This window comes from Hippopotamus amphibius, chromosome 1 (assembly GCF_030028045.1).
Source record: "Hippopotamus amphibius kiboko isolate mHipAmp2 chromosome 1, mHipAmp2.hap2, whole genome shotgun sequence".
NCBI classification, from domain to species: domain Eukaryota; kingdom Metazoa; phylum Chordata; class Mammalia; order Artiodactyla; family Hippopotamidae; genus Hippopotamus; species Hippopotamus amphibius.
In genome coordinates, this window is record NC_080186.1 from 117,413,351 (window position 1) to 117,530,210 (window position 116,860).

Below are 116,860 nucleotides of genomic sequence, written 5' to 3' on the forward strand. Positions count from 1 at the left end.
TGTGTAACTCAAACCGAAAGCTGAAGTGTGAGGCCCTGCTGCGCGGCCCCCCACCGCCCGGGGAATCAGAGGAAAGCCACACGACCGCACCCACAGGGCCCATTGACTCCTTGAGGATGCCACGGTCTCTTTTCAGGTTGGTCCCTGTCTTGCAGAAAGTGACACAGGAAACAGATGTCCCCGTGGGGGCTTGGCTGTGTGGGCCCCAGAGAGGGTGCAGGAGTGGGAGTAAGGAGCAGGAAATGGAAGAGGGTGCCTCCCTCTTCTCTACAGCATCACTGTTAGGATGACATGGTTACCATGCTCTTTCCAGAAGAATTTGGCAGAGCAGATGGTGAATCTTGTAGAGGACAGCAAGGAACACTCAGTTACTGGAACAGCCACTCAGGAAAGAGTTTTCTTTATTTATTGATGCCTCAGGAGACCAAACCTTTCTCCATGTCTGTGAGAAGCCCAGGCCAGAGGCAGGAGACTGTGTGCCTTCCTGCAGTAGCAGAAGTCTGCCGTTGAAGGGGCCTTAAACTTGTCTGCACAGTGTTCAAGGGCTGGGCTGGGGGCACGGCAGCCCCTTGGGTGGAGGGGTGGCCAGGTGGGCTGCCTGAGTGGCCTGTCGCTTAAACAGTCCTGAGTGTGAGAGCGAGCCCTGAACTCTACTTCAAATACTGGCCAACCCTATGTTTCTCTGTGAAAGTTCTGTCTTCTTGCTGATGTGTGTTACTTAAAAACAAAACAGAACAACCTCAGCCATGGCTTATTTCATACCAGCAGCTTTCGGTGACCATCCAAAACAAGAATACAATGAAGTTTTACAGTAAAATCTGGAAACACTCATACTATGGGAATATGCATTCTTCAGTTAGGATGTTTCTTCTAAGGTAACTTCAAATTGCTTAGCAAAGCTGCCTAATGTCCGCAAAGAAAATAGCCTACTAATATATTTTTTTAAAATTTATTTTATTAAAGTATAGTCGATTTACAACATTGTGTTAATTTCTACTGAACAGCAGTGATACAGTTATACATCTATACATTCTTTTTCATATTCTTTTCCATTATGGTGTATCACAGAATATTGAATATAGTTCCCTGTGCTACACAGTAGGACCTTGCTGTTTATTCATTCTCTATATAACAGTTTGCATCTGGGAATTCCCTGGCAATCCAGTGGTTAGGACTCCGAGGTTTTGAGGCTGAGGGCCCAGGTTCGATTCCTGGTTGGGGAACTAAGATCCCACAAGCCACACTGTGGGTCCCCCCCCCCAAAAAAAAGAAGCTGCCATTGCTCATCCCAAACTCCCAATCCTTCCCTCCCCCACCTCCCTCCCCTTTGGCAATCACAAGTCCATTTTAATATTTCATTATGATTTTTTAAAGAATGAAATTTATCGAGAGGACCGTTGAATTCTATTTTGGTTTTTAAATGCATGTGCTGCACAGTGAGAGTTTTGAATGATGACCGGTGTAAGTGGGACAATCTGGAGTCTATGCCCAGCCACAGATAAAGGCAGAAGGGAGAGGTGGAGGCCGGCGTCGGCACGCCCGCTCGTGTGGGCAGCACCTTCACCCTGCAGAGGGCAGGTGTACACGGGTGTACACTGGAGTCACCACAGCCAAGCAGGGGTTCCAGATCAGACTGATGGGGACCCCAGAAGGTGCTGAGGAAGGTGGTGGTGTTGGACCCAAGCGCCACTGTGGACGGTGATTTGTTTCTATGACGAGGTGGGTGCTCGCGGACGTCAGGCCTTGGCGAACTTCAGTGGATCCTGTCAGTGGATGGGTCCAGGGATTAAAAGAAGCCCAGCTCAACCCCTAGGCCCCCTGATTCACAAGAGTGGGTGTCTGTTTACGTGAGTGTAAGGTCCTTGGTGTCTCGTGCTCTGCAGCCAGCTCTGAGGGTCTCTGTGCTGGAGACCACAGGGCAGGAGGTGAGATTCTACAGCAACGTGTTACTGTGGGTACCAATTGGGTAACAAAATCTGTGGGCAGCAGAGAGTTACACCACCGGTCCTACTGGTTACCTAGAAAGCCACCATCCCCTTTTGGTCGAGATGGTCTATTAAATTTCATAATAACAACTACTGTTCATGGACCCTCCACCATGTCCTTGACAAAGAGGATATTGTTTCTTGTCCTAATGACGCTGCAGGGAGAGTGCTTTCACCTGTTTACGAGAGGGGCCCGGGAGGCTCATACTGGTGAAGACAGTAGTCTAAGACACCTGAGCTAGTTAAGAGGCTGAACTAGACCCCAAACCTGGGTCCGCCTGACTCCAAGGCCGGTGCTCCTTGCCCTCGCTGTGGGGCCCCTCAGCTCCTGGTGGCGACCAGGATGGGCCTATCTTTCCAACCCCTTTCCCAGGCCAGGTGCCCTCACCCTGTGCTGGGTGGGGGCCTGGCCCACTCACCCCCAAGGGGAGATGGACCTGGATTCCTCATTTGGTTTGTCACACCTGTCAGGGTGGAAGCTGAGACCTGGGAGGCTGAGCCACAAAGAAAGGCGTGTCCCCGAGGCCAGCAGCCCCCAGCGCTGCTCACATGACAGGCAGCCACAGAGAAGATGGGCCACCAAGGGGAGGGGCACCACGCAGCTCCTTACAGTTAATGATCCTTGATCAGAAACCAAACCAAACCACTTCCCCTCCTCTGTATCAGCCCTTGTATCTGTTCCTCGGAGCTCTGCGTGAATGACCTGGTGTTCTGTTGCTTCCTTGGTGTATACGTTCTTGAACGTCCCTGAAATCCCCTAACTGTGCTTTATTTATGGCGTGGGAACCTTTTTATGGCCACTGCCTTTGAAAGGGTGAAGGATCACCACACTGTAAGAGATGGTTCTCTCTGGACCGTGAGGTCCATTCAACCACTACACCAGCTACAGGGATGTAAGAGGAGCCAATCCTTCCCCAAGATGCTGTCAGTCCACCCACTGAGCCACGCAATTAAGGAGCAAACGCTGTCTCTGGGAATGAGTGACTAATCTGGTCTAGACAGCCAGGGAAGGAAGGGATAAGGAGGGTGAAGAAGGAGGTGGAGGGATCCAGGTGGAGGGGGCGACCCAGGGAGGCTGCTGGTGCAGGGCCTGGGGCTGGGGGGAGGCCTGCCTTGGACATGAGCTGTGCTGAGCAGTTTTTGGTTATTCTAAGAGCATTAGGAAGCTGCTTGAAGATCAGATTTGCTTTTTTTTCTTTTATGCATATTTAAAAGTTTTTCCTGGCTCTGTATGTTTTTATAAGTAAAGAAAGCTTTTCGCTAGATAAGTATAATCTCTCTATTTTGGGATAGTTCAACCAGGTTGTACACCTATGAAAAATTATTAAGAAGTGCAAGAAGTGGGGGGGGGGATCATAGATAAAAGAAACTATGAGACAGTAACCGTCGAAGCTAGGTGATAGGTACAGAATGGTTCATTATATTAACTTTTTAAAAGCCTTGACGTTCTCCATTTTAAACAGTGCAGGGAGGGACTTCCCTGGTGGCACAGGGGTTAAGAATCCGCCTGTCAATGCAGGGGACATGGGTTCAAGCCCTGGTCTGGGAAGAGCCCACATGTGGCGGAGCAATTAAGCCTGTGCACCACAACTACTGAGCCTACGCTCTAGAGCCCGAGAGCCCAGGCACTACAACTACTGAAGCCCACAAGCCTAGAGCCTGTGCTCCACAAGAGAAGCCACTGCAGTGAAGAGTCCTTGCACCTCAACGAAGAGTAGCCTCCGCTCGCCACAACTAGAGAAAGCCCCTGGGCAGCAATGAAGACCCAATGCAGCCAAAAATAAATAAATAAATAATACATATTAAAAAAAAAAAGCGCAAGGACTTTAGGGGGAATTTTTTTTTTTTTACCACAATACTTTTTTTTTTAATACAATAAACTGCAACATTTAGATTGTACAATTTGGTATCCCAATCTCCCAATTCAAGGGGGAATGTTTCACTTGAAAACATACCATTTAAAATAATCCAAAATGAATATGAACACATCTTTCTTCACTATTTTTTAATGTAAATCACAATTCTTACCTGTCCACAGTACACTGGTTGACACTTTGATTAACTACTTGGCTTTTTTTTTTTTAATTGAAGTGTAGTTGATTTACAATGTTGTGTTAGTTTCAGGTGCTCAACAAAGTGATTTAGTTTTATATACATATATATATTTTTTCTTTTCTATTATAGGTTATTACAAGATATTGAACATGGTTCTCTATGCTATACAGTAGGTCCTTGTTGTTTATCTGTTTTATATATAGGTGTGTGTATCACTACTATATATAAAATAGATGTTATCCCAAACTCTTAATTTACCCCTCCTGCCCACTGGCTATATGTGCACAGGCAATATCTCTTTCCCTCAGTTCATCCAAACTGGTGATCTTGTTTCCTTATACACACAAACCAGAAAGCACTAGGAACAATGTAATCAATGAAGTTAAAACACACTCACACCATACACAAAAATAAACTAAAAATGGCTTAAAGAAGGAATCATTTAAAAAAATGTCATGTAGGCAGGATACAAAATTAATGCACAGAAATCTCTTGCATTCCTATACACGAACAACGGAAGAGCAGAAAGAGAAATTAAGGAAACTCTCCCATTCACCATTGCAACCAAAAGAATAAAATACCTAGGAATAAACCTGCCTAAGGAGGCAAAAGATCTGTATGCAGAAAACTTTAAGACATTGATGAAAGAAATCAAAGATGACATAAACAGATGGAGGGATATACCATGTTCCTGGATTGGAAGAATCAACATCGTGAAAATGACTGTACTACCCAAAGCAATTTACAGATTTAATGCAATCCCGATCAGATTACCAATGGCATTTTTCACAGAACTAGAGCAAGAAATCTTACGATTTGTATGGAAACGCAAAAGACCCCGAATAGCCAAAGCAATCTTGAGAAGGAAAAATGGAGTTGGTGGAATCAGGCTTCCTGACTTCAAACTATACTACAAGGCCATAGTGATCAAGACAGTATGGTACTGGCACAAAAATAGAAAGGAAGATCAATGGAACAGAATAGAGAACTCAGAAGTAAGCCCAAACACATATGGGCACCTTATCTTTGACAAAGGAGGCACGAGTATACAATGGAAAAAAGACAGCCTCTTCAATAAGTGGTGCTGGGAAAATTGGACAGCAACATGTAAAAGAATGAAATTAGAACACTTCCTAACACCATACACAAAAATAAACTCCAAATGGATTAAAGACCTACATGTAAGGCCAGACACTATCAAACTCCTAGAGGAAAACATAGGCAGAACACTCTTTGACATACATCAAAGCAACATCCTTTTTGACCCACCTCCTAGAATCATGGAAATAAAATCAAGAATAAACGAATGGGACCTCATGAAACTTAAAAGCTTTTGCACAGCAAAAGAAACCATAAACAAGACTAAAAGGCAACCCTCAGAATGGGAAAAAATAATTGCCTATGAAACAACGGACAAAGGATTAACCTCCAAAATATACAAGCAGCTCATGCAGCTTCATACCAAAAAAGCAAATAACCCAATCCACAAATGGGCAGAAGACCTAAATAGACATTTCTCCAAAGAAGACATACAGATGGCCAACAAACACATGAAAAGATGCTCAACATCACTCATCATCAGAGAAATGCAAGTCAAAGCCACAATGAGGTATCACCTCACACCAATCAGAATGGCCATCATCACAAAGTCTGGAAACAACAAATGTTGGAGAGGGTGTGGAGAAAAGGGAACTCTCCTGCACTGTTGGTGGGACTGTAAGTTGGTACAGCCACTATGGAAAACAATTTGGAGGTTCCTTAAAAAACTACAAATAGAACTACCATATGATCCAGTCATCCCACTCCTGGGCATATACCCAAAGAAAACCATAATCCCAAAAGAAACTTGTACCATCATGTTTATTGCAGCACTCTTTACAATAGCCAGGACATGGAAGCAACCTAAATGCCCATCAACAAATGAATGGATACAGAAGATGTGGCATATATATACAATGGAATATTACTCAGCTATAAAAAGGGATGAGATGGAGCTATATGTAATGAGGTGGATAGAACTACAATCTGTCATACAGAGTGAAGTAAGTCAGAAAGAGAAAGACAAATATTGTATGCTAACTCACATATACGGAATATAAAAATGGTACTGATGAACTCAGTGACAAGAACAGGGAAGCAGATACAGAGAATGGACTGGAGAACTCGAGGTATGGGAGGGGGCGGGGGGTGAAGGGGAAACTGAGAAGAAGCGGGAGAGTAGTACAGACATATATATACTACCACCTGTAAAATAGTCAGTGGGAAGTTGTTGTATAACAAAGGGAGTCCAACTCGAGGATGGAAGATGCCTTAGAGGACTGGGGCAGGGAGGGTGGGGGGGAATCGAGGGGGGGGCGTCAAGGAAGGGAGGGAATATGGGGATATGTGTAAAAAAAACAATTGATTGAACCTGGTGTACCCCCAAAAAAAATAAAATAAAATAATAAAAATGTCATGTAGGAAGAGTTTTAAGTTTGAATCGAGGACTTCCTAGGTGGCGCAGTGGTTAAGAATCCACCTGCCAATGCAGGGGACACGGGTTCGAGCCCTGCTCTGGGAAGATTCCACATGCCACGGAGCAACTAAGCCCGTGTGCCACAACTACTGAGCCTGTGCTCTAGAGCCCGTGAGCCACAACTATTGAGCCCATGTGCCGCAACTATTGAAGCCCACATGCCCAGGGCCCGTGCTCCACAACAACAGAAGCCACTACAGTGAGGAGCCTGTGCACCACAATGAAGAGTAGCCCCCACTCGCAGCAACTAGAGAAAACCTGTGTGCAGCAATGAAGACCCAACGCAGCCAATAAATAAATAAATTTATAAAAAAAAAAGTTTGTATCGAGATAACAGCGACTCATACCATGTGATTCACAATGTGGGGGAAATAATTCTGGTGCTACTCTGGGATTTTGGAAATGCTAGTCCGCGTGTCTCCTTAATATATAATTGTATGTTGATTATCAGAGCTTGAATTGTCCTGAAGGACTTCAGGCTACCAGATCCATAGATGGAGCCTCTCTGAAGCAGGGAAAGGTTGCCTAAGCCCATGCCATGACCCTCCGGACCCAACACAGCGGGGTCCAGGAGGTGGAGGTGGGTACCTCAGACCTGGTTCCTATTTCCCCAGTCCACATGTCCACCTGACTCATCTGAGGGGAGAGAACACACTGGTCACCCATGACAATCTGGATGTCCAGTCTGCTAGATGCATTTTCACTATAAGATAATATAGACTGGCATTCTTTTCTTTTTTTTTTTAACTGAGGTAAAAGACACATAACATAAAATTTGCTATCTTAACCATTTCTAAGTGTACAGTTCAGTAGTGTTAAGTACATTCATATTGTGTAAACAACCTCTAGAATGTTTTCATCCTGCAAAACTGAGACTCTACCCATTAAACAACAATTTCCCCTTCCCTCCTCCCCTCCAGGCCTTGGCAACCACCATTCTATTTTCTGTCTCTATGAATTTGGCTACACTAGGTACCTCATATAATTGGAATCCTACTGTATTTGTCTTTTTGTGTTTGGCTTAGCATAATATCCTCCAGGTTCATCCATGTTGTAGCATGTGTTGGAATTTCCTTCCTTTTTAAGGCTGAGTAATGTTCCATTGTACACATGTGCTACACTTTGTTTATCCACTCATCCATCCATGGACATTTGGGTTGCTTCCTTTCCTTGGTGGCTGTGACTGTTTTTTGTTTTTCAACTTTATTTTTGGGACTTCCCTGGTGGCGCAGTGGATAAGACTCTCTGCTCCCAATGCAGGGGGCCTGGGTTCGATCCCTGGTCAGGGAACTAGATCTCATATACATGCCACAACTAAGAGTTCACATGCCACAACTAAGAAGCCTGCAAGCTAAAACTAAAGAGCACACCAGGTGCAACTAATACCTGGTGCAACCAAATAAATAAGTAAACAAACAAACAAAACTTTATTATTCACTTGCTGAATAAAACCAAGTGGTTAGGGATTTCCTAGGTGGCGCAGTGGTTAAGAATCCGCCTGCCAATGCAGGGGACACGGGTTTGAGCCCTGCTCTGGGAATAACCCATATGCCACCGAGTAACTAAACCCATGTGCCACAACTCCTGAGCCTGTGCCCTACAGCCCGTGCTCTGCAACAAGAGAAGCCACTGCAATGAGGAGCCTGCACTCCCCACAACTAGAGAAAGCCCGTGTGCAGCAATGAAGACCCAACACAGCCAATAAACAAATTAACTAAATAAATATATTTATTTATTTAAAAAAAAACAACCCCCCCAAATCCCCCCAAAACAAACAAAACCCAAGTGGCTAGTTTATCACTCCTTGTCTCACTAGTCTGACCAATTATGTTCTTCAAATGTGAGGAATTCCAGGTACAGTCTCTGAAAGGGAAGTACATACATACCTTGGGGTATTGCAGGTTTGGTTCTAGACCACTGCAATAAAGCAAATATAATAAATCGAGTCACGCATATTTTTTTGGTTTCCCAGTGCATATAAACTTATGTTTACACTATACTGTAGTCTATTAAGTGTGCAATAGCATTACGTCTAAAAAAAAAGTACATATATTAATTAAAAAATACTTTATTGCTAAAAAATGCTAACCATTGTCTGAGCCTTACCTAATCTTTGCTGGTGGATGGTCTTGCCTCAGTGTTGATGGCTGCTGACTGATCAGGGTGGGGTGGTTGCGGCAATTTCTTAAGGTAAGACAGCAGTGAAGTTCGCGGCATTGACTGACTCATCCTTTCACGAATGATTTCTCTGTAGCGTGCAACGCAGTTTGAAAGCATTTTACGCACAGTAGACCTATCGAAATTGGAGAAGTAGACCTTCTTTCAAAATCCTCTCAAACCCTGCTGTTGGTTTATGAACTAAGTTTATGTAATAGTCTAAATCTTTTGCTGTCATTTCAACAATTGTCAGGAGTAGAAGAAACATCTACATCGGAAGAAACCACTGTCTCTGCTCACCCATAAGAAGCATCTCCTCATCCATTAAAGTTTTATCATGAGATTGTAGCAGTGCAGTCGTATATTCAGGCTCCACTTCTAGTTCTAGTCCTCTTGCTATTTCCACCACATCTGCAGTTACTTCCTCCACGGAAGTCTTGAGTCCTTCAAAGTCATCCATGAGGGTTCGAATCAACTTCTTCCGAACTCTTGTTAATGTTGATATTTCGATCTCGTCTCATGAACCACGAATATTCTTAATGGCAGACACAACGGCGAATCCCTTCCAGAAGGTTTTCAGTTTCCTTTGCCCAGGTGCATCAGAGGAATCGCTATCTATGACAGCTAGAGCCTTATGAAATGTATTTCTTAAAGACTAAGACTTGAAAGTTGAAATTACTCCCTGATCCGTGGGCTGCAGAGTGGATGCTGTGCTAGCCGACATGAAAACAGCATGCATCTTGTTGCACGTCTCCATCAGAGCGCTTGGGTGACCAGATGCATTGTCAATGAGCAGTAATATTTTGAAAGGAATTTTTTTCCTGAGCACTAGGTCTCGACAGTGGGCTTAAAATATTCAGCAAACCACGTTGTCAACAGATGGGCTGTCATCCAGGCTTTGTTGTTCCATTTAAAAGAGCACAGGCAGAGTAGATTTAGCATAATTTGGAAGGGTCCTAGGACTTCCGGAATGGTAAATGAGCATTGGCTTCAACTTAAAGTCACCAGCTGCATTCGCCCTAACGAGAGAGTCAGCCTGTCCTTTGAAGCTCTGAAGCCAGGCACTGACTTCTCCTCTGTAGCTATGAAAGTCCTAGATGGCATCTTCTTCCAAGAAAAGGCTGTTTCATCTACACTGAAAATCTGCTGTTTAGTGGAGCCACCTTCACTCATGATCTGAGCTGGACCTTCTGGATAACTTGCTGCAGCTTCTACTAGGTCAGCACTGACTGCTTCACCTTGTGATTGATGTTATAGAGATGGCTCCTTCCCTTGAACCTCAGAACCAGCCTCTGCTAGCTTCACATTTTTCTTCTGCAGCTACTTCACATCTCTCAGCCTTCGCAGAACTGCAGAGAGTTGGGGCCTTGCTCTGGATTAGGCTCTGGCTTAAGGGAGTGGTGTGGCTGATTGACCTTCCACCCAGACCACTCAAACTTTCTCCACGTCAGCAATAGGGCTGTTTTACTTTCTTATCATTTGTGTGTTCACTGGAGCAGCACTTTTAATTTCCTTCAAGAACCTTTCCTTTGCATTCACAACTTGGCTGTTTGGTGCAAGAGGCCTAGCTTTCGGCCTGTCTCAGCTTTAGGCACGCCTTCCTCAGTAGGCTTAATCATTTCTAGGTTTTGACTTAAAGTGAGAGACTCTTCCTTCCGCTTGAACACTTAGAGGTCATTGTAGGGTTACCAATAGGCCTAATTTCAATATTGCTGTGCCTCAGGGAATTGGGAGGCCTGAACAGGGGATGGGGGAATGGCTAGTCAGTGGAGCTGTCAGAACACACACATTTATTAAGCCCACCGTTGTATACGGGCATGGTTTGTGGTGCCCCAAAAACAATGACAGCAGTAACATCAAAAGTTACTGACCACAGATCGCCATCACAAATATAATAATGAAGTTTGAAATACTGTGAGAATTACCAAAATGTGACACAGAGACAGGAGGTGAGAGGATGCTGCTGGAAAAATGGCACCAATAGACTTACTTGATGCAAGGTTGCCATAAACCTTCAACTTGTAAAATCGCAGTATCTGTGAAGTGCATTAAAGTGCAATAATATGAGGTATGCCTGTCCACGTACAGCAATTAAGAGCCACTCCAGAATTAGACCTGGGCTGCAATCTGGGCTACCACTTACTATGTGACTGACCCAGTGTCTTTATCTGAAAAACGAGGCTACCTGGTTCATTGGATTGTGGAGGATTAAAGCAAGATAATGTAGCATGAAAGGCATGTGTTTAGGAGCACACCTGGTGTGTAGCAAGAGGCCATTCTCATTACTTATATTTTGACCTTTCACGGGGTCAGAATCCAACACTCAACAAACCAAACCCTGGGCTCTTGTAAACATGTGTTCAACCTGAATTCTGAAAACAATTACTCAATTGCTCTGGCGATGTGGGGGAGGTGAAGATTTCTCAATGCAAACTTCCTTTTCTGTGAACACAGATGGGAAAAAACAATAAGCACTTATACCACCTGGTGGCAATTTATATAAATGTTCAATGGAAATTAAGACTTTGATAGCAAAAGACTCAACACTATAGCCTTCTTCTAGAATCTCAAATGAATTTATTTGTGCGTTTCTAAAGAGTTGCTTCCAGTGGTGGTTCTCAGCCCAGGCTGGGTATCAAAATCACCTGGTAGAGGTTTAAAAAACTTAGATTCACAACAGATTACAGCATCACATCCCATGGATGGGCTGGGGGCATCTGTATGAATAACAAACCAAGGTAAAAACAAAAGCAAGGCCACAACTCTGACGCCTAGTCAGGGACAAGGACAAACATAACATCTGCCTACTCAGGAAGAAGACAGCCGAGGAAACGGAAGAGGAGAGCTTCAGTGTGTTACTGTTTAATTTGGGAAGGAAAACGTGTAACAGGAGGGCTCTAAAGGTGAACTGAGAAAAAAATAATTAAGGTGACGTCTGCTGGTTATGTTCAATTGTGGTTTGCTTACACATTTCATCAACAATGATTGCAAATGAAACTTTTGACCCTCTCTGCTATAGCAGGTGTTTTTTATGAAGGCAGGTGATTCTCAAAACTAATTGACTCAAGCAGAAACACTTGTTTTCTTGGAATAATGTTTATTTAAAGTTACATTTCATAGTAAACCAATCTTCAGGAGGGCATGCAGCTTCTATTGGCTACTGCAATACATCCAGAAATTTTCATAAAATCTTTCCGATATAATATAAATTACTAAACACTACAGATAGGCACCTGTATTACATACAATCTTCAAATATTCTCAAAAATTAAAACTATGTATTAGTTGATATTAAAATGTTAAGGCCCCCTGGCAGGATAACTGAATGGTTAAGAACGTGACAAAATGAGATGCTTTGTCTCCATGATCTGTTGCCAGCACATTCATTAACATTTCAGATTCTCCACGACATGATCCAGCCATAGTCCAGGGGCCTCGTGACGATGGTTGTATTAGGTTGCAAGTCACCCTTTCCGCAGGAAAGGGCAGATTTCAAGATGGCAACTGCTGTGTCATCATTTTCTTGCTAAGGACTGTATCAGAAATCCTTCAGAAAACCCTGCCCTAAATGCGCTTTGTTTTCCCACTGCAGTTTTCTTTCTCTCCATTAGATGGCAGTAACACACCATCGTTTTCTTTCTATAGTGTCAGAAATTAAGGAGGATAAATGAAGGTTCACTGCAGGCCAAGTTTCTCCAAGTGCAAGTTAATGGGGTACAAAAATTGGAGACAACAATAAAGAAGAGTGATTCTAGAGAGATCATAAGGCCAAAATAGTGCTGGTTATGGAAAAGAAGAGGCAAATGAATGAGACATCTGTGAGAAAGGTATCAAATAAATTCCGCTAAGTATTAAAAGGATGAGGAGAGAAGGGAAATGAAACATCCCCCCTAGACGGAAGGAAAAATGAGCCATTAACCTTTGACTAAAAAAGGACATTTTAATAGAAGAGAAAGGCTACTCTCATTTAAAAAGCAACTTGAAGCATGTCTCAAATGCTCGGTTGTTCTGAATTAAGATTTTTTCACTAACAGTGGCCATTAACAGACTAATGACAGTAAAATGACCCAATTAATAAATCAGGACTATTTTCCCACCATCTCAAAAACTTCTGGCTGTCTCTATGCATTTATCTGCCCACCTCCCCATCCCGTTGCAGAGGCCAATAAATGAGTAACAATTCGGCAAAGCATGGAGACTTTGAACAGATAAGACTAAAGGCTCTTTTTAAATATGACTCTTAAGGAAGTACTTTGGATAACGAAAAGGACCCTTCCGTCCCCAGGACAGAGCAGGCATATCAGCATTTATCTTTTCGTACATATATTAACATTTCTCCATTATTTTATTCCTACTTATTTATTTTTCCCCCATGGTATTTATTTATTTTTTAAATTAATTTTTATTGGAGTATGTTTGCTTATTGCTATTTATTTAAATACACCACCTCCAGTGGTTGAAATCCATCCTGACAGAAACAGCTATGGTAGCAAAGTAAATAGAAATGTTCCTTTACCCTCTGTTCTTATAGGTCTGAAATAAGCCAATGAAATAAACTCATCTTTTAACCTGGAGCAGAGCATTTTTTTTAAAAAGGAGGTGTGATAAAGGGGAAGGAACAGTTGTAGGAAGCTCTATGGGTGCTAAAATTCAAAGCGAATGAATGCAGATTTGCTAGAAGACATTATTCTCTCCAGAAAGAATCAGAAAATATTCTGGGAGACTGAATGAACTCAAAAGAACGAAGACCACAGGAAAATACCTGTATCGAGACAAAATGATAAAACGCACAAGCATTTAGAGCTCAGAGAGGAGACCTGTCACAGGGCTTCAGATCAGCTGGCCCTGGAGGCTTAACAAGGAAGCCATTCGGGAAACCCTGCTGAGCCTAATTGTTTTTAGAACATATGGTACTCTGTGCCACTACCCAGCTGTGAGTTCCCTGGCTTTTGTCAGCTTGTGTCACAACCTTAAGAAGAAAATAGTAGCTTACTCCCCCTTCTACTAATTTACTATATTTCTTCTTATTGCAACCTCCTGTACAATTGTGAAGAAACTGGACTATATATAAACTCCACATCACCACTTTTAATTATATAAAGAAAACAGCATGACTGTCACAGAAAAACAGTATAGAGAAAGCACAATACTGAGCCTATGATAGTTCAATAAATAACGTATCAGGTCTGCTTTCAAAATGTTATTTCATTATTACATTCATCACAGTGGCTGGGTATGGGCCAAAAATCATTTAGTGCACAAAGAAAAATTTTACAAAGCTTTCAGCATTTACTAAAATTAGGATAACTGCTGTATTTCCTTTGTAGAATAAGTTTAAGTAAAAAATAAGGTTTCATTTCTAGAATGTTGAACTGAAAATATGTTTAACAGAATGAATGATTTGTATATGGAAGATAATAAATATTTGTTGAATGGAACTGGAACTACGAATGCTAAAAATTAAAAAAAAAAACCTTGTACTAAAGATATAGTACATAAAACAATACATTAAAAAATTCTATCGGTACTTAAAAAACAGAACATTTTTGATTAATAAAATCTTTGAGATCCAGTGAGGAAAAGTTCCTTTCAAATTTTTAAAAACAAAGACCACACGACTCTTTGGCTACAATTTTAACCGAGTAAAGAAGTAAATATTAACTAATCTCTAAATCAAAATAGTAAAATGATAACTAATAACTAGAAGGATACGTTTTCCTAAAAATTAACCGAATCAACTTTTTTTGTGTATTTAACATTACTTACAAAAGTTAACTTTTCATTGATGACAGTCAGCACATTTGCATCTGGACCAGTTTCGAGAACCAAATTACAAACCCCAGAATACAGAAACATCTGCTCAGTTGTAATTATAGAGCCACTCACTGTAGCCTTCTCACAGTATGCCATTCCCACTTTTTTTTTTTTTCACAGTAAGTACATTGGCAATACAAGTTCATGATAAATCATAAAGATAATGATACTATGAAAATTATTTTAATATCTTTAAGCAATAGCCGTTAGAGAAAATGTCAGTCTTTTAAAATATCTTTATACAGTGCAAACCAGTCTGCTTTGTACGGCGTGAGAGAAACTTTGCAGGTTTTAGAGACCCAGTTCACACAATCATATCCTAGAGTGTGTATATATATATATATATATATTTTGCACGACTTGTGGGATCAATACACAACCAGGTATTGAACCCGGGCCCTGGGTGGTGAGAGTGTGGAGTCCTAACCACTGGACTGCCAGGGAATTCCCTATCTATATATAGTTTTTTTAAATTATTCTAAAATACAAAGCAAATCCAATTTTAGGGATAGAAATTAAAAAATGTTTCCAATAACTAAAATGAACAAAGATGAAACAAAAGATATCAGAAGTTCTGTATAATTATCCAATAAGAAAACAGTTGTTGAACTTTGTAAAATTTTCAGATTCGTTAAAAATCAGAAATGAAATCTTCATTGTGTATTTAATTCTGTAATTCAGAATTATGGTAATGCTGCCAATGCTTAATTATACTGGTGATTCTTAAATCAGGGGCATCACCCTTCTTATTTATGCTTACATTACTGATTTGCTGGAAAAGTCCACAGAAACTGAGAAAACACAAACTTTCTTAGAAGGCTGACTGACAAAACAATCCTTTTGCCAGACCCTAAAGCTGTGAATTTTTATGGACTCTGGAGCTGAACTAGGACCCTCGAGAGAGAAATATAACTGTTTCCAAAGTGCCCACTATTTACTTATTTTCCACTGTTCATGCTTTTCCCCAAGAAGGGGTCCTATATTACACGCTCTTTGGGTCCACATGATCATTTTTTGTTGTCTTATGTAAAAGCCAAGTGCATTTTTTGTTGGTTTGTTTGGATGCCCGGTATTCCAGGGAACAACTAGCACATTTTTGGAGAATCTTAATACTCCTGGACTCCTGACTTACCTTTCCTGAGCATCACGCCCCAAATAGAACACCCTACTCCAGAGAGTGGAGACAACTGGTAAATTACGGTTTCTCATTGCAGAACTATTTAGCAAGGAGAAAAGGGACAGGTCAGTAACCAAGTGTCACGGAATGGATTCAATGCCGAAGACTTTTTGACTCCTAAATGAAGCGTCCCGCTTCCTCCCAAATACTATGGTGCAGTCCAGCCTTGTCCCCTGAGATACTGGTTGGGTGCTGATGCCCTCCTAGGTGTGAGAGGCCCCGCTGGGGCTTTTGGTGGCTGAACCTTAGTGCAGCTTGCTATGCACAGGGTAGAGCAAGGTCATATGTTCTGCCCCCTTGAAAGGCAGCTTCTCATTGGAATAATAGTGTACCACTTCTGGGATGCTGTCAAAGACAGCGCTCGTCTGGTTCAGGGTGTACTTGTTGTCTTTGGTCTGAGCCACTATGATGTGCACACATCCTTGACTAGTCCTGGAACAAAACCAAAATCGAGGAGAAGACATGAATGAGTGAGCAGAGGGATCCCTCCCCACTGAAAACAATCCCAGCCAGATTCACAGGCGAGCAGGTTCCCATCAATTCCTGGAACTGTTATATACAGACAGAAATGCATTCAGCACTCCAGCGGAGCTCTCAGAGCTTCACAGCCCTCAGCTAAATATCTGTCATCCTTGGGTTGTTTACCCTTAATACACACAAGTCATCAGGCACTGGACCAAAAAGAAAAAAAAAAAAATGCCCAGTCCCTCCTGGCCCCCAAATTGACAAACGAGTGCTTAAGCCCAAGTATGAGACCACTAAGGAGAGGTTTAAACTCACCCTCTTTGTCACGGGTAAAAGGACATGTGTAAGGTTTCCTCCTTTCCTCCCCAAAGAACACATTAAGAATAATAATAATAATAAAACGGTTTCCTCCCCCACCCCTACCCCCCCAATCTGGAAGGACTGTTCCTGGTTGTGTATAATGACAGCTGGCACTGAAGGCTCAAAGATCTAATCCACGAGTACCAGTTTCAGGAACACAGCAAAGCTATTCCTGGTATTGTGTATCTGGTGGCCTATCCCGTTTTCTGAGCCATGCTGCTCCCCCCCCAACCTCTTGTCCCCTCCAGTCTGATTGTTTCAGCTGCAGGGGCTCAGCTTCCTCAGGAAGGAAATGCTGTTAGGGCCCTTGACAATGATTCTCCAATATAGCACCACTGAACCCACAGAGCAACGAGAATTTCCATGACACCAGCTCCACCAGGCCTACCGGGCAAAAATGAATGTTCTGTGTACAGTTGGGCAGGGGAGTCATTGCAAGGCAGTGTTTCCCTCTTCACCAGCAGAAACTGGTACCAAAATTGCAGTTGGCGTTTTGACAATCAAGGGATCTGATTTATTAAAGTCCCAAACACTAGGGAATAAAAGAACCACTGAACTATCCTGTAAGAAATTATTCTTTTTATCAGGAATTATTTCTCTGCTCAGAGGACCTACTTTAGATCATGTAATGTAAGGCAGAAATTTATCAATGTACAATGTTAATGAAATAGGACTCTCTTTATCAAAAGAGATACTGGGACACTTACCCACTACCAATTTTGCATTCTTTTTTTTTTTGGCCATGCCACGTGGCTTGTAGGAACTTAGTTCCACAATCAGAGATTGAACCTGGGGCCACTGCAGTGAAAGTGCCAAGTCCTAACCACTGGACTGCCAGGGAATTCCCTCAATTCTGCATGCTGATCAGAGCATGTCATATTCCATGGTCCAAGCAAATGCATCTTAATTTCTGCCAATACATACCCCTGTGAACCACCTTCAAAGTATATCTTTTTTGCCCGGTCATCTACCTGTGATAGGAAAGTCTGCACCCCACTCCTGCACCCAGACAGGGAGAGCCCAGGAGGCTTTGATACTCACTTTAGTGCAATGGAGTACCTACTGGTCCCTGACTCGCTGTTTCGAACCAGGTACCCAGCTTCTTTGCAGGGCTGCAGTCGACTCTCAGCCTCAGCGCGGGTGATGGCACCATGATACCAGCTGAAAAATGGGGCGGGGGACAGACAGGGCCTCATTCCATAAAGCATTATTTGACATGCACTTCCGGTGAAAGTGCAACAGCCTGGACTAGATCCTGCTTCCCATTCAAAACAGACGAAATGGGATTGGGGTACTCCTGAATCACAAAACCTATCAATCACCCAAGTGGGAGTTAACAAGGCTAGTGTCATTTACAGAGTTTTCACTCTATACAGGGGGATGGAATTGGAGATCAGGTTCTTGGGATGCAGTGCATTTCCCCCTCTGCACAAATGCACTGGACTTCCTTGAAAATGGGTTTTCACTGATAAGCCCCACCCAGACAAGTATTCAGCACCAAAAAGAATCATGTAAAATGGGCCAGTGTGTCCCCACCGAGGCTCCCAACGAGCTCCCAGCCATCGTGTGTTATATGTGTCTGTGGAGGAGACTCACGGCTGCTTCTCCAGCGGCAGGGCAGGGTCCACTCTTTCCCCCTCACTGTGGTCAGAGAGGGCTGGCTTCAAGATCTTCTGGGTCCAGCTCTTCTGTCGGTGGTGTTGCCTCACTGTCTCCTCCTTGATGGAAGGTCGCTCAGAGCCTTCAAACTGAACTGGAAGGAAGGTTCCATCAGAGGCCACTGAGGTGACCCCAGTAAACTTCAAAGAAAAGACCTTGTCTGCCTCCTCTTAGGAAAGCAGTGTTCCCCCTCTTTAACTGGAGCTAAAATACACTGCAGAAGGCCCTGGGAGAGCAGAGCTCCTGCTCTTTGATATCTGATCATACTGCTAGTATCCACATGCGGCCACTTTTCCTGCAAGATATTCATTAACGTAGAACCATGTTAGAATATGGGAGGAAACCACTCTAGCATATTTCAGCAGGTATTTTTTTTTCCTAAAGATTTTTTTTGATGTGGACCATTTTTAAAGTCTTTATTGAATTTGTTACAATATTGCTTCTGTTTTATGTTTTGGCTTTTTGACTGTGAGGCATGTGAGAGCTTAGCTCCCTGACCAGGGATCCAATCTGCACCCCCTGCATTGGAAGGTGAAGTCTTAACCACTGGATCGCCAGGAAAGTCCCTTCAGCATGTACTTAAAAAAAAACTCTTCGTTTTGGTATATTTAGAATAAAAGACTAAACAGAGTTATAGGTAATCACTCCCTGCAAGAGTGTATATCATCCTATGAAACCAAATGAAGTTTTCAGTATGAAATAATAAAGAGAAAAATCAACTCAGAAATAGAAAGAAACTACTAATAGTGCCTCAAAGATGCTATGACATGGAGGACATGAGGTTGGGGGGGCGGGGGGCGAAGGGGAAGCTGGGACGAAGTGAGAGAGTAGCATAGACGTATATACACTACCAACTGTGGGACAGCCAGCCAGTGGGAAGTTGCTGTATAACAAGGGGAGATCAACTCAATGATGGATGATGTCTTAGAGGGCCGGGATGGGGAGGGTGGGGGGGAGTCGTGGGAGGGAGGGAATATGGGGATGTGTGTATAAATGCAGCTGATTGACTTTGGTGTACCTCAAAAACTGGTACAAGAGTGCAAAGCAATTATATGCCAATAAAGAGCTTAAAAAAAAAAAGATGCTATGACAGGGACTTCCTGGTGGTGCAGTGGTTAAGAATCCTCCTGCCAATGCAGGGGATATGAGTTCAATCTCTGGTCTGGGAAGATCCCACATGCCCAGGAGCAACTAAGCCCGTGTGCCACAACTACTGAAGCCCATGCTCCTAGAGCCTGTTCTCTGCCATAAGAGAGGCCACTGCAATGAGAAGCTCGCACACCACAACGAAGAATAGCCCTCATTCTCTGCAACTAGAGAAAGCCCGCGCACAGCAACGAAGACCCAATGCAGCCAAAAATAAATAAATAATTAAAAAAAAAAAAAGCTATGACATCTAGGTTGGATAGAAGATAAAGAGATAAAATGAGCAACATCTAGCACAGTAGCAGGTGCCCAGTAGAGATTTGTGGAAAACAATTCTAAAATAAAACAAAAACTGACTTCGGGGTGGGGGAGGGAAGGATTGGGAGTTTGGGATGAGCAGATGCAAACTATTATATATAAGATGGATAAGCAACAAGGTCCTACTGTAGAGCACAGGGAACTATGTTCAATATCCTGTGATAAACCACAATGGAAAAGAATATGAAAAAGAATAAATGTATAACTGAATCACTCTGCTGTACAGTAGAAATTAACACCTTGTAAATCAACTATATTTCAATAAAATTATATAAAAAAATTAAAGCACAAAAAAAGAAAACCTGACTCGATGTTTGCTATCAAACAAATTACCTTCTCTGTTTACCCTCTACATTGACTATACTTTTTGTTTGGCTGCACAGCTTGCAGGATCTTGCTTCCCTGACCAGGGATTGAACCCGTGGTCCCTGCAGTGGCAGCACAGCGTCCTAACAACTGGACCGCCAGGGAATTCCTTACATTGATTATACTTTTAATCAAAAACATAGTTTTACTGTTAGAGGGACCAGAGATCCCTAACTTTTAAAGTCAAAGGCAAAAGAAATTAGGTGGCCAGTTAAGTAGAAAAACTATGTACTGGGAGAAGCAGGAGGGAGAATTACCTTTAATATCTATTGACAATCTACTTATCAACCTCCTCTTAAGTTATTAAAAAAAATTCACACTTGAAGAATTGATTCCTTTAGGAGGATTTTCGACAGGAAAAAAAAAAAGCTAGCTTCCTCCAGCTTACCAACCACCTCTCCTGTAATCCATTTGCTCCACTACTGGCATCTTATAAACACGGATTTTAACAGGTCCGAGGAATAGCACCAAGTAAAAGAGAAAAAGCTGCTCTCAATTTGATAGCTGTGGTGGTGATTAGATAAGGTTTTTCAATAGTGATTTAAGGCATTTCCCAAACAGTCGCATACTGCCAAGATAAAGGAAAGTAAAGATGCCCAGAAGGATACAGGATACATGCAACATTAAAGGCTCCTTTTCAGTCCTGGTCTTCCAACCATAGCCAAACTCTCGTTTCCCCGTATCATTAGATTTCTTGGGAAGAGAGACTTGCAGTCGAGGAACATAAAGAAAAGCGCCTTGGCTGCAGTGCCCGGGCGGGCGGGGTTTTCCATCAGGGAAGCAGAGGGCAGGCGGGAGCGGGGGCGCGGACCCAGCCCTCACCCGACAGCGCCCGCACGATCTGCTCCTTCTTCCACTCCCAGGGCTGCTCGTACTCGGCCGCCGGCCTCTCGTCGTCCTGGGGCAGGCGGCCGTGGCCGTCCTGGGGCAGCCGCGCCTTCCGCTCCGGCCCCGCTTCGGCCGCCGGCTCGTAGGGCGTGTCGTACAGCTGCGGCGGCTTTCCCAGCAGCTCCTTGGAGCTGCGTCTCTTGGCCAGCGCCTCGGGCTTCGTGCCGTTCTCCCCCGGCTCACAGGGGCTGTCGAGCAGCTGCAGAGCCTTCACCAGGGGGTCCTTGGAACCCCGTCGTCTGATTTCTGAAAAACACACACCGTTCACAATACTCTTGAAGCAAAGATACTATGGAAGCCGGGTGATGAACCCAGCTACCGCTTAACCCGATGGTCTGTCTGGTTGAAGGTGGCCGAGAACGCCTGGGTTATTCCTTACTGGACTGATGACTGCCCAGCTGGGGCAAAGGGCCCTACAACTTCTTCCCCATCAGTCGCCTGAGCCAGATAATGGGATCAAGTTCAACAATTAGAGCATCACAACCAAAGAGGCCTGCCTCTGGGGCCACGTGCAGTTTGAGAGACGTGGCCTCAGGGCCACCTGCCCCACAGCTCCTGGTCCCCCTGTCTCGTCTTGTGTATGGTTCACCTTCAAAGTATTTACGTCTTGTTAGGAAGCTGAGATCAAAGTATTTTAATAAAAATTGAGTGTTTACTACATTCAAGCACTGGGCCACATACACTGAGGGAAGGTATTTACGTGCATTAGACAGAGATCCTGACTTCTAAGTGGTTTCGACATAGTGACACATTCACAAGTAATACTTAACAGGGTAACAACGACAGAATAAATAATAGTAAAAGAGGAGTTGGGGGAAAAACAACAAAAATAATATCTCAAGAGCGAACAGTTAGCAATAGTGTACTATTGCATCACGCATTTTTCTAAGTGCATTGTAATTTTCACAACCACCCTCTGAGGTGGGTACCATTAGTTCCCCATACTACAGAAGAGAAAACTGAAGCACAGAGAGTTTAAGGAAATTGCCCAAACCTGCAAGTGCAAAGCCTGGATTCAAAAGCGGGAAGTTGGGCTCTAGAAGCCATACTCTTAGCCACCTAACTTGGAATGACTCCAAGTTGAAGAGAAATGGAGGATGCATTGACTTTGATAGAGAAGGTCATTTCCAGTGGAGGAAGCTGCATGAGTGAAGATATGGAGGTGGGAACCAGAAAGGGCTTGCTCCCATCACGGGGAATCGAGAGAGAAGTTCAAAGGACAGAAGGCCAGGAGAGGAGAGAGGTAGTGGGAGAAGAAGCTGGAAAAGTAGGCAGGACAAGCACGAAAGGGCAGGAGTTTTAAAAGCCAGAATTAAAAAGTTCATATTGTGGAGAACCATTACTAGTTTTTTTTTTTTTCATTACTAGTTTTTAAACAGGAAATAATAATTACACTTGTGATTTGCTGGAAGAGAACTCCAACACAGTGTACAGGATAGAATAAAGATAGGGTCTGAATGGAGGCACAGAAATGGATGCAAAAAACCTGATGCAAATCAACCAACCACCAGCTAACCAGCCAGCCAGCCACAGTGGGAAGGAAGCAGCAACGTCTGGGGACTGACCAGCCTAGGGCCCAGAGGCCTTGGCAGGTAGAATCGGAGATGACTAGAGTCTGGACAACCAGACCTTGTGATACAGGCTAACAGAAGCGTCACGCTGCGGTTCCTCTAAATGCCCACGAGGAAGCCTTCAATCTGTCCACCCTGTCACAGTGAAGGAGGACCTTTCTAAACGCAAACATCTCATCTCATCACTTAACACCCCATAAGCTCTCAAATGTCTACGTACAAAGTGCAAACTGCTCAGCAGGGCATGGGACACCTTCTGTGGTCACATTGCTGCCACCCTCTCCATTTCCTTCTCGCAACACTACCCTATCCCTGTCCCCCGGGAAATCCAATCCTTTGTTCCAACCAAACAGAACTTCTGAAGTTCCCTGCACACTGCACTGTCTCAGGCCCACCGGTGGCCTGGTGATCTTCCAATCCTTTGGAGTCTAGCCTAGCATCTCCTCCTCTTTCCTGCCTACCTTCTCCTCTGATGCCCCACATCCCCCAGGTGCCGCCGCTTTGCCAACCCACTCTCACCTTGCACTTCTCTCAGTGTATGGATTTGTTGATGTGGTTGTATTTCCAATCTGGTGGAGACTGCCAGGGCAGGGACCCCCATGTCTTGTTTGACTTTGTAGGAAACAGTTGTGCTAAATAATGGTTGGATGGATGGATGGGAGGAGAGAGGGAGGGGAAGGAGGTCTAAAACTTCTGGCAGGTGACAGTGTGCATCTGGAGCTCAGCAGAGAGATGAAGGTCAGAGGTACATGCCAAGGAGTTACTCACAAATGGATCACTGTTGGTATTGTGAGAATGAAAAATTCTCTCCACCAGAGAAAGGAGGCCGACTGAAAAGGAAAGAGGATTAAAGGCAAAATGTGGGACTTCTTCCGTGAAGGGTGGATGGAAGAAGAGGTGCCATCAAAGAAGACTGAGAAGGAATGGTCAGGTGAGGAGGAAGAGGATCAGGAGACTTACAATGCTGTAGAAACAAAGGAAAGTGAGACTTTCTACAGGGAACTGAAAATCGGCACGGTGACCCCCGACAGAGAAGAATCACAGACTCCATAAGACTTCTGTAACAAGGAAAGGGCAGCAAATGAAACATTCTAGGGGAAAATTATTAAAATCAGGACACAATTCAAAGGGGCAAAATTTATTTGCAGGGTGAGGCCCTCATTCTGTTGGATAGGGCCGCTAATTGGGGCTGGCTCCAATCCTATAAAAGTGCAGTTCTAGTGCATTAGAATCACCTGAGGGAGGTTTAACAAATACTCATGCCTGGGTCCCATCACCCCAGGTCCTGATTTGATTGAGCTGGGGTAGAGCCTGGGATTCAGAGGTGTGAAAGCTCCCCCAGGTGATTCTAATAAGAAGTGAAGCTTGAGAAGCACTCCCATACCGCCTGGGTCTCCCTAGTTCCCATCTCGGTTCCTCCTGCTCTCCAGGGCTAATCTTGCCACTGCTAGCCCCCGCCCAAAGAGAAGGGTTCTCCTAGTACTGAAAACCTCCACATCCCAATGTGAGAGCTAGAAGGACCATTCTCCAGCCCCAGGCCAGGAAGGTGCCTGGGGTTGTCTGAGGTCTCCTGCATCTCTGGTCCAAGCCTCCTGACTTTCAATCAACAGCCTTTTTTTCTTCATTGCTCATTCTACATGGAGTTATGGAAAATAAGAAACAAAAACCTCACTCTGCGCTTGGTTCAATGACGATAAGGCTGGAATTTTTGAAAAAGAACTCTTCTACAGAGCTAGGAAAGAGAAAACACAAAGGAATTCAAAGGACAAATTTAGAATTTTAAAGTTTCTGATCAAAACCTAAGTTTACCCTCAGTTTAGACTGGCACAGGCTGGGGAAACCTTCCCAAGGTCCTTGCCTCCATTCTGTCCCGGTTGAACAAAACGGGGAAAAAAGCTGATTCCAACCTTGAGATAGAAGGAGTCCTGCTCACAGGAAATTTCAATGAGTTTCTGTTAAAACGATGTACAGTGATTAGAATCTTGAGTTCTTATTACGCATGTATTTGGGTTTTTACTTTGGAGATGAGGCCCTTGTAGTCCTTCTATTTTATTTTTTTTGGCTGCACGTGGCACATATGAGATCTTAGTTCCCCAACCAGGGATCGAACCCGTGCCCCCTGCAGTGGAAGTGCAGATTCTTAGCCACTGGACTGCCAGGGAAGTCCCAAATATATAATTTCTTTTCCTTTTTTTTTTTTTTTTTTTTTATTTTGGCCACACCACATAGCTTGTGGGATTTTAGTTCCCTGACCAGGGATCGAACCTGGGCCCTCCACAGTGAGAGCGTGGAGCCCTAACCACTGGACCGCCAGGGAATTCAGTATTCCTTCTATTTTAGATAGTGCACACTCAGAGCTCTGGGAAAAACACTGGAAAGCATACAGTTGAGAATGTTCCTTCCCAGGATGATCCTGGGATGGGGCAAAATCTGCAGAGTATGATAATCTTTTTAAACAATGTTTAATTAGGGGGGAAAGAGGGCTTGAGCACAGGGCCTATCTGCCCCTTCAAGGGGAGTAACCTTCCAGTCCATTGCAGCACCTGGCTGCCCCCAACCTGAGGCGCCATAGAAACAGAAACAATTGCGGGGCTGCAAGCCGACCCTTCCTGCAGGGAGAATAGCCCCTGACGTGCAGAGCTGGCTCCGAGAGGAAACGAGCCTGAGAAGGAGGAAATGGCGAGAGGAAGCTACGCCCTGGCTCTGCCGATAGAGGCCATTTACCATGGCAGACAACAGAATGCAGCCAACAGGCTGCAGATAAACACCCATTTCACCACGGGCTGAACCGAGGCCTGACCTGCAGCAGTTCATATCTGCAACTGGTTGCCGAGATACATAACATGGGCTGAAAATTTTCCCCTCTCGATTCCCAACTCTAGCTGTACATAATTATGCCATTTATATTTAAAAACATCAGAAGACTAAGACTTTCTTTTGCTAAGTTGATTCTAGTTAGCAATTAATATTCCCCTATACTTGTTCAGAATTCTCTTTGAAAATGGAATTCTCTCTACAGAGTGTCTAAATAATTGTGATATGTTCCACGAATGCATCTATTAGGTGGGTTACACCTGCATCTCAGTGGAGCTTCATCATAACGCAGCAAGATGTGTCAGCCCATTTTCACAGGTGAATAAACTGAGGCTGTGTAGTTGTCAGCGGGAGAGCCATTCACTACTGGCTCCAGAGCCCATGCTTTCTCTATCATATCTTACTTTATGCCTTAAAGATTTCATGCAGAATGTTAGTTACTATTTCTGTAATGTACCTTTTCCCTTAATCCACTTCATGCATTCAAAACATCAAACTTGGAGCCTCATAAGGCTATATGTTTCTCTTCGAATCAGGAATAGGGATCTTTTATCGATGCGTAAGCTTTTGATGTAAAATTAATATTTTCCTATCGAATAAATCTAAATATCTGAACAAAAGCAGATATAATTCAGAAGTCCTGAAACTTAAGCATAACAAGCAAAATATAGACAAAGTAAATAAATCAAAAAGTCTTCTATTTATATTTTTTCCACAATGGATAACTGTTTACATGGAGACTGAAAAAATGAGGTTCTCCTTCAGATTTGACTCTTTACACCAACCAATAAAACCATTTGGAGGCAAAAATAAAAAAAACAAACTGTGACTGGAGCTCGGTAACTACAACAAAAGGCTGCGGATGACCTGGTATCCCCACTCTCCAGCTGCATGATTTGGACAAGTGATTGCATCTTTCTGAACCCTGGTTTCTTCATCTGTGAAACGGAGGCTTCTAACACCCACTACACAGGGCGGTTGGATTTAGTGAGGTCATCTGCCAACTTGGCACATAGTAGATGCTCAACTTGTGTGGTATCAGCTGCAGAAGGAATTCTCATGCTGAATGAGGGTTCCTCTTAGGGAACTTCTAAAGACCCTCCCAATGCTACTGTTTTAATTTGGTGGCGAAAACTCATCATACTAAATTAAGTAGAATATTTCTGCTACTTATTTAGCTAAAACATTCCTACAAATTTAGCAGAACAACAACAGGTTTAAACTAATATTGCTTTGTATTGACTGTCATATCTTTTTATGAACAATCCTTTGGATAAATCTAAGTGAGAATTTATTCATAAATTTATAAATCTTTAGCTTTTAAAAGTTAAAAGCAAAGTTTTGGGCAAGGGGGGAATCCAGACGGTCTGGATCTCACAGTTACTTGGCCATAGGAAAGTAATAAATGCCTTTTAATTTCTGTTCCTTACTCTGTCCCCTGAGGTGGACAGTGATTCTTATTCTCTTCATGGCTAAGTGCTAAGTGACATATTTTCTGCTCTGTTAGGTCTGTTTGCCCCTTGGGTTGTGAGGTCCATAAGGACATGGGACCTGCACATCTCACTCCCTGGATGCCCAGAGCCCAGCAAAGGGCCTGGTACATGATAAAGAAATGCTGAGGAAATATTTGATGGTTGTTACAAAATACCACCATGAACAGTGTTCTGTACACCCAAGATATGGTTGACATCAGGCATGTGACTCCCACCTCACAGGAATTAAAAAGGCAGTCCTGGGAATTCCCTGGCAGTCCAGTGGTTAGGACTCTACTGCCGAGGGCCTGGGTTCAATCCCTAGTCAGGGAACTAAGATCCCACAAGCTGTGTGGTGCCCCCCCCCCCCCCCCCCCGCCAAATGGCTGTAAACAAAAATCCCTAACATTTCTCAAGAAATATGAGATATTTCTGAACTTGAACTTGACAACCAAGCCCACAGGGAGCAACTGAACAAAAAAAGTAAAAAGTTTAAAAACAAAAAAATCCACCCAGTAGCAAATCTTTTATTCCCAGCTTCCGATAAACCCACTTCCTGTTATTCTGTCCAGCTGTGTAACCTGTGCGTAGAATCAGAAGTATATTCTCTACATTAATTGAGAAGGTGCTTTGTAATATATATTTTAAATGTAGAACCTTTTAAAATTCACCAATATGATATTTTTTAAAAGAGCAAAGGAAAAAAGGCTAGTAATTCTTAAAATTTGGTGATTTAAATTTTTAATAAATTTGAATTTATTCTCCAATTGAATAATTAATTTTGTATTCCTAAATACATTTATTCACATAAATTGTTTAAAACAGACCCTGCAACTTAATAAATGCTCAAATATTAAATACTAGATACTACTATTATTACATTTATTTCATATTATACACTGAGTTTTTTTAATTTTAAAATTTTATTTATTTATTTTTTGGGGAAAAGCAACAAGTTATATACAAACTTTTGACTTTTAAATACAACTTTCCTTGTGAGTCTGAGTGGAAAGATGGCTTGCTTATGTGCAAAGGTTAAAGTGCTCTTGCATATATCATTTCACCTGTGCCCTGAGGCAGCTTGGTGAAGAAAGCAGACCACCCAGTCTGGAGTGGGAAGATCTGGGGTCTAATTTCTGCTCTGTCTCTTAAAGAGTCTTACCAACACAGGAGAGTCAAAATCTCTTTGATCTTATTTTCTACCCTGTAACAAGGGGGTAGTATTAGCGTCCCCTAGTTTCAGGATTTTGTGGTGATTATATGGGGGGGGGGAAGACATTCACTTTTAAAAAGCAAAACACTTTCCCTATGATCAGTGTGGTTCCACAAAACAAAACAAAAAAACCTCAGATAATATAGATAAACTACTTACTCCAATTAAAGAGAGGAATAAAAACCAAAGGACAAAGAAAGGTGGATCAAAACAAAACATTAATTTTTTTTAAGAAAATCTTTTCCCTCAGTTTTATGTAAAAGAAAATCTTTCCCCCATTCCTTTCAAGCCTCCGATATTTTTTAAAATTCTGACTAAGTTCATTTTCACTTCCTTTCATTCACAGATTTCATTAGAGGTCACAGTCCAGTGACCTTCAGGGTCACAGCCTGGCCAGGGTACACCCTCCCCAAATGTGATGCCTTATCTCTGCAAGCAGAGGGCAGGAAGCAGAGCAGCGCTTTCCTGCTGCAGCTCGGTCTCACTCTGAAGCCTGTCTCGACCCTTCCAGGGTGCTGCGCTGACCCTCCCGCTCAACTCTTCTGAGACTATGCTTATGCAGCCTGAGCTTGACAGCTTTTCAGTCTGTTTTTAAACAGAAGAGGCCAAGTCTTTAATGTGTGACCAGTTACTCCTTTCCCAGGCACGAAACCCACGACATTCAAACAAGGGTCCCTTGAGTCAGCACTTAGAAACTGCATTTTCGTGACAGATTAAAGACTGTTTTAAGGAAAAGTAGGTGAATAAATAACTTACTCTAAAATTTCACATCTAAAGAATCAGTCTACATTTTTAAGTACTATTTATACTTAAGAGAATTACGAATAAAAGGGAAAAATTTGACACCACAAAACGACAGAGTGATTGTTCAGCGCACAAGTTGGAATTATTCTGACTTGAAAAGTGACAAGAGTAGTCGACTTTGGTTCTAGGAGGTTTGCCTTGAGTGGCTTGGCTCATGCCAGTGATTAGTAATCATTCCTTAGCAATTAAATTTTTTGCTACAATGTTGTAGAGCTTGTTGAGAAATCCATCTTCTACTATAATACAGAGGATCACCTCATGTCTGCATCTGTTAACAACTTAAAACCCTTTACATATATGTTAGTCCCTTGGTACAGCTTTATGACTCCCATTCTGGATGTCAAAGTTTTGAAAGTGGCCAAGAAGTGTATTTAAATAATCTTAAAACTGAAGATCACGTTCTGAGCAGATCGACAAATTCACAAGTGACATTTTGCATAGAATTAGAAAAACTGTAAAGACCCCCACAAATTCTAAAGCCGAAGGACACAAAACCGTAAAGGAGATTAACTAGATATGTTGACTTCAGTTTGGGGTCTAATTTCTGTTTCTTCCGCTCAGCAGGATCTGGTAAAGTCCCTTTGCCCCTCTTCCCCAAAGACACACTGGTGATTATTTTTTACTACGTTCCAAGTGAGTCTGAGATTTCGGTCTGTATAAAGCAGCTCCTGGTTACAAACCTGTTATCATCTGCTGTGCATCATAGGGTTCCATGTAACCATCATTCTCCCCCACTCTCTCTGCATCCCTTTGACCTTTCGTCCGTTTAGCATCATAAGGGTCAGCATAGTCTTCTAAAATAATGACCTGGAAAAGAACCAGACGGGGGAGTTGCTAAGGACTACCATATACCAGAGTGACAATGGTATCAAAAAGGCACTAAGACGCTGCAGACTCAAAAAGACGTCAAAATTTCCAACCAGTTCTGAAGAGCTTTTGCACTTGATTATGTTATTATCCACCCAGCTGGACAAACACCTGGTTTATTTTGGTAGCAACGATCCATCTAAACTCTCCTGCTTATTCCCAAGGCTCGTTTTACCTCCTTCTCTCTCCCCAAGCAATACGGCATTTGCTGGTGAAAGTGGGGCAGGGATGGATGGCAGTGGGTGGAGGATGTCTATGGCTTTAGAGCATAAAAAAATGAACTGGTCTACTACCTTTTCCATGATTTTGGTTTTTTTAATGCCAACTAGTTGAGCAATATAGCCATGGTAAGTCGGTCCATCACCCAATGATACTGAACGTCCACCAGCACTGGTTAGGCACCAAGAGGGAATAAAATAAGACCAAGACCTGCTTTTTGTCCTCAAGGAATCTGTAACAGCTCTGAAGAGACAGGCTTCATAATAAGAAGCCTAAGAAATACGTTAGAGCTAAAAAGTATTGTGGGAGTTCTAGGTTCAGTAATTTCTAGGCAGACTGACTCTCACAGGCTACGATCAGATAAAGTTTTGATCCGTATTTGTGACAGAAAGCATCCATCCTTTCAAAAATAGGAAGGTGCCCAGGATGGTGGTGTGAGTGTAATAGTTCTGTTCTGCAGCAGCTGGGTGACAATGTGGGAGCTTAGCGAGCCTGAGCTTGACAGGTGCTTCTCAGGGAGAAAAAGTTTCACGGGAATTTTATGGGGAAAAAAAGATACATTCATTTTTAAAAAGCACAGGACTTCCCCTATTACTAATGTGGCCCCACAAACAAACAGCTAGGGTAGTATACATAAACTACTTATTCCAGTTAAAGAGAAGGCAGAGAACTCCTTAAAAATAAAAGAACTCTCCAAAGAGTTCATGGCGAAGTACCACTGGAGCTGGCAGAAAAAGCCAGATAAGCAGGGAGAAGTGAGGAGGAGGGGAGAGCCTGGATGACAGTCCTCTTCCTGGGAGGAGATGGCCTAAGAAACTTCAGACGTCCAGAAGCAATGACCATGAAAGTAACTGGGCAATCACTGCAGAGGGCTGTGATTACCACTCACTCCCTTCTTCGTGTCTGGACACGTGTTCTACACCCCCAAGGTACAGCGAGGAGCACGAAGCATGACCCTCAGGGCTTGGCTGCAAGGTGCTTACGATCTAGTTAAACACACGGAGAGACCACTGACTAATGTCTGGGAGAGCTGGCCATCTTTCCACAGCTCTCCCGGCAGTGTCTGGCATCGGGGTGGGCGTGCTGTGAATACCTGTGGACAGACTAAGTGGAGGAATAAATAGAAGTGCCAAGGCAGACACACATGGCACGTGCTACCGCTCCTGACTCCATCCAGGTGGGCCACATGTTTAAACCTGGGCAAGAGAAAATTAAAGTTCTCCTGTCAGGGAAGTGATCACCTGGGCTGGAGTCTGAAAGCTGGGTGTGAGCGCTTCTCTCTCTCCTTTTCATACAGAAGAGTGGATTTAAAAACAAACACACAAAACCCCAACTCAGTTCTGTGAGAATGAAGTGGGTCTCTTCACATGTTCACACTCCTTTTCTTAACTGTCTCACATTGGACAGCACCCAGAAAACCTCTGGTGTGTGAGAAGCAGGAAACACCTTCCCTCCTGATCTGTAATTTCCTTCAGGGCACTTCCTTGTCCTACACTGTATCCTCCCCAGTCCTTAGAGCCCAGGGCCCCTTATCCTATGTGGCTGCTGCACAGCAAATTTTTATGGGAAGAATGAAAGGGCTGTAATCTTGGGGTGCTAGTGAAGCACTGAGAGGCCCTTTCCTGGGCAGAAGTGCAAAGAATGACAGAGCTTCCCAACTAGCAGAGAAGGCGGGCAGTTGAAATCAGTCCTTGAACAGTTTAGAGGTTACCATTCGTTATGCTCAATAAGGATAAAAGTTATACACAAGTCTACCTCTGCCAATTAGCCTGGATTTCTAAATTAAAATAAACCACATCTACACGGGGGTCAAATTTAACAAAGCACCCTATCGTCTCATTCACCTATTCTTCTAAACTGATGACAAAATTAAATGGAAAGTACACTTCTGCCAAGTTCCCCTAGAATGAGAAGTTTTCAAGATTGAAAAAGGAAATACCTAACGATTTTAAATGGTCGCTTAGGAGTCATCAAATGTTAGAGGGAGTAACTACATCCTCACTTTCTCTGAGCTATGAAAACGCTAGAGTGTATCAGCGGGTTCACCATGCTCCCTCCCCACCGATCTGCTTCAGCAGCGGAGAGGTGGTCCAAGCGAGGTTGTATTCTTACCGTGTCCTGCTGCTTAATAATCTTGCCCTTGTCCAGTTCGGGGCCCAGGGAGGAAGGGGAAGAGGACGCGGAGGAAGAGCTGCTGCTGCTACTGCTGCCGCTACTGCTGCCGCTGGGGTAGCTGCTCTTCCCGTTCTTCTCCTGAGCGTCCACCTTGATGAGCCTGTTGATGTAGGTGCTGCAGCCGGAGCTCTTGGCCGCGCCCCGGTGGGGCTCCTCCTCGGTGGCGCGGGAGTTCTTGCGGCCCTTTCCCGCCGCGGCCTGAATCAGACCCTGCAGGCTGTCCCGGGACAGCCGGCTGTCCTTAGGGGGGCCGACCCCAGCCCGGCCGCTCCCCAGCTCGGCCGCCGAGTTCTTGCGGCCCTTGCCCGGGGCGGGCCCCGCGCCGCCCGCCTCCGAGTTCTTGCGCAGTTTGCCGCCTCCCCCGCCGCCGGGCCTGGCCCGCTCCGACACGGTCTTCAGGTTCAGGGGGAACTCCTTGAACCACTTGGCCGCCATGGGGGGGGCCCGGCCGGCGCGGCTTAGGAGCGTCGTGGCCGCGGAGCAGGCGAGCGAGGAGGCCCAGCTGAGACACGGAGAGGCGCCAGGGGCCGGGGGCCACTGCATTCCCCGGCGCTGGGGCGCTGGAGGCCGCGGCGAGGCCCCGCGACGGCTGCTCCGCTCGTCCCCGGCCGGCCGTCGCCCACGCCCCGCAGGGTGGGGCCCCTACGGCCCGGGGCGGGGGGCTCGGGGCGCCGAGCGGGCGGGCGCGGGCCGCTGCTCCGGACGCGGCCGGCGGCAGGCACGACGCACCGGGGCCCCGCCCGAGCGCGTCTTCAGCGCCTGCACAGCCGGGGGCTCCGTGGCTCTCCGGAGGCGGCGGGCGCCGGGGGCTTCCCCTGCTTTTTTCCTCCCGAAATGGGAGAGGCCGGGCCCACGGAAGCCCCGGCACAGCCCTGCCCACACTCCCGGGGACGAAGCGGACGCGGCGGGAGCGTCCCCGGCGCCGCGACGGACGGTGGGCCGCCCGCCGGCCGCCCGCCCCCTCCGCGCGCCCCTCCCCTCGGCGGCTGGCGCCTCCCCGCCCACCACCTCCCGCCCAGATCCGGGGGCGCCGGGGTCAGTGCCTTGGCAGAGGCGGGTCCGGGGTGCACGATCGGGGGAAGGTGGCAGCAACGCTACGTGCTGACCGGTGGCGCCCGTGTGGTTGGGGCTCCCCACCTTCTGCACAAGCAGCTCCCCATCTGCACGGAGCCGGCCTCGACCGGGCACAGCCTTCAAACGCAGCCCCAGTGCGCCACGTGCACCTCTCCGACCCAGGATGGGAGCTCCAGTCCTAAAAGAGCCAGGCGCGCGCCACGGTCGCTCGCTCCACTCTCTATGCAAGCATATTTTGGGGTGTGTGTGTGTGGCGGGGGGCAGGGTGTCAACTAAAAGCGGGCGCAGAGCCCGCGGGCGCTAGCTCCCGAGCCTGTGCAGTTGCGGTCCCGGGAAGCACCGCCCGCGCAGCGCCGCGAGAGCACAGGTCTTCCAGCCCGGCCGAGGCGGCAGCCGCTCGGGGATTGGCTGCGGAGGAGCGGCGCGCCCCGCGCCCCGCAGGCGTCGGAGGAGGTGGAGCGCGCAGGGAGAAGGCGCGAAGGCTCGGCGTGCGGGCTGCAGGCGGGACGTCGCTGGTGGTGCAGAGGTGCGGCTCGTGGGTTCCAGGCCCCGGGCTGCCGGGAGGGCGGTGGCTGGGACCCGGGCGTCGGGAGGCGTTTGTGGAAACTGTACCCTTCATTTCCACTCCAGGGTGGCGGGGTGCATGTTACCGCTGGCAACTTGTCGCTTCCTCTAAACCAGGGGCGTCTGCAGAACTAATTTTTAGTAGGGTTGGTGGGTGGGAGTGGACAGCAGAGATTGAATCCGTGCCGGTGGGGAGCATTTTGTGCAGAATTTTTAACTTAACGTTCAAAGACGCCTCTGCCATCTTCCTCTGTTTCGAAGCAATTTAAAAACCTAAACGTGCTGTTGACGCTAACGCAATACGTTCTAAATCCAATACAAGCCATGGGGACCGAATGATCCTGACCACTCATTGGCTTCATTTATGTGAGCGTTGGTTTGTGGGGTGGAATGGCAAAAGAAGTGCTTGCTTACACCAGGCATTCTTGAAAATGTGCCTTGCCTTAAACAAACAACAAAAACAAAAACAAAACTTTATTGAAATATAATTTGCACACCATAAAATTCACCTGTTTTAGGTGTGCAGTTAAAAGGTATTTAGTATATTTACAGTGGAGCCGTCACCACAATCTAATTTTAGAACATTTCCATGTTTAGAACATTTGGGGCGCCAAAAGGAAACCTTGTTAGCAATCACTGCTCATTCCCCGCCCCGGTACCCTCCCTCCCCGCTCCGCCCCAGCCCTAGGCGGCCACTAATCTACTTTCTGTCTCTACAGATTTGTCTGGTCTGGGCTTTTCATGTAAGTGGAATCATACAATATGTGGCCCTTTGAGTCTGGTGTCTTTTCTGTAGCATCGTTTTTGAGATTCATCCACGTTGTGGCGTTTATCAATATTTCAGTCCTTTTATACTGCCAGATAATATTCCATTCTTTGGATATATATTTTATTTATCCAGTCATCTGTCAGTTGATGGTCTTTTGAGTTGTTTCTTTTTTGGCTATATGAACAAAGCTGCTGTGAATATTGGTAAACAAGTTTTTGTGTGGACATCAGTTTTTATTTTTATTTATGTACTTATTTTGGGTGTGTTGGGTCTTTGTTGCTGCACACGGGCTTTCTCTAGTTGTGAACGGGGGGCTACTCTTTGTTTTCCTGCGGGGGCTTCTTGTTGCAGAGCACAGGCTCTAGGTGCACAGGTTTCACTAGTTGCAGCATGTGGGCTCAGTAGTTGTGGCTTGTGGGCTCTAGAGTGCAGACTCCGTAGTTGTGGCGCACGAGCTTAGTTGCTCCGCTGCGTGTGGGATCTTCCTGGACCAGGGCTTCAACCTGTGTCCCCTGCTTTGGCAGGCAGATTCTTAACCACTGCGCCACCAGGGAAGTCTGTGTGTGGACATCAGTTTTAATTTATCTTGAGTAAATACCCAGGAGTGGAATTGCCGGGTCATATGGAATTCTGTTTAACTTTTTGAGAAACCACCAAACTATGTGCCAAACTACACCACTTTACATTCCCACCAACAATATGAGGGTTCCCATTTCTCCACATCTCAACACTTACTATCTTTTAAATTATAGTCCTCCTAGTGGGTATGATGTATCATTGTGTCTTTGATTTGCATTTCCTTAGTGGCTAAATATGTTGAATGTCTTTTCATGTGCTTGTTGGACATTTGTTTACCTTTGGAGAAATGTCTATCAGGTGACCCACTTTTCAGTTGGCTTATTTGCATCCTGATGATGATGATGGTTTTGGCTGTGCCTGGCTGCATGCTGGTTGGTTCCCTGACCAGGCATTGAACCCAGGCCTCCGCAGTGAAAGCACGGGATTCTAACCATTGGACTACCAGAGAACTCTCTATTTGCCTTATTATTGAGTTGTAAGAGTTCTTTATATATACTTTGTCTTTTTAAAAACACAAATGAGACACTTTTCCAGACCAAGCAATAGAGTGGAAACTCATGACTTTTGAGTCATGTGGTCTGAATTCAAAAACCAGGCTTCTCTATTTATGAGCATAAAGTAAGTGGTCTTAGACTACCAGGTTATGGTCTCTGAGCCTCCGGGACTTGATGTGTACAGTGGGGTAATAATGGCAAGTTCTGAGAGTTTCCATGAGAGTTAAATGAGACAATGTGCATTCGCTGTTTAGTTAGCATACCACCTGGCAGGCCCTTAAAGGCGTCTTTGAAAGATTTATGCGGGGCCCTTGTTTGGGAGGTGTTGGTGCCCGCCCTGTTCCAGAAGCCCATAGACTTTTCCAGGGATTACCAGGAAATCGGGAGTAACACACATAGCCTGATTCTGCCCATAAACCTCTTTATTTTTATTCATCAATACATGAGCCTTTTAATTATCTTAACCACTGTTAGTTCTATTTAAATTTAGTTGCGGCTAAAGCGGTTTCCTCCTACAGCTGGGAACAATTTAGAGGAAAGAGTTACTACTTTCTTTTAAAATTTAACATTTTAATTTTTGTTTCTCCCAAAGTAAAGAAAAAAAAACCTCTTTAAAATGAATTTGACAGCCTTCTTACCTGCAGGAAAAGAACCAGGGCTTTGCAGTCACAGACCTGAATTACCTCAGTGTCTTTAATAACCTAAATCAAATCATTTGAAGCCCTTCTGCTTTGACCTTCCCATCTGTAAAATGGGACAGTAATATTCTGAAGCATCACAGGAATGTGCCAGTGAAATATATAAATAAGCACAATGGTTGCCATTTATTGAGCTCTTAATTCGTGGCAAGTGCTTTATCTCACTTCACCCTCATGATCTATGGGCTTGACATTTATTTATTATTGAAGTATAGTTGATTTACAGTGTTGTGTTAATTATTGCTGTACAGCAAAGTGATTCAGGTATATATATATATTCTTTTTTTAAAATTTTTTCCATTATGGTTTATCATAGGATATTGAATATAGTTCCCTGTGCTATACAAGACCTTGCTGTTTATTCATTCTATATATAAAGCTTACATCTGCTAACTCCAACCTCCCACTCTATCCCTCCCTCAACCCCCTCCCCTTCAGCAACCACCAGTCTGTTCTCCATGTCCCTGATTCTGTTTCTGTTTCACAGATAGGTTAATTTGTGTCATATTTTAGATTCCATATGTAAGTGATATCATATGGTTTTTGTCTCTGTCTGACTTCACTTAGTATGATGATCTCTAGTTGTATCCATGTTGCTGCAAATGGCGTTATTTCGTTATTTTGTTCTTTTTATGGCTGAGTAGTATTCCATTGCATATATGTGCCACATCTTTATCCGTTCATCTGTCGATGGACATTTAGGTTGTTTCCACGCATTGTGAATAGTGCTGCTGTGAACATAGGGGTGCATGTATCTTTTTGAATTATAGTTTCCTCTGGATATATGACCAGGAGTGGGATTGCTGAATCATATGGTAGTTCTATTTTTAGTTTTTTGAGAAACCTCCATACTGTTTTCCACAGTGGCTCCACCAGCTTACATTCCCACCAGTGTAGGAGGGTTGCCTTTTCTCCACACCCTCTCCAGCATTTGTTATTTGTAGACTTTTTAATGATGGCCATTCTGACCCGTGTGAGGTGGTACCTTATTGAAGTTTTGATCTGCATTTCTCTAATAGCGATGTTGAATATCTTTTCATGTGCTGGCATAGGTGTTTTGATTCCCACTTGACAGGTAAAACATGCCCAAAGCCTCTGGGCTGCAGTGAAAGCTGCATCTGTCTAACTCCAAAGGCCCCTTTCTATCCACAGGAGGCCCCTGTGCAGAGGGAGCTGTGATTTTAAAGTTGCTCCTGGTACCTGTATTTTCTGTTTGTTGCCACAACAAATTCCCACTTGTTTAGTGGCCTAAACAACACAGCCTACAATTCTGTAGGTCAGAAGCCTGACACACGTCTCACTGGGCTAAAATCAAGGTGTCAACAGGGCGGCGTTCCTTCTGGAGGCCTCAGAGGAGAATCCATTTTCTTACCTTTTCCAGCTTCTAGAGGCTGCCAGTGTTTTCTGGTTCATCGCTCCCTTCCTCTGTCTTCAGAGCCGGTTCTCTTATTCCATTGCTTTAATCTTGCTTCTCCTGTCACATCTCTTTATCTGACTCTCTTCTCTGCCTCCCTCTTCCACTTTTAAGGATTCCTGTGATTGCGTTAGGGCCATATGGATAATCTCTCTATTTTAAGCTCAGCTGATCAGCAACCTTAATTCCATCTGCAGCCTTAATTCCCCCTTGCCATGTCACCAAACATATTCATAGGTGTGATACTGTGGTTTCTAATAAGAAATACGTATTTGGTCTTCATCTGGTTTCTGGCACAGAGCTCCTAAAATCCTTGGAATTTCCTAAGTGAGGAGCAAAGTAAAGGTACCTTTTGTCATGTTAATGAGGTGACCTTTGGTAAGCATCCAGTTACCTAAGGATGGGGGCTGGGTGATTAGAGGGTCAGAATTTACAGTCCCCGGGGACGCACCCCACACCCCTCCCCGCCAACCTGAGGAAGAGAAAAAGGGTTACTCAGTCATGCCTCTGCAATGAGCCCTCCATAAAAACCCAAAAGTGTGGATTCCGAGGGCTTCTGGGTTGGGGAACACAATAGAGATTTGGGGAGAGTGGTGCCCCTGGTGAGCATGGAAGCTCGGTGCCCTTTCCCCATACCTTGCCCTAGGCACCTCTTGCACCCGGCTGTTCCTGAAGTATATCCTTTTTAAATACATGGCAATCTAGTCAGGAAAATGCTTCTCTGAGATGTGAGCCATCTAGCAAACTGATGGGACCCAAGCAGGCGGTCATGCGAACCTCCAGTCTATAGCTGGTCAGTCAGGAGCACGGATGATATCCTGGGCCTGCAGGCGACTGGTGTTTGAAGAGGGGGGCAGTCCTGTGGGAAAGACTCTTAACCTGTGGAATCTGATGCTGTCTCCTGGGTAGACAGTGTCAGAATTGAGTTGCATTGTGGGACATTCAGCTGGTGTCTGGAGCAGTGCTTGGTGGTGTGGAAAAACTGCTCCCCCTACGTTGGAATTGGTGACCAGACCCTTAATAGGTTCCGAGGAGGCTCTGGACCACTTTGCCGGGGCGGAGGGGTGGGGGGTGGCGGGGGGGCTGCGTTATTCTTCCAGCCACAGGACCTATTCCGTAATGTGATGGTGAATGTTCCTGGCTTTCCTCTAATTGTGGCTGGTTGGCTTTGCAGGAGATCCCGTTGGAAAGAAGCTGCAGCATGTAAGTTGCTTCCTTTTGCTGATAAACAAGCCTCCTTCAGCCCCGCAGCCTTCTCCCTCCTGCCTCACCATCCCCAGAGCTTAGGAGTCAACTCTAGCGTTTCTTGCCTGTTGATTCTGACTGTAAATGTGCTTTAACGATTAGTGATTTAAAAGGTCCAGTGGATGGGGGGAGTCGAGGGAGGGAGGGAATACGGGAATATGTGTATAAATACAGATGATTGAACTTGGTGTACCTCAAAAAAAAATAAATAAATAGAAAAAGTAAAAGGTCCAGTGGAGGGCTTCCTGCTTGGAAACCGAGTCTGGAAGGAGGAAGGGAAACCCTGTATCAGGAAGGGGATTTGGTGGTTTATGCAGGGCCCTGCCTGTTATACCCAAACTCCTTTTGTTGGAGTTTGGCCTTGGGAGGTACAATGCTAAGACCTGTGTTTGACAGGGCCTGGAGCAGCAGTGACGTCCGACCCTCTGCTAAACTATTTGGGAAGAATGGAGTGCTGGAGGAACAGATATCTCCGAGTGAGTTAGCCTGGGGGGGTTGGTTGGTGCTGGGACCCTCAGTGGATAACTTGGACCCCAATTAATCTACTCAGTTTCTGTTCAAGCATGAAACCTGGGATCCTGCCCTTACTCCAGTCAAGCACCATATTTCCTTTCACGTGGCGGATGCATCCCCGCAGTCACCGTCGCATTGCCTGCTTCTAACCCCATACCTCTCTCTAATCCCTACCTCCTTCCATCTCAGCCTCCACTGTCTCCAGAGTGGTCTCTCTGAAACCTAGCTGTGTCGATGTCACCTCTCTGATTAAACTCTTCAGCTCCTTCTCACAGCCAGTGGACTCTGCTGAGACTGCTGCAGAAGTCTGCGATTTCAGCGGTTGGCCTGGCCTGCCTTTCTTGCCTCTGCGCTCGCCACTCACTCCCATGCAGCGTGCAGCCTAGCTATCCCTGACTGCACGCAGCCTCCCCAAAATACGCCAGACCTTTTTGTATCCCCATGCCTTTGCGTGTGCTGTGCCCTCTGCCTGGATTCCCTTCCGCCTTGCTCCCGCATTAACCCCCTTCCTTCCTTCCTTCAGCTGAATGTTCACTTTGAAATACTACCCCCTTTGGTGCTGAAACTTTGTAATACCCCGTTGAAAGCACCGGATGCCTGGTGTGCTGATGACTGTCTGTCCTCCCACCCCCCAGAGAGTGTGCTCCTGCCTTGAAGGCAGTGATATCCAAAGCCAACACTTAACACTGGACCTCTCCCATAACACTGAGAAGTGTTTGCTGACCGATGGAGTGCTGTATAGCCATTTGTTGTTCACGGGGGAGGAATGTTTGTAGGGGAATATGTGTGTATGTTTTAACATTGAGGAAAACGTGTGCCTTATCACATGTTCTCACTCCTCTGAATCCTTGAGCCTTACACCCGCCTTTTTTATGCTATTTTTCTTCTTAGGATTCAAGAAAAGAGAGACAGAAGTGTATGTCGGCAATCTCCCGCTGGGTATCTCTGAGGTATGCTTCACTCTTTGGGAACGGTTGCTTCTTATCTTCTTTGGTCTTCCCCATATGACTTAAACCTGCCAGTAACAGTTACCGGTTTTAAAAGGGATTTTAGAGCTAAGAATGTGCAAGCAGTCACTAGTTGGTAACTAGGCTGACCGGCTCACAGCCAACTCACAGTTGCTTTGGACTTTCCCAGTTTTAGTGTGGAAAGTCCTGCATCCAGCCATCCATGGAAACCTGGACGGGCGATCCCCCTCCTTATCGCTTTGAATGGTGGGGGGTAGGGGTGCAGTGAGGCAGCTTCTCTTTAGGAAGGGGGCCTTGTGAGGGTTCAATTGCTGACCTTTTGGTCATAGGGAACAGTGGGGTCTCAGCCAAGAAACTGCTCATTTCACTCTGAAATGAACCATTTCAGTCAGTTGGCTGTATACTTAGAGAGTAGAATATAAACAACCGTATTTGACCCCAGGAATCTTCCTGTCTGTTTTGGGAGGCCAGACCACCAAACCTGAAATAATTATCGAATAACGTATGTCCTTAAAATTTGTACTAAGCGCATTTGAAATACAGCTGAAACGAGAACAAAAGTGTAACCTGCTGATTTGAAGCATCCCCTGGCTTTTAAATTTTTTTGCAACATTTAAAAATTTGCGCATTATGTAAAATAACGTGCCTAAAGGTCACTCAGCACTCTAAAAGATAAGTAACTTGGTCCTGGCACTCAAGCTCAGTCTTAGATGAAGGATGAGAGAAACTAACTTTTGTGGAGCCCCTGCTGCATATCAGACATTTTCCAAAAATGTCCTGGTCTCATGCCCCCTTGTCAACTAGCTAAACCCAATCGTTTCTGCCCAAATGGTGCCTTATTCCTTTTACACCAGTTACTATATTTTAATTATCAGATATGCTCCAGGAAATAGGCTGAATGCTTCATTAGTGTGGTTTCATTAGATTCTTATAATAACTCTGGGTGGTGGGTGGTATCTCCATCTTGGAGATGAGGCAGCCAAGGCTCTAAGAGGTGCCCCATAGCCAAGTACACAGACCTAGTGAGTGGTCAGCCAAGAGTTGAGTCTATGTCCAGTTGCCCCCAAGTACCAAACCACGTAATCGATAAGATGTGTAAATAACTCACCATGAAAAGAGATGGACCTATTATGTTTTTATCTGACAAAGAGAGAAGGAAATGGTATTAGAGCACAGAGAGTGAAATAATTCATTTTGACCCAATAAGTTAAATCATATTGAGTCAAAGGGATGGGTTGGGGAATTCTCAGTATCTAAGAGAAGAGAGTGTTGGGGCTGATTCTCCTTCCCGTTCTTGGCAGCCTGGTACAACCCGTTACTTGACAGTGAGATGAGGGCAGGGGCCCTGCAGGCAGTTCTGTTAGTGGGCTCGGGGAGGCGAAGTGCTGAGAGGCTCTGCCACCTCTCTCCAGTAGACCCTGTGTCTTGGCCTGGCACCTGGGGCTGGCTGGGCCATGCTGACCCACGCAGTGGTATAGGGGCCTTTGGTCCTTGCCCACTTCACAGGAAAAGCAGCAGCCTTCCTCACAGTGCTTTCTTCCAACTTACAAACTCAGACCAGTCTCGTAGGAGAGGAAAGACTCAAGCTGAGGAAGTAGGATTTCGAAAAGAAGTTTCTGATTTTAACATTAATGCCTTGTCAAGAACTGTGAAGTAAGCGTCTGAGACTTTACCCTAGTTGCAGACCAACAGGTTAGCCTGCAGCAGTTTCATGGTTGTTGGTAGAAGATGAAAGTCTTGGATCAGAGATGAAAGATGATTTATTACTCATAGCAATAATGGTAGCCGGCATTTCTTTTTACTATATTAACATTTCTTTTTTTATTGAGATATAAATCATGTACCGTAAAATTCATTATTTTAAAGCATAAAATGCAGTGGTTGTTAGTATATTCACAACGTTGTGCAGCCATCACCACTAATTCCAGAATATTTTCATCAACCCCAAGTACATCTCATACCCATTAGCAGTCCCTCCTCCATCTCTCTTCCTCCAGCCCCTGGCAACCACTGATATACTTTCTGTCTCTGTGGATTTGTCTATCCTGGGTATTTCATGTAAACCAAATCATACAGCATGTGGCATTTTGTGTTTTCTTTCACTTAGTATAATGTTTTTGGGATTCATATGTTTTATAGCCTGTCTTAGTACTTCATTCCTTTTTATGGCTAAAATATATGGATATACCACAATTTGTTTATCGATTCATCACTGGACATTTGGGTTGTTTCCACTTTTTGGCTTTTATGAATACTGCTGCTCTGCACATTGGTGAACAGTTTTTTGTGTGGGCATATGTTCCAGTTGTCTTGGGTGTATACCTAGGAATGAAATTATTGGGTCACATGATAAGTGATAAGTCTGTGCCAAACTGTTTTCCAAAACAGCTGTACCGTTTCACATTCACACCAGCAATGTACGCGGATTCCAGTTTCTCCACTTCCTCACCCAAACCTGTTGTTGTCTGTCGTTTTGATTATAGCCATCTAGTGGATGTGAAGTGGGATCTCATTGTGGTTTTGATTTGTGTTTTCTTAATAATTAATGAGCATCTTCTCATGTGCTCTTTAGCCATCTGTATATCTTCTTTGGAGAAATATCTATTCAGATCCTTTGCCCATTTTAAAATTGGTTTGTCTTTTTATTATTGAGTTGTAAGAATTCTTTATATATTCTGGATATAGGTGTCTTATCAAATATATGATTTGCAAATATTTTCTCCTATCAGTTGTATTTTTAGTTTCTCTATAGTATCCCTTGAAACACAAAAGTTTGATTTTGATGCATCCCAATTTTCTCTTTTTTTTCTTTGGTTGCTTGTGCTTTGGGTGCCATATGTAAGAATCCATCGCCTAATCTGAGATCACAAGAATGTACTCTTATGCATTCTTCTAAGAGTTTTATAGTTTTAGCTCTTATATTTAGGTCTGTGATCCTTTTTTTAAAAAATAAATTTATTTGTTTTATTGGCTGTGTTGGGTCTTTTTTTGCTGTGCATGGGCTTTCTTTAGTTGTGGTGAGTGGGGGCTACTCTTCGTTGTGGTGCGCAGGCTCCTCATTGCTGTGGCTTCTCTTGTTGTGGAGCACAGGCTCTAGGCGCATGGGCTTCAGTAGTTGCAGCACATGGGCTCAATAGTTGTGGCTCATGGGCTCTAAAGCGCAGGCTCAATAGTTGTGGCGCAAGGGCTTAGTTGCTCCGTGGCATGTGGGATCTTCCTGGAGCAGGGATTGAACCCGTGTACCCTGCATTGGCAGGCAGATTCTTAACCACTGAGCCACCTAGGAGGCGCCTATGAACCTTTTTGAATTCATTCTTTTTTTTTTCTTTTTTTTTTTTAATTAATTAATTTATTTTTTTTGGGGGGTACACCAGGTTGAATTCATTCTTGTATGTGATTGGTAGGGGTCAATTTCATTTTTTTTGCATGTGGATATCCAGTTGTCCTAGCATCATTTGCTAAAAAGATTATTTTTCCCCATTGAAAATATTTATTTTGGCATCCTTGTTGAAAATCAGTTGACCATAAATGTAGCAGTTTATTTCTGGAGTCTCATTCTCTTCCGTTGATCTCTATGTCTATCCTTATGCCAGGACTGCACTTGCTTACTGTAGCTTTGTAGTAAGTTTTGAAATTGATCACACACTTACTCTTGAACCATTGGTTTGCTTTCTACTCTCACCAGTTTTCTGAAACTGGTCTTGCTGAGTATATGAGTAACCTTCATGATGCCAAATAGATTTAAAACCTTCAAATGCCTCTATTTCCATAATTATGGTAGATTGGATAGTCCAAAAACTCTCTCACAAGAGAATAGTTGGAAATAGAAGCTAAAATATAAGAGGGCCCCAAATAAGCAGTAACTGAAAACCAGGATGGTCTGGCCAATGCCCCGGGGTCTGTGCCTACCTTAAAACCCAAAGAGTGGATTAGAGTATAACAGCCGTGTCAGGACAGGTGATGACCCTCTGGGCCTATGTGAAGAGGGGATTGGTAAGGGCTGGACCCTCAGCGAAAGTGTGAACCACAGAAACTTTGCTCATTGGCCCGGGGAGGTGCTGAGGATCTTGGCCTGGATCTGGGGCTGGTAGGGCTAAGCAATCTCCCCAAGAGCAGGTAATATTAAATTCATATTATTTACATGATCTGGGAACCTTTAAGCTAAAATTTAACCTTCAGAAGGAAATGGAAGGAAATTTCCAAAATCTGTTAAAGAGTATCTACAAAAAATACACAGAAAACATGATCACTTGGGAAACAGAAGTATTTTAAAATCAAGAACAAGACATGAGTGCCTCTGTCACTTCTGTTTAACGTTTTATGTGATTTCTTAGTTAAAGGAAGTGAGAAAAAAAAAAAGAGGTGTAAGAATTGGAAAGGAAAAAAACAAACCTGTCCTTATTTGCAGATGATTGCCTAAAAGACTCTTGGACATGTTAGAATTATTGAGAGTTAAGGTGGTTGAATATAAGATAAATATACAAAAGTCTATTGTATTTCTCTGTAAGAGGAACAAAAAATACAAAGATATAGAAATGAATAAAAGTTGTGTGAGACACATATACAAAAAATTATGAGACCTTACTGAAAGTCATTAAGGAAGCCCTAAATAAAGAGATGGATAAAAAGAATCATTTTTATGATCCTTAGAGTGATATATAGATTCAGTGCCATTGTGGTCAAAATACCCAAAGGTTTTCCAAAGAACTCGACAAGCTGATTCTGAAATTTACATGGAGCAGAACAGTCCCATGAATAACTGTACCTTTCTGAAGAAGAATAAGGGGGACAGGGAGGAAAGCAAATTTTCCACTGTAATAATGATGACCTTGATGTGGGTGCATTGCCAAGAGTCAACATACAAAATAGCGTAGAAAGTCCGGAAATAGACCTACACATATATGAACACTTGGTGTGTGTAACCAGGCAGCATTGCAGATCAGTTGGGAAAGAAGGGACTATTCAGTAAACTGGTTCTGAGACATTTTGTTATCCATGCAGGAAAAATGAAATTGGGCCTTTACCTTATACACTGAATGGATTCTAGGTGGATTAAGGACTTAACAGTGTGCAGCAAATATAATACTTAGGAACACAACTTTGATAGCTTTCCCTTTGAGATCAGGAACAAGACAAAGAATTGGAAAGGCAGAAATAATTGTCATTAGTGCAGGTGACAGGATTATGGTGGTAGAAAATCATGGCCAGCTCTCTGTATTCCCAGCTTGTACCTTGCCCATGAACTCCGAACTTGTGTATTTAGTTGCCTAGTCCTTGTCTTTGCTTGGGCAACTAATAGGCATTGCAAACTTAATGTGTCCAGCCTGGTCCTCCCACAGTCTTCCCCATCTCAGTAAATGGCCCAAAACCTGGGAAATATTCTCATTTCATACCTCACATGTTTTTCACACTTCACATTCAATCTGTCAGCGGGTATAAAAATACACCTAGAATCAAACAATCTTTTGCATCAGAAGGGAGGAAGAGAATGGAATATCTGTTTAAATTTGCCAAAGTAAACAATCAAAGGATAAAAAGGGAATAAAGATAGTGACCTCTGGGGAGGGAAGGAAAAAAAGCGTAGAAGGGAGATGGAGGCACAATTTCTGAATTTACCTTGTATTATTGTTTTGACTTTAAAATATGTAAATGTGTCAGAGAGAAGAATTATTCAAATTGACCTCAGAATATGGCATTTTGACTGTATATCCTCAGTAGGATATACTACAAGCATAAAAAGAACTTTAAACTTTACTCAATAATTTTGTTGTCTGTAGTAATCCTGGTATTGTTATTTGAACCTGTTTTGAACTTAAAGTAGGATACAATAAGTAATTAATATTGTAGGAATAAAGATTTTCAGCATAAGAGAAACAATACAAAAATAAAATTAATTAATTAAAAACTACCTGTAGCTCTTATATATGAATTAGAATCCATGATTACAATGATTATTTTCCCTTTCAAAGCTACATATCTTCTAACTCTGTTCACTGAAAGACCTTGTTACTCTAACAACCCAGTGACAATAAGCTCTTAGCGGCTAGATTTCTCACTTTAAATACCATTCCCCACTGGAAGGAACTAGGTCTTCTTAGGGAAATGACTGATTCCAGGTCTGGAGCTGTTATGCCAGAAAACTAGAAAGCTCTCAAAGGCTATTAGGGTTTGGTTGAAGGGATCGGAGAGGCTGTAATTAGAGGTGAGATACTTGTTTCTTGGAGCTATGTGCTGGAATGTTTGCAGATGTAGTGATGAGGTGTTTGAGATTTGTTTCAGAACAGCCTAGTGGCAGGGAGAGGTGTGGATGAAATTAGAATGTCCATGACTTGAGTGTTTTTTTCAGGTAAGGCTTTATTGGGGACCTTTTTTATTGGGGACTTTGTGCTTTTTTAATTTTAATGTTTTTATTTTTTATGGGAACTTTGTGCTGTAGCACAAAGGAGCAAAAACAAGGAACCAGGTGCTGTTGCTAGCTCCTTTGTGTGTGTGTGTGTGTGTGTTTTGAGGTGAGAATTACGAAGTCTAAGGGATAGGTATATAGGGATTTGCTATACTATTGTCTATATGTGTTTGAAATTTTCCAAATAAGAATAAAAAGGCATAAGAACAAGCAAAAAGGGGGTCGCAATGGCCAAATGTGAGACAATTTGTGTTTCAGAAATACTAATGACTACCTTTGATTAAAACTTACTGTGATAAAAAGCAATAATTTGTAATAATACCTAAAGAAAAAACTCGCTGGACACATTGAAGGTAGTAAGACAATAGTTCATTAATATAAAACTTGATAATTAAAGGGAAAGAGTAAAGTGTTTTTCTTGATTTTCCAACATCAATGCCATTTCAGGGCAAACAAATGGCCCTAGTAGATGAGAGAAAGTTCTTCTTTGCAGAGGAACTTTAGCTCATAAATGCCGAAGAAATGATAGAAAATCATCACTATGCAAACCATAACAAAATACCTGTTTCAGACAGTGGTTATCAGAGCATGGTAAATTCATTAGGTAAAACATTGATGGGTAGTTTTATAATGGAAGGATCAGGCTATTACTATCTGAATTTGTTAATTTAGCATCACTAAAAGTAAGACAACCAGATACAAGCCTCCTAAAGTGATATGATATTGTTGAAGAAGATCACACCGTCTATAAAGTATTCTAGCCAAAAATGTAAATAATAGCATGAAAGCAGCCATGGACAATAAGTAAATGAATGTGCATGGCAGCTTTCCAATAAAACTTTACTTACAAAAAGGGTGGTAGGTTGGATTTGGCCCAAGGCTGTGGTTTCCTGACACCTGCTATTGAAAGTACAAAAATATGGGAGTTTTCTCTTTTACTTTATTTTATTATTTATATATTTATTTATTTTTGGCCGCACCCCACGGCTCGTGGGATCTTAGTCCTGCGACCAGCGACTGAACCCGAGCCCTTGGCAGTGAAAGCACGGAGTCCTAACCATGGGACCAGGGAATTCCCTCCTTTTATGTTAATAATGGTAAAATTTGACGAGAAGAAAGGTGTGGTTTTGCATGGTATCATGAAAAGAACGTAGGATTTGAAGTTAGAAGCCTTGGGTTCAAATCCTGACTCTAAATTGGCTGTGTGCTCTTAGGGCAGTCACCTAACCTTTCTGATCCTTATCGTATGCTTCTGAGACTGAGGACAATAGTAATGTACCCTAGACAGGGTGGTTTTAAAGATCAGACGAAATAAGGTGTGTGAAAGTGCTTTGGAACTGAAAATGCTAAGCACATACTGCTTGTTCTCACAAATTGCTTGCTTTTCAGCATCTTGCAGATTCATGTGTAATAAACATGAAATATTTAAGAGTAAAAGCAAATTAGAAAATTTGAATTTAAATGTAATATAAATATGAAGACTGAGAAAAACGAGCTGTATGTTATGCATTTCTCTTTTCCTAAGCCAACAAAACGACTTCAGATTGGTAAAAGCTGCTTTTCGCAGAAGATGGTACAAATATACATCTTTCCAAAGTCGAATTTTCTAGGGAGATGTTGATTTTCATCCCAGGTGTGGGATTTATAGTGGTAACGTGCTGGTCGGGGAGCTGAGGAGGGAGGAGGCAGAGAAGCACAGGTAGGAGTTGACAGGGAGGCCTGAGGGGAAGCCTGTGCTGTGGGCAGCAGGGGCGCACCCGTGACCTGCAAGAAAGCGTTTTCAGTAGAGCAGGAACAGCAGCCAAACTGCAGGCAGCCGGGAGGGACTGGGCGGGGAGGAAACGGCAGGCATTAGGTGGACACGGCTCTTTCTACACGTTTGGCAGAAAAGAGAAAAAATAAGGTGTCGCTCAAAAGGGCATCAGGGTTGGGTAGATGTTATCTCAGAAAAGGGAGGGCAGCCCAGGGGAAGGAGTGGGACCAGGGTCCACCGGGGGGAGGGAGGCAGGCGGGAGGGAGAGCTGAGAATTGGATGGAGAAATGTCCAGGGAGGGGAGGTGACCATATCCCCGGGCCGTGGAGGCCAGGCTGCAGTGAGGAGAGCTGCATGAGAGAGCTCCATCAGAGGCTGACCAGAGACGGGTGTGTCTGCCCTCAGTGCACTGTCCACTCCAGGCTTTACTTTCACTCTCAGACTTGCCTCCGCCCCATCGGTTAGACAGAAATCACGCATTTACAAACTCTAAGCTCCTTGAGTGCAAGGCTTCTGTCAAATTCAAACCAGTATCTCCTGCAACACTCAGCATAAGGCTGTGTGTGACCCACGTTTGCTGAATGTCTGTTGGATGTGTGAGGAGAGAAATGAAGGGAAGTTGCCCTGAATACTGGACTGAGTCAGCAGGGCAGTAGGCCTTGCGTGGTAGGTTTGGTTAAAGCAAGCCTCCCCGCCTAGGTAGCGATGGAAGGGAGATAGCCTAGATTCCTAATAAATTAAAAGTCACTTCCTCCTGGGGGCCCACCCTCTCCAATTTGGGGTAGATACCCATACTGGGTGCTCCCGGAGGTGTCTGTACTTCCTCATCATGGAATTTTGCATCCTCTGGTGAAATGGTCTGTTTACTTGATTGTCTTGTCTGTAGCCCACCCATCTGTTGAGCTTCAGCTTATATCTCTCTTGTCTCTGTATTTACATCACTGAGCACAAAGCCTGGCACACTCAGCGCATCCTAGATTCTTATTAAGTGTGTGTTCAATTGATTACAGATTAGCTGGTTGGGGGTCTGAAACGTTGAGAACTGGTTGTGAGTTTTGTCTCTGGGTCTCTTTCTCTTTTAAACGCTGCCATTGTAGGAGGAAATTTGGTGCCTTCTGAAGGACTTCAACCCTCTCCATGTCCACAAAATCCAGAATGGCTGCAAATGGTAATGACTGTTCTTCCTTTGTTTTCTTTGGGAAGCAACTCCTTTCCTCTTTGTCCATTTTGCTGATGCGCTAATGTTTCAGACTAGCTCAACAACTCCCAAAGCCACACCCGCTGTGACTTGGCAGAGTGACATTTGGGAAACCCCCTTTCCACATTTAACTCTCTGACTCGGCAGCTATTGCTGTCTTATCCATACAGCCTTGGCTTAGAAGTCCGGAGACCAGGGTTTACTTTTGGTAATGTCCTTGCTCTGTTTTCTGACTCGAGGCAAGTTGCTATACCTCCCTCAGCCTTGGTTGCCCCTGAAATCTGGACCTACTCATATTTTCCCTTTCTTATTTTCAAGGCAGTAAAAGGGCTTTGAACTTGCGTGGGGAGGGGAGTGGTAGGGAGGAAGCCCAGAGCCGTGCCACATGGCATATGGCGATAGGGTCAGCATGTGTCTCCCGATGCCCAGGACACCCCGGACAGGCTCTCCCACTGACCATCCCAGCCCCAGTCTGGATGTCATTGTGGCCTCCTTGTGTGTTAGGGGTGGCCCAAGCTCCTTTCCTGTCCCCGTGGTGGGGAGAGGAGACTCTTCCTAGGCTTGGGCTTGGTGTCCTCCTGCGACTCTGTTCTGACCTAGGCTCAGAGCTGTGCTCTCTTTCCTTTGCAGCTTTGCATTTGTAGATCTGGGCTCCGTGCAGAAAGTGGCACTTGCAGTTCAGGAGCTGAATGGGAAGCTCTTCCACAAACGAAAACTGTACTTGAATTCCAACAAAAGGTCTCCCAAGAGGACCCCTGATGTGACCGAGCGGCCCCAGGAGCTGCCGGTGGGTATCTGGCCCCTCCACGCTCTGGGATGCTGTGTGTTCACTCTTCAGAGCTTGGCCAGTTTTGCTTTCTGTTCTCTCCTCCTCCTTCCGTGCAGTCTTACTGTGGACAGAGCAGGGGCTAGGGTGAAATAAGGGAGCTTTTATGACCTTTAACAGTTGGGAGCGAGGTTGGTATAGAAAACTTGGAATTTTGAAATGAAAGGAAGGCTGTATTCTTGGCAAGGACAAAAAGGGTTATTAGGCAATTCAGTCAGGGCTTTTTCAACCTGGGTTATTGAAATTGAGGCTTTCATTTGTTTAACGTAGCAAACATTAATTGAGTGTCTGTTGTTTGCACAGCCTTGTCCTGGATGCTGGCGTGAGGGTAAGTAAGACAGAAGTGCATAAAATCTGGTCCTTCCTGGCAGGTATAAGAAGGGGAGCGTTAATGGTGGGTTAGTGCCTGGTGGGGGCTGCTTTTATCAACAGAGAAGAGAAGGCCCCGTAACTAACCCCTGGGAGTTTCTCTCCAATGAGGTGGGCTCGTTCTCAGTAGGTAAAGGTGAATCGGGAGCAAAGCATCCCACTTCAGAGCCTGAATTGTTAGCGATTGGCTTGGCTGCATATATGAGGAAATCAGAACGACAGTGACTGAAGTTAGCTCTTTGTTTTTCTTTCCTGTAGAAGAATTCAGGAGATAGGGAGCCCAAGGTTGGTATGGGCACTCCGTGATGTTATCAGGGTTCCAGGCAGGAAGAAGGGGAGAGGCAGAGGGTAGAGAGCTCATATCCTCAGAAAAGGCACATTCTCAGAGGCCCGACCACAGTCCCGCTTCTGTTTTGTTGGAGAGAACTGCAACTCCCCGACCTTCAGTGCAAAGGAGGCTGGAAAATGTAGCTTTTAAAATAGACATATTGTTGCTAAACTTGGGGATCTGTCAGCAAGGGAAGGGAGAATGCCTGCTGGCAGGCAGTTAACAAGGTCAGCCGCTGCTGGAGACTGGAGATGGGAGTTGAGAGGTGGATGGAATCACCACAATAAGATTGTCAGAGGTGGCTCGCCTTGCCAGCCCCAACTGTTTTTTTTTCCCCTTTCTCTTTAAACTCTAGCTCTTGGAAGGGCAGGCTGTCAGATCATACTATGTCCTGCCCTTCTTGGTTGCTGTCATCTGCCATTCTCACTGTCCTGCCCCCTTATTCACGATAACTTCAGCTCCTGACTCAGTGTCTCTCTCTCTCTTATTGACACTCAAGTTGTATCCCTGGGGATGATCTGAGTCGGGCCCTCTATTTCTAGACCATTTATCTTTCATCTCTTTTCTTCCGCGCAGTCACAATTTCCCATTCCCTGAGTTATATCTCAGGCCTCGTCATTGCTCATAACTGAGCATCTCCAAAATACCCATTTCAAGCCTCCCACTCTGCCCTTCCGCCCTTCTTTGTAGCTCTCTTACTGTAGAAGAGCAGTTCTCAAACTTCAACAGGGTCAGGAGCAGCGTATTAAACAGCTTGCTAAGCCCCACCTGCAGAGGTACTGATGGAGCGCATCTGGGGTGGGGCCTGAGAATTTTCACAAGTGCCAGGTGGTGGTGCTAACTGGCCCTGGGACCACATTTTGAGTAGCAGGACTCTAACCCACAGCCTAAAGGTTAGACACACTGGGACCCAAAATCCACCGCCAACTCCATTTCTTCACTATTCGACACGCTTTACTCCCTCACTTCCCTTCTTAGCTTAGATTCTAGGTTATAACTATCTTAGTTCAAACGACCTTAATTCCCTTAGCTCCCTAAGTCATATCTTGCAAAGGCCCTCTCCCCGTTGAACCCGGCCCTCAGCCTCTTCTGAAGCTGCCCTGTGAGCCACTGAAGATATTCCCACCACCTTGCTAACTGCTCTCAGTATAGGTATGGTCACAGCTTTCCCACTCTTTCAAACTGACCAGTCTTGGAAATGTCTAATCTTTTCTGCTCTGTTATGTCCAATCTGCTCTTAAGCCCATCTAACGCATTTTTCATTTTAGATGTGTAGTTTTCAACTTCCATTTGATTCTTTCTTCCCCATTTCTCAGCTGAACGCTTCCATCTTTTCACTCATTTTGTTTCTCTTTTCTTCCAGGTTCTTTAATATACTTACTGTAGTTATAAAATTATTTTCTGCTAATTCCGACATCTGGGTCATCATCAGTGGCTCTGCTTCTGTTGACATTTACTTCCTTGCTTAAGGGTCAAGGCTTCTTACAAATACAGTAATTTTTTTATTGTATGTTGGATATTGTAGATGTTGTATTGTAGAGACTTTATATTCTCTAAATAGTGTTGTTTTTTTTTTTCCTAGTAAAAATGAAATCACTAGCTGGTCTTTTGATCTTATTAAAGTTGGTTTTCTTTGTTGGAATTGGTATTCTTCAGTTTGAGCCTTAGTTCTTGGGCAGAATCCTTTTCTTAAGGCTTGACCTTCTAGGCTGAGGGTCTCAGGGTGCTTACCAAGATCTCTGAACTCTGGCTGGGTTGGAACTCCATTGTCCTCCCAGCACTGTGAGATCTTTGATACCTGTATTCCTCTCTTAGCTCCCTCTTCTCTACCTCCCACAGCAGCTCTTCTCTCTGAGGCCTCCCAGAACTTGCCCTGCACTTGGGCAGCTTAGGATCAAGCCAAGGACCTGGGGTCAGCGCCTAGATTTCTGGGGCTTTTCTCTGACTCCTTTCTCTCTGGTACCCTGTCTCACAAATTCCTGGCACCAAAACTCTTATCTGTGTTTCTTCTGCCCAGGCTGACTGCCACTGACTGCCCAAGCTCTGCTTGCGTTCACTGTGGTTTGTGGAAATGCCCCCAGGCAAGAGGCCAGAGTAAATGTGGGCTCACCGCCTGTGTTTTCCTTTTCTCATGCAGATTGCCCTCTGCTATCCACTATCATTAGCCTTTGCCAGAAATGGTTAATTCCTTTATTTTGTCCAGTTTTAGGGTTATTTGGGATGGTGAGTCATGCCAGAACCAGGTACTAGAAAAGAGTGTTAAGAGGCTTGCCTTTTTCCTTTTGGGATGGATATCATTTCTCAGGAACATTCCCAGTGCTTTTACATTAGAAATAAGTAACCAAAAGATGAACACTAATCTCTGTACATTTGGAAGTTTAAAAACATATTCCTAAGGTAACAACACATGTGTCAAAGACTAAATCATAAGAGAAATTTAAAATACTTAGGGGACTTCCCTGGCGGTCCAGGGGTTAAGACTCTGAGCTCGCACTGCAGGCGGCACAGGTTTGATCCCTGGTCAGGGAACTAAGATCCTGCATGCTGCATGGCACGGCGCCCCCCCCGCAAAGGAAAGTACCTAGAACTGAACAATAAGGAAAATTTTTCTCATCGAAAGTTGTGGGGGGGGCTTCTTATGTGGCGCAGTGGTTAAGAATCCGCCTGCCAATGCAGGGGACACGGGTTCGATCCCTGCTCCATGAAGATTCCACATGCTGCGGAGCAACTAAGCCCGTGTGCCACAACTACAGAGCCTGTGCTCTAGAGCCCTCGAGCCACAACTACTGAAGTCCACACGCCTAGAGCCCATGCTCCGCAACAAGAGAAGCCACCATACTGAGACGCCCGCGCACCGCAACTAGAGAAAGCCCATGCGCAGCAAGGAAGACCCAGTGCAGCCAATGAATGAATGAATGAATAAATAAATAAATAAGTTCCCTGGTTGCCTAGTGGTTAGGATTCTGGGCTTTCGCTGCTGTGGCTTGGGTTCAGTCCTTTATCAGGGAACAGAGATTCCGCAAACCACGCAGTGTGGCCAAAAAAAAAGAAAAAAGAAAGAAAAACGATAAATCTTTCACTACATTAACAGATTAAAGAATGAATACCATATGATCATCTTAAATAGACACAGCAAAAGTGTTTGGTAAAATTCAGCACGAATTTATGATTTAAAAAGTAAAGATTCTTAGCAGCTAGTAGTGGAAGGTTATTTTAACCTGATAAAAGCTATCCCCCAAAACTCTACATAAAATATTTTAATAGAAAAACATTATAGGACTTCCCTGGTGGCACAGTAAGAATCTGCCTACCCAAGGATATACAATGGAGAAAAGACAGCCTCTTCAATAAGTGGTGCTGGGAAAACTGGACTGCTACATGTAAAAGAATGAAAGTAGAACACTCCCTAGCACCATACCCAAAAATAAACTCAAAATGGATTAAAGACCTAAATGTAAGGCCAGACACTATAAAACTCCTAGAGGAAAACATAGGAAGAACACTCTGACATAAATCACAGCAAGATCTCTTTTGATCCACCTCCTAGAGTAATGGAAATAAAAACAAAAATAAGTGGCACCTAATGAAACTTCAAAGATTCTGCACAGCAAAGGAAACTATAAGCAAGACGAAAAGACAACCCTCAGAATGGGAGAAAATATTTGCCAACAAATCAACAGACAAAGGATTAATCTCCAAAATGAAAACAGTTCATGCAGCTCAATATCAAAAAAGCAAACAACCCAATCAAAAAATGGGCAGAAGACCTAAAGAGGCATTTCTCTGAAGAAGACATACAGATGACCAAGAGGCACATGAAAAGCTGCTCAACATCACTAACTATTAGAGAAATGCCAATCAAAACGACAATGAGGTATCACCTCACACCGGTTAGAATGGGCACCATCAGAAAATCTACAAACAGTAAATGCTGGAGAGGGTGTGGAGAAAAGGGAACGCTCTTGCACTGCTGGTGGGAATGTAAATTGATACAGCCACTATGGAGAACAGTATGGAGGTTCCTTGAAAAACTAAAAATAGAACTACCATATGACTCAGCAATCCCACTGCTGGGCATATACCCAAAGAACACCATAATTCAAAAAGACACATGCACTCCAATGTTATTACAGCACTATTTACAATAGCTAGGACATGGAAGCAACCTAAATGTCCATCAACAGATGAATGGATAAAAAAAATGATGTGGTGCATATATACAATGGAATATTACTCAACCTTAAAAAGGGACAAAATTAGGACATTTGTAGAGACATGGATGGACCTAGAGATTGTCATACAGAGTGAAGTGAGTCAGAAAGAGAAAAACAAATATTTTATATTAACACATATATGCGGAATATAAAAAAATGGTACAAATCAACTGGTTTGCAAGGCAGAAATAGACACAGATGTAGAGAACAAACATATGGACACCAAGTGGGGAAAGCGGGGTGGGGGTGGGGGGGTGGGAGGGGATGAATTGGGAGATTGGGATTGCCATATATGTTACTAATAAAAAAATATCAAATTGCCCACTTTAAATATATACAGTTTATTGTATGTCAATTGTATCTCAATAAAAGTTCTTAAAAAGAAAGGAATCTGCCTACCAATGCAGGGGACACGGGTTCGATCCTTGGGCCGGAAAGATCCCACATGCCGTGGAACAACTAAGCCCATATGCTGCAACTACTGAGTCTGCGCACTAGAGCCTGTGCTCCACAGCAAGAAAAGCCACTGCACTGAGAAGCCCAAGCACCACAACGAAGAGTAGCCCCCACTCATCACAACTGGAGAAAGCCCGTGTGCAGCAACAAAGACCCAACCCAGCCAATAAATTAATTAATTCATTTAAAAAAAAGAAAAACATAAGCGTTCTCTTTAAAAATAAGAACAAGACAAGAATATACAGGAAGTCTAGTTTTATCTAGTAAGGAAAGGAAAATAAAAGCCTAAATATTGGAACAGGAAAAACAAAATTGTCATTATTTACAGGTGATGTTTCTTTATGTAGAAAAACTTAATATATAAATTATTAGAAATAACATTTTAATGATGTAGCTGGATATATATCAGGTATATAAAAATCAATTTTATTTATATTTCTGTGAATAAACAAAATAATTTTTAAAATATACCATTTATAAGAGCAGTTTTAAAAATTAAGGTACCTAGGAATAAATCCAATGAGAGGTGAGTATGGCCTGTCTGGGGGAAATAATTTAGCTTTATTGAAAGTCTTTAAGGAAGTCTAAAATAGGAAAAATTTCCTGTTCATGGATAGGAAGACAGAATAAAAGAGTCATTCTCCCCAAATTAATCTGTTGATTCTGTATAATTTCAACAAAAATTCCCACAGACTGATTCTAAAACTTATATGAAAGTCCAAAAGCCTACGAATATTTCAGATATTTCTTCCTGAAAATAAAGATGAGAGGCCTTGCCCTACAAGAATTTGTACTATTAGACAGTTTGACCAATAAGATACAATAGAGAGCCCCCAAAATAGGCGCTCATGCAAATGCAGAAACTACTGACTATCTGGTAGAGTTGTACATTTCTGGTGAAAGGATGGACACTTTATTGAATCTGGACAATTGCTTATTCATGTAGAAAAATAGGAAATTATATCCCTGCCTTACTTCATGCACAAAAATAAACTCTAGATGAACTAGAGCCTTAAATGTGAAAGACAAAACTTTAAAATTTTTAGGAAAAAATATACAAAAATATCTTTGTGACCTCAGACTGGAATAAGGCATAAAGAGTTAACTGGAAGAAAGAAAAAAAAGAGATGGGTGGATGAATTAAAATTATGAATTTATCTTCTTTGAAAGATAATCTAAAGGAAAATAAATTCAAGCCAAAAACTGGGAGAAGATATTTGCAATAATATAACTAACCAAGAAAGGGGTCAGCAAACTTTGGCCAAGTGCCCTCTGCTTGCTTTTATGCTGCTAGCAAGATAAGAACTTTTTTTCTTTCAATTAAACTTTTCTTTTTGAGATAATTGTAGATTCACATGCAGTTTAGTTGTAAGAAACAAAACAGAGATTCCCCTGTACCCTTTACCCACTAACCCCCAGTGGTAACATCTCACAAAACAATTTCACAACCAGGGTATTGACATTGATACAGTTAAGATACAGAGAATTTCCATCACCACTACAAGGATCCTTCCTGTTGCCTTTTTATAGCCACACCAATTGCCCTTCCATCCCCATCCCCATCCCCATCCCCATCCCCATCCCCATCCCCACTTTAGCCCCTGGAGCAACTAATCTGTTCTCTCTTTCTTTAATTTCAAGAATGTTATATGAACGGAATAATATAGTATAGAACCTTTTGGGATTGGCTTTTTTCAGTCAACATAATTTTTGGAGATCCATCCATGTGTTGTTGCATATACTAACAGTTTATTCCTTTTTAATGCTGAGTAGTATTACATAGTATGGATGTACTACAGTTTGCTTAACCATTTACCCATTGAAAGATATCTATGTGTACATTGTTTCCAGTTTTGACTGTTACAAATAAAGTTGCTATAAACATTCATATACTATGTTTCTCTGGGATAAATACCCAAAACTAAAATTTTTGACTCATTGCATGTTTACTTTTTTAAGAAACAGCCAAACTGTTTTCAGAGTGGCTGTAACATTTTATATTCCTGTGAGGAATGTATGAGGGGTTCTCTGCATCCCCTCCAGGATTTCGTATTGTCACTTTTTTTTTTTTGGCCTCGCCCCTCAGTATGTGGGATATTAGTTTCCTGACCAGGGATTGAACCATGCCCCCTGCATTGGAGGCTCAGGGTCTTAACCACTGGATCACCAGGGAAGTCCCTGGTATTGTTGCTTTTTAATTTCAACCACTCTGATAGGTATATAGTGATACCTTATTATGGTTTTAATTTGCATTTCCTTAATACTAATGATGTTGAACACCTTTTCATGTGCCTATTTACTATTTGTATATGCTCTTTGGTGAAATATCTCTTTCTTTTGCCTACTTTCTAATTGGATTGTTGATTTTTTTTTTTTTTTTTGTCATTGAGTTTTGAGAGTTCTTTGTGTATTCTGGATACTTGTCCTTTGTTGGATATGTGGTTTCAAATGTTTTCTCCTACTCTGTAGCTTGTTATTTCATCTTCTTTACAGGGTTTTTTACATAGCAAAAGTTTCACATTTCAGTGAAGTCCAGTTTTTTTGTTTTTCCTATTTTTCCTTTTATGAATGATGCTTTTGTTGTTGGGTCTAAGAACTTTTTGGCCGGACTTAGGTCTCAAAGAATTTATCCTATTTATAAAAATGTTATATAGCTTTACATTTTAAAGCCCATATTCCATTTTGAGTTACTTTTTATATAAGCTTTGAAATGTAGGTTGAGTTTTTTTTTTTTTTTCGCCTATAGATGTTCAGTTTCTCCAGCACCATTTCCTCCATTAAATTGCTTTTGCAGTTTTATCAAAAATCAGTTGGACACATGGTTTTGAGTAAAAAAAAGAAATCAGTTGGACATATTTATGTGGGTTCATTTCTGGGTCCTCAGTTTTGTTTCATTGATCTACACGTCTGTGCCTCCTACTGTCTCAGTTACTGTAGCTATAAAAAGTATTGAAATTGGGTAGACTGATTCCTTCAACTTTATAGTTTTTCAGTATCATTTTAAGTGTTCTAGTTCGTTTGCCTTTGTATATAGATTTTAGAATAGTTTTATCTATACTTACCACAATTTCAACTGGAATTTTGATAGCAATTGCATTAGACCTATATGTCAGTTTCAGGAGAATTGATATCTTTATTATATGCTGGGTCTTCCAGTCCATGAATACAGTATATATTTCCATTGATTTAGACCTTCTTTGATTTCTTTAATCAACATTGTATAGTTTTCAGCATACAAGTCCTAATATATTTTATTAGATTTACACTTAAGTATTTCATTTTATTTGAGTGATTATAAATGGCACTGTATTTTTGGTTTCTGTGTCTCCTTGTTCATTGGTAGTATATAGAAATACAGTTGATTTTTGTATATTTATCTTGTATCCTGTCACTTTGCTGAACTTACTAGGGATAGGAATTTGGGTTTTTTTCTTTTCTTTCCTTTTTTTTTTTGGTTTCTTGGGATTTTCTGTGTAGACAATAATATCATTTGCAGATAGGGCCAGTTTTATTTTTCCTTTCTGATCGTTATATCTTCTGTTTTTTTTTCTTAATACTGGCTAGATTTCCAGCACTATTTTTTTTAATAAATGTATTTATTTATTTATGTTTTTATTTATTGGCTGTGTTGAGTCTTCGTTGCGGCACACAGGCTTTCTCTGGTTGTGGTGAGTGGGGCCTACTCTTCATTGTGGTGTGCGGGCTTCTCATTGCAGTGGCCTCTCTTGTTGCAGAGCATGGGCTCTAGGGGCCTGGGCTTCAGTAGTTGAGGCACATGGGCTCAATAGTTGTGGCTCACGGGCTTAGTTGCTCCGTGGCATGTGGTATCTTCCTAGGGCAGGGATCGAACCTGTGTCCCCTGCATTGGCAGGCAGATTCTTACCCACTGCAGCACCTAGGAAGTCCTCCAGCACTATGTTGAATTAGAGTAGTATCGACATCCTTGCCTTAATCTTTTTTTTTTTAAGAACTTTTATTGAGATACAGTTAACATACAATAAACTGCATATATTTAGAATGTACAATTTGGTATCCCAGTCTCCCAATTCATTCCCCCCCAACCCTCCCCGCTTTCCCCACTTGGTGTCCATATGTTTGTTCTCTACATCTGTGTCTCTATTTCTGCCTTGCAAACCGGTTGATTTGTACCATTTTCCTATAGTCCACATATATGTGTTAATATACAATATTTGTTTTTCTCTTTCTGACTCACTTCACTCTGTACGACAGTCTCCAGGTCCATCCATGTCTCTACAAATGTCCTAATTTTGTCCCTTTTAAGGCTGAGTAATATTCCATTGCATGTATGTACCACGTCATTTTTTTTATCCATTCATCTGTTGATGGACATTTAGGTTGCTTTCATGTCCTGGCTATTGTAAATAGTGCTGCAATGAACATTGGAGTGCATGTGTCTTTTTGAATTATGGTGTTCTCTGGGTATATGCCCAGCAGTGGGATTGCTGAGTCATATGGTAGTTCTATTTTTAGTTTTTCAAGGAACCTCCATACTGTTCTCCATAGTGGCTGTATCAATTTACATTCCCACCAGCAGTGCAAGAGCGTTCCCTTTTCTCCACACCCTCTCCAGCATGTTTGTAGATTTTCTGATGGTGCCCATTCTAACCGGTGTGAGGTGATACCTCATTGTCGTTTTGATTGGCATTTCTCTAATAGTTAGTGATGTTGAGCAGCTTTTCATGTGCCTTTTGGCCATCCATATGTCCTCTTTGGAGAAATGCCTCTTTAGATCTTCTGCCCATATTTTGATTGGGTTGTTTGCTTTTTTGATATTGAGCTGCATGAACTGTTTTCATTTTGGAGATTAATCCTTTGTCTGTTGATTTGTTGGCAAATATTTTCTCCCATTCTGAGGGTTGTCTTTTCGTCTTGCTTATAGTTTCCTTTGCTGTGCAGAATCTTTGAAGTTTCATTAGGTGCCACTTATTTTTGTTTTTATTTCCATTACTCTAGGAGGTGGATCAAAAGAGATCTTGCTGTGATTTATGTCAGAGTGTTCTTCCTATGTTTTCCTCTAGGAGTTTTATAGTGTCTGGCCTTACATTTAGGTCTTTAATCCATTTTGAGTTTATTTTTGGGTATGGTGCTAGGGAGTGTTCTACTTTCATTCTTTTACATGTAGCAGTCCAGTTTTCCCAGCACCACTTATTGAAGAGGCTGTCTTTTCTCCATTGTATATCCTTGCCTCCTTTGTCATGGATTAGTTGACCTTAGTTTATCTCTTGGCTTTCTATCCTGTTCCATTGATCTATATTTCTGTTTTTGTGCCAGTAGCATACTGTCTTGATCACTGTAGCCTTGTAGTATAGCCTGAAGTCAGGAAGCCTGATTCCACCAACTTCGTCTTTCCTTCTCAAGATTGCTTTGGCTATTCGGGGTCTTTTGCATTTCCATACAAATCATAAAATTTCTTGCTCTAGTTCTGTGAAAAATGCCATTGGTAATTTGATCGGGATTGCATTGAGTCTGTAAATTGCTTTGGGTAGTATAGTCATTTTCACAATGTTGATTCTTCCAGTCCAAGAACATGGTATGTCCCTTCATCTGTTTGTATCATTTCTTTCATGAGTGTCTTATAGTTTTCTGAGTCCAGTTTTTTTCCTCCTTGGTTAGGTTTATTCCTAGGTATTTTATTCTTTTGGTTGCAATGGTGAATGGGATTGTTTCCTTAATTTCTCTTTCTGATCTTTCATTATTGGTGTATAGAAATGCAAGAGATTTCTGTGTGTTAATTTTGTATCCTGCAACTTTACCAAATTCATTGATTAGCTCAAGTAGTTTTCTGGTGGCATCTTTAGGATTTTCTATGTATAGTATCATGTCATCTGTGAACAGTGACACCTTTACTTCTTCTTTTCTGATTTGGATTCCTTTTATTTCTTTTTCTTCTCTGATTGCTGTGGCAAGGACTTCCAAAATTATGTTGAATAGTAGTGGCGAGAGTGGACATCCTTTTCTTGTTCCTGATCTTAGAGGGAATGCTTCGAGTTTTTCACTATTGAGAATGATGTTTGCTGTGCGTTTGTCATATATGGCCTCTATTATGTTGAGGTAGGTTCCCTCTATGCCCACCTTCTGGAGAGTTTTTATCATAAATGGGTGTTGAATTTTGTCAAAAGCTTTTTCTGCATCTATTGAGATGATCATGTGGTTTTTATCCTTCAATTTGTTAATATGGTGTATCACATTGATTGATTTGCGTATATTGAAGAATCCTTGCATTCCAGGGATAAACCCCACTTGATCATGGTGTATGATCCTTTTCATGTGTTGTTGGATTCTGTTGGCTAGTATTTTGTTGAGAATTTTTGCATCTAAATTCATCAGTGATATTGGTCTGTAGTTTTCTTTTTTTGTAGTATCTTTGTCTGGTTTTGGTATCAGGGTGATGGTGGCCTCATAAAATGAGTTTGGGAGTGATCCTTCCTCTGAAATTTTTTGGAAGAGTTTGAGAAGGATGGGTGTTAGCTAATTGTTTGATAAAATTCACCTGTGACTCCATCTGGTCGTGGACTTTTGTTTGTTGGGAGATTTTTAATCACAGTTTCAATTTCATTACCTGTAATTGGTCTGTTCATATTTTCTGTTTCTACCTGATTCAGTCCTGGAAGTTTATACCTTTCTAAGAATCTGTCCATTTCATCCAGGTTGTCCATTTTATTGGCATATAGTTGCTTGTAGTAGTCTCTTATGGTGCTTTTTATTTCTGTGGTGTCCATTGTAACTTCTCCTGTTTCATTTCTAATTTTATTTATTTGAGTTCTCTCCCTGTTTTTCTTGATGAGTCTTGCTAGAGGTTTATCAATTTTATTTATCTTCTCAAAGAACCAGCTTTTAGTTTTATTGATTTTTGCTATTGTTTTCTTTGTTTCCATTTCATTTATTTCTGCTCTGATCTTTATGATTTCTCTCCGTCTACTAACTTTGGGTTTTGTTTGCTCTTCTTTCTCTAGTTGCTTTAGGTGTAAGGTTAGATTGTTTATTTGGGATTCTTCTTATTTCTTGAGGTAGGATTGTATTGCTGTAAACTTCCCTCTTAGAACTGCCTTTGCCGCATCCCATAGGTTTTGGATCGTTGTGTTTTCATTGTCATTTGTCTCTAGGTATTTTATGGTTTCCTCTTTGATTTCTTCAGTGATCTCTTGATTATTTAGTAGCGTATTGTTTAGCCTCCATGTGTTTGTGTTTTTTACAGTTTCTTTCCTGTAATTGATTTCTAATCTCATAGTGTTGTGGTCAGAAAAGATGCTTGATACGATTTCAATTTTGAATTTACCGAGGCTTGATTTATGACCCAAAATGTGATCTCTCTTGGAGAATGTCCCATGTGCACTTGAGAAGAACGTGTAATCTGCTGTTTTTGGATATAATGTCCTATAGATATCTGTTAAATCAAGCTGATTTATTGTGTCATTTAAAGCTTGTGTTTCCTTATTAATTTTCTGTGTGGATGACCTGTCCATTGGTGTAAGTAGGGTGTTAAAGTCCCCCACTATGATTGTGTTCCTGTTGATTTCCTCTTTCATAGTTGGTAGCATTTGCCTTATGTATTGAGGTGCTCCTATATTGGGTGCATATATATTTATAATTGTTATCTCTTCCTCTTGGATTGGTCCCTTGATCTTTATGTAGTGTCCTTTCTTGTCTCTTGTAACATTTTTTATTTTAAAGTCTTTTTTATCTGATATGAGTATTGCTACTCCAGCTTTCTATTGATTTCCATTTGCATGGAATATCTTTTTCCATCCCCTTACTTTCAGTCTGTATGTGTCCCTAGGTCTGAAGTGGATCTCTTGTAGATAGCATATATATGGGTCTTGTTTTTGTATCCATTCAACCAGTCTGTGTCTTTTGGTTGGTGCATTTAGTCCATTTACATTCAAGGTGATTATCGATCTGTATGTTCCTATTACCATTTTCTTAATTGTTTTGTTTATGTTTTTGTAGGTCATTTTCTTCTCCTATGTTTCCCGCTTAGAGAAGTTCCTTTAGCATTTGTTGTAAGGCTGGTTTGGTGGTGCTGAATTCTCTTAGCTGTTGCTTGTCTGTAAAGCTTTTGATTTCTCCATTGAATCTGAATGAGATCCTTGCTGGGTAGAGTATTCTTGGTTGTAGGTTCTTCCTTTCATCACTTGAAATATATCATGCTACTCCCTTCTGGCTTGCAGAGTTTCTGCTGAGAAATCAGCTGTTAACCTGATGGGAGTTCCCTTGTATGGTATTTGTCGTTTTTCCCTTGTTGCTTTTAATAACATTTCTCTGTCTTTAATTTTTGTCAATTTGACTACTGTATGTCTTGGTGTGTTTCTCCTTGGGTTTATCCTGCCTGGGACTCTCTGTGCTTCCTGGACTTGGGTAGCTATTTCCTTTCCCATGTTAGGGAAGTTTTCAACTATAATCTCTTCCAATATTTTCTCGGGTCCTTTCTCTCTCTCTTCTTCTGCGACCCCTATAATGTGAATGTTGGTGCAGTTAATGTTGTCCCAGAGGTCTCTTAGGCTGTCTTCAGTTCTTTTCATTCTTTTTTCTTTATTCTTTTCCACAGTGATTATCACCATTCTGTCTTCCAGGTCACTTATGCGTCCTTCTGCCTCCGTTAATCTGCTATTGGTTCCTTCTAGTGTATTTTTCATTTCAGTTATTGTGTTGCATATCTCTGTTTGTTTGTTCTTTAATTCTTCTAGGTCTTTGGTAAACTTTTCTTGCAACTTTTCAATCTTTGCATCCAGTCTTTTTTCAAAGTCCTGGATTGTCTTCACCATCATTGTTCTGAATTCTTTTCCTGGAAGGGTACCTATCTCCTCTTCATTTAGTTGTTTTTCTGGCGTTTTATCTTGTCCCTTCATCTGGTACAAAGTCTTTTGCCTTTTCATTCTCTCTGTCTTTCTGTGGCTGTGTTTTTCAGTTCCACAAGATGAAATACTGCTGATACTGCTTGATTCTACTGTCTGCCCTCTTGTGGAGGAAGCTATCTAGGAGGCTTGTGGGTGCTTCCTGATGGGAGGGACTGATGGTGGGTTGGGCTGGGTGGGCGGAGCTCAGTAAAACTTTAATCCATTTTGGTGGGCAGAGCTCAGTGACACTTCAATCTGCTTGTCTGCCAGTGGGTGGGGCTGTGTTCCACCTTGTTTGATGTTTGGCCTGAAGCTACCCAGCACTGGAGCTTACAGGCTCTTTGGTGGGGCTAATGGAGGACTCTGGGGGGGGCTCACACCAATGAGCACTTTCCAGAACCCCTGCCACCAGTGCCCCTGTCTCCTTGGTGAGCCACAGCTGCCCCCCACCTCTGCAGGCAACCCTCCAATACCAGTAGGTAGGTCTCGTTCAGTCTCCTGTGGGGTCATTGCTCCTTCCCCCTGGGTCTTGGTGAGCACACATTTTTGTGTGCCCTCCAAGAGTGGAGTCTGTGTTTCCCCCAGTCCTGCAGAGATCCTGCAGTCAAATCCCACTGGCTTTCAAAGTCTGATTCTCTGGGGATTCCTCCTCCCGTTGCTGGACCCCCAGGCCCTCCTACTCCGCCATCTTGATTCCTCCCTTGCCTTAATCTTTAAGTGTAGAAAGCATTCAGTTTTCCACAATAAAGTATGATGTTGTCATAGGCTTTTGGATGGATGTTCTTTATTAAGTTGAGGAAGTTCTCTATTCCTGTTTTTCTGAGAGTGTTTTTTTTTTTAATCATGAATCATTATTGTATTAGTTTCTTAGGAATGCTATCATAAAGGACCACAAACTGGGCTGCTTGGAACAACAAAAATTGATCATCTCACAGTTCTGGAGGCTAGAAGTCCAAAATTAAGGTGTCAGCAAGCCAAAGTTCCCTCTGAAACCTCTGGGGGAATTATTCCTTGCCTCTTCGTAGCTTCTGGTGGTTTGCCAACAATCTTTGGTGTGCTCTAGCTTATAGGTGTGTCACTCCAATCTTCTGTCTTCACATAACATTCTCCTTGTGATTCTTCATATTGTCTTCCCTCTGGTCTGGCTCTGTGTCCAAATTTACTCTTTTTATAAGGACACACTCCTGTTGGATTAGGACCCACCCTAGTGACTTTGTTTTACCTTGCTTACCTCTATAAAGACTGTTTCCAAAAAAGGTCACATTCTGTGGTACTGGAGGTTAGGAGTTCTATATATATATATGTGTGTGTGTGTGTATGTGTATATATATTTTTTTAATTCTTTTTTTTAAAAGGTTTATTTTATTTATTTATTCATTTTTGGCTGCATTGGGTCTTCATTGCTGTGCATAGGCTTTCTCTAGTTGTGGAGAGCAGGGGTTACTCTTCGTTGCAGTGTGAGGGCTTCTCATTGCTGTGGCTTCTCTTGTTGGGGTCATGGGCTGTTGGCATGTGGCCTTCGGTAGTTGTGGTGTGTGGGCTCAGTTGTGGCTCACAGACTCTAGTGCGCAGGCTCAGTATTTGTGGTGCATGGGCTTAGTTGCTCCATGGCATGTGGGATCTTTCTGGCCCAAGACTCAAACCTGTGTCCCTTGCATTGGCAGGCAGATTGTTAACCACTGCACCACCAGGGAAGCCCCAACATACATTTTTTGAAGGGGGGAATAATTCAACCTGTAACAGGTATTGAATTTTGTCAAATGCTTTTTTCTGTATTAAATGATATGATTGTGTGATTTTTTTTTTCTGTAGCCTGTTAATATGGATTACCTTGATTGGGTTTTCAAATATTGAACCAGCCTTGCATTCCTGGAATAAACCCCACTTGGTTGTGGTGTATAATTCTTTTTATATATTGCTGAATTTTATTTGCTAATACTTTGTTAAGGATTTTTGTGTCTATTTTCATGAAGGATATTGATCTGTAGGTTTTTTTGTTTTTTGTGGTACTATCTTTGGTTTTAGTATCATGGTAATACTAGCCCTATACAATGGATTGGGAAGTGTTCCCTCCTTTTGGAAAAGAGTATATAGAACTATGTTAATTTTTCTTAAATGTTTGGTAGAATTCTCCAGTGAAACCATCTGGACTTGAAGGTTTTCTTTCTTTTCTTTTTCTTTTTCTTTTTCTTTTCTTTTCTTTCTTTCTTTCTTTCTTTTTTTTTTTTTTTGGCTGCACCACATGGTTTATGGGATCTTAGTTCCCCAACCAGGGATCGAACCTGGGCTGCCCACCGTGAAAGTGCCAAGTCCTAACCACTGATCGCCAGGGTATTCCCGAGATGTTTTTAAATTAAGAGTTTAATATCTTGAACAGTAATGGGGCACTTCAAATCATCCAGTTAAGATTGGGTGAGTTTTGATAGTTTATAGTTTTTGAGGAAGTGATACATTTTGTCTGAGTTGTCAAACTTCATGTTTGACATTTATGTTTGTATTTGTGTGTAGAGTTGTTCTTCGTATTCCCTTGTTATCCTTTTGATATCTGTGAGGTCTGTAGTGATAGCACATTTTGTTCCTGATATTGGCAATTTGTGTCTTCCCTTTTTCTCTTCATTCTTGCTGCATGCTTATTTGTTGATCCTTTCAAAGAACCAGCTTTTTGATTTTCTGTTTTTTTTTCCAATTTCATTGATTTCTGCTCTTAATTGTTTCTTTGTTCTGTTTTCTTTGGATTCAGTTAGGTTTTCTTCTTTTTATTCCCCCTTAGGGTCAAAGCTGAGATCATTCATTTGTAACTTTTTTATTTCCTAATATAGGCTTTTAGTGCTATAAATTTCTCTTTAAGTAATGTTTTACCTGCATCCCACAAATTTTGATATTTTTCATTTTCATTTTTATGTTTTTATTTAGTTCAAAATATTTTCTAATTTTCCTTTTGATTTCTTCATTCCGTGGAGTTTTTAAAATTAATTAATTAATTAATTGGCTGCATTGGGTCTTCGTTGCTGCACATGGGCTTTATCTAGTTGCAGCGAGTGGGGCTACTCTTACGGTGCATGAGCTCCTCATTTTGGTGGCTTGTCTTATTGAGGAGTACGGGCTCTAGGTGCATAGGCTTCAGTAGTTGCGGCACATGGGCTCAGTAGTTGTGGTTCACGGGCTGTAGAGCACAGGCTCAGTAGCTGTGGCGCACAGGCTTAGTTGCTCCATGGCATGTGGGATCTTCCTGGAGCAGAGATCAAACCCATGTCCCCTGCATTGGCAGGCGGATTCTCAACAACTGCGCCACCTAAGAAGTCCCCATGGATTTTTTTTGAAGTATGTCATTTGGTTTCCAAATATTTGGATATTTCCGCCTATTTTCTGTTATTGACTTCTGATTTAATTCTTTTGTGGTTAGTGAGTATACTTCATGTGATTTGAATCGTTTCACGAGGGTGAGTCAAAAATTATCTACACTCTGGCTGTAGAATTTATTTTAGTTCACTTTTAGAAAAGACAGATACATCATTTTTTGACATCATCTCCTTGCTTTTCAATACACTTTGGCCATCTGTCAACAAGCTTTCATATTCCCTCATTAAAAAATGTTTCAGGCTGCAATGTGAGCCACAAATGCACCGCTGTCTTTGCTTCTTCATCAGAAGCGAACCTTCGTCCTTGTAGGGCTGCTTTCAGGGGACCAAACAGGTCAAAGTCTGATGGAGCAAGATCAGGACTATAGGGAGGATGGTTTAACACCTGAAAACAAAGTTTTTTTGTTTTCGTTTTAATTTAAGCTCTTTATTAGAATATAATTGCTTTACACTGCTGTGTCAATTTTTAAGGGACACCAAAATGAATCACCTGTATTTATACACACATCCCCACCCTCCCGCGACTCCCTCCCACCCTCCCTATCCTGTCCCTCTAAGTCATCACCCATCACCGAGTTTGTCTCCTTATGTTATGCAGGAACTTCCCATGAGCTATTTTACATTTGATGGTGTATATATGTCAAAGCTACTCTCACACTTCGTCCCAGCTTCCTCATTGCCCCCCCACCAACCCTGTGTCCTCAAGTCTGTTCTCTACATCTGCATCTTTATTCTTGCCCTGTCACTGGGTTCATCAGTACCTTTTTTTTTTTTTTAGATTCCATATATATGAGTTAGCATATGGTATTTGTTTTTCTCTTTCTGACTTACTTTGCTCTGTATGGCAGACTCTAGGTCTATCCACCTCATTACAAATAACTCAATTTCATTCTTTGTTATGGCTGAGTAATATTCCGTTGTATATATGTGCCACATCTTCTTTATCCATTTATCTCTTGATGGGCGTTTAGGTTGCTTCTGTGTCCTGGCTATTGTAAACAGTGCTGCAGTGAACATTATGGTACATGTTTCTTTTTGGATTATGGTTTGATTCAGGTATATGCCCAGTAGTGGGATTGCTCGGTCGCATAGTAGTTCCATTTTTATTTTTTTAAGGAACCTCCAAACTGTTTTCCGTAGTGGCTGTACCAACTTACATTTCCGAAAACAAAGTTTTGCAGAGTGTCGATAGTGTGGGCAGAAGTGTGCGGACGTGCATTGTCACGCAAGATCACAACGCCTTTGGATAGCAGTCCTCTGCGTTTAATCTGAAGTTTAGGCATCAGCACAAACTCTTCAAAACCTAAGTCTGTTGTGGATTACTTCATAACCAGAGTCATGACTGATTTGCAAATGATTTGCCACATAATCCGCAGTCACTCGTCTGTTCGACAGAATCATTTCATGTGTACGCTCAACACTGTCATCAGCTGTGGACGTCTGGTTCCTTCTTGATGCCTAACACTTGTGTGACCTGCCTTAAACTTCTCTATCCACTCATACACACTTCTTTGAAACAAAACACTTTCTCCATACTGTGCACAAAGTCTTCGATAAATAACAGCACCAGGTACACCCTCAGGCTACAAAAAACGAATCACTGCACGCTGCTCTTCTTTTGTGCAGATCACAAGTGGGGTATCCATTTTTGCTCACACTGCAGTTACAAATGAACTGCTGTAACACATTCACACCTGCACAGCAGTGACTGGGGAGGCAGTAGCCTTGAACGGAAAGCGCTGATAAGACAGTGTGGCCAACAGGAGTTTTAATATAACCAGAGTGTGGATAATTTTTGACTCACCATCGTACATTTATTAAGACTTATTTCATGGCCCAGGATATAGTCTACCTTGGTGTATGTTCTGTGGGCACTAGTAAAGATGTGTATTCTGCTTTTATTTGGTGCAGTGTCCTATACCTGTTGATTGGATCCTGTTGGTTGATGCTTTTGTTAAGTTCTGTATCCTTGCTGATGTTCTGACTAGTTCTGGTTGTTAAAAGGGGTGTTGAAGCCTCTGATTACACTTGTGGATTCATGTAGTTCTTTCAGTTCTATTAGTTTTTGCATTTTATATTTTGCAGCTCTATTGTTTGGTGCCTATACATTTAGGATTACTGTGTATTCTTGGTGGAATGATACTTTTATAATTATATAATATCCCTTTCTGTGATTTTTTTCTTAGTGAGTTTTCTTTACTCTGAGGTTTATTTTATCTGATATTAGTATAACCATGTCTGCTTTTCTTTGATACTTTAAACCTGACTTTATACTTTAAACCTGACTATATCATTATATTTGAAGTGAGCTTTTTGTAGACAGCATATAGTTGGGCCATGTGTTTTAATCTACACTGCCAATCTGTGTCTTTAAATTGGTATGTTTAGATCATTTACATTTGATGTAATTATTGATATGATACAGCTCAAGTCTGCCATTTTATTTATTTTTATTTATTTTTAATTTTATTTTAAAAAATTTTAAAATTTTTTATTTGTTTATAAATTTATTTATTGGCTGTGTTGGGTCTTCATTGCTGCACACTGGCTTTCTCTAGTTGCAGCGAGCAGGGGCTACTCTTCATTGTGGTGCACGGGCTCCTCATTTTGGTGGCTTGTCTTGTTGAGGAGCACAGGCTCTAGGTGCGTGGGTTTCAGTAGTTGTGGCACGTGGGCTCAGTAGTTGTGGTTCATAGGCTCTAGAGCACAGGCTCAATAGTTGTGGCACACGGGCTTATTTGCTTCACAGCATGTGGGATCTTCCTGGAGCAGGGATCAAACCTGTGTCTCCTGCATTGGCAGGCAGATTCTTAACCACTGCGCCACCTAGGAAGTCCCTGCCATTTTATTTTTTTGTTTTCTGTTTTTTTTTTTCTGTTTTCCTATAGTTTAATTGAATACTTTTTAGTATTAAATTTTGATTTATCTGTAGTGTTTTTTAAGTCTATTTCTTTGTATACCTTTTTAAGTGATTGCTGTAGATATTTTATTGTATATACATAGCTTAATATAGTCTATGCTTGTTTACTGGTTTAAGTACGGAAATCCTATTTCTTTTTACCCTCCCCGTTTATAATGTAATTTTCTTAAATATGTCCTGTGTGTTCATTTAGAACCTTATTGGACAGTTACAGTTTTTATTTCAACTGTCAAATGTAATTTAGAAAACTCATGAGAAGGAAAATCTATTGTACTTATCCATATTTTTTCTTACCACGTTCTTTCTTACTTTCTGATATTTCAAGGTTCCAGTAGAGTCAGCCACCTCTGAAGCTACCAGTTTTTGCAACTCTGCCTACGCTGGTGGAAGTATCAGCCCAAAAAGGACCGGGGAGTGGGAGAAGCTCCAGACTGAAACACCTCAGTCTCATATTCTTATTCAAGGGCCTGTAGTTTGTTGTTGTTTTTTTAATTTGATATGCCTTATATTATTTTATTTTAAAAAGGTTTTTCCCAGACTTTAATTAATTAATTAATTAGTTGGCTGCATTGGGTCTTTGTTGCTGCATGTGGGCTTTCTCTAGTTGGAGCGAGTGGGGGCTATTCTTTGTTGCGGTGTGTGGGCTTCTCATTGTGGTGGCGTCTCTTGTTGCGGAGCAGTGGCTCTAGGCATGCAGGCTTCAGTAGTTGCAGCTTATGGGCTCAGTAGTTGTGGCTCTCTGGCTCTAGAGCTCAGGCTCATTAGTTGTGGTGCATGGGCTTAGCTGCTCTGCAGCACATGGGATCTTCCTGGACCAGGGATCAAACCTGTGTCCCCTGCATTGGCAGGCAGATTCTTAACCACTGAGCCACCAGGGAAGTCCTGTATTGTTGCTTTTTAATAGACACCCTGTTTGTCGTATGCATCCGATCAATTTCCAGAATCCTGAAATGGTTGTTTTTGACAATTTTGTCAAATTTTATAATAGCTTTTGGGGGAGAAGGATTTATCAATGGAAATATTTTGTAGTAGAATTGTTTTAGAGAAGAGAAAAGGTAAAACGAGAGGATCAGTGATGCAACATATACATGTAGGAAGAGTTCAGGTCAACATGGGAAAGAAAATATCAAAGGATATAGCAAAGTCTCCCAGGAGTGAAGGGTATGTTTTTAGTTTGAAAACAACCAGTGAGTGCCCAGGATAATGAATGGGAAAATAAAAACCTACACCCAGACACATTATAGAAATATTTTAGAGTATTGGATAAAGCTTCAGTAAGAGAATCCTCATTGAAGGGTATAGGATTGGATGCTATCACTGAATTTTGCAGAAAAATAACGTCCACCCCCAAATCTGTTCTTTATTAAATTACTGTAGAATGAAGGTAGAATAAGGACTTGTTCAGAAATGTAGGGTCTCAAAAAATGTATGTCCCCTGTACCTGTTCTCAGAAAGCTGTGGAGGGATGTGCTCCAGTCCAGTGAAGCAATAAGCCAAAAAATGAGGGAATCTGGGAGCAGGAGATCCAGCCCAGGAGGGGGACCTGAGACTTCCCAGATGATGACAGAGGGGTAGAACACTTGTGGTACAGCACTCAGTCCAGCCAGAGCAGAATGATGTGAGACTCCAGGGCAACGTTTGCACAAAGAAAAGTATAAAATTGACTGGAGAGGTGTTAGAAAGAGCCATTGGAGGGTGTGGGAAAACTTAGCTAGAGATTTAAGGAATTCCAAGTAAATGGAAGGGAAAAAAGGAGCAGTTAATTCCTGGAGAAAGTTGTATAAGGATAAAAGTAATCATAATACACACATTTTTTTAATATATTTTTAAAAAATTTTCATAACATGTAACGATCCAGCAGCATGTGGTATTTATGTAGTCACATGGTATGAGAACACTGGACAGTATGAGCAGGGAGTGACATAACCACATCTAACGAATTTACACTAAAAAATATTAAATATATTCAAAGTATTACATAAAATGAACCCCTTTATACAGTTTGATGAATTTTGACAAGTGTATGTAGCCATGTAACCACCATCACAATCAAATACAGACCAGTTCAGTCACCCAGAAGGTTCTCTTGTGCCCTTTCCCCGCTTCGTGTCCCTAGGCAGGGACTGATCTGCTTTCCATCACTTTAGATGAGAGTTATCCTTTCTAGAGTTTGGTGTCCGTGGAATCGTGCCATGTGCGCTTCTTTGTTCTGGCTTCTTTCACTCAGCGGAATGTTAGTGAGATTCACCCATGTGCTTGCACCATCGGCACTTCTTCTTTTGTTGCTAAGTGATGTTCTGTTGTATAGATGTGCCACCATCAGTTCATCTATTCACCTATATTTAGGTTTGAAAGGGACCCCGCGGAGTAGACTCCAGGGGCCAGAGCGGGAGCAGAAGACCTGTCTCAGGTGGTCCAGGTAAGAGATGCAAGTGTGTGTTACTCCATCCCCAGTGCCATTTCCTACACACACCAAGTACATCCCCACCTTAGGGTCTCAGGTGTTCCCAGCCGGAAGGCTCGTCTCCCAGGTGTCTGTGGGTTTGCCTTCTCGCTTCGTGTAGGCATCTGTTCAGCCATCACTGCCTCCCCCCCCCCACCCTCTCGTCCCCTCTCCTTGCCTGTATGGTCATTGACCTTCTACCTCTTTGTATACTTCTTGTCAGCTGCCCCCACCAGAATGTGAGCTTCATGGTGGCTGTGTCTAGAACGTACGCATTTTATAAGTACGTGTGGAGTGACTCAGTGTGGTTCCCTGAGAACAAGGTCTGTGTCTGTCATCTTTGTCACTGTGTGCCCAGCACGTAGAAGTGCAAGGTGCGATACTCAGTGACAGGGAAGCGGTCGAGGGTTAAAGCTGTAAGTATTCCATTTCCACCAGGATGCGCCCTTCAGGTGACTCCAGGTGCAGTTCCCCAGGTAGAGGCAGGGCCTTAAAAGTGATGGCCAGGGTGACCATAGCGGGCCAGGAGTGTGGCGGTGAGCAGTCTCGGGGAGGCCACCCACTGTTCTCAGTGTCACGTGAGGCCTATGCCCCCCACCCCCCAGTACTGGTTGGAGAGCTTCTCCCTGGTGTGCAGGTGAACCAGATGGGCCCCTCCCCCGACCTTGCCCCGAAAAGCCTTCTGGCCACTGACCTCTGTGTGCCCTGTGTCTTCTCTCCCACTGCTGGGACTCACCAGCGTGATCCTGGAGCAGGCCCCGTCTTGGACCGCTTGGCCAGCTGTAGAAATGTGCCAGGACAAAGTAAAGAGACCATTAAGGACTGTTGACTGATCTGGGCGTAGAGTTACTGTGCTTGTGGCAACATTAGAACTTAATTAAAATTGGCTCGTTTGGCAGCTACCGGGATGCTGCCTTGATCTCTGTAGCTTCCTGGTGGTTACTTCTGTGTTGCAGACATCCTGAAATTTGAGGTTTGTTTTTGGGTGAGGTGCCTGTGGTGGTGGTTGGATGATAATTGTATGGATTTTCCTCTGAAACTTTGTGGGAAGACATTCTGGAACCTTTTTGAAACATTGAAAATGTTGAAGTATGTGGGCCGAGCAATGGGATTCAGAATGTCCTGCTTGAGCAGTGGAGGAACTGAGGGTGCGGGGCGTGGAGACTAATATCACCCTGTTTGGTCCTGGAGGATGACTGGTTAGCCAGAGACGGGTAAGATTCCTCAAGGGAGGAACAACCTAAGACAGGCACAATCGCAGAGGGGCCAACACGGGTGGGGCACAGATCCCTAATATCTGAGAGAGGTCTCCTGCCCCCAGGGCTGTTTTGCTCTCCACCCCCAGCTCAAATCCACACCTGCTCAACTCGGACCCAGGAAGTAAACAAAGATAATTGCCTCAGTCATGTGAGGCCTTTGAATGTTTATGGGTGTAACCTGAGAATGTTAGCCCACGAACTCAATAAAAGCAACCTGGGATGAGTCAGCAGCGCTCTTGATCCGAGAGGTCTTGAGCCCCCCGGTCCCACTTTTCTCTTCAGTCTGTGTCTGTGTCTTCTTCAAGCTTGCGGCACCCGTCACTCACCTCGAGTCGCCGAGCTGGTCTCGGCAAAACTTAATTTCACAAACTGTCAAAATATGCTTTTTATTTTTAAGATTATTTATTTATATTTGGCTGTGTCAAGTCTTAATTGCGGCATGTGGAATCTTCGTTGCAGTGCACAGGCTTCTCTCTAGTTGTGGTGTGCGGGTTTTCTCTTCTCTAGTGTGGCACATGGGCTCAGTAGTTGTGGTGCATGGGCTTAGTTGCCCTGTGGCATGTGGGGTCTTAGTTCCCTGACCAGGGATCGAACCCACGTCCCCTGCATTGGAAGGCGGATTCTTTACCACTGGACCCCCAGGGAAGCCCCTGTGCTTGTTATATTTATTGCTTAAATCATTAGGGAATAATAATTAGACCCAAAATGGTTTTAAATGTTTCTGTATTAATAATTTTTAGCTTGAAACCACTGTTGATAATTGGTTCTTGGGATTGGTATTTGGAACTGTCTTAGCAGATTCTAAATAAAAAGGCACCTTGCATGCATGGCTAGAGGACAGTTTTTAAGACTGTCACCTTGCTTTGTTGTAGGTGAACAGCAGGGGCAGAATGGTTTAGTGTGGAGGTTTGATTTGGGCCCTAGCGGTGGACAGTAGTAGTTCACCTTCACGCAGGGCTCACTCTGCGAGCTGTTGTTCTGATCGCTCTGCTGTGTTAACCTGTTTAAATACAGCAGTAGGTGCAGACGAGGACACCAAGTAACCAGGCCAAAGTGAAGGAGCAGTCAGTTCTGGAACCAAGATTGGAGCCCAGTCTGACTCCAGAACCTGCACTTCTAACCTCTCTTATAACTGCTTCCATTTACGAAGCACCTATTTCATGTCATGTCCTGAACAGATACTGGCCCAACTAAATCCACACATCAGGTTTGATTCATGGTATTGAAGAGGAAACCAAGGCTTAGATTAAGAATTTAAGAATTAAATGCCCCAGTTCATTTCTCCTCTTTCCCTGCTTTGTTCTCTTTGTCTTTTTCTTCTGTCTCTTTCTTTCACATGTATTTACTAAGAGCTTAATATGTGTCAGACAGTGTTCTGGGCCCTGGGGTTACCTCCGTGATGAAGGTGATTGTCAAAAGACAGATGGGATTCACATTCTGATACTGTTTAAATTCCAGTGGAAAGATATACAACAAATCAATAAGTAAGTGAATAAATAAGAAAGTGCCCCCCTCCAAAAAAAAAAAGAAAGGAATAAAAAGAAAAGAAAAAGCCAGATAGTGTTACTGACCAGGGTTCCTGGCCTGGAGTGAGTGGGCAGAGAAGAGGTCAGTGAGAAGAAGGAGGGTAGATCATGGCAGGCTTGGTGAACCTACGCGGAGACTTTGGGTTTTATTTGTAAACACAGTGGGGGGGGGGGGGTGTTGGAAGGTTTTAATCAGGTGAGTGATGTGATGTGATTTTTGTTTCTAAGAGATTGTGTTGTCTTCTGGTGGTGATTGGATTGCGGGAGCCTGTGTGGCCGTGTCTTCAGAGTTATTGCTGTGGTCCTGATGAGAGATGGTGATGGCTGGCATTGGGGTGGTAGATATGGAGAGAGGGGAGTGTGTGGGTTCGGGTGTGTTTTGGAGGAAGAGATGGCTTGACTTGCTGTTGAATGTGATGCAGAGCTAGGAAGAGAGGTGAATTTGGCCTGAGCCGCTGGGTAGAAGATGATGCGACTTCCTAAAACTGAGAAAGCCGAGGGGAAGCAGCTTGGGGAGGGTCCGTTTTAGGCGTGCTGAGTGTGTGCTCCTCTTAGTTGGTCTGTCAAGGAGGCATCTCCATGCTGGAGTTGGGGCTGAGCTTGGGAGTCTGTGGTCTGTTGTTGAGAACCTAAAACCACCGTGCGGGAGGTGACCTTGAAGAGAAGGTAGATGGAGGAGAGGACCAAGCCCTGGGATGTGCCAGGATGTGTTGGTTGAGCTGAAAAGGGCCAGCCAGTGAAAGAGAAGGAGAACCAGATGTGTGCAATGTCAGGCCAAGGGAAGAAATGTTTCCGAGGAAAGGGGGTGGGTGGGATGCCTCCAGGAAATTCAGAGTGGAGGACGTGCAGGCTTCGGCAACACGAAGGCCATCGCTGAGCCCGTGCAGAGCCATTTCAGGGAGGCTCGACTGGAAGGCGTTGAAGATGCACTGTCAGGTGTGGAAGGAGATAGGACTCTAGACCATACTTTTAGTGAAGAGAACAGAGAAGGGTGGTCGCCTGAGGGGGTGTGGGGCGAGTCAGGGTCTTTGCAGCTGTGGATGATGGAGCCTGTTTGTTTCCTGGCGGGCCGTGTCCACGGGAGGGAGATGGCAGTGGAGGAGAAAGGGCCACAGGGGTGCCGTCCTTGAGAAGGCAGGACGGGGCCAGCCCCAGAGCCAGAGCCTTCCGGGAAGGTGTGCGGCAGCCACGGTAACAGAGGGATGGCAGAGAGGGCCGGGGGTGGGGCGGTTTGTGTGGCAAGAGGATGCGGGGCCTGCCCACCGCCCGCCGCCCCCGCCGCCGTGGCTTCCAGGTTTCTCCTGATGAAGAGGCAGGTTCGTAGGGTGGGCGGAGAGTGGGAGGTGTGGGGGGCTTGGAGAGAGGAAGGGGGTGAAGGGTCATCTGTTGGAGGGAAGGAAAGGAAACTCTCTAGGGGCTTGCAGTTGGTTGGTGGCGTGTCCACGTGAGAACAGTGGCCGCGTGTGTTCTCGGGCAGCGGTCGGCAGGCAGGAGAGGAAGCGGGGAAGGGGTAGGCTAGACAGGTCAGTGGGTGCAACCGGGGCGGGGTGTTTTCCAGGTGAGGGCCGTGGAGAGGGGGACGCCAGCGTGGGTTGGGGGCTGCAGGATTGTAATCTTTCCGTCTCCACCCAACCCTGCTGCCAGAGTAACACCATTTCTACCTCTTTTCCTCTTCCTGGCCCAGGAAGGTCCCGCGGGGGCCTCCCGGCGAAGCAGTGCTGGGCTTCTGTCCCTGTAGGTCTCGATGAGCGTCCCGGCAGCACCTCCCTCCCTCGTCCCTTCCCGTTCCTGAACCTCTGGTCTCTGGGACCCCCGAGAGAAAGGAGAAGGGGCGGAGAGTCCCCAAAGTCAGCGGAAGGCTGCCGCTTGTCTCCAAACCTGCGTGGAGAGACTCAGCGTGAAAACCAGGGAAACGAATACTGCCATGCCCGAGTGATACCTTTTCTCTTTCTCCCTAGGGTTTGGAGAAGGCGTCTGGTCAAGGACCTGCCAGAACCACTGGTGAGATCCTGAGCTGCCGTCTGTTCCCAGGACGTGTCTTCGCGGCTCCTGATTCACTTCTCCCAGCCTCCCTTCTAGCTCTGTCCCACGTTGACCCCTCGGTGTAGGAAGTATCCCTTTTTATTCCTCTAGGATGCTTGCTTGATTAAAGAATGTCGTCCAGCAGACCCTCCCCACGCAGCTGAGGATCTGGAGGCTGAGACCTAGAAGGATGTAGCTTCTTTGCCCATCTCATCCTCCCTCTGAGGGCAGGACCAGAGAGCCTCTTGGGCGGAAGGGGAGGGGGTGCAGTCCTCTTGAGACAGCCCTGGTGCCTCCAGGACTCAACCTTCTGCTTTCCAGCTTGTACACAGCTCATGCCTAAAGCTTCTGGTGACCCCTGTGAGACAGAAAAACCGAGGACGAGCTTCTTTGCAGTTCCCATGGAAATGAGGTGAGCGGAGGTGTGGAGAGGGCGCCAGCAAATGTGGAGAGGCCGCCTGCAAATGGCAACAACAAGCATCGACTCTCAGTCCCTAGACGGTGGGGGCAGGGATGGTTCTGAGGCGGGGATGAAGTTTTCAGGAACTCGTGCAGACCCAGGCGCTAAGGCTGTGACCCACAGTCTGTCTCCATTTCTGTACAGTGATGGGCTGTGACTCTCCCCCATCCTGGGTGCCACGAGAGCAGCATGTCCACCGCACACATCATCTGCTTTAATAGCAGACACCATTCTTAGCAGACATCATTCTTTTTTTGGGGGGGGGGGGGGAGGTCGGGCTGTGCTGAGCAGCTTGTGGGATCTTATAGTTCCCTGACGAGGGAGTGAACCCGGGCCCTCGGCAGTGAAAGTGCAGAGGCCTAGCCACTGGACCACCAGGGAGTTTTCCAGCAGACACCATTCTTAATGTCATGGATGCCAGAATACTCTGTTTGACTTGAAATACTATAGGATGAGTGGTTTTTGTTTAGTTTTTCTAAGGCAGCAGGTCTGCCTTTCTAACTCTGTGTGACTTAGGTGATGGAGTTAGTGGAGTGGCGGGATGAGGTGTGGCATGTGCTTCAGCGCAGGGAGGAGTGGTGTAGGTGTTGCAGGTGTGTCCTGCTTTATGGACGGTTCACACTTGTGTCTCTTGAGCTTCATGAATCGCCCAGGCCGGTCCAAGGTAAGCCCAGTGAGGCCTTTTGCTTGTCTGTCTCTGTGGTTCCCTGGTGTGTTTCTGCTTCCCTCTGCCTCTCCCCTTCCCCAAACTCTTCACCCCCTTTGCCCACTGGCGTGGTGCTTCCTTTGCTTGGCATTGCGGTTACTTGGACCATTGACGTGTCCCCACCCTGGAGGGGGTGGGGCCCAGCCCTCTTGTCAAGGTGGCTCTCCTCCTCGCCTCCTCAGGACGGGTGTTGGTTGAATCACTCCTGTGTGCACTCCCTCCCCTGTGTCCCCTGCTCTTCCCGCAGAGGGTCCTTCTTGGTGCTGCTGCTGAGGGAATGCTTCCAGGACCTGGGCTGGCTGGCCACCATCCGGAGCACTGGCGGGGAGGTGGGGCTGCTGGCGACCAGTGTTGTCCCTCAGACCCCCTTCTTCTGGGCCATGCATGTCACGGAGGTACGGGCTTGTTGGCGGTCCTCTTGGGCTTCGCCTCCTCACGGGACCCTGCTGGGGTGACCGTGGGGAGGGGCCCATCAGCAGCGGACGTCCAGAGTGGCCGCACCCTGACGCCTGGTTCAGCCTCGTTCTCTCTCCCACCGCATGCCTTCGGTGCCCTGGGGGTGGATCGACGGTGCTGATGTGCCAGGTGGCACCTGCAGAGACGGACGTGTGATGTGGGGAAGGCAGCGAGGTCTGTGGTGTTTGTGCCGTTCACAGACTCTGCACCAGAACATGCAGGCGCTGTTCAGCACCCCGGCCGAGGCAGAGGGGCAGCAGCCCTACCTGCACGACTCGGCCGTGCGGCGCGGGACCCGCTGTCTGGCCGAGTACCACCTGGGTGACTGCGGTCGGGCCTGGAACAGGTGTGTGTCGGGCAGGGCTGGAGGTTCGCTGCTCCATCCTCCGGACTCTTGTTTCTTTGCTGCTGCTTCCTCTCTCAAGATCCTCGCTCCTTCTGATCCCCTCTCCATCCAAGGCAGGGAACAGCATAGAAAACTCCCATTCCTCCTAGCCCAGACCTTCAGGCCCTCTCCATGAAGACTGCAGTGCATGGCAACAGGTGGGATAAGCCTCCTCTCCCTCCCTCCGGCCAGGTGCTGGGTGTTGGAGCGCGTGGCCTCCTGGGCTGTGGTCATGTTCATTGAATTCGGTCAGTCGGCCACCATCCCGGTGCAGTCCCTGCGCAGCCTGGATAGTGACGACTTCTGGACCATCCCCCCGCTGACTCAGCCGTTCATGCTGGAGAAAGGTAAGGTGTCCTCCACCCTCCTGAGGATGCGGGGACAGGAGATGCTGTGTGCACCTCCAGGACCACGACGGGAATGGCTTGCCACGTAGGGGCAGCCAAGGCCCTCAGGATGCCTGCCCTTCGGGTCTCTCTTCCTTGATCTCGCCCCAGTTTTCAGCATCTGCCTCTTGCACAGTTGCTTCTTGAGCACTGGTTTTCACACCTGGTCTCTCTGAGCAACAGGATCCGGAAAGTGACCTCAGGTGCTGCCCGCAGGCTGAGTTCTCTGGGTGGAGTGAGGGGAGGGCAGGCCTCCCAGTCTCACTTCTGCCGGAGTGGCTCAGCTTCCACCTGTCTCATGTACATTGAGTTTTGCTTAAGATTTCTTCAGAGAAGGATTCTTTGTAGAAGAAAACTGGAATTTGAAGACCAACAATAGGGGTTAGAGCACTGGACTCAGTGTCTTCCCCTGATGTGATGTTTGTTACTTTATTTTTTTTTTTAATTGAAGTATAGTTGATTACAATATTGTGTTAGTTTCAGGTCTACAGCAAAGTGATTCAGTTATACATATATATATATAATTTTTTCAGATCCTTTTCCATTAGAGGTTATTAGAAGATATTGACTATACTTCCCTCTGCTATTCAGTAAATCCTTGTTGTTTATCTATTTTACATATAGTGGTGTGTATCTATTAAATCCCATATTTCTAATTTATCCCTCCCCTCCCACCTTCCCCACTGGTAACCATAATTTTGTTTTCTATGTCTGTGAGTCTGTTTCTGTTTTGTGAATAAATTCATCTGTATCATATTTTATATTCCACATGTAAGTGATATAATATTTGGCTTTCTCTGTCTGAGTTACTCAACTTAATGTGAGAATCTCTAGGTCCATGCATGTTGCTGCAAATGGAATAATTTCATTCTTTTTTTGTGGTTTCTTTATCCATTCATCTGTTAATGGACATTTAGGTTGCTTCCGTGTCTTGGCTGTTGTAAACAGTGCTTCTATGAACATTGGGGTGCATGTATCTTTTTGAATCGAAGTTTTGGTCATTTCTAGATATATGCCCAGGAGTGGGGATTGCAAGATCATACGGCAACTCTCTTTTTCGTTTTTTAAGGAACCTCCATACTGTTTTTCATAGTGGCTGCATCAACTTACATTCCCATCAACAGTGTAGGAGGGTTCCCTTTTCTTCATACCCTCTCCAGCATTTATTATTTGTAAACTTGGTGAAGATGGCCATTTTGAATGGTGTGAGATGATACCTCATTGTGGCTTTGATTTGCATGTCTCTAATAATTATCAGTGTTGAGCATCTTTTCATGTGCCTCTCGGTCATCTGCATGTCTTCTTTGGAGAAATGTCTGTTTAGGTCTTCTGCCCATTTTTGATTGGCTTGTTTTTTTTTTTTTTTGATTTTGAGCTGTATGAGCTGTTTGTATATTTTGGAAATTAACCCCTTGTTGGTTGCATCATTTGCAAATATTTTCTCCCAGTTCCTTGGTTGTCTTTTTGTTTTGTTTATGGTTTCCTTTGCTGTGCAAAAGCTTTTAAGCTTAATTAGGTTCCATTTGTTTATTTTTGCTTTTGCTTTTGTTTTTCTTGCCTTGGGAGACTGATCAAAGAAAATATTGCTACAATTTATGTCAGAATGTGTTGTCTGTGTTCTCTTCTAGGAGTTTTATGGTGTGGTGTCTTATGTTTAAGTCTTTAAAACATTTTGAATTTATTTTTTTTGTATAGTGTGAGGTGTTTGTTACTTTAGATCCAGACACCTGTGGGGCCTCAGTTTCTACAGCCTTGAAATGGAGAGGCCCCTTCTTTGCTCTGCCCCTTCTTGAGACTAGAGTTTAGGTGAGATGTGAAAGGGGGAAAGAATGCTTTGTGGGGTGAGGAGGAGAAGTGGATGTGAAGAGACAGAGAGAGAGAGAGAGAGACGCGCACACACACACACACACACACACACATGGAAGTGCAGGGTTCCTGCTAGGCTGATGGGCTTGTGCCCAGTGGTCAGGGGGCACCACCCAGAGGGCGCCTTGGGTCATTACATGAAGAGGGCCCTTGCTGCTCAGCCTGGGGAGTGATGCCAGCCAACAGGACTTGGGAGCTTCTGATAGGCTGAATCTGACTGCTTGGGTGGCCCAGAGTAAGGAGCCCCTGCCCCAAAGAGCAGCTCCCAGCCTGTTAGAGGGGCCAGAGTGTGCAGCTCTCATGTGGATTTTGAGATGGCCAGGCAGGCAGGTGTACAATTTTACTCCCTTTATGGATGAGGGAAAGTAAGGCTCAGGAAAATGAAAGGGACTTATTCACGTTTCATAGCAAGAGAATGGCATACATTGCTGGGGGTGGAACTGAGGTCTGACCCTTGATAGGAGCCAATTTCATGCATAGAGACAGTCCCAGAGTTCGGAGGGGGATGGCGGGAGCTGAGTAAGGGCAGATGTCCTGGAGAAAGGTGAGTGTCTGACCAGTGCCCTGCCCTGCCTTGTCGCAGCAGGTAGGAATGCTTGCTTGTCGTGGTAAAAAGGCTCTCTGTTTTTTAACCTCCATCTCTCCAGCCGAAACTCTCAGCAGAGTTGAGTGAACACAGTTTTCTGTCCCCAGAATTTTGGGTAGGGAATGTAAAATCCTAGATCCCTGTAATTATTTTAACGACAATAATGTCACCTTTTACATGCTCTTACCTTGCCCTCCCCTTCTTCTCCCTCTTCAGTGTTTATTATCTCTTGTTTTCCTGGCAGCAGGGAGTGAGCACTAACTAGCGGAGACTTGTCTGCAAGAGCTGGTCTGCAGCCAGAGCGCTTTCCTGCAGCCCTGGCCTCTCACTTCCCTCCCTGCTCCTCCTGTCTGACCAAGTGCCACCAAGGTTTTGTTGTTGTGTTTTGTTTTGCAGATATCTTGAGTTCACAGCAGGTTATCCATCGCATCCTCAAAGGGAAAATCACTGGTGCTTTGAACTTGGAGGTAATTGCTGTGTATCTACTGTTCCCTGACTCCCTCCACCCCACCCCCCAGGGTCACAGCTGCAGGCCCCTGGCCTCAGCCTGGATGCTATGTATTCACCTGTCACTCCCTTAGAGAAACAAACTGAAGTTGTCTGGGGGTTGGGTGGACTGCCTGGGGGCGGTCCTTCCTTCCCATTCAGATTTTCTCTTTCTCTTCCAGTCGCACATCCTGAAGTTTGAAGAGTTTAAATAACATGGCCACAATCAGCGTGTTCCCTCTCCTGTCTAGATTCTGCCTGCCCTACCCTTTCACTCTCGAGGCCTTGGGGTTGAAAAGGGCCACAGTGGTGCCCAGGATTGACTGGATTCCCCTTTACCTTTCCCCCAGCTCACATCTCAATTTGTCACGTGTCTTCAGTCCCCCAGCTCTGTGTGAACATTTGAACCAAACGTGGGAAGCTTCCATGAGGTTGAAAGTCTGACGTAGCCAGTGTATTCTTCCCTGTGTCTCTTCCTTGTACCTCCAGAGCGTAAGGTGCCCTGACAGATTCTGGAGAATGGAGGGGCCCACTGCTTAGTTTTCCTGGCATTCCATTGTAGAATCAGGTAGGGAGCCTTTATACATTGATCTGTTACCTTGGTGAATAAACTTGTTGGCATGCTTCACATTTGGGGTGACTGAGTCCTCTGTCTAGCCACCCCTCCCCACCCGTCCCTTCTAAAACCAAAGCAGCAAGACTGGGAAGCTGCCGTGTGCTGGCCGTGCAAACCCTGTGTGGGATATAGATGCACACTTGAGTAGGGTTAAAGTTTCCTCTCTCTTTGCCTTCTTAGTGGACAGAACATTGGTTCAGGATGGTGTGACCTTGATTTTTTTTTTTTTTTTAATGCTGTGTAATTTCATTAGCAGCCTAACATAAGGTCATGAAAGGGACTGTTGGGTTTGACAAGAAAAGCAGAGGACTTTTTTAGAGTTGGTGTTTATACAGCTATAGCGCACAGGAGCTGGTGTTTCCCTTTACATCAGGTGAATATGGACCCCATTGTTTCTTTAAATAATTTGATTAGAGCCAAACTATTTAAATAATTTTATTTGTTTCATCCTTTGGTAGATGAGAAAAATACATTACAAAATACATTATACTGAGGACAGATCACAGTACACATTACTAAAAACACAATCTACATTCCAGCCAAGGCTGGTGGCAAGTTCAGAAGAAAAGCACGGAGGCCTTGAAAACGAGATTTCAGCTCCATGAAATGAGTTTCCCCCTTAGGTCCCCTCTTTCTCTCTACCTCAGCATAAATTAGCACCCTGTATCAGGTGGGTGTGGTAGAGTTCAAGCAGCACTGAGTGGGACTGGTGAATTTCCATCTACTTGAAGCAGCAAGACATTAAAATCCCTTAAAAGGGGGAAAAATGACCAGTGTTAAAATTGCTGTGTCAAACAAAGCATTACAGAAGTCTGCCATCCTACAGGCTCCCAGATGGCTGTCCCAAGTCTGGGCTTTCTGACATGAGTGTCTTCACTTAGCTAGCCCTGGCCTCTGGCATTCGTCACCGTCCAGTCTGGAGGCAGAGTAGATCCAAAGAGGCTGTCTCTGCACCAAAGCAAGCTCACTGACCAGGAGAGGCAGGCAGTGCACACCACACGCAGATGGCGCGCCTGTACTTTTCAACAGCAGGAACAGACGCGGTACCTACAGTTCAGCTCAGCAGACTCCTCTCCCGAGCAGTTCTCAGAGCCTGAGGTAAGGACGCAGGTATAGACCAACCCCCTCAAAGCTGACCCTTTCCAGTAGGACCCACCTTATGAGAGTGCCTTAGAAGCATCCAGTCTCAGAGCCAAACAACTGACTTCAGAGCTCTGCCCGGCTTCTCTTTGATAAGACTAAATGAAGCAAGACGCAGGAAGGGGGAACTAGGGAGCTGCCAGCTATCACCCTTCAGTGCTGCTTCCTGGGAGGGAGGGGAACCAGTGCACACCAGAGTGGTAGCTACACAGTATGTTGCTGAGACCAGAAAGACCACATACACACTTGAGACTGTGCTCCCGATCCCTAGTCAGTTCATTTGAAAGTAGTTCTATGAAGCAGCCTCTTAGGGCCTCCTTCCTTGTTATTTCTTAGAAATTAAGAAAACACCTGTGACTAGAAAAGTAGTCCTAAGAATTAAGGTCATCATTTCAGCCTGCTACTTTGTGGTTCAGCAGGCCAAGCTCTGCATTCCAAGGGGTGCAAGTGCTGGTCACTCCAGAGGCCTTCAGGGGCAAGCCAGGCATGTGCTTCAGCTCCACCTTTCTCTGGCTTTAGCAGCCCCTCATGGCTACCAAAGCCACAGAGGACTTCGCACCCCTCCCCCACTGCTCAAGTAGTTCAGGGGGTGGGGGTGGGACGGGACGTGGGAATAAAAATAAAGATGAGTCAAGACCAGCATCTTCAAATTAACAAACTGTAATTGTTTTCCCAAAGATACATTTTTTTTCATACACATCCATCATACACTGTAACCAAAAAAAGCAGTGTACATGAAATAAGAGAAAATAAATTAAAAATCCATAGCATAGGTAAGGAGGCTCTAGTCTGGAGCACAGCTGAGTTTCCAGCAATATAAGGAGGCTCGAAAGTTTCTTTTATAAGAATGCCTGCTAGCAAGGGTTCCAGCCAGGTGGTTGGTTGGTCTGTAAGTCAGTCTTGAGTACTTGAAACAGTTCTGTGTTTGTTTTTTTTGTTTGTTTTTTGTTTTCCTTAGCGTTTAGAATAGCCATCATTGTCCTGCAATAGGCAGAGCTATCACGTCCAGGAAAAATGAGGGAGGGAACCACAGAGGCAGCGTGAGATCCAAATACAGCATTCAAAGGTAATTGGTCCAGTGGTGCCGGGGGAAGGAGGAAGGGGATGGCACTCCAAGGTTAGCCATCTTCCTTCGGGGGTGTGTACCAGCCTGCAAAGAAACCCAAGAAAGCAGTAAGGGGGAGGCTGACGTCCACCCTCCCGGCCCCAGTCACTGAAGATGTCTCCAGGGTCAAAGGTGAAAAGATCCTAGAAAGGGCTTCCCAGTGCAGGGAGAGAAGGCACAGCGGAGGGGGAGAAACTGCCTACCTGGAGGGTACAAGGAAAGGGAGAATGGTGCGCCCAACCTGAGGTGACAGCAGAGTGAGGTGAACTCTCGCACAGGGCGGGGGGGAGAGGGGCAGCACGGGGTCTACCCGCGCTATGACTGCCGGCGCTTTACTGCGGAAGGGGTGGTGGGTGTTAGCCTCCACCTCACTGACTTCTTCTTTGGAGAACAGGGGCAGGTGCTGTGTTAATGGGTGGTAAAGGCTCAGAAACCAAAACGGGTTCTTGCTGTTTGGCTGGAAGTGGAAACCCCAGGCTTGGCAAAGGTCCAAATCTCAAGTTGTGTCTTCAGCCTCACCGTTTTTTTCGTGGATCTGCACCAAGGACTTGTAGGACTGCTGTGCTCTTGTCAGACTGTATTGAGACTGGGGAGAGGAAGCCACCCAATCAGGCCACCAAACAAGGCCAGCTGTGGCCTTGCTGCCACCCAGATACCCAGGAGTCCCAGCTCCCAGTGCCACGCTCTGCGGACACACTAAATACCCTTCACCTGGGAGGTCCCCTCAGGGCGCAATCCCCTAGCTTTCCTTTTCCAAGCCTGCACCCTCCCTGAAGTCTTAGCTCCTTCAGGCCAAGGCCCTGCTCCTGTTCCCACTGTGGGCATCCCGGGCCCACTCATCCGACGCGGCCAGCCCAGAGATTTTATCCTTTCGGTCAGTCCCTGAAAGAAGGCTGCCTCGGCCTCCTCGTGGCCCAAACTGTATATGGCTCCAGCCAGCCCCACCAGGCCCAGGTCCAGGCTCCTTACTTTGTTGGCTCCAAACTGCACGCGTGCTTTTCCCTTCACCAGTGTGGCACTGATCTGCATGATCACTGACTCTATTGAGTAGGCGCTGCTCCAGCCCTAAGCAACAAGGGGGACAAAGCAAACAAGTCAGGAGGGCTTCTAAGAGAAACCTCACGCTTGTTCTCCAGAGAGCTGCTGCACCCACAGAAGGGCCCCTGCCCTTCACTCCCAGAGCTGCCCAGGTCAGCAGGGGCAGGCCCTGCCAGGCAGAAAGGGCCACCTTATGCCCATCACCCAACCCGTAGGGGACGAGGGTGGGTAAAGCTCAGTCTAGCCCTGCCCAGGCCGAGAATGAAAGACAGGCTCACCTGCTTGGTGAGAAGCTCCATGCAGATGGCACCTCCGCCCAGAACATACCTGCAAAAGAAAAGTTAGTCAGCTTTGCCTGGCAAAAGCTCCCCACCCTCCCGTACCCTCTGCCCTTGCTGAGCCACTCACCCTCCGGAGAGGACTGGAGACACAACCCTGACAAATGGCGGGTCAAAGGGGAAGTTATCCTGAGGGAGAGAGAGACGCAATGATCAGGGAGGGGAGGCCAGTGCCCTCTGCAGGACTGTAAGGTGGAGAAGGAAGCCTAGGCCAGGGAAGGACAGGAGTGGAAGGCCTTACTTTAAAAGAGAAGTTAAGTAGGATGAAGTCGGCTCCTTCTTTCTCTTTGAGGATCTGGAGATCATTGTGCAAAGCGCTGTCCTGGTCAACTCTAGGGAAGCAACGAGTTTAGGCTCAGCTCCAGGTCCAGCTCAGGAGCCTCAAGGCTCCCAGCACCCCTGGGCGAGCAGCAGAGGGCCAAGCCACGGCCCACACCCACTCCCTAGCATGGCCCTGGCTTCGCTCACTACTCAACTTCCTTTCCAATCCCACAGTCCCCACTCACTTGAGGAGTTTGACATTCCAATCATACAGACTGTCATTCACGAGTTCGACTGCATAGTTTCCTGGAAGGAGGGAAGAAGATGGGTGTTATTAGATGATGGTCAAAGTGGTGAGTGGTCCCCGATGCAGATCTCTTTCCCATGCAGAGAGAAAAACAGGTCAAAGGCTCCGGGTTCACCACAGATAGACATGCATCCCATCTAAGCCACTGGAGTGGGGTGTTTCATCCTTGGCCTGAAAACTTCAGTGTGCCTGCTGCCACCATCTTGTCCTTTATGAGAAGCTCGTGTTCAGACCCCCATCTGAGGCAAACTCACCGCCTTTGAAACTCTGTGATCGGTATATATCCCTGAGCTCCTTCATCAGCCGGTCAGTAGCCTGCACCGAGCCAGACACTGCACCCTATAAGGGAGGGATGGAGAACAGGACACCTCACGGTCATGTGCTTAGAAACACCATGCTAGACCTTAGGGGCCATCTGGCAGCCTGCCCAGGGTTTAGGCAAGGACGAGGCACACCTACAGCCCCCCGAGAGAGGACTCTGCTCCCCAGACTGAGATGTGACGGCCTGCCACCTCCCAGCCAGCACCAACCAACCCCTGGCCCCGCTTCTCCCTAGAGGGCACGTACATTTAAGTAATCTTGCCTCTGGTTCTTTTTAATTTTCTCTAGTATGGCCAAGTTTTCTTTTCCGATGCCATCATCTTCAGATTTCTTGCCCTCAGCTGGCTCTTCTTCTTTCATTTCGTAGTGATCTAGGTCTTCTGTGTCCTGGGGGAGGTGTGGGGTGGGAATGGGATAGAGGAGGAAAGAAACCAACACATGTGAAGAGGGGCCTTTACCTTCCCTGTCCCACTTGACCTAGAGCTGCAGGTCAAGGAACAATAGTCTATCTAGCAGGCTAATGAGTACAATGCCCTTTCCACTGCTGGAAAACTCCCAGTCCCATTCCCTCCACCATCTAAAGGCTGAGGCAACTCTCTCCTCCTATTCAGTTCTCAGGCTTCAGAGCCATGTAAGGGCCTAGGGAAAGCAAGCAGAGACTCAGCTCTCTTGTTCCCCAGACCTACCTGCTCCAACCATCCCTAAAGCTCTCCCTTGGCAGCAGAAACTCTTCCTTAATTCCTAGAATGACTTTGGCCTGATGCTGTGACTCAAAACTCATGTTTCATCAGGTGACTTTTGTACCCAGGAGTTCCCAGGACTCCAGGGCTAAAGGAGAAAGCTGGATCACAAATCTGCCTTCCCAAGAGCAGGGCCTGATGAGGTATGTAGAAGCAGCCACTGCCAGGCTGGAAACAAGGAAGAAGGTCCAGACAGGCAGATGGCAGAGGTCGAGAACAGAATTAGCCCCGACTCACCTTGCTCTAAGTGAGGAAGTAGTTCATTGTACATGGGGTAGGAGCCTACTTGCAGGACTCAGCCCCTCTCAGTCAGACTGTGAAGGGCTGTCCACTGTCTGAGAAGAGAATGTTTCATGTATTCCCAGCCCTCTGTGTGGCTTAAGACCCTGACAAAATTAAAGAAGCTGCAGAACCTGGGATGTTAATTCAGTGCAGAGAAAGTGATCAGTGATCTCTCCACTCTGGCAAGAATGTGATAATACTAACCTCCTAATTATGACATTAGTTGCGGATATCTACTGAATGTTTAATTATACGTCAGATACCATACTAGATGCTATACACACTACCTCATTTAATTCTTACAACCACCATGCCATTATTCTATCATTACCCCCATTTTACACATGAGGAAGCTGAGGTCTAGGTGAGGTTAATTATCATGCCCAAAGTCATACAACTTTTAATACAGCTAAGATGTGAATCAAATTCTGACTCTGAAGTTCAAGTTCTTAACCATCATGTTATATCCTGCAAAAGTATGTTCCTAGAGACTATATCAGATAAATTAGCATTTATCATGTACTGAACGGAGCATTTTACATGCAATGCCTTATTCAATCTTAAAGACAACCCTATATGGTAGATATCATAATCACATTTTATAAATAAGGAAACTACCGCTTAGTGAGAGTAGGTAAAATTCCCCAATTAAGAGAGCTAGGAGATACAGGCTGCAAGCTCAGGTCTGACTACAAAGCCATCTGAGGTTAACTTCTTGACTATTTAGTGTAAACAGATTTGCACTTAACTGTCTTCAGTGGTTGGGTGTGGGTGCCCTGTCTCCTCTACTACACTGTTGTTCCTCCACGTCAGTGAATCTGTCTTTCTTCCTTTGGTATTTTTCTCTCCCCAGGTCTAGACTGGAGCGCTGTACATAGCGGGCGCTCAATGCTGCTGCGCGAAAGAGCTTCCTACCAGTGCTGCCTCGGGTGGAAGCCTACCTCAGGCATCTCTTCATCTTCATCTTCCGAAGACACATCTTCCTGTGTACACTGCAGTGGGGAGGAAAACACGGAGGTCAGACCGCGGTGGCTTCGAGCATGCAGCCTCTGACCTCTCCGCTGAGCCTCTGGGTCTGGAAGCTGTGCGCCTGCCCACAGTGCGGCCAGCCTCTCCACCAGCCAGAACTGAGTGGAGGCAACAGCCCAGGGAATGACTTCACTACCAGCCCATTACTCTTCTATCATCACATGCAAAGAATAAAAGAGAAGCACAGTGGCTGTTTCTGTCACCTAACTCACAAACGCCAGCTTAAACTCCCCAGGAACCCCTCGTTCACTCAGTCATCTCTGGACTCATACTGCATTCTTGGCTGCTAACAAGGGACCTCGGTCCCCAGTGGCTGCCTACTACTACTGGTAAAACTCTCCCCTCGTCCCCCGTGAGGGATGATCCTACCCAGGACAGTGAGTTTTGGTCAGAGAGGGGAAGCTACTAGTGCCCCATTTAGCTAGACTCCCAGCCGGAGAAGAGGCCAAGAGTCATGATAGGTGCACGTGTCTGGAGCAGAGCTAGAGACAAACCATTGCAGATTCATCTCAATTAACGTGTATTTTCTGAGTGCTATCTGTGGGGCAACTTCGCATAACAGGGTTCAAAGACCCTCAGTTGCTCACCTGCTCTGCTGGCAAGGGCTGATCCAGCATCTCCACATCTGGATGCTGAGGGAGGTTGTAGAGTTTACACAGGTCGGAGATGATCCTCTTCAGATGCTGCAGTAGCTGGGGGTAGGGGACCACAGTGACGTCAAACACTCCTTCCCCGCCCGATCTGGACAGGTATGTGGGCGAGCTCTTATCTCAGCCCCCAAATTGGTACCTAGCTCTCTCAGACTCACAGACCACACGGCCATGGGGCGGAATTTACGGGACAAACCCTGGGACTGGTGTGGAGCTCTCCCTCTGGCTTCAGGAAGCAAATCCCCTAAGATGTCTGTCTCAAATTTCCAGATACATCTTTCAGAGGATGTTTTCACGGCATGTGTCTCACAGGAGGAAAATGCAACCCCACCTCAACACCCTGACCCCCTCACCAGAGTATTCCCTTTCTTTATGTCCACCAGCCTCTCCAAGACAGCAGCCAAGTTAGGGTCATCGGACTCCACTGACCAGATGGGGGGCACGGCAGGGTATGACTCCTAAGGGGAAAAGAGCAGGGAAAGCACTTAAGCTGGGAGACTCAGGGGAAAGCTAGATTTTGCCTGCCTTCCACGCCCCAAGACTTCCAGCCCCTTTGCTCTCCACCGCCCCCTCCACCTCCCTTCCCCCAAACACACACATACAAGCCCAGCTTCACAGGTCATTATCTAACCAAGTAGCTTCCCAACAAATCCCGGACCAGGAGAAAAAGTCCCTGGGAGGACCCTTTCCAAGAATCCCAGTTCCTTTCTTTCTTTCCTCAAGAATAAACATCAGAGAAAGCAGCACAGCCAAACGCTGCTAACAGGGAGGCTTCCTATCTCCTGTGCTGCCTCTACAAGTTCCAGACCTGAAGTTCTTCCACACCCAACAAAGAGGCCTCCGACCCTCCTTAATCAGTTGAGGAAGGGATCACCTCATCACAATCACACTGACAGAAAAAAAAGCAGAGACCACAGATTACTTTCATTTTAGCTGGGGAAGGAGGAATTAAAAATTAGATGATGTCTCCAGAACCTAAACGTAAAAGGGTAGCAGGAAGCATCTTCCCGCCCTACTCCCAAAAGAACCCCTCAAAGGCCACTTCTCCCCGCCTCTCCCTCGGGAAACTGCCACCCTCTCAGTCCAGGCGTAGGCTGTAGGGCTCCACATGGCAGGCTGGGAGAAAGAAGCCTACGCTGCTAACATTCCCAGCATTCCTGAGCCATGGTGCCAAATGCAGCCTGACCAGACTCCCCCCTCTGCCCAAACTAAGGGGGCCAGTTCAGGCCAAGTCTTGTTTATAGGGGCCACAGGGAGTCTGACTAAGAATCTTCTAAACCTCCTTCCAGGGACAAAGACAGTAGATGACCTCTGGCAACTGGGAAGGCAGCTAGAAGGGGGCAAACCTACCCTTAAGGAATTGGAAGCATAATTCAAGTACAAAATCAACCCCTGAAGTTTCCATATATGTCAAGGAAACCTTATCCTCTTCTACCAAGGGCTCCACATGAGTCTTAACTCTGCCACTGATCTAATCTTAAATGCTGGAGAAAAACAAATTAAAGATGTTCAAGTCTTCAGCTCACGAGCCACACCTAGTCCTTCAATCTCAACTTTTCAGTACAAAAGAACGTGGGAGAGGAAAATGGAACACAAGCTTTGGTGGGGCACCATCCAACCCAAGCTGAGGCTTGCCTCACCAAACCTTGACCTGATTTGATGGAAGAAAGGAACAGAAAAACAAGAACCATGTAAATTGAATTCAGGTCCCCAAGTACCACACAATTCACAAGTCTGTCTTTCCCCAGACTACTCCCACTTGCAGTCTGCCTGCCTGGATAAAGTACTGTCCCCTGGCTCGCTATCCAATGCTCCCAGCAGGGCTAACACTATCACACCAGGTGCTATCAACCCCTAGAAGGGCTATACCACACGCTATCAGGCATTCTCAGGTTATCAGAGGCCAACCCTCTTCATAGGATGTTTGAGGGTAGCCTAGGCAGGAGACATGTAAGGTGTCTCCTAGTCCCGCATGCCTAGGATAGAATGATGTGCACTGGGAGAAAAGGAACTGTTACCACTCAGAATAAATGGGATAGCCCGTGCACAACACCGTCATTACCAGGAAAGGCAACAACCCAGAGCAACTGGAGATATCCACGGGGAACAGGAGGGGAGTGGCAGCTACCCACTGGGGCAAAAGGAGGAGAGTTAGAGGTTACACCAGAATAAAAGGTAATCCAAAAGACAGAAAGGAGTCAGTGCACTGCAAACTATCACTTGGTAAAATTCAGAGAGCAAAGAGGCGTTGAATGAGAGACGCCTGGGCAGGAATCTCACAGGTGGCAACGTCCTCAATCAAAGGTACTACTGAGAAGGGGGCATCGCTGAAATCTGCAGAGTTCCAAGCCAGGTCCTTCCAGCTGAGGTAAATGCAGAGGCCTGGAACCTGCAGGTGATAGTGGGAAGAGCGCGGCATTCCCAGGTGTCAAGGTAAAGTCGTGAAGTAGCCAAAAGGAGCCAAAATCATGAACCCCGGGATGTGGGTGGGTTAGTGGAAAGGGGCAGTGGAGGCGCCATATGTCGGGGTGTCCCTGACTACGAAGGACAGAGATTCTGGGTGCACGGCAGAACCTCAAGCGGCAAAAACAAGTGTAACCTGAAGAAAAGGAGCCGAGCCCCGAGAGGGGGTTCGGCCTCCCCTGTCTTTCGACAGCAAAAAACTGTGTGGGGTGATCCCGAGTCCCAGACAAGAGGCCTCCAGAGACGCGCACGCGAGGGGGTCCTCACCGTGATGTTGCAGTGGATGCGGACGGGATCCCCAGGCACCGACCCCCGTGGGGGGTGATGCGGTCCGGGCGCGGCCCCCGCCCCGGCCCCTCCGGCCCCAGCCAGCAGGAACTCGCAGCTCAGCTCGTCCAGGCAGGCGCTGGCAATGCGGAAGCGCTCGTGGCCGCGGTGGAAGATGGACTCGAGCAGCTTCAGCTCCCGCCTCAGGCAGGGCCCCGGCCCTGGGCCCCCCCCCGGGCCGCCCCCGGCCCCCGGCGCCGCCCCCTGGCCCCCCAGCTGCTGCCCCGACCCCGGCTGCTGCTGCCCCTGCGGCTGCGGCTGCTGCATCCTCCGCTCCGCTCCGCTCCGGGGCCGGCGGGCCGGGAGCCTCCGGCCTCCGCTCCGGGCTCCGCCGCCGCCGCCGCCGCCGCCGCCGCGGTCCGCACTTCCTGATCCCCCCTTCGCCAAGATGGCGCCGCCGCCACCTCCGGGACAGGGCCCCCCCGCTCCGCTCGCCGGCCCCCCAGCCGCCGGAAGCCGCGCGCCCCTCCTCCTCCTCCCCGGCGACCCCGCCTCCGTCCCCCCTCACGTGACCTCGCTGCCCTGACCTCCTTCACGTGACGCCTCTCTCCTTCCCGCCCCCTCGTTCTCCACCGCCACCCTCCACATGTGACCCGGGACTTCGGGCTCGCAGCTTTCAGCGCCTCTGTGCGTGTTTACGTACGGCGTGCGTGCGTGCGGCGGCCCTCGCCGGCACTCCCCTCTCACGTGACCCGGCGCCGCGTGCTCCCAGGGGCTACCCGCGCGGGACCCTGCTTCCTGCTCTCGGTCCCTCTTCCCCCACCCCGAGCCGCGGTGAACGTGCCGGGCACTTGGTGAGCAGAAAAGAAAGAGAGCTGCGGACGCCGCCGTACCGTCTTTATCCTGCGCTCACACGCCTGTCCTCGGCGCAGGGTCGCTGATGCTCTGCCCCTTTGGGGGCACACCGAAACGAGGGGCGTGTGACTGGGGAAGTAGCCAGGGACTCGGTTACAAGAGGCTTGGGTTATCGTACCAGCCCTCCTGGGACGTTATGTGACCTTGGATTAACCACCTTTCCTCAGTTTCCTCATCTGTACAGTGACTTTGATGGGGATAGTAATGCTTGCTTTGCCTGCTCCCAAGGATGGATGCGAGGAGATCACGAAGTGATCGCTGGTCAGTTATGTACGACAGGTAGTCGATAGTAGACTCTTCGCACTTATCAGACTCCTTGGGTCTGGACGATGGGGCGGGAGGGGGAGGGACGACACGGGCTTCCTCTACAGAGTCATGGAACGAGAGCATCACTAAACCATTCACCCGGCAATAAGATGAAAAGAGACCATAATCCCAGTCCCAAGTCTCACCGGCTAACACCTCGTCGCAGTGGTCCTGGCATTGCCGAGAGTAGGCGGCAGTACCTCCGGGGGCTCGCTAGGTGGCACTGTCACAAAGGAGAAAGCTGGCTGAGGTTCCAGAGCCCCGTAGCTGGCTTGCCTCTGCCAAGGGCAGGTGTTAGCCTGTGGTAGGGCCTGGTGGATTCTACCGAGCGAACTCGGTGCTTGAGCATCTGGCCAAATTGCCACCTTCTCCTTTCACTTGGACCGAAATGAGTTAGTCTTTGTTGGAAGTTGACTGTGCACCTCCGTGCTTGGTGCTGGGCTACTCTTTTTTTATTGTCAGTGGCGATTGATAAAGGCCGCCTTTGGCTAAGTTGGACTCTGGGTATTTGAAGATGATTGAGATGTGTTCCTGGTCTTCCTGGGGCCGTTTAGCTCCTTTGGGGAGACTGAACAGTTAGCTACATTTCACCTCTGTATCTGAATGTGCAAGTTGGGAGCATAAAAGCCTGTGGTAAGAATTCCCATTAATTGAACTCTATTCAGTATTGTGTAATAACCTATAATAGAAAATAATCTGAAAAAGATGTATATACAGAGAGAGAGAGGGGGAGAGAGATTGATATATTGCTATTGATATATATCTGAATCATTTTGCTGTACACCCAAAACTAACACAGTATTGTAAATCAATTAACAAAAGAAAAGAATTCCTGTTTATTGAGCACTTTCTGAGTTAGGGTATCTGCAAATATTTCTAAACACCACCCTCCCCTCTTCCTCAATAACACTGCAAGGGAAGCATTTTTATCCCTGTTTTACAAGCGGGGGAAAAGGAGTGACTGCCCAAGTATTTAAAGCTAGTAAAGAGAGTTCCTGGGCATGTCTCCAAAGTCCATGCTTTACCCCTCTCTGCCTTCCTCTGATGCTTTTTCAAGAAGTTTTCACGTGTTTACTGACTAGCCCTTACCCAAGAAAACCACAAATGCAGCCATTTGGAAGATCTTGAATTCCATATTTTATAAAGAGTTTTAATTATAAGAAAACAACATGATGAGACAGTCTCAGAATGTTGCACAGACTCCAAGGCCCCCAGGGAAGACACTCCAGTCATGGTCACTGGGATGAGGTCTGTCGCTTCCTCTGCTAGTGTGTTTGGCATTTCAGCTCTCTGGCTGGGAGAGCCTGCTGTCATCTGGAAGCCTATTGGGGAGCCATTCCTGGTGTTCTGCTGAGATGTGTTAGAAATGGAAAGGAAGTTATGGATATGTTCATTTAATGAACACATGTGCTAGGGGGGCAAGAGTGAATAAAACAAAAAATCCCTGCCCTCAGAGCTTACATTCCATTGTGGGAAACAGACATGATAAAGGTGGACTTGGGGACTTCCCTGGTGGTGCAGTGGTTAAGAATCCACCTGCCAATGCAGGGGACATGGGTTCGATACCTGGTCCGGGAAGATCCCACATGCCACGGAGCAACTAAGCCCGTGCATCACAACTACTGTGCCTGCACTCTAGAGCACGTGAGCCACCACTACTGAGCCCATGTGCCACAACTACTGAAGCCTGTGAACCTAGAACCTGTGCTCTGCAACAAGAGAAGCCACCGCACTGAGAAGCCTGCACACCGCAACGAAGAATAGCCTGCAGTTGATGCAACTAGAGAAAGCCCGTGCACAGCAATGAAGACCCAACACAGCCAATAAATAAATAAGTAAATAAATAAGTAAAAGGTGGACTTGACAAAGCAAACTCATTAGAGAAGAACAAATATGTACTGAGCGTCTACGACATGTGACGTGCTAGGAGTGCAGTACTGAGTGAGTCGGACCCAGTCTTCACCTTTTCCGTGTATTCAGCCTGGGAGAAAGTCAGGTACTTCATGAGTTGTTTGTTACACATTCACCCACTTAATTGCAGTTATGGTACGTGCCTCAAAGAGCAAGACCAGAGATCTGGGAAGGCCTCTCTGAGCAAGTGATATGTTAAATTCTGAAGGATAAGTAGAATTACCTAAGGGAGGAGGGACTGAACACTGTCTGAGGCACAAGGGATGACATGTGCAAAGGTACTGAGGTAGGACCATGGCAAGTTGGAAGAACGGAAAGTAGGCCAGTGTCTAGGGTGAGGGAGAGTGATGTGCTTAAGCTAGGCAGTGTGTAGGACTTCGTAGGTGGCACAGTGGTTAAGAATCCACCCGCCAATGCGGGGGACACGGGTTCGATCCCTGCTCCAGGAGGATTCCACATGCCTCGGAGCAACTAAGCCCACGCGCCACAACTGTTGAGCCTGCACTCTAGAGCCCACGAGCCATAACTGTTGAGCCCATGTGCCGCAACTACTGAACCCCGTGTGCCTGGAGCCTGTGCTCCACAACAAGAGAAGCCATCGCAATGAGGAGCCTGCACACTGCAACGAAGAGTAGCCCCGCTCTCCGCAACTAGAGAAAGCCCATGTGCAGCAACGAAAACTATACACAACCAAAAATAAATAAATAAAAAAAAACCAAAAAAAAGTTAGGCAGTGTTTAAATCTTGGCAGATATTCAAACCCATGTTTAGGAATTTGGGCTTTATTTTAAGATGGAGGAAGATTAAAAAAAAAAATCACTAGAATTTTGAGATGCTCTGGATGCCTGGGTAACGAATAGTAGTGGCACTAACAGAGGGTAAGACTTCTCAAAGGAGAGCTAAGTTTTGTGGGAAGGGTGGAGAGTTATAAACACAGTATGTGGAGGGAGGGGGACATGGACAATTTCCTGGACATCCAGTGGGGTGTGGGTTCTGTGTTTGGGAGAGAGGCAGAGCCATAGGTGTTAACTGGAGAGTCAGCTACAACTGTGCTTTGAATTACACCATGAAAGGGGCAGCACAGCCAAGTGGAAAGAGCATAGACAGGGGAGTCAGAGAGAACTGGGTTTAGATGTGAGCTTCTCTGCTTTCGTAGCTCTGTGACCCTGGGCAAATAGTTTAATTTCTGTGAAATGCATTTTCCTTATCTGTAAAATGGTTATGACACCTGCCTTGCAGTGTGGGCCATTGTGCCCGTGTAGATGAAATAGGATATGTAAAAAGGATGAACACATCTTACAGGGCTGGGCACGTAGTACATTGCTCAGCAAATGCTAAACCCCGCAACTGCTGTGATTATTGTTGCTGCCACAAAGTGAGGAGGCACTCACCATTCAGTAAACATCTGTGGAGCTTTGTCATGTGTCAGACACTGGTCGAGGTGTGACTACACAGCAGTAGACACACGATATCCCAGCTCTCATGGCACTTACCTGCTAAGTGCAAGGAGCTAGACAATAAACGTGAATAAAATAATCAGAGGAGTATCAGACTGGTAAGTAGAGGCAAGGAATTGAAGTAGGGTCCTGTGGGAGAGAATGACTGGGGGTTACTTTAAGTCCAGTAGTCGGGGGAGGTCTCCCTAGGGAGGTGGGATTTGAGCTGAGATCTGATGAAGAGAAGGCAGGCATGGGGGAAACTGCCAAAGAGCATTCCATCAGAGAGCGCCAACCTCCAAGACCCTGAGTGAGAACAGAGGTGGCGTGGTCTAGAAGCAGGACGCTCATGATATACTACTGCCTGAGAGCATGGGCTTCAAACCCCAGCTGTGCCAGCTGCTAATGGTGTGACCTTGGGCAAGTTACTTAGCCTGTTGTGCTTCACTTTCGGCGTCCGTAACATGGAACCTCATAAGGTTGGGAGGACTGAGATCACACGTGAAAAACGCTCAGTCCAGTGCACACAGTAGGAGCTCATTTTTAAAAAGTAGAGGATCGGCATACCTTGAGTGTCACGAAAAAAGGGAAAGAGGGGTAGGAGATGAAGCCAGTGAAGAGTAGAGACCACAGTAAGTTGTTAGGTTTTATTCAAAGTGCGATGGGAAACCTTTGAACGATTTTAAGCAGGGACAGTCATGATCTGACTTAAAATATTAAAAAGATCACTCTGGGGAATTCCCTGGCAGGCCACTGGTTAGGATTTGGTGTTTTCAGTGCCGTGGGCCCAGGTTCCCCTAGTCAGGGAACTAAGATCTCATAAGGCATGGAAAGAAAAAAAAAAGCCTTAAAAAAAATCACTCTGGCTGCTCTATGGGAAATGAATTATAGAGATTTTTTTTTTCTCCAAAAGGTCATGTGTTATCAGAGTGAACAGATGCACTTGTTTGGGGCAGAGTGAGCAGCCTTCTCCTTTGACTTGCTCCCAGAAGCATAGCATTCTGTCACTGACAACAAACACGTCCTGAGCACTTGCTATTTGCCAGGAACTGTAATAAACACAGGGGATGCAGAGACAAATAAGCTACGGTCCCTGTGGGGAGAGCCCGGCTTGATTCCTGGCTCCTTACATGACAGCTGCTACTCATTTTATCATTTTTGTTGTATTTCTTATTCCTGCTTTTAGGAGCACGTAGTAATGGATAAAGTGGAGCCAGATATAATCAACTGTAGTTCAGTGTGACAAATGCAAAAATAGGGATGAAGGAGGGTAAGGGACTTGAAGGATGCAAGTAGTCAGGATTAACTCCTGAGAAAGAATGTGAAAGTAGATGTTACTTAGATGGAAATGGGGGGGTGTTTTTAAAGAGCTGGCCCTAAAGTAGAAGGAGGCTGGGCAGAAAGGCCTAAGACAAAGGAGGAATGACTTAGGAGAAGAGGGGAAGAGGACAGGAAGGGGCTTAGTACAGATCATAGAGGTGTTGGTCAAGGATGCTTTAGCCTGGGGCCCCAGGGTAACCCTAATAGTATCAATTCTTCTGGAGGTCGATTTAGCAATAAATGATTAAATAATCAAAAAACTAAAAAAACCTTTGACTCAGCAATTTCACTTGAAAACTATTAAAGGTATGTGCAGACATTTATGTACAATGGAATACTGTGCAGCTATTAAAAATAGTTATCAAAGAATACTTATTGGTATAGAGAGATGTTTCAGAAATAGTAAATGAAAAAGGAAGGTTACAAAGCTATTTTACAGTGTGCTCCTTTTTAAAAAGTAAATGAAAATACATATATTTATACACCAAAAACGTGAACAAGAATGTTCATAGTGGTATTATTTTTAATAGTTCGAAATAGAAAACAACCCAAGTATCCATCAGTGGTGGAATGATAAACAATGTTCTATGTATACAATGGAATACTCTACAGCAACGAAGATGAATAGTCTAAAACCACATCCAGCAATGCCCTTCATTCTCACTAACATAATGTCGGGAAAAAAAACCCCCACGAAAGATGATGCTTCCATTTATATAAAATTCAGCAGGCAAAGTTGATCTATGCTGTCAGAAGTCAGAATAGTGTATACTTTTCTGGGGTCATGTTTTTCTACTTGTGGGAAAATACCCATAACGTAAAATTTATCATTTTAACCACTTTACAATTCAGTGGCATGCAATACATTCACAAAGTTGGGTAACTATTACCTTTCTCTAGTTCCAGAAGTTCAAGCAGTACCTCATAGGCAGTCATTCCCCATTTCTCCCTCCCCGCATGATGTGATTTTCCAAGAGGAGGGAATGGGGGGCTTCTGGGTGTTGGTAACGTTCTCTCTCTTTTTAATCTAGGTGGGAGTTACGTGGCTGTGTTCATGTTGTGAAAATTTATCTAGCTGTACATTTGTAGTTTTTTTAATAAATGTATTTATTTATTTTTTATTTTATTGGCTGTGTTGGGTCTTTTCTGCTGTGCGCAGGCTTTCTTTTTAGTTGCGGTGAGTGGGGGCTACTCTTCGTTGTGGTGCACAGGCTCCTCATTGCCATGGCTTCTCTTGTTGCGGAGCACAGGCTCTAGGCGCGTGGGCTTCAGTAGTTGCAGCACATGGGCTCAATAGTTGTGGCTCAAGGGCTCTAGAGCGCAGGCTCAGTAGTTGTGGTGCACAGGCTTAGTTGTTCCGTGACTTGTGGGATCTTCCCGGACCAGGGCTCAAACCTGCATCCCCTGCATTAGTAGGCAGATTCTTAACCACTGAGCCACCAAGGAAGTCCCTCTGGAAATGTTTTTAAATTTAAAATATCTTAAATGAAGGAAAATAACATTGTAAAGACTTTCAAGAGAAAATGTTCCTTACCATCAGAGGCAATAGGAGTGTCCCACCAAAACCTTACCTCGTCACTATTTTGACTGAGGACTGATGCTCCTATATGTATCCATCACCGTGCATGGTTCTGGACCTGTCCTCTCTGCCTGGTGGATATGGAAGGGGTGCGTGTGGGAGACATGAGGGAGGAAGAATGTCCCAGTTCTCCTGGGCCACTGGGTGGTTGTGCTTAGAGGACTCACTCCCTGCCAGGCTGGAATTAAACTTGAAATAATAGCCGGGGGATTTGAAAAGAAAAGGTAGAGGCCAAAGTGAACAGGCTGCCTGAACTGACCTGAAAGGAGCATCAGGGAGTGACCAAGGGCTTCAAGCAAGCAAGTGACATTCCAATCTGTTAATATAGAGACAAGCAATCACTCCAGAGAGAGATTTTCATACAAGACTTTCACAGCCTTCTTCAATCACCCAGCATCCACCAAAAGATGAAAGTACTAAGTACTATCTACATGTAAAGCTCCCTGTCTCTCTCTTTCGGGAGTTTGAAATGCCTTTTAACCACCTTTGTCTTATTGGCTTTCTCATCTTTCAAATCTCAATTTTCATCTCCATCCTCTCCAGACTCTCAAGCACTACGAACCTCTCTCTCCTCTGTGATTCCTAAGCGGCTTGTTTATACTCCACTAGAGCAGCCACCATATGGTGTAACAAGTCTTTTCCGCTAGGTTGTGATCTCTTTAATAGCTGGGGCTAGGTCTTTTTGATCACTGCATCCTCAGTACCTATACAGTAGATGCCCAACAAACGTTGATCTGAATTGTTTGGCCAGGGGCGGGGGGGGGGGCTTCTCCCCACTTTTGACCCTTTTCACAAGTGGAGTGACTACACACATTCCTTCCCTTTTCCTTAAGGCGTTTATTCTCTACTTCTTTCATTGGTTCCAAGATTTCTTGAATTCTTAAGAGATGATTATATGTTTACACATGCACATGCCCTGGAGCTTGTGGTGCAGCTTTATGGCCACATCCATGTGCATTATGGGGTCTGTAGTCATCCCACATCCTCTCCAGCCCTTTGCTTTTCCTTCTCAATTCCAGGAACTAAGGACATGTAAATAAGTTGCTTTTGGCTGAGCTTTTATTTATTTATTTTTTAAAAAGTCTATCGAATTTGTTACAATATTGCTTCTGTTTTATGTTTTAGTTTTTTGGCCCTGAGGCATGGGGATCTTAGCTCCCCAACCAGGGACCATACCTGCACCCCTGCATTGGCAGGCGAAGTCTTAACCACTGGACCACCAGGGAAGTCCCTGGCTGAGCTTTTAGAGAGGAATTTTCCTCTACATGTTGAAAGATTGCAGTCCTATACCAGCCCTTTTCCTTATTTGTTGAGCCCTCACAAGATGCCAGGCACTGTGCTGGTTCATGATCTAGCAGAAGAGACAGCCACCACCTTACACTGATTTATTTACTCATTGATCGTCCTCTGGAAACATGTAGCAGGGTACCTGACCTAATCTTTGTCAAGCATAGCTTCCTCGAGGAACTGATGTTTCTGTCAGCTGTACAAAGTTAAGCAGAAAGTGGTTGAGGAGAAATGGGTGTGATAAAAGTATCGAAGGAACTACATGTTTAAAAGGCCCTGAAGTGTGGAGGATGGGAGGATCTTAAAGACAGTGCCAAGAGGAGTGTGTGGCTGGGGGTAGTGGCCCAGAAGAGGCTGAAGAAGTAGGCAGAGATGGAATAAGACAGTGCCTTGATGTATGATAAGGCTGCTTTAGTCAGGAATCTTTTGGTTAAAAATGACAAAAATCCACCTGAGGAAAAAAGGAAACCTTTATTGGCTCAGAAGTTAAAAGTTCAGGGCTTTCAAGATCAAAGATGTCATTGAGTTTTGACACCTCTCTCTCTGTCTCATCTTTGCTTTCCTTTGTGTTAGCTTCATTCTTGGGCTGGCCTCTGTGAAATCATCCTCTGATCCCCCTTGTCACATAGAAGCCAAAGACTGGAGAGGAAGAGAATGTGGGTGAGAAAGGCTAATTGATAAGGGCAACTTACCTTCCACTCTTGAAGGTCGCCTTCTTTTCAGGAGGTGTCCAACATGTCCCCACCTTAGATCCCTCGGGGGAGGGCAGGAAGCTTGGCATTCTACAGAGGTAGGGAAGGAAACAGGTGAGGGGATCCTGTTTCCAGACGCCAAAACTGTGTGCTTTCTTAAAATAGCAAACCTACAGCCCGCTGTTTCTTTCTCTAAGGGCCTAAAATGCATTTTCTTGGCCGCATCCTCAGCCTTCCCAGGAAGCAGGATCATCTGGGTTTGGTAAGAGAGAAAAAAAGGAAGGTGGCAACCCCAGAAACTCCTTCTGACTCCCACCCCCTCATTCTGGCCCTGGGTCCCTGGTGCTTAGCGGGTCCTGACCTATTTGTCCTACTCGTGCTTTCTTCCAGAACCTTTTCAGACCCCTCCAGGTCCTGCCCCAACTTTGGGGCTTCAGAACTCCGCCACCGACCAGTGAGCCGCCCTACTTCCGCCGCACGCACACCCTCGCTAAGCTGGACCAGCAGAAGAATACCCCACCCAGGTACCCCTTTTATTCTGAGCTCTGGCGCTTCCGCCTCCGGGGCGGAGACTCCTCCCCCTCACCGTCCCAATTGTATTCCCTGGAAGAGCAGCCGGAAAAGCCTCCGTCTGCTCAGACCGGGATAAGCGAGAAGCCGGTTGCTTCTGGCAGCCCGCTCTTTGAGCCCTGGGAACCGCCGTGGCGGTCGGCACGGCAGCACCAGAGGCTGCAAGCACAACCCGGGCCCAGTTCCAGCCGGGCGCGACCGGCGCGGGAGCTGCTTCAGCACCACGGACAGCGCCCCGCCTGCGGCCCTCTAGCCGGCCGCGCGCTCCGGCAGCTTTAGGGGAGCCGGCGAGCTATGCCAGAGGCATGGCCTGGCGCTCTGGCCCCATGGCGCTGTTCCTCAGCTTTGGCCTCCTCGGGCTGTGCTCAGGTAAGGTCAAGTCGCCAGGCTCTGTCTCACTCAGTCTCGAAGATGTAAGGGAGGGATCCCTAAGGCGGAGAGTCTGTTGGGTGTTAGGGGAGAGTCCCCTGGGACTGCAGGGAGTACCTGGAAGACAGAACTGGGAGGAGGACATACCCGAAGTGATGCTGGGAAGGGAGGGCAACCTGGGCAGGGGTGATGGGGAGGGTGGGCACAGAGAGGAAGGAGGGAGGGGATCTCCCCAGGCTTTCTGGGGCGGAAGGAAGGGGAGAGTCTGATTGTAGCTGAGATGCCATTCGACTTCTTGTGAGACCTTATCTCAAGAAAATCTACCTGGTTCAGCACCCTCCTTTGGCTCTCCATCATTTCCTGTTCCTCATATTGGGCTCCAGATTTTGCTCACTCCACAGGGGCAAGGCAGGAAGGGGAAAGAAGCAACTTCTCAACTCTCTTGTAGGGTGGACAGGAGACTCAGAAGGAGAGAAGCTCTGCCAAGCTGAGGGCCAGGGAGGAGTCTCTGAGGGCGTGGGGTGCGTTCATGCAGGGTTGCAGAGGAGATAGAGTGTGTAGTGGGGCAGGTACAAAGGGGATATACAACGAAATGAACTTTCCACACCTGCCTGCAATCTCATGAGAGGGGGCTCCAGTATGTGTAGAACTTGCCTGACCCACAGCTCAGGCAGCCCAACTATTCGACTCCAACCCAGTGCCTTTGTGGGGAGGGGGTCACAGCCAGTCACATGTAGCGGCACATAATGTTACTTGCACACATAGGTGGGCACTTATTGAGGAGAAAGGCTGTATGGTGGGACACCAATAACTGTTCCCCTTTCACCACCCTCCAAAACCTTACTTGAATTGTAGGTATCTTCTAGGGTAAGCATGGAAACAGAAATTTCAATTCTTTTGAAACCACCCTCTGAGACCTTGCAGGAAGAACAGGGTCTCCACTAATCCTTGCAGAACGGGTTCTTGGGGGGCTGTGGGGAGCTGTCTGGGCTCCTTGGTCAGTGATCTCAGAGAGGGTCTTCTCTATGAGCGGCCTCCAAGGGGTAACCTAAACATTTTGCTTTATCCTTAGGGATAGGGCTGTGGGAAGCTACAGCTTCCTGTTTGCACCTAGGTTGTCCCACTTGCCTAGGGAGAGTGGGATCCTGGGTGGGACCTCCTTGCCTATGTACTTACCTCTTGCCCCCCACCCCCCTGCCTAGGAGTCTGGGGTACAGACACAGAGGAGCGGCTGGTGGAGCATCTCCTGGATCCTTCCCGCTACAACAAGCTTATCCGCCCAGCCACCAATGGCTCTGAGCTGGTGACAGTACAGCTCATGGTATCACTGGCCCAGCTCATCAGTGTGGTGAGAGGGGGGTCCCACTCACCCAGCTACTGAAGTCAGCATAGCCAGAATGTATTTGTACTTATTCTTCTGGAGTTCCCAAGGCTTGGGGAGGTGGGGGCAGGAGCCTGGGTGGTGTAGGGCCCACAGGCTTGAGGGGCGGGGGGCAGGGCACTTCTCAGCAGCTTCTCTTCTTCCCTGCAGCATGAGCGGGAGCAGATCATGACCACCAATGTTTGGCTGACCCAGGTTAGTACTCTTCCTGCCCACACCCCTGGGCTTCTCTTTCCTCTTTTTTTTTTTTTTGTATGTGCTTTTCCCACTTTTAATCTCCTCAAGACAGGCAGAAAGGTATAGACTTTGGAGTCCTAAATAATTAGATCTGAATCTTGGTTCTTCCATTCACCAGCTCTGTAACTTTGAATATGTTAAACTCTGCAAGATCCGTTTTCTCATTTGCAAAATGTGGATTCTAACATCTTGGCTTGGCGATGCAAATTAAATGAGAAGTCACTTTTTCTGGGCAAAGAAGTCACTGTGAGGAGGCAATGACTTTTAAAAACTTCCCCAAGCCAGATAGGCCTCCTCTTGTCCATGTCCTTGACCCTGAGCTCCTCCCAGGGCAGAGGTTGGTGCTGCCTCCCTCTATCTCTTTCCCAGGAGTGGGAGGATTATCGTCTAACCTGGAAGCCTGAGGAATTCGACAACATGAAGAAAGTTCGGCTCCCTTCCAAACACATTTGGCTCCCAGATGTGGTCCTGTACAACAAGTAGGTGACCCTGGAGGGATGGGAAAGCTGGAGGAGACCATGGGAGTACTCAGGTCTTGGGGAAAGTAAATTAGCTCATGGTGGGGGACAGAGGGACTTTTCATTAGCACAGGCAGACCCAAACCAGTGAGGTATAATGTGGACAGCCAAGGTAATTTGGGCTATGGCCAGCTCCCTCTCAGCCAATTAGGACTCCCAGTGTTTGGAGCTGCAGTGGGATAAAAACTAGGATTGACAGCCCCCAGTGCCTAATGAGTCAAGAACAGGCTTTCTGAGAGGATTGGGCAGGATCAAAGAACTTGGAAGTCCCAATTTCTCCTCCAGGTTCCATCCCCTCTCCTGCAATAATCCTTCTTATCTCCAAGACCCAAAGCCAATAGTCCCTAGCCACTAGGGACCATCACCTCCTCCTACCTGCCCCTGTCCCTCTCCATTAGTTGAGGTTCCTCACTCTGGCCTCCCTGGCTCCCCCAACTTCTCCACCTTCATGTTCAGCAACCTGCTTACACAATGCATGACAAGTAGCAGATGTGCTTCCCTCTTCATCACCCTCTTCTATCCTGAGGAGCCCCTCAGGCCTTCTGACCAGGACACCAACCCACCCAGAGCCTCCTCTTGCTCAATTCCTGCTCCTCCTCCCTATACACCTGGATGGTTACCCTCTTCCCCTATCTCCCTCTGGCTTTCCTCTCTTCCCACTCAGGGCTGGGGTGATGGGTGGCATGGAGGGATGCTTAGGCCAGGGCTGACTGTGCTCATCCCTTGGCAGTGCTGACGGCATGTACGAGGTGTCCTTCTATTCCAATGCCGTCGTGTCCTATGACGGCAGCATCTTCTGGCTGCCGCCTGCCATCTACAAGAGCGCGTGCAAGATCGAAGTAAAGCACTTCCCATTTGACCAGCAGAACTGCACCATGAAGTTCCGCTCGTGGACCTACGACCGCACCGAGATCGACCTGGTGCTCAAGAGTGACGTGGCCAGCCTGGACGACTTCACACCAAGTGGCGAGTGGGACATCGTGGCGCTACCGGGCCGGCGCAACGAGAACCCGGACGACTCCACTTACGTGGACATCACGTACGACTTCATCATCCGCCGCAAGCCACTCTTCTACACCATTAATCTCATCATCCCCTGCGTCCTTATCACCTCACTGGCCATCCTTGTCTTCTACCTGCCATCCGACTGCGGTGAGAAGATGACGCTGTGCATCTCCGTGCTGCTGGCGCTCACCGTCTTCCTGCTGCTCATCTCCAAGATCGTGCCGCCCACCTCCCTCGACGTGCCGCTTGTCGGCAAGTACCTCATGTTCACCATGGTGCTCGTCACCTTCTCCATCGTCACCAGCGTGTGCGTGCTCAACGTGCACCACCGCTCACCCACCACGCACACCATGGCGCCCTGGGTCAAGGTCGTCTTCCTGGAGAAGCTGCCCACGCTGCTCTTCATGCAGCAGCCGCGCCACCGCTGCGCCCGCCAACGCCTGCGCCAGCGGCGGCGCCAGCGCGAGCGCGAGGGAGCCGGCGCCCTCTTCTTCCGCGAAGCCCTGGAGGCCGACTCCTGTACGTGCTTCGTCAACCGCGCGTCGGTGCAGGGCTTGGCTGGGGCCTTCGGCTCGGAGGCGGCGCCGGCAGGCTGTCCCGGACACCCCGGGGCGCGGTGTGGCTGCGGCCTCCGGGAGGCGGTGGAGGGTGTGCGCTTCATCGCGGACCACATGCGGAGTGAGGACGAAGACCAGAGCGTGAGTGCGGCGCGGGGATGCGGGCGGGATGCGGGCGGAATGCGGGGGGGCAGGGCCCTCCGGTGTCTGCGCAGACACGCAAAGCTCGCGCGAGTACAGGATGCCGGCAGTGCGAGTCCCGCCAGGGGGCTGTGGACCTGGGGGCTGTGGACCTGGGCGCTGGCATGGCATCTTCTCCTTTGAACTTCCGGGAGGCAGCACCGCCTCACTTGTGGTTGGTACAGGATGACCTTGCGGCTTCCTGAGGACTGGTATCCAGAGCGAAATGCCTCAGCTGGGGCATCGTGAGTGTCATTAGTGTTGGGAAGGTGGCCAGGAAGGGGAGGAGGCCCTTCTGGGTTTGCAGCTGGCCTGGGGCTATGACCCCAGAGAACCTCTCTGCCGCTTGTATTCCCAAGACCATGTTGTTCACCTGCAGCTCATAGCACAAATGGAGATGAGTCCTTTACGTGCCCCACGTCGGGGGCAAAATTGAGGGCAGTGGAAAGTGTGTATGGGAGGGGTGGGGGTGGTTAAGAGGTTCCACCAGCTGCTGGGAGGAGCACAGAGTCCCAAATCAATATCCTTTTTCTGCTCTTCTGGGTCCTCAGGGGATGCCCTTGTGAAATATTTATGGAGGTGGGGGCAGGTGGAGGCGAGGGCGTCCAAGACCTGCCCTGAGCTTTCTGCACTCTGGGATCTTTCTGCAGTGGCTCCCCACAAGGGGAGCACTGAGCCAGGGGATGGAGGGGGAGCTGATGGGTTGACCTCCCCCCACTTTGGACTGCAGCTGGCCCCATCCAGCAGTCAGTCTTTGGTACCTGGCTGGTTCCAGGCTGTGGCTCAGCTGTTGCCATGGTGACTGGCCATGTTTCCACTGGGATGCAGCCATTCTGACTTGGGGGATAAGGAAGGGTGGGCTCCTGCACTACTGTTTTGATGGCGGTGGGTTGCTTCAGAGCCCGGTGTTTCTATTCCCTGGGAGGGTGGGAGCTGGGGCTTGAGCTAGGGAGCAGGTTATGGTCTTGATGGAAGAAGAGAGGGACCAAGGCATGAGGGGATGGGGCAGGAGCCTCAGAGGTGGCTGAGGCCAAGTGGGAGATGCTTGTGGTGCAGGGGGTTGGCTGGCTGCATCACTGCCTCCGCCTTCCCCACTGCAGTCCACTCATGTTTTAGTGTGTGTTTTTTTTTTTAAGCTCTTTATTGGAATATAATTGCTTTACACTCTTGTACCAGCTTTTGAGGTACACCAAAGTGAATCAGCTGTATTTATACATATATACCCATATCCCCTCCCTCCCGCGACTCCCTCCCACTCTCTCTATCCTGGTCCTCTAAGGCATCACCCATCATCGAGCTTATCTCCTTATGTTATGCAGCAATGACATGGCTATTCTTTTTTTTTTTTTTTCCACTGGAAGATCCTGATCTTTTTTTTTTTTATTTTTTTATTTTTTTATTATTATTTTTTTGGGGGTACACCAGGTTCAATCAACTGTTTTTATACACATATCCCCATATTCCCTCCCTTCCTTGACGCCCCCCCCTCGAGTCCCCCCCACCCTCCCTGCCCCAGTCCTCTAAGGCATCTTCCATCCTCGAGTTGGACTCCCTTTGTTATACAACAACTTCCCACTGACTATTTTACAGTTGGTAGTATATATATGTCTGTGCTACTCTCTCGCTTCTTCTCAGTTTCCCCTTCACCCCCCGCCCCCTCCCATACCTTGAGTTCTCCAGTCCATTCTCTGTATCTGCTTCCTTGTTCTTGTCACTGAGTTCATCAGTACCATTTTTAGATTCCGTATATGTGAGTTAGCATACAATATTTGTCCTTCTCTTTCTGACTTACTTCACTATGTATGACAGACTGTAGTTCTATCCACCTCATTACATATAGCTCCATCTCATCCCTTTTTATAGCTGAGTAATATTCCATTGTATATATATGCCACATCTTCTGTATGCATTCATTTGTTGATGGGCATTTCGGTTGCTTCCATGTCCTGGCTATTTTAGTGTGTATTTGCTGAGTTAGGTGATGAGGATGCAGTGACCTACTTGGATGCGTCACAGCCATCTCAAACTTCATGTGTCCAAAACTGAGTGCTTGATTTACATCCCCACCACCAACTCGCTCCTCCTCCAATCTCCCCATCTTTTAGTACATGATATCACTGTGCACCCAGTGGTTTAGATCAGAATCCTGGAGTGATCTTTGACTCCTCTCTTTCTTACCTCCCCCACCATCCAAATCATCAGAAGTCCTGTCCTGTGAGCTCAACCTCCAAAATAATTCTCAGCTTCATCCTTTATTCACTGTCTCCATGCTACCTCTGTGGCTGTAGGCCTCCATCAGCTCTTTCTTGGACCAGGGCAGAGACTTCTAATGGTCTCCCTGATTCAGTTCTTGTGCTCCTCCATCCAAACAGACAGTGTCTCCTGCTCACTTTGTGCCATCTCCCCCCCGCTCAGGTCACTGGCTTATCTGCTCAACTGTTCTAAGCCAGGTAAGCTCTTTCCTGCCTCAGGACCTTTGCACATATTGGCCCCTCTGCTTGGAATGCCCTTCTTTTTTTCCTTTTAAAAATTATTATTACTATTATTAATTTTTGTACTACTGTTTGAAAGTAAGTTGTGGACATAATAACCCTTTATCCCAAATACTTCAGTTTTTCCCTCCCAAGAACAGAGATATTGTCTTGCATAACTCAGACTCAGTGATGAAATTCAGGAAATTTAGCATCAATACAATACCTTTATCTGATATTACGTCCATACTAACATTTTTTTCAGTTGTCTCAGTAATGTCCTTTGTAGCATCTCCCCCACATCAATCCAGTATCTTGAATTCCACTTATTTGTTCTGTCTCTTTAGTTTCCTTCAATCTGGAAATATTCCTCAGCTTTGTCTTTCATGGCATAAACATTTTTGAAGGGTACAGGCCAGTTGAAGGTCCTTCAGTTTGGGTTTGTCTGATTGTTTCTTCAGTTTATTCCTGACACAGCTGGCTCCTTCGCACTTATCAGATCTTAGCTTAAGGTGTCACCTCCTCAAAGAGGCCTCCCTAGATCACACCCTGAATTATATCTCCCTCTCCATTTCTCTGTCTTTTCTTTCCATATAAGCACCCACCAGTGCATACTTCTTCTTCTTATTTTTTTAAATGAGCCTAGGATTTTTTTTTAGAGACTTTTTAAAAAATTAATTAATTAATTTTATTTATTTATTGGCTGCGTTGGGTCTTCGTTGCTGCACACGGGCTTTCTCTAGTTGCTGCGAGCGAGGGCTACTCTTCATTGTGGTGTGCAGGCTCCTCATTGTAGTGGCTTCTCTTGTTGTGGAGCACAGGCCCTAGGTGCGTGGGCTTCAATAGTTGCAGCACATGGGCTCAGTAGTTGTGGCTCACGGGCTCTAGAGCACAGGCTCAATAGTTGTGGCGCACGGGCTTAGCTGCTCCGCGGCATGTGGAATCTTCCCAGGGCAGGGCTTGAACCCGTGTCCCCTGCATTGGCAGGTGGATTCTTTACCACTGTGCCACCTAGGAAGTCCACATACTTATTTTATTTTTACTTATTTTATGGTCATCTCCCTCCGCAGACTGTAAACCGCAGGATATGTTTGTCTTGCTCTCAGCCACATCCCCAGCACCTAGCATGGCTCCAGGTACATGGGAAGCACAAGTGTGACACAAGTGAGCCATTATTCAGCTGCTGACTAAAGGAAGGTGCACAGTGCCTCCTCCCTATCTCCCCAGCTGGCTGGGCTACACATGAACACGTGTACAAAGGTCTGGACTCAGGCTGGAGTGAAGCAGCTCTGAGTGGAGGCCAGGTCTCGTGCAGGCCCTGTGACTGGCTCCCAGACCCACAGAGGTTACTCTCTTCTGGACGGGTTTGTTTCCATCTGGGATCTAGTCCTCACCCTTTGGGGTGGATGGGGCTCCCCAGGCAGTCACATAAGGAGAGGGGCCTGCAGAGGCAGCCATTCATTCACTAATTCAACACCCATTTACTGGAATTCTGAGTTTGAGATGCTGGGATTACAAAGATGAATCATTGGCTCCCTGTAGTTTAGGAGGTCATAGCCTAAGTGGCAAGGGTGGGGGGTGAGGAAGAAGAGGACAGGCATACAATTTGAAACGACAATACAGTGCAGTAAAAATACTGTGATAGAGACGTGTACGCAGTACTGAGGGAACCCAGAGGAAACAGTGGTTCATTCTGATCAGGGGGATCAGGGAAGCCTTCATAGAAGAGGTGACATTTGACTTAGGCTTTGAAGGATGTGTAGGAGTTCACAGGTAGAGATAGGGAGGACTGGGAAAGACACTGAGACCTGAGAGGACCGACTGGAGTTTGCTAAGGCTGGATCAGAGGATGGAAGAAGATAGGCAGTTGGCTCATATCTGTCACGGGTGGGTCTTGATTCTAGACTTGGGCGTTTGGGTGGCTGCTGAAGGTAGTGGGGCCACTGGGGGCTTTTAAGCAGGCAAGACTGGAGCCATGCTTTGGAAAGGTCACTCTGGGGTGGCAGAGGGAGAAGAGTGATGTGTGGTGGAAACCTCTTCTACCCGATCCACTCCCCTCCTGTATCGTGTGATTGATACCTGGGTCTCCTTCTTCTCCTCTGTCCAGGTGAGTGAGGACTGGAAGTATGTTGCCATGGTGATCGACCGCCTATTCCTTTGGATCTTTGTCTTCGTCTGTGTCTTTGGCACCATTGGCATGTTCCTGCAGCCTCTCTTCCAGAACTACGCCACCGCCACCTTCCTCCACGCAGACCACTCGGCTCCCAGCTCCAAGTGAGGCCCTCCCCAGCTCCATGCTCCTTCACCCCTCTGTTGTACAGTAGTTTTGGGTGGAGGAGGAATGAGTGAGCTACCAGAAAGAGGGGCATTGCCCCCACAGACCCAACTTTTCACTTCACCTGGTCCTCCTCCCCCTCCCCTCCCCCCACACCTAGCCAGCACCAATCCGGAGGCTGGACCGGCCGTGTCGTGTTGTGGCTGCTGTCTTCCTCTTCTACCAACGCAGGCAATAGTGCTGCTGGTTGAGGATGAAGGCTGAGAAGCGGAGGATGGAGGGTCGGAGCCTTCCCGCCCCCCGAGGAAAGTGTGATAGGGAGGGGTCAGGAAGGGGACAGAGTCGTCGGCTGCTTCCACATCATGGGAAAAGGGGTGCACGGGGGCAAGACAGGGGCTCCGACTGTGCGGGGCTGGCCTGACACAGTGCGGCTCAGAAGGGGGAAGCAGGGGGGAGGCCTGGGTGTGGGCTGATGTCCGCCCCTGCTTAGGTGGCCAGCGGCTGGCTGGGTGGGCCTCACAGCGGGCAGGGGTTCCTGCCCAGAGGTTAGCCAGGCGCTGAGGTCAGAGTCCTAGCGGAGGCTTCCAGCTCAGTCCCACAGCCTCTTGCTTCTAAGGGGCCCAGAGCTCAGCCCCAGGTCCCCTTCTCCCAGGGAAGAATTCTCCCTAGACTTCCTTTTTTTTTCCTTTCTTGCGCAAGCCAGGGTGTGGGGGCAAAGTTGGGCTTTAGGGGAGCCTCTGAGTTCTGAATCTTGGGGTGACCTGCTTGGAGCTTAAGGGCCAAATGCTCAAACTGTGTAAGTTCAAGTTCACAAGCGGTTTCCCACCCTGCCACCCCACCCCTGCAGTCTGAACTGACTGGTAGTTGGAGTAAGTAAACTAAGGATGTTAACTTTAAGCAGACCCAGCCCTTTTGCCCGCAGCAGAGCAGGCTGGGCAGGAGAGGGCTGGCTGTGGAGGCCAGCCAAGCAGGGTGTGAATGGCCAGAACTCTGCCACATCAGCACAGCTCCTGCTCCCGTCCTTCTATTCCGGGCTCCATCCTTCCTGCTCTGGCTCCTCCCCTTCCCCCTCCCAACCAAACCTGAACAGGGTTGAAGCAGAACCTCGGAAGGACAGGTCTGCTGCTGCCAGTCTGCACAGCGGACGGCACACAGAGCACAGCCTGCGGCTTCCTGTCCTGTATGTCCCCGGAGGCTGTATCCTGACGCTGCTCCCAGGGCCCAGCTGGAGGCCACCTGGCCTGTTAGCCCAGGAAACAGACCTCTTAAGGGATCACCTGCCCTGGCTCCCACCACATGACAGGCTCTGGTCCCAGCCTGGGCTCCGTGCCGGGCCAGCGGTCACAGAGGGGTCCGTCCACCTACCAAGTGCACCTGAGGGGCCTGCCTGACACCCCGTGCCGTTCTCTGGAGCCTGGCTGGACGCCTACTCCTGCAGGCACCGCAGAGGTGGGGAGATGCAGTGCAGGCGCAGAGCGCTGGACAGGGAGCAGGGTCTGGATTCTGGCCGCCCCCCGCCACTTACTCTCAGCCACCCTGAGCACGTCTGGCTAGGCCTCAGCTTTCTCACCTAGAAATCGGGGATAGTAAAACCCTCTCCGTGGGGTTGCTGTGAGGAAGGACTGATGCTTGTGAAGAAGCCCAGTGCTATACCTGGCGTAGATGTGTCGTGAATGTCAAGTCTGAGAGGCCGTCAGAGCCGGTGGGCATGGGCTCAGCTGCCTGTCCTATTACTCTTCCTCCCAGACCCACCCTCACCCTGGAGCAAACAGCCCCCTGAAACAGGGCCTGGGTCTGGGGGAGCTGGAGCCAGGCAGGAAGGACACAGGGAATGCTGGGGTAAGCCTGGCAGGTGGGCTGCCCCCTGGAGCCTCCTCAGCAAAGGTGCGTTCCATTCCTGGGCTGAGCTCGGACTCTGGCCTCCCTTCTGGATTGGCGCCTCCCGACACAGGTGTGTGCCCAGGCCCCCAGATGATCTAGTCCTGGACTGGCTGTGGAGGAACGCCATCGGGACATTAAGCCAGCAGCTGGACTTCCCCACCTGCCAGAAGGAGCTGGCAGACATCTCTTCGGGGGGGCAGGGGTGGGGGAGCGGTGAGTGTCTCGGCACCACGGAGACTCCCTCCTTCCAGAACAGCAGATGGAGAGCTGCCTGCATGACGCCTGGACCCACCTCAGACTCACAGCCCTGAGGGAACATCCCCGAGCCTGAAACAGCTAGTGAGAAGGAACCGTCTCTGAAGGGTAGGTGCTGACCTGAGGCCCTCCTGCCCATCTCCCCCTTGCTCCTCGCCAGGGCCTGGGCTGCTGGGGAGGCCCCATTGGCTGCTGTTGTGGCTGGACTTGCTTTCAGTACTTCCTGCAAGTGGCTGTTGTCCAAGGAACTCACGAGACAGTGCCAGAGGGGCTGCTGGAGAGCAGCTTGTTCAACTTTTCGCCATGACCCACCTGACACACAGGGAAACGGAGGCCCGAAGGTTGTTTGCTGCCTGACCTTGTGCAAGCACTTAACTCTGGACTTGCTCATCCTCATCTGTGACATGGGGATGACAGCTGGCTGAGGGGGGGATCGATGTATAAGAAGGGGTTAACTGGGCTGGGTCCCTGGGACAGTACTGTTCCCTCCATCCCTGGGTGCGTGGTCCTTGGGGACCATGCCAGTGGGGAGAGGACAGAGGTGGAGGAAAGTGGGCTCAGGCAAGGTGTTACCACGTGTCAGTAGAGTTTGAACCCTCAAGGGCATTGAGAAGCTTTAGAGAACCAGTCTCTATCACTCTCGGGTCCTCCATCTTCCTCTCTTGGTGTTGCCAGGGAAGCCTCTTGGCCCCCTCCGTGGGGTGGGGGTTGGGGGGGTGGGGCATCTCTGGAGAGAATGGGGCACCCAGCTCAGTGCCAGGCTAGGACTGGAGGCCCCAGATCTGAAGAGGGAGGGAGAGATACTGGATCGAAACTCAAGCAAAGTGGGCTTGGGAGAGGGGCAGCGAGGAGACAGTTGGGATTATCTCCATCAGAGAGGAGAAGGCCACAGGCCATTTGAGAACCAGTTTTTGTTTGAAGAGAGGGCCTGACTCTCTGCTTTTGATGACTGGAACTGCAGCAGGAGGAATGCAGTCTCTTCTCTAATACTGGAACAGCTGGTATCAAGTTATTACAGATTTAATAGCAAATAAGATGCAGGCAGCCCCCAGCTGGCATTTCTGTGGAGGAAGGCTGTCCGTGCAGGAAGGGCAAGGTCGTTTCCCTCTAAGGAAACAGGGAGGAAACAGGGCTTTGGCTCCTGTGCTGTGTCTCCTCCCCATCCCAGCACAAGCTGCTGTGCACCAGTGGCCTGCTCTGGGCCAGCTGCTGCAGATGCACCGTCTACCCGCTCACAACCCTGCAGGGAAGGGGGCCCCTGTTGACGGAAGGAAAATGAGGCACAGAGACCAAGAGATAGCTAGTGACGCGTGCTGGGCCTGAAACCCAACACTGATCCCAGGGTCCACGCTCTCTGTAGCCTTGGAGGCAGGGAGGAGGAGAGCTCCTCGGGAGGGAACGGAGGGGCATTCAGGATCTTCTCTGAATTCCCTCCCGAGTTCCAGCTGTCACCCTCTGCTTATAGGCAGAGTCGGGCTGGCATCACAGCACCCCCTCACAAGCCAACAGGTGCTGGCCAGTCTCCCACCCAGACTAGA

General features: G+C 46.0%; 4 protein-coding genes and 1 non-coding gene across 5 annotated transcripts; 2 read left to right on the forward strand and 3 right to left on the reverse strand.

Annotated features, from left to right (window-relative positions):
• Positions 1-11,801: 11,801 nt before the first annotated feature.
• Positions 11,802-32,910, reverse strand: SHE (Src homology 2 domain containing E). The gene is made up of 6 exons (XM_057725375.1): positions 31,978-32,910; positions 29,460-29,586; positions 20,840-21,151; positions 18,125-18,281; positions 17,570-17,689; positions 11,802-16,135 (listed from the first exon to the last, which is right to left on the reverse strand). Exons 1-6 carry the CDS (start codon positions 32,581-32,583, stop codon positions 15,949-15,951), a joined length of 1,509 nt encoding a protein of 502 aa, XP_057581358.1. The 5' UTR covers positions 32,584-32,910; the 3' UTR covers positions 11,802-15,948.
• On the reverse strand, positions 24,721-24,793 carry TRNAE-CUC (transfer RNA glutamic acid (anticodon CUC)). The gene has a single exon. It is a non-coding gene; the product is annotated as a tRNA-Glu (tRNA).
• Positions 32,911-38,726: 5,816 nt separating the features above from the next.
• TDRD10 (tudor domain containing 10) lies at positions 38,727-84,189 on the forward strand. Its single transcript, XM_057725377.1, has 12 exons — positions 38,727-38,835; positions 39,274-39,353; positions 40,282-40,340; positions 49,612-49,682; positions 50,343-50,499; positions 78,226-78,268; positions 78,611-78,701; positions 79,703-79,850; positions 80,112-80,257; positions 80,489-80,643; positions 83,531-83,601; positions 83,803-84,189. Coding segments are annotated over exons 1-12 (1,056 nt in total). The 5' UTR covers positions 38,727-38,833; the 3' UTR covers positions 83,836-84,189.
• A 1,831-nt stretch (positions 84,190-86,020) lies between these two features.
• UBE2Q1 (ubiquitin conjugating enzyme E2 Q1) lies at positions 86,021-94,758 on the reverse strand. Its single transcript, XM_057725378.1, has 13 exons — positions 94,178-94,758; positions 91,801-91,905; positions 91,385-91,489; positions 90,710-90,760; positions 88,993-89,133; positions 88,680-88,764; positions 88,364-88,424; positions 88,099-88,189; positions 87,928-87,986; positions 87,798-87,846; positions 87,451-87,546; positions 87,001-87,067; positions 86,021-86,526 (listed from the first exon to the last, which is right to left on the reverse strand). The coding sequence occupies exons 1-13, from the start codon at positions 94,502-94,504 to the stop codon at positions 86,495-86,497; spliced, it is 1,269 nt and encodes a 422-aa protein (XP_057581361.1). The 5' UTR covers positions 94,505-94,758; the 3' UTR covers positions 86,021-86,494.
• Positions 94,759-104,257: 9,499 nt separating this feature from the next.
• On the forward strand, positions 104,258-115,618 carry CHRNB2 (cholinergic receptor nicotinic beta 2 subunit). Its single transcript, XM_057725379.1, has 6 exons — positions 104,258-104,562; positions 105,765-105,910; positions 106,094-106,138; positions 106,550-106,659; positions 107,429-108,401; positions 113,019-115,618. The coding sequence occupies exons 1-6, from the start codon at positions 104,499-104,501 to the stop codon at positions 113,187-113,189; spliced, it is 1,509 nt and encodes a 502-aa protein (XP_057581362.1). The 5' UTR covers positions 104,258-104,498; the 3' UTR covers positions 113,190-115,618.
• Positions 115,619-116,860: the final 1,242 nt, after the last annotated feature.

Bases quoted from the DNA above. Each gene is read 5' to 3' on its own strand.
- SHE (XM_057725375.1), bottom strand. From the start codon at position 32,583: ATGCAGTGGCCCCCGGCCCCTGGCGCCTCTCCGTGTCTCAGCTGGGCC. The intron at 29,587-31,977 runs GTAAGAATACAA...GTTCTTTTCCAG, and splicing joins TTATTAAGCAGCAGGACACG to GTCATTATTTTAGAAGACTA. The intron at 17,690-18,124 runs GTGAGTCTCCTC...CCCATTTTTCAG, and splicing joins CTGCCGCTGGAGAAGCAGCC to CTGGTATCATGGTGCCATCA.
- UBE2Q1 (XM_057725378.1), bottom strand. From the start codon at position 94,504: ATGCAGCAGCCGCAGCCGCAGGGGCAGCAGCAGCCGGGGTCGGGGCAG. The intron at 88,190-88,363 runs GTGAGTGGGGAC...TTGCTTCCCTAG, and splicing joins TGGAATGTCAAACTCCTCAA to AGTTGACCAGGACAGCGCTT. The intron at 87,068-87,450 runs GTAAGGAGCCTG...TCCTCTCCCCAG, and splicing joins TGCAGTTTGGAGCCAACAAA to TCTCAATACAGTCTGACAAG.
- TDRD10 (XM_057725377.1), top strand. The intron at 49,683-50,342 runs GTAATGACTGTT...TTTCCTTTGCAG, and splicing joins ATCCAGAATGGCTGCAAATG to CTTTGCATTTGTAGATCTGG. The intron at 79,851-80,111 runs GTACGGGCTTGT...TGCCGTTCACAG, and splicing joins GGGCCATGCATGTCACGGAG to ACTCTGCACCAGAACATGCA.
- CHRNB2 (XM_057725379.1), top strand. From the start codon at position 104,499: ATGGCCTGGCGCTCTGGCCCCATGGCGCTGTTCCTCAGCTTTGGCCTC. The intron at 105,911-106,093 runs GTGAGAGGGGGG...TCTTCCCTGCAG, and splicing joins TGGCCCAGCTCATCAGTGTG to CATGAGCGGGAGCAGATCAT. The intron at 108,402-113,018 runs GTGAGTGCGGCG...TCCTCTGTCCAG, and splicing joins GTGAGGACGAAGACCAGAGC to GTGAGTGAGGACTGGAAGTA.